Source organism: Heptranchias perlo, unplaced genomic scaffold, assembly GCF_035084215.1.
Source record: "Heptranchias perlo isolate sHepPer1 unplaced genomic scaffold, sHepPer1.hap1 HAP1_SCAFFOLD_54, whole genome shotgun sequence".
Taxonomy (NCBI): domain Eukaryota; kingdom Metazoa; phylum Chordata; class Chondrichthyes; order Hexanchiformes; family Hexanchidae; genus Heptranchias; species Heptranchias perlo.
In genome coordinates this window covers 7,004,577-7,143,613 of record NW_027139559.1, presented here as the reverse complement: position 1 = coordinate 7,143,613, position 139,037 = coordinate 7,004,577, and the positions used below count along the sequence as shown (strand labels likewise).

At 43.5% G+C, this 139,037-nt stretch overlaps 1 long non-coding RNA gene across 2 annotated transcripts; it reads right to left on the bottom strand.

Moving 5' to 3' along the window:
• Nucleotides 1-20,614: 20,614 nt before the first annotated feature.
• On the bottom strand, nt 20,615-95,927 carry LOC137315164 (uncharacterized). Of its 2 annotated transcripts, none has more exons than XR_010961341.1 (5): nt 95,799-95,927; nt 92,267-92,362; nt 85,106-85,386; nt 76,567-76,662; nt 20,615-20,763 (listed from the first exon to the last, which is right to left on the bottom strand). It is a non-coding gene; the product is annotated as an uncharacterized lncRNA (long non-coding RNA). The 2 variants fall into 2 exon arrangements; XR_010961342.1 differs by lacking the exon at nt 20,615-20,763 and adding an exon at nt 22,608-23,653.
• Nucleotides 95,928-139,037: the final 43,110 nt, after the last annotated feature.

Genomic DNA, 139,037 nt, shown 5'->3' with positions numbered 1-139,037 from the left:
CTCGGAGAGTTAACAGTTCATTTCTGTGGTTATTGGTGTCAGGGAACATGTGTTGGGTAAAAAAATGTGTTAATGAACATTACTTTGTACATTCAATTAAAATTAAATTTAAAAGTATTAATTAAATCGACCTTGTTTTTTATTGAATCCTTCCGAGCTTCAAAACTGCAGTATCCGAATAATCCAATGCGATGACGAAATTACAGATTCTATTCTTTAAGTAAATTTTAATTATGTTCACAGATTTGTTGGGAAACAAGGAACATTCACGAAAACGGAGTGAGGACCTGACAGTGATATAAACATGAGGAGCGAGTCCTAGAATCAAAACTCGCCCAAACTGACAACATCATAATAACACCTTCAAGTTACACTCTCTATGTTTAAATGTACTAGAAGTTTCAACAGTTCATTCTGATAAATTATTCACACCACAGCCACTCGCTTTCCCTCTCAGTCGCCCTCTCTATCACTCACTCTACTCTCCTTCTCAACTTCATTTTCATATCCGATTAAATCCTATCATGCTGCCCTTGCATTCTGCTCACCATCCACTTGTTGCACCGATCCTATTCTCAGTGTCAGTTTGTTAAATAGTGATGCCTCTGTTGAACAGTTTAATGTTCCGACAGATCATTCAAGTCTCCAATTGTTCACCTACACTGTTCACTTCATCTACAAATCATGGAAAAGACAGATTCAAATGCCTCTTCCAGACAGATTTCACAATAATTGAGATTCCTTCTCCTGTAATTATAAAGTAAAGTGTTAGATGGTGGGATTGTTCAATTAACAAAATGCCAACATCATACTTATAATCTACAGATAAAAAGAAGGGCTCTTGATTCCAAGTGATACAGTCCAAACTGATACAACATAACCTCAAAACTTTTCATTTTACAGTGAAGTCCAGTGACAGTCCGTGAATTTATCCACAGTGAAGCGGAGGAGGAGATGTGAAAGTGTCAGCAGCAAACTCAGCTCAGTAACCAGACATCTGAAGCGGCGTCAGATACACACATAATGAAATAATATTTCACAACAGTGATAACCAATAAATACAATGTAATCCCAGTTTAACTGAAGCATATTATTGGGGAGGGAGGATATTGCACTGCCTCCATGCAACACTGAGACGCTGAGCTGTCTCATAATCAATCACTGAAAACACATTAATGAAAAAATATTCCAGGACAGGATAGTTCCACAGCATTAAACTGTTAACAACTTCTGATGGTCTGATACCAGCTCTTTGCCCAGACACCTGATTCCAATACATTCAGTGGAGAATAACCCAGTCACAATGGTAGGGTTGGATTCACAAAGGTCACTAAGGATATAATGTAACTATTACAAGACCGAACGTTTAGAATCTATGGACATACCATTACACAACATTCAGTACAGACAATTATCCAGTAACAACGCCACGGCTGGACATACAAAGGTCAATACAGATAGAATGACACGCCTACACTACTGAAAGTGCAGAGAATTAACACATTCCTTCATTCAGTAGATAGAACAGTACAGGCGACTGTGTAAAACATGCAGGGAGAAAATAAATTGCTAAGTACAGCAGCAGAGTCATCAATTTACACCATTAACAGCTGAGGTAAACGGCTTACCCGGAACTCCGAAGGCTGCAAGAACAGGATAATAAATGCGTTCTATCTGTTGGATTACTGGATATCCCATTTCTGTGAGAAGCACTGACTTCTGTTGGTCTGGACACCACAACTCGGGCGGGCAATCTGAGCTGATCCATTCCAACAAGCCCTGATATAAACAGGGATTAATTCTCCAATGACAAGGTTATACTCTGATGACTGCCATCATTTACAGTCTATTGAACAAACACATTGCAGAAGCAGCTTTGACTCCGATGTAATAATGTGGTGGATATAACACAAACATCTCAAAGTTCAGGACATTAAATTAATCAGACCTCTCTCAGGAATAAAGTTAACAGCTGTAATCACACAGGACTGATCCAACAATAATGAGCGGCTTCATTTACAGTTTTCCTCTAATTGTATTGACTATGTTCACTCCTGGCGATTCATTTATAATTTATAGAGATTTTTCTGCAGTGTGCACTGAATCCAGGGACATAAACAGACCCGTTTCAGTCTGTACCTGAAGATTCCCAGTCAAAATATGAATTTGAGTCTCTGATACGAGGACAGTTAAAGGGCAGGTTGAGGATTGCAGCGTAGTAATGACCGTGGGTGATATCAGGGGACAGACACTGAACGTGTTAAAGGGCAGTTTGAGGATTGCACCCAAGTAATGACTGTGGGTGATATTAGGGGAAGGACACCGAACGTGTTAAAGGGCAGGTTGGGGATTGCAGCCTAGAAATGACTGTGGGTGATATCAGGGGACAGACACTGAACGTGTTAAAGGGCAGGTTGAGGATTGCACCCAAGTAATGACTGTGGGTGATATTAGGGGAAGGAAACTGAACGTGTTAAAGGGCAGGTTGAGGATTGCAGCCTAGAAATATCTGTGGGTGATATCAGGGGACGGACACTGAACGTGTTAAAGGGCAGGTTGAGGATTGCAGCCTAGAAATGACTGTCGGTGATATCAGGGGACAGACACTGAACGTGTTAAAGGGCAGGTTGAGGATTGCAGCCTAGAAATGACTGTCGGTGATATCAGGGGACAGACACTGAACGTGTTAAAGGGCAGATTGAGGAATGCAGCCTCGAAATGACTGTGGGTGATATCAGGGGACAGACACTGAACGTGTTAAAGGGCAGGTTGAGGATTGCAGCCTAGAAATGACTGTCGGTGATATCAGGGGACAGACACTGAACGTGTTAAAGGGCAGATTGAGGAATGCAGCCTCGAAATGACTGTGGGTGATATCAGGGGACAGACACTGAACGTGTTAAAGGGCAGGTTGAGGATTGCACCCAAGTAATGACTGTGGGTGATATTAGGGGTCGGACATTGAACGTGTTAAAGGGCAAGTTGAGGATTGCAGCCTAGAAATGTCTGTGGGTGATATCAGGGGACGGACACTGAACGTGTTAAAGGGCAGGTTGAGGATTGCAGTCTAGAAATGAGTGTGGGTGATATCAGGGGACAGACACTGAACGTGTTAAAGGGCAAGTTAAGGATTGCTGCGTAGAAATGACTGTAGGTGATATTATGGGACGGACACGGAACGTGTTGAAGGCCAAGTTGAGGATTGCTGCGTAGAAATGACTGTTGGTGATATTAGGGGACGGACACTGAACGTGTTAAAGGGCAGGTTGAGGATTGCAGCCTAGAAATGACTGTGGTTGATATTAGGGGACGGACACTGAACGTGTTAAAGGGCAGGTTGCGGATTGCACCCTAGAAATGACTGTGGGTGATATGAGGGGACGGACACTGAACGTGTTAAAGGGCAGGTTGCGGATTGCACCCTCAAAATTAATGTGTTTTATATTTGGGGACGGACACTGAACGTTCCCCATTGACATTCCTCTCTTCGCTATTTTACTGCAAATGTTTAAATTTTTATTTTACATTGGTTAACGGCTCCAGTAAAATTGTCGCCAAGCAACACGGAGCTGAGCTCAGGACCTGATTTAACCTCCATCACAAAGACCCTGTGATTCCCTCAGCCGCCTCCATTCCTCCCTCGTCCCATTGCCACCGATCCCTCATCAATGTCTCTCTCCCTCCAGGCTCCATTCATCCAATGCACTCCTGGCCGGCCACACAACCTCCACCATCTAACCACCACCAAGTCCTGCTTGATCTCACTAACCTTCACTGTTTCCAAGTTCATTACCACTCAAATTTAAAATTCGCTTACATCCCTCCATTGCCCACATTGCCCCATCTCCACATCTACAGCAAACCGACCCGTGACCTCTTCATTCAAATTAAGAATACGGTAGCAGAGTGGTTATATTAATGGATTAATAATCCGGAATCATGAGTTCAAATCTCATCGTAACAGCTGGGGAATTTAAATTTAATTAGTTAAATAAAATCTAGAATTAAAAAACATCGAGTATCAGTAATGGTGGCTCTGAAACTACCATGAAACTACTCTTAATCATCCTCTGAAGTGGCCTAGCAAGACACTCAGTTGTACAATCTCGCTACACAAAGTCACAATAAGCAAAAAACCGGACGTACCACCCGGCAAGGAGCCACTAAGCACAGGGCATGGAAAAGGCAAACCAAACCCAATCGCCTTGAATGTCCACGACTGACCGAGCTGGCCAAGCCCTGAAGGACTTCGCTGCCAGACTGGACCTGCGGCAGGTGGTGAGTGAACCAACACGAGGCTAAAACCGACTTGACCTCGTCCTCACCAATCTACCGGTCGTAGATGCATCTGTCTATGACGGTATTGGTAGGCGTGACCATCGCACAGTCGGAGACGAATTCCTGTCTTCGCACTGAGGACACCATCCAACGTGTTGTGTGGCACTACCACCGTGCTAAATGGGATAGATTCAGAACAGATCCAGCAGCTCAAAACTGGGCATCCATGAGGCCCGGTGGGCCATCACAGCAGCAGAACTGTATTCTATCACAACCTGCAACCTCATGGCCCGGCATATGCCTCATTCAACCATTACCAACAAGCCAGGGCTTCAACCCTGGTTCAATGAGGAGTGTTGAAGAGCCTGCCAGGAGCAGCACCAGGCGTACCTAAAAACGAGGTGCTAACCTGGTGAAGCTACAACACATGACGACATGCATGCTAAACAGCGGAAGCAACATGCTATAGACAGAGCTAAGCGATTCCACAACCAACGGATCAGATCAAAGCTCTGCAGTCCTGCCACATCCAGTCGTGAATGGTGGTGGACAATTAAACAACTAACGGGAGGAGGAGGCTCTGCAAACATCCCCATCCTCAATGATGGCGAAGTCCAGCACGTGAGTGCAAAAGACAAGGCTGAAGCGTTTGCAACCATCTTCAGCCAGAAGTGCCGAGTGGATAATCCATCTCAGCCTCCTCCCGATATCCCCACCATCACGGAAGCCAGTCTTCGGCCAATTCGATTCACTCCACGTGATATCAAGAAACGGCTGAGTGCACTGGATACAGCAAAGGCTATGGGCCGTGACAACATCCCAGCTGTAGTGCTGAAGACTTGTGCTCCAGAACTAGCTGCGCCTCTAGCCAAGCTGTTCCAATACAGCTACAACACTGGCATCTACCCGACAAAGTGGAAAATTGCCCAGGTATGTCCTGTCCACAAAAAGCAGGACAAATCGAATCCGGCCAATTACCGCCCCATCAGTCTACTCGCAATCATCAGCAAAGTGATGGAAGGTGTCATCGACAGTGCCATCAAGCGGCACTTACTCACCAATAACCTTCTCACCGATGCTCAGTTTGGGTTCTGCCAGCACCACTCGGCTCCAGACCTCATTACAGCCTTGGTCCAAACATGGACAAAAGAGCTGAATTCCAGAGGTGAGGTGAGAGTCACTGCCCTTGACATCAAGGCAGCATTTGACCGAGTGTGGCACCAAGGAGCCCGAGTAAAATTGAAGTCAATGGAAATCAGGGGGAAAACTCTCCAGTGGCTGGAGTCATACCTAGCACAAAGGAAGATGGTAGTGGTTGTTGGAGGCCAACCATCTCAGCCCCAGGACATTGCTGCAGGAGTTCCTCAGGGCAGTGTCCTAGGCCCCACCATCTTCAGCTGCTTCATCAATGACCTTCCCTCCATCATAAGGTCAGAAATGGGGATGTTCGCTGATGACTGCACAGTGTTCAGTTCCATTCGCAACCCCTCAAATAATGAAGCAGTCCGAGCCCGCATGCAGCAAGACCTGGACAACATCCAGGCTTGGGCTCATAAGTGGCAACTAACATTCGCGCCAGATAAGTGCCAGGCAATGACCATCTCCAACAAGAGAGAGTCTAACCACCTCCCCTTGACATTCAACGGCATTACCATCGCCGAATCCCCCACCATCAACATCCTGGGGGTCACCATTGACCAGAAACTTAACTGGACCAGCCATATAAATACTGTGGCTCCGAGAGCAGGTCAGAGGCTCGGTATTCTGCGGCGAGTGACTCACCTCCTGACTCCCCAAAGCCTTTCCACCATCTACAAGGCACAAGTCAGGAGTGTGATGGAATACTCTCCACTTGCCTGGATGAGTGCAGCTCCAACAACACTCAATAAGCTCGACACCATCCAAGATAAAGCAGCCCGCTTGATTGGCACCCCATCCACCACACTAAATATTCACTCTCTTCAGCACCGGCGCACTGTGGCTGCAGTGTGGACCATCCACAGGATGCACTGCAGCAACTCGCCAAGGCTTCTTCGACAGCACCTCCGAAACCCGCTACCTCTACCACCTGGAAGGACAAGAGCAGCAGGCACATGGGAACAACACCACCTGCAGGTTCCCCTCCAAGTCACACACCATCCCGACTTGGAAATATATCGGCCGTCCCTTCATCGTCGCTGGGTCAAAATCCTGGAACTCCCTTCCGAACAGCACTGTGGGAGAACCGTCACCACACGGACTGCAGCGGTTCAAGAAGGCGGCTCACCACTACCTTCTCGAGGGCAATTAGGGATGGGCAATAAATGCTGGCCTCGCCAGCGACGCCACATCCCGTGAACGAATAAAAAAAATGAATCCCACACTCACAGACTGTACTGGAGACTGTTGGATACAGAATGAATATCACACTCACACACAGTGCCAAAGACTGACAGACAGGGAATTAATGCCACACTCACATACAGTCTGACATCTACTGGCCATAAGTGAGAACTGTAAAGAAGTGGAATAAATTCACATTATCTGTCGTTGTTCTCGATTCAGGACAATGTGCAATGTGAGGAAATAGTTTCTCTCTGTAATTTCTACTTTCATTTTTTCATATTTTGTCAGTGAAAAATTAGACAATTGATTCACAATAAAGTTTCTGTTTTGCTCATTCGAAAGTTGCCCCATTATATTTCACTCTACATTGCACAATATTTCTGTCTGATTTCTCAGGACACGATTTATATTAATTCAAATAAACCGAACTGAAACACAAATAAAAACTGAGCGCAAAGTTTCAACGGCGACCGTCAAAAGTGAAAGTGATAAAATGTAAAAAAAAATAAAACCGAAAATGCTGGAAAGACTCAGCAGGTCCGGCAGCATCTGTGGAGAAGGGAAGCTCGGGTTAACGGTTCAGGACTGTGACCCTTCTACAGATCAGAAAGGTTAATCCGACATAATTTAAATAAGGAACGGGAATCAGGAGAGGGAAAAACTTCAGAAAATCAATTAATTTCACTGAATCCGGGCAATTGTGTCCCGTATCTACCGTACAAATAATAATACAAAGGAACAGAGTTAAATTCAACATTATGGGCGAAATAAATGAATTTTAAATGTATTTTTATATTAATTAGACCCGTTTGTGTTTTGGAAACACTATCCCTCTGAACATCATCAAATTCGGTTCCAGTCTTGGTGTTTCTGAATTCAGCGTGCTGGGATTGAAACCTGTTTGGAATTAATTGCTTGGAAGGCAGCTATACTCACCATTATAGCGCCTTATTTCACCAGGAGGGAGAAATACAGTGTTTCTTTGGAGTTTCGGATTGAATTGCTCCCTTTGGGTTTCTGGCACTTTAATCATAGACAATAAATAGTTCCCAAACATCAGCCCCTGAACAGACACAACAAGCTGGTGGGATTTCTCATTCATTGATATTAAATAAGAGGATGGCAAAAGAGAATAGGAAGAGGTTAGGAAGAAATCACAAAAACAATTAGTGAATCAAACAGGAACCACGAAATCAAATTATCAAAGAATATAAAAAGAAATAGTAAATTATTCCACAGACACAAAAATAACAAAAGGAAAATCAGAATATCATGAGGGCCACTAAGGGATGCACATGAAAAACGTCAGCGAAATGGCAGAAACATTGAATTATTACTTTGCCTCAGTATTTACCCGGGAGATTAACAGGGTGAACATGATTTTAGAGGAAGAGGTCAATAAGGATATCAAGACATTAAAGTTAGAAAGGGTGGTTAAACTGGTCCAGATAGATTGCACCCGTGCATATTAAATGAAGCAAAGGAAGAGATAGCAGAGGCACTGTTACATATATAGAAAAACATCATCACAAAAAGGAATAGTGCCAGAGGACTGGATGACAGTTAATGTGATTCTTATATTTTAGAACAGGAGATCGAACAAGTCCAGGGAACTATAAACCAGTTAACTGAAGGTCGGTGGGAGGAATAATCATGGAATCTTTTACTCAATGATGCAATAGAAAAACATCTCGAAACCGAAAATATAATATAAACAGTTTGACAGAAGGTTTGACAGTTTAAATTTCAGTTCAAAATAAGTTATTTGCTTTTCAATTCTATTCCTCTGGAAATAAACCCCAGTGCTTTGTTTGCTTTTTATGGCCTTATCATCCTGTGTTGCTACTTTTAATTTGTCAATCTGTACCCCTAAAATCCCTTTGCTCTTTTACCCCATTTAGACTATTATTTTCCGAGCAGTATGTCGCCTCCTTACTCCCCCTAGCAAATTGCACCACCTCACACCTTTCTATATGGAAATTCAATGGCCATTTACACCGCCTTTCAGCACCTTATTAAAGTCTTCTTGTATTTTGTCGAAGTCTTCCTCAGTATAGAAAATACTCCAAAATTAATTGCAAGAACTTAACACAGCATTACAACTCATGTTTGGTCCAACAAAATGTACTTGCAGCTCGTCTCCATTCCCAGTTTTTCTCAATCCCACCCGTGCAATATAATGTGAAGAATTAGTTTCTGTTCTGTCCCTCTCTCATCTTCAAACTTCAATGTCCCGGGGTTTGGGGAGATCTACTGGCCGGAAGCAGAACTGCAACAGTTCGGAACAAATTGCTGAAAGCGGACAGTGTGCGGTGTGAGCGTGTTTGTGATTGGTGGCAGATACTGAATCTCATTGGATATTTGAAGAAACCAATCAGAGAGTTACAGTTAATAATTATTCTGACCTCACTCCCAATGACCCAATCACAATCATTGCCCTCCCCCATCCCTCATTACCATAGGTCTGTGGGACTGTCTATTTAATCCGAGCTCGGAGCGGATTGGGTCATTTCTGGGTCTGAAATTGAGTGGGGAAATGCCGGAGGACAAGAAAGCAGCTCCCAAGAAGGGCGCCAAGAAAACCTTGAGTAAAGCACCAGGCAAAGGCGGCAAGAAGCGGAGAAAGTCGAGGAAGGAGAGTTACGGCATCTACATCTACAAAGTGATGAAGCAGGTTCACCCGGACACCGGCATCTCCTCCAAGGCCATGGGCATCATGAACTCCTTTGTGAGCGATATTTTCGAGCGCATCGCGGGTGAGGCTTCCCGCCTGGCCCATTACAACAAGCGGGCGACTATCAGCTCCCGGGAGATGCAGACCGCCGTGCGCCTGCTGCTGCCCGGGGAACTGGCCAAGCACGCCGTGTCGGAAGGGACAAAGGCGGTGACCAAATACACCAGCTCCAAGTAAAACTCCACAAACAACTGAAAAAAATTAAACACAAAGGCTCTTTTAAGAGCCACCCACAGTCTCTCTGAAGACGCTGTACCGACACCTCTGTATGGAATCATTTTACTGTAGATAGTTTGATACTAACTGTCTCTATAACGGCAATTGATATTAGCTCAATTGCTCAATTTAAATCTGAGATAGATACCAAAGGTATTAAGGGATATGGGACAAAGGCAGGTATATGGAGTTAGATCACTGATCAGCCATTATCTTATCAAATGGCGGAGCAGGAAAGAGGGGCTGAATGGCCAACTCCTGTTAATATGTTCTTGTGCTTTTGTAATTTCTCTTGAAATCTGGAAGATTCTCGTATTCACTGCCCGCTATAATCTGTGTGTCGCTTTTTTATTTCGTCCCAATAACCAAAACGTGTCCCTGATCCTCTCATTCCCGCTCATATTCCACCCCTTCCCCCGCATCTGCCCCGTCAGAGCCGTTTTAAGGCGGGGGATTGGACTTCAGTCATTTCTTTCTCCTTTCCACTTTTGTTTGTTCATTATTCGGGAATCTCACTTTCAGAACCGCAATCCTTTGTAAAGCAGCAATCCCGAAAGGGTGTTCACACCGAGTACAGAATAGTCTGAAGGCTCTCTCACTGATCCACTTCTTACGCCAGGAGTCTCGGCTCCGGTTTCGATCCCGCAGCAGCTCCTGTGAACAGGGATCAATCCACAATCTGGGGTTTGTTACTTTTACAAAGATTGAGCTGGAATCTTTCCCGTTACAAAATGGGACTTTATTCCCGCCCGATTGAAAGCGAACGGTGAATGAAGCCGGATTGTAAAAGATTCTGGAAATTGTGACGGGAAATGTGGAATAACAGAGTAAAAGGAGAGAGATTTTTCAATCTTTGTCTGTACGCGACATTATTTACTAAATCCGCTTCTTTTGTTGGAAATATATTGGCGGGCTTTTCAAATTTCAAAAACATTTCAGTTCGGGATTTTCGGGCCCTTTTCTCATTGCTGGCTACTAATTGGTGAATAAAGCAGCTCTCTGATTGGTTCAATAAACAGCCCAATGAGATTGAGAGCAGGTGGACCAATCACAAGTGCCTCCACTGTACTCCTCCAGAAGGTTTCAGAAGGGCGGGTTCGGGAGGATTTCTTCATTCTTTGTGAAAGTGTTTGTGAGATTGGGGAAATGTCTGGAAGAGGAAAAACCGGCGGTAAAGCTCGGGCCAAGGCCAAGTCTCGCTCATCCCGGGCCGGACTGCAGTTCCCTGTGGGCCGTGTTCACAGGCACCTGCGAAAGGGCAACTACGCTGAACGTGTGGGTGCCGGAGCCCCGGTCTATCTGGCTGCTGTGCTCGAGTATCTGACGGCTGAAATCCTCGAGCTGGCCGGCAACGCCGGCCGGGACAACAAGAAGACCCGCATCATCCCCAGACACCTGCAGCTGGCCATCCGCAACGACGAGGAGCTCAACAAGCTCCTGGGACGAGTGACCATCGCTCAGGGCGGGGTGCTGCCTAATATCCAGGCCGTGCTGCTGCCGAAGAAAACCAGCCATGTGAGCACCAAGAGCAAGTAAAGCGGCCAAGACTTAACCTGATAACCCAAAGGCTCTTTTCAGAGCCACCCACTGTATCTATGAAAGGGCTGGTTACTTTCTGAAGAGAGTCAGGAATCAATTTAATAAGGACTTGATTCCGATTCGAGAACTAACAATAACTTGTTAAATACAAATGATCCAGATCGGTCTGTTGAAGTTTTCGCTTCCGGACAGCAGATGTCGCTAATCTCCAATAGAGTGAAATTTGCAGTTTGTCTGGTGAATGAGACAAAATATCAGAATTGTCATTAAACTGGACGGGTGGGATACAGAAATATCAGGGACGTTTGATCATCGGAATCAAGAGGCATTCTGTTGTGTTCTACCCAATATTATTTACAGTCTCATCCTCCGACAACACTTGCTCGGTCTGTATTATTTTACCCAGATTTGTACAACAGAAGCTGACTGATGTGTTGAATAATGTGTCAGCGATTACTGAATCAGTGAATGATATTTGTCTGTTATTTGATGTGAGCGAGGGAATTATTCTGTTCCTGTCTCAGTTACGACTTCTTGCCGCCTTTGGCTGGTGCTTTACTGAAGGATTTCTTGGCGCCCTTCTTGGGAGCCGCTTTCTTGTCATCAGGCATTTTCAAACTCAATTTCTGACCCAGAAATGATCCAAATCCGTTCCGAGCTCGGATGAAATAGGCTGTCCCACAACCCTATTCTAATGAGGGATGGAGGAAGGCAATGATTGTGATTGGACGGATGGGAGTGATGCCACGTTACATAGAAACATAGAAAACAGGAGCAAGAGTGGGCCATTCGGCCCTTCGGGTCTGCTCCGCCATTCAAAATGATCATTGCTGATCGTTTAACTCAGTTCCCTGTTCCCGCTGTTTCCCCATATCCCTTGATCCCTTTTGCATTTAGATATATATCTATCTCCTTCTTGAATTCATCTAATGACTTGGCCTCCACTGCATTCTGTGGTAGAGAATTCCACAGGTTCATCACCCTCCGAGTGAGGACATTTCTCCTCATCTCGGTTCTAAATCCTGAGACTGTGACCCCTGGTTCTGGATTCCCCAGCCATTGGGAATATCCTCCCTACATTTAGTCTGTCTCGTCCTGTTAGATTTTTATATGTTTCGATGAGATCACCTTTCATTCTTCGAAACTCGAGTGAATATTGGCCGAGTCAACCCAATCTCTCCTCATACGTCAGATATGCCATCCCAGGAATCAGTCTGGTGAACCTTCGTTGCACTCCCTCCATGTCAAGGACATCCTTCCTCAGATAAGGAGACCAAAACTGCACACAATTCTCCAGACGTGGTCTCACCAAGGCCCTGTATAACAGCAGTAATGTCAGGAATCTTACAACACCAGGTCATAGTCCAACAGTTTTATTTGAAAATCACAAGCTTTCGGAGGCTTTCTCCTTCTTCTGGTGAGTAAAAGTTCCAGACAGAAACTTTCCTCACATTGCACATTTTCCTGTTTCTGGAACCACGACAGAAAATGTGAATTTATTCCACTCTTTTACAGTTCCCGATTACGTCCAGTAGAGGTCAGTCTCTGGTACTGTATATGAGAGTGGGGTTTATTCTGTATTCTGTCAGTCTCCGGTACTGTATATGAGAGTGGGGTTTATTCTGTATTCTGTCAGTCTCCGGTACCCTACATGAGAGTGGGGTTTATTCTGTATTCTGTCAGTCTCCGGTACCGTATATGAGTGTGGGATTCATTCTGTATTTGTCAGTCTCCTGTGCTGTGTGTGAATGTGGGATTCATTCTGTATCTGTCAGTCTCTGGTACTGTGTGTGAGTGTGGGATTCATTCTGCATCTGTCAGTCTCTGGTACTGTGTGTGAATGTGGGATTCATTCTGTATCCTCAGTCTCTGGTACTGTGTGTGAGTGTGGGATTCATCCTGTGCCTGTCAGTCACTGGTCCAGTATATGAGTGTGGGGATTATTCTCTGTCAGTCTCTGGTCCAGTATATGAGTGTGGGGATTATTCTCTGTCAGTCTCTGGTCCAGTATATGAGTGTGGGGATTATTCTGTATCTGTCAGTCTCTGATACTGTAAGCAGGTGTGGGTTTTATTCTGTATCTGTCTGTCTCCGATACTGTACATGAGTTTGCGGTTTATTCTGTATTTGTCAGTCTCTGATACTGTATATGAATGAGGGGTTTATTCTGTATCTGTCAGTCTCTGGTACTGTGTGTGAGTGAGGGAATCATTCTGTTCCTGTCAGTCTCGGTTACAATATGCGAGTGTGGGGTTTATTCTGTATCTGTCAGTCTCTGCTACTGTGTGTGAGTGAGGGAATCATTCTGTATCTGTCAGTCTCTGGTACTGTGTGTGAGTGTGGGATTAATTCTGTATCTGTAGTCTCTGGTACTGTCTGTGTATGTGGGGGATACATTCTGTATCTGCCATTCTCTGCTACTTTATCTCAGTGTGGTATTCATTCTGTAATTCAGTCTCTGAGACAATGTGCAAGTCTGGATTCACTCTGTATTCTTATTTCAGTTTAAATTATTGTATTTGAAACTATATCTTTAATACTTTAAAGTATATACAGTTTTTTGTCGAGTGTTTAATTTGTAAATATTGATACAGTTATGGATTTTCTTTTATCAAACAATGTGTGTGAGTTTTGGAGTAGTGTTACATCTTAATCTCTGAACTCTATTGTGAATGATAATGTACCTTTCAATCTGTTCACGGTGAAATTACTGGACTGGTATGTAATGTGTAGCTCAGTCTATAATAATGGAATTAATTCTCTATCTCAGTCTGACACTGTGTGAGATTTTTGGACTGGAATGTAATATGTAGCTCAGCCTGCACTAATAGAATTGATACTGTATCTATTAGTCTTATACTGTATGAGATTGTTGGACTGGTGTGTAACATGTAGCTCAGTGCATGCTAATGGAATTGATGTTGTATCTTTGAGTCTGATGTGGTATGACATTGTTGGACTGCTATATAATGTTTGCCTCAGTCTGCACTAATGGAATTGATACATTATCTTTCAATATGACACTATAAGATTTTTGGACTGGCATGTTATGTGTAACTCAGTCTGCAGTAATGTGACTGTGAGATTCATTCTGTATCTGTCTGACTGTGGTACTTTGTGATTCATTCTGTTCCTGTCAGTTCCTGGCACTGTGTGTGAATTTGGGATTCATTCCATATCTGTCAGTCTCTGATGCTGTATGCGAGTGAGACATTCATTCCATTTACATCAATCTCTGATACTGTATGCGTGATATAAATTCTGTATCTGTCAGTCTCTGATACGGTATGTGAGTGTGGGATTTGTTCTGTATCTATCAATCACTGGTACATTGTGTGAGTGTGAGATTCATTCTATATGTCAGTCTCAGGCACTGGATCTGGGTATGAGATTCATTCTTTATCTGTATCAAATTTGTATCTGTTTACAGTATGGCATTCAAAACTGTATCTTTAATATCTAAATATTTTTTCCCAGTATTTAAGTGGTAGATAATCATATCCTTTAAAATGTGATGCTGTAGGTTATAATCAGAGAACGAGTGCATTTTTGGGCTACTATTAAATCTGCTACGATGTGAAAACAATTGTGATTTAGTGCATCTTCCAAACAGATATGGTGACATTTTTGAACTTGTATATAATGTGGAGCTCAGTCTGCATGAATGGAATTGATACTGTATCTTTCAATCTGACACTGAGATTTTTGGACTGGTACGTAATTTGTAACTCAGCCTGCACTAATGTCGGTGACTGAGATTCATTTTTTATCTCTCAGTCCCTGATACTGTGTGGGATTCATTCTGTGTCTGTCAGTTGCCAGTACTGTATGTGGGTGTTGACTTCATTTTAAACATACAGTTTCTCACACTGTATGTTAGTGTGGGATTGAATTAGTAATCTGGTACTCTTAATGATTGTGAGATTCATTCTGCATTTCCAATCTCTGGTACTGTGTGTGAGTGTGGGATTCATTCTGTATCTGTCAGTCTCTGGTACTGTGTGTGAGTGTGGGATTCATTCTGTATCTGTCAGTTTCTGGTACTGTGTGTGAGTGTGAGATTCATTCAGTATCTGTCAGTCTCTGGTACTGTGTGTGAGTGTGGGATTCATACTTTACCTCTCAGTCTCTCGTGCTTTATGAGAGTGTGGGATGAACTCGGTGTCTGTCAGTCCTTGGTACTGGATGCCTGTGTGGGATTCATTCTGTATCTATCATCTCTGGGACCATACTTGAGTGTGGGATTCATTCTGTATCTATCATCTCTGGAACCATACTTGAGTGTGGGATTCATTCTGTGTCCGTATATAATTATTCTCTCAGATTACATTATGGTGTTCAATACTGCAGCTTTCATACCTTAATGTTTGAATCGTGTTTCTCATTATTTAATTGGAGAATATGGATACACTTTAGGATTTGATGCTGGATGTTTAATCAAATAATTTGTGTGCTTTTTGGACTACGATTAAGTCTGTATATCTATGAGTAATATTGTGAATGATAATGTACCTTTCAAACTGATATGGTGATATTTTTCAATTGGTATATAATGTGTAGATCAGTCTGCACTAAAGGAATTGATACTGCATCCTTAAATTTTATTTTATAAGATTTTTGGACTCCTGTGTAATGTGTATCTCAGTCTGTACTAATAGAATTGATACTGTATCATTAAATCTCACACTATGAGTATATTATAAACTGGTATCTAATTTGTTTCTCAGGTTACACTGTCACAGCATTTCTCAATCTGATACTGTCCATGAGTTTTGGAATTGCAATTTGTATCTTATGATCCGCTATTCGAATGGATACTGCATGTATTAAACTCACTTGTGTGAGAGAGTTCTGGGCTTGTATTTAATTGTAATCTCGGGGTATCTGGTATTTAATTCACGGATAATGTTGCCCTTTTGTTGAATTGACAACCTGAAAGTGTGACTTTGAACTGGAATTTTTGGATCTTCCTGTCAGCGGGACTGAGTTCGGGGGAAATGGAAACAGCGTCTGCCTCACCTGCTCTGTTTGATGGTTGGATTGAAAATGTGTCTCTGGAACCTGGGATCAGTGTGGGACTGACTACTTCTGCTGTCTGAGACTGTGGACCTGATGACCTGTCTGTGTCTCTGTGCTCTGTGAGTGATAATATAGCTACTGTGTGGGAGAAGGAGCTGGCTGCACTCTTCCTTTGCCTTGGGTGGAGGAAACTTCACATTCATTCTGGATCCTTCAAGTGTTTGCCTGTAGAAAGAAACGTATCTCTTGTAACTCAAGAACAGGTGAGGTAAAAAATACAAAAGTGATCAGTTTAATATCTCTGTCAATAATTATTTTGAATATCCACAAATGAAAACCAGTGATACAAACAGAGTCAGTGTCTGACTCCACTGCAGTCCTGCAGCACTCAGCTTCTGAATACCAGGTGTGTTGGGCGATTTTAAAACAATTTAGTGATATCCAGACACAACCCAAGCCCTGCACTGATCCATGAATGGGACTACCCGATGGGGCAGGGACCTTTGTACAGGTCAGGTTTCTAATCCCCTCTCCCAGGGGACTAACCGTTCAACTGAAAGCAAACAGCCGCTGTTTAAAATGTCTCCTTCACACTTCTCACCTGATGCCTGCAATAGATGCTCTTTGTATAACTCCCCACATCCTCACTGTCCGGCTCTGTTTCCACTCTTCACTGTCCAATAACAATAAACAGGGGGAGACTGGAACTAAACCAGGACCATTCACTCCTGGTTTGGGGAGAGAAAGCAGCAATGAATTTAATAGCAGCTTCTTCCCATTCTCTCTCCCTTCCCCTGGACACACCCTGTCCACACACAGCCCGAGAATGACCTCTCCCTTCCCCCCTCTCACTCCATGTTCCGGGACCAGTTCCTGATCCACTCCGCCTCTTACAAACATCCCCCGGACTCCCCCTGCCCTTCCCCCGGACTCAATGCCGATCTCTGAGCCCATCTGCGGACACGGTCCCGGAGCGATGAGCTGCTGTAACGAGGCTGCTCTTTGCTCCCTTCCCCCGGGGGCCGTGATCTCTCCATTCCCGCCTGTTTTAAACCATCTTCTTCCGCTCACTGAGGGAATGGCGCCCACAGGCCGAGCTGGGGGAGGGCAGCGCGCATGCGCTCTTCTGCTCACCACCAACCAGCGCTGGGGGCGGGGCTGAGTCACGCATGCGCAGATATCTGGTTTAATTCCCAATCCTGAAATCGATGGAAACTTTCCCCAATTGGAATTTTTCCGAGTCTTAGCAAAGGAAGTGGGTCTGGGGGAAAGGTCAGAGGGAATGGGGTCCACAGGCAGTGCAGGAACAGGCACCAGAATGGGGAACAGATGGGATTCCACCAGTGCCTGACGCTGGAATCCAGACTGACTTTCCAATCTCCAACTATGAAACTAGATGTTTCCATCCCTGCTGTTTCTCTCGGGATCTTTTAATGGTAAGTAGTCTTTCAGAGATAAAGAAGGCGGCTGTGGAATGAGCCAATGGGTTCTGTTCATTCTTGGCTCCTTTACTGATAAAACTGACGCTTGAGGAAGAAACTGAAGGGAGGATTTCTCAAAACCAATCCTACAGAAACATTGGAGGAAAGTCGGAGTCCGTGTGTTTTCTGGGACCGTGTCGGTTTAATATCTGACAGCAACAGTCCCAGATTAATATGATCAGAGTGAAACTCGCGCTTATTTAGTTTAGTACCGAACGACCTTGAGCTGCAAAACCGAATATAGTACAACAGGCAACAGAGGATTCAATGTGGCCCATTGTTTTTGTCGCGCTCTGCACTGTCCCTGAGTGTGGGATTAATAATGTGTCTGCCTCTGGTACAATATCAGTGAGAGATTAGATTGCACCTTCTGTCTCTCCAATGAGATCTTTCTGGAAAAAAAACGGAACTTTACAGGTCAGTCTGCAATTGATATTGTGACACTGTGTCTCTCCGCGCTCTCTCACCGTGTCGGTCGCACTCTCTCTCCCTCTGGTGCAGTATATGAAGGTTGGATACTGCTATTGAGCGTGATATGAACACACTGATCGGAAGAGTAAGACTGACAGTCTCTCTCTCTCTGGTACGGATATGAAGGTGGGATACTGTCTGATATAAAACAGAGAGAATGAGATGTCGGGGCCAGGCCTCATTGTAACTGGGGATGTGTTCGGATCCAGTCCCAGTTCATGGTGATAATTTTTTCACAGATTCAGTGTGAGAGTCTCTGTGAGAGCGTAACACTCGCGGAGAAACTCGGCGTCATAACTAAAACCCCAACACATGAGATTCTCCAAATATTTGTAAGGTATTTGTAAACTGCTGAACCAGTCTGGGAGGGGATGCGTGGGGAGATAGAACAGGGGGGCAGACTGAAATGGAGGAGCCGAGTTGACTGTTCTTGAATGGACTGTGTTTAGGCAGGAATGGTACTGACTTTTCATTGTAACGGGGCTTATTTGAAAGCTCCGGGTTTCTGGGAATCTTTGAATATGAAGCCCGAGTCTGTAAGGGTTTGTGCGGAGCGTTGTGTTTCGGTTCAATTATCGTTAGAAATCGGCGGTCGGGGATAACTGGAGGTGGAGCTGGAAGATTAGAGTCTGCCATCTGTCCTGTCTGTCACTCTGTCTCCTCCCCTCCCGCTTTCTCTGTTTAATCCCCCATATGGAACCGAAGCGGGTCGGTGGACTGTAAACACGGTTTGCTTGTTAACAGGACGAAAGGCGAGTAATGCTTCTGATCTCCTGGGCACCAGGCCGTTCACTGTTATTTGTTTCTGTACAGAGTTACATTTCACTGATTCCCCTATGAGTTTGATGCGTTATGTAAATAATCTAACAAAATAGAGCAGAAACGGAGCGAAGCGCTGAATCCCGCAGATATTGAAAGGTTAGTCGAGCAGTTCTGGTGATGTTTTACGAGCCCAGCATGGCAAGTAGTTTAAATAATACAAGAAATCTGGTGATGTGTGGACTGGGGGCCATAACTTACCGTTTAAAGTACCGGAATGTGGTCGGTGCCCCGACTCCAGTCCCATTAATACCTCATCTCGCCTGCAACGAGAAAAAAAGCAGCTCAAAGCAACACTGGTAGCATGATATCAGCGTCTCCCTTCAGACAGTAACCAGCCCTTTCACAGATACACTGGGTGGCTCTGAAAAGAGCCTTTACATCGAGTTACATCGAAACTACGGCACAGAAAGAGGCCATTCGGCCCAACTGGTCTGTTCCGGCATTTATGCTCCACACGAGGCTCCTCCTTCCCTACTTCATCTAACCCGATCAGAATACCCTTCGATTCCTTTCTTCCTCATGTGTTTCTCTAGCTTCCCCTCAATTGCACCTGTGCTATTTGTCTGAACTATTCCTTGCGGTAACGTTTTCCACATTCTAACCACTTTCTGGGTAAAGCAGTTTTTCCCGAATTCCCTATTGGATTTATTAGCGAAAATTTTATCATTATTACCTTTAGTTTTGGACTCCCGACAAATGGAAACATTTTCTCTATGTCTACCCCATGAAACCCCACTGTAAGGCCTCTATCAGGTCACCCCTCAGCCTTCTCTATTCTAATGAAAACACCCCCAATCTGTTCAGCATTTCCTAATAAGAATATCCTCTCATTTCTCGTATCATGAGAATCTTTTTTGCACCTTCTAAGTCCTTTCTATAATTGCAGACCAGAACTGTGCACAACACTCCAAGTATGGTCTAACCAAGGTCCCATACAAGTTCAACATAACTTTATTGCTTTTCAATTCTATCAATCTGGAAATGAATCCTAGTGTTTGATTTGCCATTTTGTGACCTTATCAAGCTGCGTCGCTACTTTCAGTAATTTGTATATCTGTACCACTAGATCCCTTTGCTCTTCTATCCCGATTAGACTCTTACTATTCAAGCAGTATGTGACCTCCTTATTCTTCATTCTGCAAGTTTATTAATATCCTCTTGCATTTTGATGCATTCTTCCTTTTTATTAACCACATCCGCCAATTTGGTGTCGTCCACAAACTTAGAAATTGTACTTCCGATTCTCGAGTCCCGAATTGTTAATGTAAATTGTGAACAACAGTGGTCCCAACACCGATCCCTGTGGAACTCCACTTCCCACCTTTTGCCAGTCTGAGTAACTACCCTTAACCTCTATTTTCAGTTTTCTGTTTTGTTGCCAGCTTGCAAACCATTCTGCCACCTGTCCCCTGACTCCACGTGCTGTAAACTTAAGCCATGAGTCTGAAGTGTGGTACCTTATCGAAGGCCTTCGGAAAATCCAAATATATCACATCTACGACATGAACCATGGGTCTCTCAGAGTGTTTACACTGCTCCCTCACCCTAACTGATATTCTATCTTTCAACTGCTGTAATATTGCCCTTTAGTAATATTTCTACTCCTCCTCCTTTCCCTATTTCCCTGTCCTTTCTTATGGACTTGAATATTAAGCTGCCATTTGTGTCCAGCTGGTATTCAGGTCTCCGTGATGATTTAATGTAATTATTTAACTTTACTCAATGGCTGATGTGAGCTGCGGCACAATGTGCGTACAGCTGATAAAGTATTGCAGGTATCGACCATCTCTTCAGTCCGATATGAGGTGAAGAATTACTGGCTTTTGTGTAATTTCCATTGATTGGGGGTTGGCGACATCTACTGGACGGAAACGGGAACTGCAACAGAGCGAGAAAGGATCCGTCAGAAAGCAGTTTGAATGATTGTAAACAATTTTACAACACCAAGTTATAGTCCAGCAATTTTATTTTAAATTCACAAGCTTTCGGAGGCTACCTCCTTCCTCAGGTGAACGATGTGGAAATCCAGACACAGTTTAAATGAGGAACAGAATCCAACAGCCTGCAGTGCCTGTTCAGGGTCTGATGTTTCGGAACTATTTAATTATTTTTGCTAGTCAGCGATGGTGGTATAGTGATGAGCATAAACCCGGGTTCGATTCCCGGACATCGCAATTCAGTGTTTGTACTAATTTGCTTCCTTCAGAAACTCGAAGTTGACAAACGAATTTGTTTCAATTCAGCTGAGGGTTGTTTCCAAAACATAAGCAGGCGTGATATTAATGAAATCTTTTCAACGTTCATTTATTTTCCTTGTAGAAGGAATAGACGACAATATACTGGAAATACTAAGTTACCGAGGGTGCAATGAGAGTGAGGAACGCAAATGTTTTGTTAGTCTTTATTACAAGGCGTTGGAATATAAGAGGAAGGAGGTCTTTCTGCAATTTTACCATCAGGAGATATTGTGTAAAATTGGCGTATATTCGACGGAGTTTAAAAGAATTAGAGGTGATCGCATTGAAACATATACATTTCTTAGACGACTTGACAGGGTAGATACTGAGAAGCTGATTTCCCTGGCTGGAGAGTCACGAACTCGAGCTCATGGTCTCAAGATAAGGTGTCGGCCATTCAGGGAAAATTTCTTCACTCAAAGGATTAGGAATCTTTGGAATTCTCTTCCCCAGAGGGCTGTGGACGCTCAATCGTTCAATATATTCAAAGCGGAGATCGATAGATTTTTGAAATCTGGAGGAATCATGGATATGGGGATCGGGCGGGAAAGTGGAGTTGAGGTCCAAGATCCCCCAAGATCTGATTGAATGGCGGAGCCGGCTCGAGGGGCCGTATGGCCTACTCCTGCTCCTATTTGTTATGTTCTTATGCAGAGAGCCTTATATCCAAGTATGCTGACGACAAGAAGTTAGGTGGCACAGTAAACAGTATAGATGGGAACAGAAAGTTTCAAAGGGACATTGATAGATTAAGTGAGTGGGCAAAACAGTGGCAGATGGAGTTCAACGTGGGAAAGTTTGAGGTCATCCACTTTGAACCTTAAAAAGATAGATCAGTGTTTTTACTAATTAAGAAGAAGCTAAGAACTGTGGGGGAGGAGAGAGATTTAGGGGTCCAAGTACAGAATTCACTACAAATATACGGTAACATGGAGATTAAATTTTGATCTTTATCTCAAGGGAACTGGAATATAAAGGAGTGGAAGTTTTGTCACAGTTTTCCAGAGCTCTGGTTAGATCTCATTTCAAGTACTGTGTTCAGTTCTGGGCACCGCACTCTCTATAATGGCTTGGAATGAGAAGGGTTTTTTTCTCTTTGTGATTCTATGCAATGGGAGAGATTAGGAAAGGTTTTGGTCTTTTAGGATTTTTTCCAGTGGGAGTGAATGAGAAGGGCTTTTGTCCATTGGGATTCTGTCTGCGTGCTCTTGCGTTTACTGACCAGACGTGTATGTTGACAAATTGCTTTGTGTTTAACTTTGTGCACCCTCGTTTGAACCCTAAAAAGAAAAGCATAGATGTAATGGAACATGGAAAGGAAATTCGTCAGATATCAGGTTATCAGCGGAACTTATAGGGCAGGTAACTGCTCGCCAGAGAATGCTGAGCCCGATTGGCAATATCAGCTCACTGCCATTAAATTGGTACGGTCACAATCCAAACCCAGGAAAATCAAATGAACCATAACTGGACATCAAATAGGAAAAAGGCAAACATTTATTTCATAAAGAGATGACCTGGATTGTAGGTGCCGGTGACCAGTGTGTTAATCGGCGGGAGGTAGAGGAGATCCCGGGATTTTAGGTGCCGGTGATCAGTGTGTTAATGGGGCGGGAGGTAGAGGAGATCCCGGGACTGCAGGTGCCGGTGATCAGTGTGTTAATGGGGCGGGAGGTAGAGGAGATCACAGGACTGTAGGTGCTGGTGACCAGTGTGTTAATGGGGCGGGAGGTAGAGGAACTTAAGATGTGCACGTGTGCTCAGCACAATGTTACAGCCAAAAGGCACATTGCAAAGGTGAAATTGTCAGACTGTGGATGTTACAAATAAACTCGAAAGACCCGTCCCTGGAGGGGCTCGAATCACCAACAACATTTTTAATTCATGGCCCAACGCGCTGATCGATTGCGTCACAGAGACAATTGATCAACTCCGTCACTGAACATTTCCAGAGCTCTGGGAAAAGAACAGGGGAATAGAATGGGATTAATTGGATAGCTCTTTCAAAGAGGCGGCACAGGTACGATGGGCCAAATGACCTCTGCCTGTGCTGTACCTTCTCTGATAGTTAAGATATAATTCATTGTATGTGAATCGATTGGGGTCGGGCTGTGGCGTTCCATAAATGTAATTGCGGTGTTTTTTGGGTCGGTTTTTTAATGTATTTTCGTTGCATCACTTCAGGCACTGTTAGAAATGGTCGGGTGTGAAATAGTTTCAGGACCTGGAAGACACGTTTTCACTCAGTGTGTAAAACAACTGCAACAGGACTCGAACCTACAATCTACTAATACATCAAACAGAAGTCAGACGCCTTATCCATTAAACCACGCGATCACATATAACCAGTGGTTAGCAAATAATCTTAGATCCGGAGCAGTGAATAAACACTCCGATTCTATCTCTCTCTTCCTTTCACTTTGTTGATGTTGTTTATTTATTGCCTTCTCTCTTCATTTCGGAAGTTGCCACTTCAGCTTCCGAATTATCAGTTAACTGATAAATGAACTCCTGCTGTTTCTCCGATAAATCTACAATCAGAATAAACAATGTTCAGATCATTCATTTAAATGTTTTGCCGCCAAACCGAACCCCTTTCACAGTCCGCCCGGAAAATAGAAAGTGAAGGAATAAAATAAAAGCCAAATTGGTCACATTAAACTCCACACTTAAAACAGCACAGAGCTCAAAGATTGAACGTCATTTACCGAGTGGCCTCTCCCTGTCCTGTAAAATACGAACATTTTCTAATTCTGCTGGGTGAGATTGTTATTTTCTGACTTTCATTTTATGTTAAATATAAAATAAAGGCGGACGTTGTCCCGTACCTTCGGCTAACAGGTGCGATACAGATCTGGCGCTCAGTGCGAATATTTGCACTCTCGCCGTTTTAATAAATAAATGGCGGGTTTCTTGCGCTTTTCTCGACACGTGCCCTGTATTATGTGTATAATTGCGGCAGAGAATGTATCGCGCGTTTAGATATATTAAATTTGTCGGGAATTAATAAAATTGGGAAAAAAATCTCAGCAATCATTAAAATAATACAAACCCCTCCAATATTATCGAGTCTCCAGCAGAGAAACAGACCATTCGGCGTTTATGCTCCAAACGAACCTATTCCCCCCCAACTTTTTCTAACCCTATCAGCATATCCTTCTATTCCTTTCTCCCTGATGTGCTTATCGAGCTTCCTCTGAAATGCATCTATGCTATTTGCCTCAATTACTGCTTGTGGCAGCGCGTTCCACATTCTTTGGGTAAAGAATTTACTCCTGAATTCCCTATTGGATTTATTAGTGACTATCTTATATTGATGACCTCTAGTTATGGACTCGACCACAATGGGAAACATTTTCTCCACGTCTACCCCACCAAAATCTTTCATTACCTTAAAGATTAGATCACCCCTCAGCCTTCTCTTTTCTAGAGAAAAGAGGCTCAGCCTGTTTAGTCTTTCCTGATTATTATATACCCTCAGTCCTGGGATCATTCTTGAAACTTTTTTGCACACTCTCCATTGCCTCTACACCATTTAATAATATTTAGACCAGAACTGTGCACAGTACTCCAAGTGTGGTCTAACCAAGGTTACATACAAATTTAACATAACTTCTCTGATTTACAATTCTATCCCTCTAGAAATGAAACCCAATGCTTGGTTTGCTTTTTTATCGCCCTATTAACCTGTGTCGCTACTTTCAGTAATTTGTGTATCTGAATCCATAGACCCCCTTTGCTCCAGTGCTCCATTTAGACTCTTATTTTCCAAGCAATATGTGGCCTCAATAATCCACCCATCAAAATGCATCACCTCACACTTATCTATATTAAAATTAATTTGCCAATTACACACCCATTCAGTAAGATTATTGATGACTTCTTTCATTTTGACACAGGCTTCCTTTCTATAAACTACACCTCCCAATTTTGTGTCATCCACAAGTTTTGAAATTGTACTTCCGATTCCCGACTCCAAATCGTTAATGTAAATTGACGGATCAAAGACTCAAGTTTCTGTTCACAACGTGAACACTTAGACGACTCGGTCACACTGGAGATCACAACCAACTGAGGGGAACTCATAGAATCATAGAATAATAGAAAGGTTACAGCACGGAAGGAGACCATTCGACCCATGGACTCCACGAAAGCTCCGTGCAATTGCAATCCAGCTAGTCCCATTCCCCCGCCCTATCCCCTTAGCCCTGCTTTTTTATTTTCAAGTAATTACCCAGTTCCATTTTGAAGGCCATGATTGAATCTGCCTCCACCACCCCATCGGGCAGTGCATTCCAGATCCTAAACACTCGATGTAAAAAAGATTTTCCTCATGTCACCTTTGGTTCTTTTGCCAATCAGCTGAAATCTGTGTCCTCTGGTTCTTGACCCTTCCGCCAATGGGATCAGTTTATCTCTATTTACTCTGTCTCGGCCCTTCATGATTTTGAATACCTTGATCAAATCTCCACACAATCGTCTCTGTTTCAGGGAGAACAACCCAGGCTTCTCCAGTCTATCCACGTAACTAAAGTCCCGAATCCATGGAATCATTCTACTAAAACTCTCTTGCACCCTATCTAAGGCCTTCACGTCTTTCCTAAAGTGCAATACCCAGAACTGGACAAAATATTCCAGTTGTGGCAAAATCAGTGTTTTATAAATGTTCACCATGACTTCCATGCTTTTGTACTCTATGCCATTATTTATAAAGCCCAGGATACCATATGCTTTTTTAAACCGCTTTCTGAATCTGCCCTGCCACCTTCAACGATTTGTGCATCCAAACCCCCAGATCTCTCTGTTCCTGGACCCTTTTAGAGTTGTGCCCTCGAGTTTATTTTGCCTGTCCTCGTTCTTCCTACCGAAATGTATCACTTCTCATTTTTCTGGGTTTAATTTCATCTGCCACGTGTTTCCACGCCACCAGCCTGTCTATATCCCCTTGAAGTCTATCACTATCCTCCTCATTGTGTGCTACCCTTCCAAGTTTTGTGTCATCTGCAAATATTGATATTGTGCCCTGTACACCCAAGTCCAAGTCATTCATATATATCAAGAAAAGCAGTGGTGCCAGCACTGACCCCTGAGGAACACCACTGTACAGCACCCTGCAGTCCGCAAAACAACCTGATAGAAGTATTTAAGATTAATGACGGGTTTGATAGGGTGGACGTAGAAAATATGTTTCCATTTGCGGGTGAGAGCAGAACCAGGGGTCATGAACATATGTTCGTCACTAATAAATCGAATAGTGAATTCAGGAGAAACTTCTTCACCCAGAGAGTGGTGAGAATTAGAAAGGATCAGTTGAGGAAACTCACAGAGATGCATATAAGGGGACGTTCGATAAACACATGAGGGAGGAAGAACATAAGAATATAAGAAATAGGAGCAGGAGTAGGCCATGTGGAACCTCCAGCCTGCTCCGCCATTCAATAAGATTATGGCTGATCTTCGACCACAACTCCACTTTCCCGCCTGATCCCCATGTCCATTGATTCCCCTCGAGTCCAAAATTCTATCAATCTCAGGCTCAATATAGACATTGACTCAGCAACTACAGCCCTCTGGGGTAGAGAATTCCAAAGATTCAAAACCCTCTGAGTGAAGAAATTCCTCCCCATCTCAGTCTTGAATGGCCGACCCCTTATCCTGAAACAATGCCCCCTAGTTCTAGACTCTCCAGCCAGGGGGAATAGTCTCTCAGCATCTACCCGATCAAGAATCGTCCGAATCTTGTATGTTTCAATGAGCTCACCTCTCATTCTTCTAGCCTCCAGAAAGTATAGGCCCATTCTACTTAATCGGTGGAAGTGTTGATGTTGGTCAACCCTGTCATTACAAAACTCCTTCTGTTCACCTCAGAAGGTTCTGTCTCTCGCTTGAGTCCGGGTTCCACAGGAAATTGTTTCACGGGTCAGTTCTGAGTGTTGCCAATATTCCGTGGGGGTTATCAGCTGCCTCAAATCTTGAATTCCCTCCCTAAACCTCTCTGCCTATCTCTCCTCCATGAAGACGCTCCTTAAAACCAACTACTCCCCAGATCACCCAACCCTACCTACTAACCTTCTCACCATATCCCTCAATCCCTATCGACACATCTTCCCCCCATATCCCCCAATCTCACCTACCCACCTTCACCCCATAATCCTTCAATCCCACTGACACAGCCATCACTCGCATCTACGCTCCCTGACCATATCCTTCACTCCGACTTACCCATCCTCCCTCCATATCCCTCACTCCCACTTATCAATCCGCTTGCTCTATACCATCGCCCCATCTGCCCACCCTCTCCCTATAACGCTCACTCCCACCTACCCACCTTCTGAGGAGTTCAGAAGATTCTCTTCCCATTAAGAAGATTTTTGAGACTCAGAATCACTCTCAGGTGTATTCCAGTTTCTCGAGGGGTATAAAGAGCTGTTCGGAACATTTTGTTCCTGACACTCAACCTTTCCCTCAAACTCTGACTCCAGTCTCACAGAACATGGTTGACTCTTAACTGCCCTCTGAAATACGACCGTGGCATCAGACAGGTGCACCCAGCCCAGTCGGGCCTGCAACGTCCTCCGTAAGGTAGCACTCTCGGCTCTGAGTCAGAGAGTCGTGGGCTCGAGACGCATACACTCCAGAGACTCGAGACCCAGAACGCAAGCTGAGACTTCCCGGTGCCAGTACTGAGGGAGTACTGCACTATCGGAGGGTCAGCACTGAGAGAAATCTGCATTGTCGGAAGGTCAGTACTGTGGGAGTGCTGCTCTTTTGGTGGGTCAGTACTGAGGGAGCGCTGCACTGTCGGAGGGTCAGGACTGAGGGAATGCTGCACGGTCGGATGGGCAATACTGAAGGAGTGCTGCACTTTCGGAGGGTCAGTACTGAGGGAGCGCTGCACTGTCGTACGGTCGGTACTTGGGGATGGTTCCACTGTCGGAGGGGCAGTACTGAGGGAGTGCTGCACGTTCGGAGGGTTAGTACTGAATGAGTGCTGCACTGTCGGAGGGTCAGTACTGAGGGAGGGCTGCAAGGTCAGAGGGTCAGTACTGAAGGATTGCTGCACTTTCGGAGGATCAGTACTGAGGGAGCGCTGCAAGGTCAGAGGGCAGTACTGAAGGAGCGCTGCACTGTCTGAAGTGCCGACATTTGGATATGTTAAACCGAGGCTGCGTCTGCTTTCTCTGGTGAACATATTGGAAGGTGAGCAGGGGAGCTCTCCCCCGTGTCCTGGGGCCTAAAATTAACCAACCAACATCACTAAAAAAAGATTATCTGGTCATTGATCTCATTGCTGTTTGCGGGATCTTTCTGTGCGCAAATTGGCTGCCGCATTTCCTACATTCCAACAGTAACTGCACTTCAAAAATACATCATTGTCTGTGAAGAGATTTGGGACGTTCTGAGTTTGTAAAATGGCGCAATTGAAATGCAACTTCTTTCTTCTTCTTTACCCTCAAACACCAGTCAACATCTGCAATCCTCGATCTCCAGTCAGCATCTTCAACCCTCCATCTCCAGTTAATATCTGCACCCCTCTATCTCCGGTCAACATCTGCACCCCTCTATCTCCGGTCAACATCAGCACCCCCTAGCTCCAGTCAATATCTGCACCCCTCTATCTCCGGTCAACATCTGCACCCCCTAGCTCCAGTCAGCATCTTCAGCCATCTATCTCCAGTCAAAATCTGCGCCCTTCATCTCCAGTCAGCATCTTCAACCATCTATCTCCGATCAACATCTGCACCCCTCTATCTCCAGTCAATATCTGCACCCCTCTATCTCCGGTCAACATCTTCAACCCTCTATCTCCAGTCAACATCTGTTTCTCTCTATCTCCAGTCAGCATCTGCACCCCTCTCTCAACAATCCACATTCGTTTCAGGTCAAACATGGACAAAGAAAGCTCCTTCTGATTACCACCTTCCGCCCTCCCTTAGCTGATGAATCAGTCCCCCTCCATGTTGAACAACACTTGGATGAAGCACTGAGGGTAGTGAGGACACACAATATACTCTGGATGGCCGAGCCCTGAAAGAGACAGCAAACAGACTGGACTTCTTGCACGTTTTAGAGAACCAACAAGAGGGAATAAACGACTTCATCTCATCCTCACCAAAACCCCCGACGAAGACTCCCGAAAGCCTCTTCACCAACTACAAGGCAGAAGTCCGGAATGTGAACTTACCTGGTTGGGTACAGCTCCAGCAACGCTCAAGGAGCTCGACACAATCCAGGACAAAGCAGCCCGCTCGGTCGGCAGCCCTTCCACCACCTTAAACATCGATTCCCTCCATCAAAGGCGTGTTAATTCAGTACCTCACGCTCTTGATATGCACATGAAGTGCCATAACCTACAAGGCTACGGACCAAGTGCTGGGAAGTGGGATTAGGCTCGATTGCGCTTTTTGGATCGACAGACACAATAGGCCGAATGGCCTCCTTCTGTGTCGTAATTTATCTGTATTTTCTATATTTCTATGTTATCTCTCTCTTACACTCTGACATACCGTGCAGTATTAATTCAGTGTCTCTCCCGTCCTGGAATATCCTGCAGTATTAATTCACTCTCTATCTCTCACACCTTGGAATGTCCTGCAGTATTAATTCAGGTCTCTCTCTCTCGCACATGCCCTGCAATAACCTGCAGTATTAAATCAGTGTCTCCCTCACACACCCTGGAATATCCTGCAGTATTAATTCAGTGAAACTCTCTCGCACACCCCCTGGATTATCCTGCAGTATTAATTCAGTGCGTCTCTCGCACATCCTGGAATATCCTGCATTATTAATTCAGTGTCTCTCTCTCGCACACCATGGGATATCCTGCCGCATTAATTCAGCGTCTCTCGCTCTCTCACATACCCTGAAATATCTTGCAGTATCAATTCAGTATCTCTTTCTCACATACCCTGAACTATCCTGTAGTATTAATTCAGTGTTTCTCTCACACCCACAACCCGGAATATCCAGAAGTATTAATTCGATATCTATCCCACAAACACACCCTGTAATATCCGAGAGTATTAATTCAGTGTCTCTGTCACACACCCTGGATTATCCTGCAGTATTAATTCACTGTCTCTCTATCGCACAAACTGGGATATTCTGCAGTATTAATTCAATGTCTCTCTCGCGCACACACTGGAATATCCTGCAGTTTTAATTCAGTCTCTCTCTTACACAACCTGGAATGTCCTGCAATATTAATTCAGTCTCTCTCACACACACCCGCTGTCATCATACAGTGTTACTTCAGTGTCGCTCCCTCGCACACACCCTAGAATGTCCGGAAGTATTCATTCAGTGTCTTTCTCGCGCATACACCCTGGAATATCCTGCAGTATTAATTCAGTGCCTCTCCCTCGCACACATCCTGGAATAACGTGCAGTATTGATTCAGTGTGTCTATATCGCACACCCTGGAATATCCTGCAGTTTTAATGCAGTCTCTCTCTGTCGCACACATCCCGGAATAACTTCCAGTATTAATTCAGTGTTTCTCTATCACACACCATGGAATATCCAGCAGTATTAATTCAGTTTTTCTCTCCCGCACACACCCTGGAATATCCTGCCGTATTAATTCAGTGTTCCCTCTCACACACACTGGAATATCCTGCATGTAATAATTAAGTGTCTCTCTCTCGCAAGCCATGGAATGTCCTGCAGTATTAATTCAGTGTCACTTTCACACACTCTGGATTATCTTGCAGTTTAAATGTTGTGTCTCTCTCTCGCACAGCTTGGATTATCCTGCAATATTAATTCACTGTTTATCTCGCATAACCTGGAGTATCCTGTAGTATTAAGTCAGATCTCTCTCTCTCCCTCTCTCTCTCTCTCTCTCTATCTCTCTATTTCTCTCTCTGTCTCTTTCGCACGTGCCCTGCAATATGCTACAGTATTAATTCATTGTTTCTCTCACATTCCCTGGAATATCCTGCAGTATTGATTCAGTTTCTCTCTCACACACCTGAAATATCCTGCATTAGTAGTTCAGTGCCTCTCTCACACACACACTGTGGAATATCCTGCAGTGTTAATTCAGTGTCCCTCTCACACAACCTGGAATATCCTGCAGTATTAATTCAGTGAATCTCTCTCGCAAACGCACTGGAATTTCCTGCAGTATTAACTCAGTCTCCCTCTCTCTCTCTCGCACATGCCCTGCAATATCCCGCAGTATTAATTGAGTGTCGCTCACACACACCATGGAATATCCTGCAGTATTAATTCAGTGTGACTCTCTCACACACCCTGGAATGTCCTGCAGTATTAATTCAGTGTGTCTCTCACACACAATGGAATGTCCTGCAGTATTAATTCAGTGTCTCTCTCTCACACAACCTGGAATATCCTGCAGTATTAATCCAGTGTCTCGCTCACACACCTTGGAACATCCTGCAGTATTATTTCAGTGAATCTCTCTCGTACACCCACAGGATTATCCTGCAGTATTCACTCAGTGTTGCTCTCTCGCACACACCCTAGAATATCCTGCAATATTAATTAAGTTTTTATTTCCCTGTCTCTCACATGCCCTGCAACATCCAACAGTATTAGTTCAGTGTCTCTCTCTCACACACCCTGGAATATCCTACAGTATTATTTCAGTCTCTCTCTCATACACAACCTGGGATATCTTGCAGTATTAATTCAGTGTGTCGCTCTCACACACCTGGAATATCCTGCATTAGTAGTTCAGTGCCTCTCTCACACACACACCCTGGAATATCCTGCAATTTTACTTCAGTATCTCTCTTACACACACACACACACACACACTGGAATATCCTGCAGTGTTAATTCAGAGTCTCTCACACACACACCGGAATATCCTGCAGTATTAATTCAATGAATCTCTCTCGCACACGCACTGGAATTTCCTTCAGTATTAACTCAGTCTCTCTCATTCTCTCGCAAATGCGCTGCAATATCCTGCAGTATTAATTCAGTCTCTCTCTCACACACCCTGGAATATCGTGCAGTATTAATCCAGCCTCTCTATCGCTCGCATATCCTGCAATATCCTTTAGTATTAATTCAATTTGTCTCTCTCACATACCCTGGGATACACTGCAGTATTAATTCGATGTGACTCTCTCACACAACCTGGAATATCCTGCAGTATCAATTCAGTGTCTCTCTCACACACCCTGGAACATCCTGCAGTATTATTTCAGTAAATGTCTCTCGTACACCCCCAGGATTATCCTACAGTATTAACTCAGTGTCGCTCTCTCGCACATACCCTGGAATATCCAGCAGTATTAATTCAGTGTCTCTGCCGCACACCCTGGAATATCCTACCGTATTAATTCAGTCTCTCTCTCTCTCTCTCGCAGATGCCATGCATTATCGGACAGTATTAGTTCAGTGTCTCTCTCTCTTTCACATTCCCTGGAATATTCTGCAGTATTGCTTCAGTTTCTCTCTCACACACCCTGAAATATCCTGCATTAGTAGTTCAGTGCCTCTCTCACACACACACTGTGGAATATCCTGCAGTGTTAATTCAGTGTCCCTCTCACACAACCTGGAATATCCTGCAGTATTAATTCAGTGAATCTCTCTCGCAAACGCACTGGAATTTCCTGCAGTATTAACTCAGTCTCCCTCTCTCTCTCGCACATGCCCTGCAATATCCTGCAGTATTAATTGAGTGTCGCTCTCCTGCTCACCCTGGAATATCCTGCACTATCGAATCAATATTTCTCTCTCTTGCACCCACCCTGGAATATCCTGCAGTATTGATTCAGTGCATCTCTCTCACATATCCTGGAATATTACTTTCGTGTCTCTCTCTCGCAAACCAAGGATTATCCTGCAATTTTAATTCAACGTCTATTACGCACACTCTGGAATATCCTGCAGTATTAATTCAGATCTCAATCTCTCTCTCTGGCACATGCCCAGTAATATCCTGCAGTATTAATTCAGTGTGTCTCTCGCACATCCTGGAATATCCTACAGTATGAATTCAGATCTCGCTCTCACTCTCGCACATGGCCTGCAAGATCCTACCGTATTAATTCAGTCTCTCTCTCTCACACACAGACCCTGGAATATCCTGCATTATTAATTCAATGAATCTCTTTCGCACACCCATGGATTATCCAGCAGTATTAGATCAGTGTCGCTCTCTCGCACACACCCTGGAATATCCAGCAGTATGAATTCGGTGTGTCGCTCACACACCCTGGAATATCCTGTAGTGTTAATTTACTGACTCTCTATCCCTCTCGCACATGCCCTGAACTATCCTACAGTATTAGTTCACTGTCTCTGTCACTCACACCCTGGAATGTCCAGCAGTACTACTTCAGTGTTTCTCTCAAACACACTCCCTGGAATATCCTGCAGTATTAATCCAGTGTTTCTCTCTCTTGCCCTGGAATATCCTGCAGTATTAATTCAGTGTGTCTCTCGCACATCCTGGAATATCCTACAGTATGAATTCAGATCTCGCTCTCACTCTCGCACATGGCCTGCAAGATCCTACCGTATTAATTCAGTCTCTCTCTCTCACACACAGACCCTGGAATATCCTGCATTATTAATTCAATGAATCTCTTTCGCACACCCATGGATTATCCAGCAGTATTAGATCAGTGTCGCTCTCTCGCACACACCCTGGAATATCCAGCAGTATGAATTCGGTGTGTCGCTCACACACCCTGGAATATCCTGTAGTGTTAATTTACTGACTCTCTATCCCTCTCGCACATGCCCTGAACTATCCTACAGTATTAGTTCACTGTCTCTGTCACTCACACCCTGGAATGTCCAGCAGTACTACTTCAGTGTTTCTCTCAAACACACTCCCTGGAATATCCTGCAGTATTAATCCAGTGTTTCTCTCTCTTGCCCTGGAATATCCTGCAGTATTAATTCAGTTTCTGTCTCACACATCCTGCTGTATTGATTCAGTTCCTCTTTCGCACACCCTGGAATAACCTGCAGTATTAATTCAGCTTCTCTCTCTTACTCTCTTTCACATTCCCTGCAATATCCTGCAGAATTAGTTCAGTTTCTCTCATTCGAACACCCTGGAATATCCTGCAGTATTAATTCAGTGTCTCTCTCTCGCACGCCTTGAAATATCCTGCAGTTTTATTTAGTGTCTCTTGCATATTCTGGAATATCCTGCAGCATTAATTCAGTGTCTCTCTCTCGCACACACCCTGTAATATACTGCATCATTGATTCAGTGTGACTCTCTCACATACCCTGGAATATCCGGCAGTATTAATTCAGTGTCTCTCTCACATACACTGGAATATCCTGCAATATTAATTTAGAGCGGAGGTCCGTCTCTCGCACATGCCCTGCAATATCCTACAGTATTAATTCAGTGGCTCTATCTCTCACACCCCGAAATATCCTGCAGTATTAATTCAGTGTCTCTCTCTCACATACCCTGGAATGTTCTGCAGTATTGATTCTGTGTCCCTCTCACACAACCTGGAATATCATGCAGTATTAATTCAGTGTCTATCTCCGGCACACCCTGGAATATCCTGCAGTATTAATTCAGTGTCTCTCTCCGGCACAATATGGAATATTCTTCAGTATTAATACAGTGTCTCTCTCACACACCCTGCAATATCCTACGGTATTAATTCGATTTTTCTCTCTCTCGCACACCCTCTGCAATATCCTACGGTATTAGTTCAGTGTCTCGCTAACACGCCATGGAATATCCTGTGGTATTAACTCAAAGTCCGTCTCTCGCACGAACCCTGGAATGTCCAGCAGTATTAATTCAGTGTCTCTCCCGCACATCCTGGAATATCCTGCAGTATTAATTCAGTCTCTCTCTCTCTCTCGCACATGCCCTGCAATATCCAACAGTATTACTTCATTGTCTGTCTCTAGCATCCTGGAATATCCCTGAGTATTAGTTCAATGTCTCTTCCGTCCACCCTGGAAGGTCCTGCAGTATTAATTCAGTGCCTCGCTCTCACACACACCCTGGAATATCCTGCAGTATTAATTCAGTGAATCTCTCTCGCACACCCCCTGGATTCTCCTGCAATATTAATTCAGTGCTTCTCACGCACACCCTGGATTATCCTGCAGTTTTAATTCACTGTCTATCTCGCACACCCTAGAATATCCTGCAGTATTAATTCAGTGTCTCTCTCTCTCTCTCGCACATGCCCTGGAATATCATACAGCATTAGTTCAACGTCTCTCTCCCTCTCACCCTGGAATATCCTGCAGTATTGATTCAGTGTCTCTCTCACGGACCCTGGAATGTCCAGCATTAATAGTTCTTTATCTTTCTCACACACACACGCTGGAATATCCTGCAGTATTAATTCAGCGTCACTCTCACGCAACCTGGAATATCCTGCAGTATTAATTCATCGTCTCTCTCTCTCTATCTCCCACATGCCTTTCTAAATCCTGCAGTATTAATTCAGTGTCCCTCTCCCGCACATCCTGGAATATCCTACAGTATTGATTCAGTGTTTCACTCTCACATACCCTGGAATACCCTGCAGTAGTAATTCAGAGTCTCTATCTCTCCCACACACCCTGGAATATCCTGCAGTAGAAACTCAGTGTGTCTCTCTCGCACACACCCTGGAATACCCTGCAGTAGTAATTCAGAGTCACTCTCTCTCCCACACACCCTGAAATATCCTGCAGTAGAAATTCAGTGTCTCCCTCTCGCACACACCATGGAATATCGTGCAGTATTAATTCAGTGTCTCCCTCTCGCACACACCCTGGAATATCCTGCAGTATTGATACAGTGTGTTTCTCTCACAAGCCCTGGAATATCGTGCAGTATTAATTCAGTGTCTCCCTCTCGCACACACCATGGAATATCGTGCAGTATTAATTCAGTGTCTCTCTCTCGCACACACCCTGGAATATCGTGCAGTATTAATTCAGTGTCTCTCTCTCGCACACACCCTGGAATATCGTGCAGTATTAATTCAGTGTCTCCCTCTCGCACACACCCTGGAATATCGTGCAGTATTAATTCAGTGTCTCTCTCTCGCACACACCCTGGAATATCGTGCAGTATTAATTCAGTGTCTCTCTCTCGCACACACCCTGGAATATCGTGCAGTATTAATTCAGTGTCTCTCTCTCGCACACACCCTGGAATATCCTGCAGTATTGATACAGTGTGTTTCTCTCACAAGCCCTGGAATATCCAACAGCATCAATTCAGTGTATCTCCCGCGCACACTATGGAATACCCTGCAGTGTTAATTCATTGTCTCTCTATCGCACACACCCTGCAATATCTCGCAGTATTAATTCAGTGTGTCTCTTTCATACCCGTGAGTTTCATGCCGTATTTATTCAGTTTCGCTTTCTCTCAAAGGTATGTGATGTCAGTCCAGGATTATTCTGGGTCTGTGTCTGTTAAAAAGGGTGTTGTTGTCAGTCCCGGATCATTCTGGATCTGTGTCTGTTTGAAAGGGTGTTGTTGTCAGTCCCGGATCATTCTGGGTCTGTGTCTATTTGAAAGGGTGTTGTTGTCAGTCCCGGATCATTCTGTGTCTGTTTAAAAGCGATGTGCTGACAGTCTCGAATCATTCTGTGTCTGTTAAAAGGGATGTGCTGTCAGTCTCGGATCATTCTGTGTCTGTTTAACCTTGGAAGTGAAATCAGACTGCGAAATATTAAACAGCAAGTGGAGCGAGATGGAGCGAGGGGTTCGGTTTCATGTGGAGAGAATAGTGCGGTTGGAGTTGATGGGTTAAAAGCCATGTTCGTCTACCTGGCACATCCTGTCACCTGAACTCACGTGTTAAGCCTTTTATGTGGGCCCAAGCTCACAACCTTGTTATCTGAAAGATCGAGAACTGCCAACTTAGTCCACCTGCCAACTAATCAGCAGTAATAGAGAAGGGAAATAACATTTCTCAGGATATTATCAGACAAAGGTCAGTCCCCGTGTGTGTGATGATAAAATGCAGCAAACTCTCTGTGCCAGAACTGATAAAAGCGCTTCTCTCGGTAGTTGGTGTCCTGGTTCTAACTCAGTCCATCACTGCCCGAGAGGGGCTCGGCGCAAGAGACATCAGTCTAGTTGGCATATTAAAGTGCACGGAGAGCGGGCAGTAAGGAGGGGTCTGATTTAGAGCTCATGTGGATGCAATACTTGGGGTGGAGTTAAGGGTTAAATGTCCTGCTTGTGTTCCTGGCACATCCTGTCAGATGAGCTCATGTTTTAAAACCTGAAGTGGGACCAAAAACACAACCTTGTGATCTGAAAGATAGAGAACTGCCAACTAAGGCAAGCTGCCAACTGATCCACCATCACACAGAAGGGAAATTCCTTTCCCTGGATATTTTTAGAGAGTCACTCCCCATATACGTGATTATAAATACAGCAAACTCTCTGAGTCTAGATACAGAACGCGAGTACTCCTGCCGACTGATCCTGACGCTGAGGAACTCAGCGGAAGATGATGAAAGTTCTGTTCTTGGCATTTGTAGTCCTGGTGCTGACTCAGTCCATCACTGCTCAATCTTGTGATGGTTACAATGGTTTCGGAGGTAAATTTCTCCGATCTCAGCACCAAGTGTTCAGACAGTTTCATTGTGTTTAAACTATTTTATTCTCTGACTGAATCTCACTGTTCGATTGGTTAAATGATCACGATTGTAAAATTTTAAGAATGACTGAAGAATTTAATCTGAACCAGTTCAACAGGTAAATCCCCCGATTGTTTAGTCGGTACCTGAGCGGGGAGTGGGAATGGTGGGTGTTGTGTGAGGATCCAAACAGACCAGGAATTAAAGCACAAATTACTGGCCAGTGCCGAGTCACCGGATCTCAACCGGGGCATTGACCTGTTTGGGAGACTGTAATTGGCCTCGGTACCCAGGTACTGTGGAGTGGGAATCTCACAGCTCCTGCTCCCGATCAGTGCTGCCTGCTACAAAGGGTGAGAATGTGGACGGGATCTGGAACTATTTCAGCCCCTTTCCCCCACACTCACTGCTCATACCCACAGACAAAGAATGGTGAATTGGGAGTGATACTGGAGGCGTCTGAGGAACCGATCCCCAGACATGAGTCAGATTTTCATAACATGAGGGGAGGGGATTGGATCAAAAGGGTTTCAAAATAGGTTTTTAAATACTAATAATTCTGCAGCCTTCATAGAGATCAGGATATGAGGACACTAAATAAGTGGACGAGTCAAGGGGTGAAACTATCAATTTTCAGGAGCCGGGTGTCAGTTTGCCTCAGTTGGGAGTTGAGTGAACAAGTTATGGGCTGATGTTCCACTCCAGTACATACAGCCCAGCACTGGGGGAGTGCAGCACTGTTGGAGGTGTCATCTTTTGAATGAATCGTTAAACGGAGACCCTGTCCACCTGTTCATGGGGCAGGAAACACTTGGTGACATTATTTGAAGAGCTGGGAGTTCTCCTGGTTTCTTGGACCAACATCACTCTCTCAACTAACATCACCATAAACTCCCCACACTGTCAAATCTCATTTGCTGTTTGTGGGACTTTGCTGTGAGCAATTTGGTTACAAAACAGTGTCGGTACTTCAGAAATAATCCTTTGTCTGTGAAACTCTTTGGGCCCTTGTGTTAACGGGAAAGGCGCCATGGAATTGTTAGATCTTTCTTTTCTTTGTCTCTAGTCTCAGAAAGCGCGAACGGTGGGCTCAATTCTGTGGAAAAAACTATTGGGCTGCCCTTGAGAACAAAGAGTGAGTCTCTGCAGGTCGGGGAGGTTTAATGAAGTACAAATGAGCTGAGGTTCATGTGTGGTCCAGAGTGAGTCCCAGTAACACGGACAGACTCAGCTTCATGTTTTCTCATTGTTCTCCTTCCCTCTGTGTCCAGAACGGTCAATTAATTAACTCTTCATTTTGGATTTTAGGTCACGTCGACACCTGCAGCTTGTTTGGAGCAATGTGTCGTGAAGGCCCCTGTAACACAAACGGGGAGACACTGCCGATATTCTGCGGCGTTGGGTTCCAATGCTGTGGACCGAACGAGTGAAAGATCCAGTGATGGATTCTCACCAGCCCGAGCTCTCCAAGTTCTCACTGAATGAAACCTTCGTTCACGGGGAGCTGGCTCTGTTTGATTGTGTAGGTCCCACAACCCCTGACCCTGTATTACTGCTGTCTGAATAATGGGCTTTACTCAGAAATAAATCTCACTGCATTGATCACAGCTTCATATCCGTGTCTTGTTTCTCTTTAGGATCATTGTGTCCGAGGATGGGGTGTTCAGTGGTTTTATGAGGCTGCGGGAAGATGTGGGAATAGGAGGTAATGGGAAGCGGCGACCAGAGCAGGGAATTTCTGAAAGTGCCTCATAACACATTTAGAAAGTTACTGAGATAAGACAGGTGGCCCAAAGTGTCAGCACTCTGAGCATTCAAGGTTCAAGATATCTCACTTGAACGGGTTTTTTCAGGCAGATTGGAAGGAGACACACATTGCATCAGGCCCATCAGATTGCTTGATCAGACATTGAAGCGGGAGCTTTACTCTGAATCTAACCCGTGCTGTACCTGCCATGGGAATGTTTGATGGGACAGTGTAGAGGGATCTTTATTTTTTATCCAATTCGTGCTGTTCCTGCCGTGGGAGTATTTGATGGGGACAGTGTAAAGGGAGCTTTACTCTCTATCTGACCTGGAAGAGTTTGATGTGTTAATGCAGGGGGCGATTGACCAGAGACCCATGTGTCGCTGGCAGTCTAACTCGATGCTTCTGGATGAACCTGCTCTGACATCAGCAACTGTCTCAAAATCAATACTTACTGAACAAAATGTTATGGGTTCAAAATCTGTGATTATAACCCAACAATGCTCTTAATATAGAAGAATAAAAATATCAGAAATATTTAACTGTGTAAGAAAGCAGGGATGAAATATGTTCCACCTTCTGTCTCTCTCTCTCCCTGCCTCTGCCAAATCCCTCGGTCTCGTTTTCTCTCACTTTTTCCCTCTTTGACTTATTTTATTTCTCTCTATGCTTCATCTATCTCTGCCTCTGATTCTTTATCTCTGGCCCTGTCACTCACTGCCTCATTCTCTCTCTTTCATTCACCTTTACGGGGACTCTCTTTTCTTTCTCTCAATCCCTCTCTCTCGACCTCTCGCTAATTTCACTCTGCCTCGTCTCTCTTACACTTCCTGCCTTCCTCTCTTATCTATCTCACGTTCCCTCTTCTTGCCTCAACGGACCGTGTGGCCTAATAGGTAAGGCGTCTGACGTCGGGGTGAATTATAATACGATCAGACGATTGTTGGTTCGAATCCTACCGCGGTGATTTTACTGTGTACAGTTCTGGTCACCCTATGATAGAAAGGATATTATTAAACTCGAAAGAGTGCAGAATAGATTTACGAGGATGCAACCGGGACTTGATGGTTTGACATTTGGGAGAGGTTGGATCGACTGAGACTTTTTTCCCTGGAGAGTCGGAGGTTTCGGGGTGATCTTATCGAAGTCGATAAAATAATGAGGGGCATAGATAAGGTCGATGGTCAAAATCTTTTCCCAACGGTAGGGGAGTCTATAACGAGGGGGCATAGATTTAAGGTGAGAGGGGAGAGATACAAAAGGGTCCAGAGGGGCAATTTTTTCACTCAAAGGGTGGTGAGTGTCTGGAACGAGCTGCCAGAGGCAGTAGTAGAGGCAGGTACAATTTTGTCCTTTAAAAAGCATTTGGACAGTTACATGGGTAAGATGGGTATAGAGGGATATGGGCCAAGTGCAGGCAATTGGGACTAGCTTAGTGGTATAAACTGGGCGACATGGACATGTTGGGCCGAAGGGCCTGTTTCCATGTTGTAAACTTTTATGATTCTATGATTCTATGCCTCGCTCTCATTCCCCCTCACTCCATCTGTGTCGTCCCTCTTTCTTCTCTCTGCCTCATTGTTTCTCGCCACTTCTGTCGATTTCCTGTCTCCTCTTTCTATCTCTGCCTCATTCTCTTCCTTTCCATCTCTGCTGCTATATCTTCCCTCCCTCCTTTCTATCTCTCTGCCTCATTCTCTCTCTCCTAACCTCTCTTCTCTCTCTCGCTCTCTCTAAGTCTCTCTCTCTCTTATTTCCACCTGTCACTGTTTCCTATCTGTCTGTCATTTACTTACTTTCTCTCTCTGTCCGTGTCTTCGTTGTAAGTTAAGATCCCTGATGTAACAGGACTATCCCAACACAAGCAATTTCACACTGAACCCAGCCTGTACTCTGAACACATTGCATGAGCTGATCACATCTTCTGCACCCTTAGTTCGCAAATGAGCTGCTCAGGATGTGCAAGGCCCACCAGTGGCCTGGAGTCCTGGAAGACTTTGCCATTGCTCGAGAGGGAAGCCTGCTTTTGGTTCTAAGTTGTGCCGCACCACGGCCCCCACTTCTCACCCAGCCTCGATTCCTGAACTCATTTTATTACCTTCCATCTTTAAGTGACATGTACACAATCTTCTTTATCCAGGAATTATCCATGCCTCTGTTTTGCTTCTCTCTCTAAATCTTCTGGACCTTGTTTTTCCTTATTTTTGACAGTCCGTCTCTGTAACTGAATCTGTTTGTTCATTTTCAAATTTGATCTGCAATTTTTGAACAGCTGGCAAGCAATACCTGCTATTCTGCCAAGCGTATTTCCACAAACAGAGATGAATCTAGGGAGCAGGAATTAACCTTGTGAACCTTCGTTTCACCTCCTCTCAGGCAACTTTGTCTTTCCTTAGGTAAGGAGACCAAAACTGTACACAGTGCTCCAGGTGTGATCTCACCAGTGCCGTGTATAATTGCAGCAAGTCTTCCTTCCTTTTTTAACCCAATCCCCTTGCAATAAAGGCTAACATGCCATTTGCCTTCCTAATTGATTGTCGTACCTGCATGCTAACTTTCTATGATTCATCTACAAGGACACCAAAAACCCTTTTAAATCCCTATATAAGCACACGAGGGAGAAATTAATAGAAGGGGATGCTGATAGGGTGAGATGAAGTAGGGTGGAGGAGAGATAGAACAGGAGTTAAAGTTCAAAATTGGGTTAAGGCCAATTTTACTAAGCTGAGAAGTGATTGAGCAAAAGTGGAATGGAAACAGCTACTTGAAGGTAAATCAGTGTCAGAGCAGTCGGAGCCATTAAAAGGGGAGATTCAAGGGTTTCAGAGTAAACGTGTTGCCACAAAGATAAAGCGTGGGACTGTCAACTCTTGAGCCTCCTGGATGAGAAGAAGCATCCAGGGTAAGATAAAGCAAAAAAGAGAAGCTTATGACAGACACCAAGAGCTCAATACTGCAGAAAGCCAGGTGGAGTATAGAAAGTAAAATTAAATTAAATAGGTGAAATTAAAAAGGAAATTAGGAAAGCAAAATAAAATACTGGCAATTAAAATTAGGTAAAACCGAAAAATATTTTTTGAATACATAAACAGCAAGAGGATAACTAAAGAAAAGGTACGGGCTATTCGATAACCGATGTGTGGAGGTGGAAAATGTGGGTATGGTTCTTAATGAATACTTTGCTTCTGTCTTCACAAAGGAGAGGAATGATGCAGGAATTGAAGATAAGGAGGAGGATTGTGAAATATTGGATGGGATAAACATAGTGATAGAGCAAATATTAAGGAGATCAGCATCTTTTATATTAGATAAAACACTAGGCCCGTATGAAATGTATCCCAGGCTGTTAAGATAAACAAGGAAGGCAATAGCGGAGGTTCTGACCATCATTTTCCAACCCTCCCTAGCTACAGGTGTGTGCCGGAGGATTGGAGGACTGCTAACGTTGTACCATTGTTTAAAAAGGGAGAAAGAGATAGATAGAGTAATATATCCAGTCAGTCTTACCTCGGTGGTGGGCAAATTATTTGAATTGATTCTGAGGGATAAGGTAAACCGTCATTCAGAAAGGCACGGATTAATCAAGAACAGTCAGCATGGATTTGTTAAGGGAGGTTCGTGCCTGACTAACTTGACTGAATTTTTTGAGCAGGTAACAAGGAGGGTCAATGAGGGTAACGCGTTTGATCTCGTGTGCATGGATTTTAGCAAGGCTTTTGACCAGGTCCCACATGGCAGACTGGTCAAAAAGTACAAGCCCATGTGATGCAAGGGAGAGTGATTGATTGGATCCAAAATTGGCTCAGTCGCAGGAAGTAAAGGGTAATTGTCGACGGGTGTTTTTGCGACCGGAAGGCTGTTTTCAGTGGGGTTCCACAAGGCTCAATACCAGGACCGTTGCTTTTTGTGGTATCTATTAATGGTTTGGACTTGAATGTGAGGGGCTTGATCAAGGAGTTTACATGTGATACAAAAATTGGCCGTGTAATTGTCAGTGAGGAGGAAAGCTGTGGACTGGAGGAAGATATTAATGGACTGGTCAGGTGGGCAGAAAAGTGGAGAATCGAATTCCATCCAGAGAAGTGTGAGAACATAAGAACATAAGAACATAAGAAATTGGAGCAGGAGTAGGCCAATCGGCCCCTCGAGCCTGCTCCGCCATTCAATAAGATCATGGCTGATCTGATCCCAACCACAAATCTAAAGAACACAAGAAGTAGGAGCAGGACCCGGCCACACAGCCCCTGGGCCCTCTCCGCCACCCACAGGGCATTGACCGATCCGAACTCAGCTTCATGTCCAATTTCCTGTCCGCTCCCCATAACCCCTAATTCCCTTTACTTCTAGAAAACTGTCTATTTCTGTTTTAAATTTATCTAATGATGTAGCTTCCACAGCTTCCTGGGGCAGCAAATTCCACAGACCTACTACCCTCTGAGTGAAGAAGTTTCTCCTCATCTCAGTTTTGAAAGAGCAGCCCCTTATTCTAAGATTATGCCCCCTAGTTCTAGTTTCACCCATCTTTGGGAACATCCTTACCGCATCCACCCGATCAAGACCCTTCACAATCTTATATGTTTCAATAAGATCGCCTCTCATTCTTCTGAACTCCAATGAGTAGAGTCCCAATCTACTCAACCTCTCCTCATATGTCCGCCCCCTCATCCCCGGGATTAACCGAGTGAACCTTCTTTGTACTGCCTCGAGAGCAAGTATGTCTTTTCTTAAGTATGGAGACCAAAACTGTATGCAGTATTCCAGGTGCGGTCTCACCAATACCCTATATAACTGCAGCAATACCTCCTTGTTTTTATATTCTATCCCCCTAGCAATAAAAGCCAACATTCCGTTGGCTTTCTTGATCACCTGCTGCACCTGCATACCAACTTTTTGATTTTCTTGCACTAGGACCCCCAGATCCCTTTGGACTGCAGTACTTTCCAGTCTCTCGCCATTAAGAAAATAACTTGCTCTCTGATTTTTCCTGCCAAAGTGCATAACCTCGCATTTTCCAATATTATATTGCATCTGCCAAATCTCCGCCCACTCACCCAGCCTGTCTATATCCCCTTGCAGGTTTTTTATGTCCTCCTCACTCTCTACTTTCCCTCCCATCTTTGTATCATCTGCAAATTTTGATATGTTGCACTCGGTCCCCTCCTCCAAATCGTTAATATAGATTGTAAAGAGTTGGGGACCCAGCACCGACCTCTGTGGAACACCACTGGTTACTGGTTGCCAGTCCGAAAATGAACCATTTATCCCAACTCTCTGCTTCCTGTTCGATAACCAATCCTCCACCCATGCCAGAATGTTACCCCCAATCCCGTGATTTTTTATCTTAAGTAATAATCTTTTATGTGGCACCTTGTCGAATGCCTTCTGGAAGTCTAAATACACTACGTCCACTGGTTCCCCTTTATCCACCCTGTACGTTATATCCTCAACGAACTCAAGCAAATTTGTCAGACATGACTTTCCCTTCATAAAGCCATGCTGACTTTGTCCTATTAAATTATGCTTATCTAAATGTTCCGTTACTGTCTCCTTAATAATAGACTCCAAAATTTTACCCACCACAGATGTTAAGCTAACTGGCCTATAATTTCCAGCCTTCTGCCTACTACCCTTTTTAAATAACGGTGTTACATTAGCAGTTTTCCAATCTGCCGGGACCTCTCCTGAGTCCCTGCAGATCATGCATTTGGGAAAGGCAAACAAGGCAAGGGAATGAACAATAAATGGGAGGATATTGAGAGGTGTAGGGAAACAAAGGGACCTTGGAGTGCGTATCCACACATCCCTGAAGGGAGCAGGACAGGTAGATAAGGTGCTTAAAAAGGCATATGGAATACATTCCTTTATTAGCCGAGGCATAGAATATAAGAGCAGGGTGGTTATACTAGAACTGTATAAATCATTGGTTAGGCCACAGCTTGAGTACTGCATACAGTTCTGGTCTCACATTAAAGGAAAGATGTGATTGCACTCCAGAGGGTACAGAGGAGATTTACGAGGACATTGCAAGGGCTGGAGAATTTTAGCTATGAGAAAAGATTGGCTAGGTTGGGTTGTTTTCTTTGGAACAAAGGAGGCTGACGGGAGATTTAATTGAGGTATATAATATAATGATGGGACTGGATAGAGTGGATAGAGATTACCTGTTTCTCCTAGCAGAGATATCAGTGCCAGGGGACATAAATTTAAAGTAATTGGTAGAAGGACTATAGGGAAGTTGAGGACAAAAGATTTCACCTAGAGGGTGGGTGGGGGTCTGGAACTCACTGCCTGAAAGGGTGGTAGAGGCAGAAACTCTCAACTCATTTAAAAAGCTCTTGGATGAGCACTTGAAGTGCCGCAACCTACAGGGCTACGGAACAAGTGCTGTAAAGTGGGATTAAGCTGGATAGCTCTTTATCGGCTGGTGCGGACGCAGTGGGCCGAATGACCTCCTTCTGTGCTTTAACTTTCTATGATTCTATGCCTTTATGTTTGTGTATGTGTATGTCTGTGTATGTGCCTTGATGTATGTGTATGTGCCTCTATGTGCGTATGTGTGTGTATGTGCCTTTATGTGTGTGTATTTGCCTGAATGAGTATGTAAGAGTATTTGTGTGTGTGTGCCTTTCTGTTTGTGTATATCTATGTGTGTATGTTGCTTTATGTGTGTGTATGTGTATATATGTGTGTATGTTCTCGTATGTGTGTGTATGTGCCTTTATTTGTGTGAGTGTGCCTGTATGTGTGTGTGTGTATGTATGTATGTGCCTTTATATATGAATGTTATGTTTGTTTTGTGCCCTTATGTGTGTGTCTGTGCCTTTATATGTATGTATATGCATGTATATGTGTGTATGTGCCTGTATGGATGTGTATTTGCATGTGCGTGTGTATGTGTGTGTGTATCTGCGACTTTATGTGTGAGGATGTGCCTTTATGTGAATGTATGTGCCTATATGTGTTTGTATGTGTGTGCATGTGACTGTATATGTTTGTGTATGATGAAAGTGTTGCTCTCGGTAATCATGCTGCTGACTGCCCGAGTGGGGCGGGTGGAAGAGAGACCAGACTAGTTGAGATATTAAAGGTCAGATTTCGCGCTGCATCAATATCAGAGATGTTTCAGGCCTATGTTATACAATGTTACAGAGTTTAGAGATGTTTCAGGCCTATGTTATACAATGTTACAGAGTTTAGAGATGTTTCAGGCCTATGTTATACAATGTTACAGAGTTTAGAGATGTTTCAGGCCTAAGTTATATAATGTTACAGAGATTGGAGATGTTTCAGGCCTGTGCTACACGTTGTTGCAGAGATAACAAATGTTTCAGCCCTACGTTATTCATTGTTGCAGAGAGTACAGATGTTTCATGCCTATGTTATACATTGTTGCAGAGATTACTCATGTTTCAGCCCTACGTTATTCATTGTTGCAGAGAGTACAGATGTTTCATGCCTATGTTGTATATCTTCATAAATTACGACCCTCCAGCAGTTCCTTTGATAGGCAGCTGCAGAGGATTTGTTTCCCGGGAACGCAAACGTTGCAAAGTAAACTGAAATTTCCAACAGCTCATCTAGGAAGTGGTCGATTAGCTCAGTTGCTTAGGGCACTGAAAAAGTATTTTTATGTTGGTGATGTCAGTCCCGGATCATTCTGTGTCTGTTTAAAATGGGTGTGATATCAGTCCCGGATAATTCTGTGTCTGTTTAAAATGGGTGTGCTATCAGTCCCGGATCATTCTGTGTCTGTTTAAAATAGGTGTGCTATCAGTCCCGGATCATTCTGTGTCTGTTTAAAATGGGTGTGCAGTCAGTCCCGGATCATTCTGTGTCTGTTTAAAATGGGTGTGCTGTCAGTCCCGGATCATTCTGTGTCTGTTTAAACGGGGTGTGCTGTCAGTCCCGGATCATTCTGTGTCTGTTTAAAAGATGTGTGCTATCAGTCCCAGATCATTCTGTGTCTGTTTAAAAAGGGGTGTGCTGTCAGTCCCAGATCATTCTGTGTCTGTTTAAAATGGGTGTGCTGTCAGTCCCTGATCATTCTGTGTCTGTTTAAAAGATGTGTGCTATCAGTCCCAGATCATTCTGTGTCTGTTTAAAAAGGGGTGTGCTGTCAGTCTCAGATCATTCTGTGTCTGTTTAAAAGGGATGTGCTGTCAGTCCCAGATCATTCCGTGTCTGTTTAAAAGGGATGTGCTGTCAGTCCCGAATCATTCTGTGTCTGTTTAAAAAGGATGTGCTGTCAGTCCCTGATCATTCTGTGTCTGTTTAAAATGGGTGTGCTGTCAGTTCCAGATCAGAGAATCAAGTTGCTGTTCAGAGCCTGAACCCGTAGACGGCTCGATCACACTGGAGATCACAACCAACTGAGGTGAACTGGGGCATGAAATGCATTCAATTAATGAAGCAAATACTTCAAACAGGGAGTATTGACCCTACACAGAGATATGGAGATCAGAGGAGCCTGTAGCTAGGGCAAAGCAGTTATGAAGGGAGATTTTAATTTTCACCAAGACTGGGACATAAGGACAATATATTTCTAGAGTGCATCTCGGACAGTTTTCTGAAACAATTTCAAAGAACTGAGAGGTTACACATGTCAGGAAAGAGAGAACAAGCTGGGGCTCTTTTCTCTAGAATAGAGAAGACTGAGGAGTGACGTGATAGAGGTCTTTAAGATTAATGATATGCTTGATAGGGTAGACGTAGATAAGATGTTTCCACTTGCCGGGAGACCAGAACTCAGGGTCATTGTTATAGGATATTCATTAATAAATCGAATTGAATCGAATGATGAATGCAGGAGAAATTTCTTTACCCAGATGGTGCTGAGAACGTGAAACTTGCTACCACAACAAATAGTTGAGACGAATAGCAAAGATGGATTTAAGTGGAAGCGAGATAAACACATGGGTGAGTAAGATCACAAGAACATAAGAAATGGGAGCAGGATTAGGTCCATGGCCCCTCCAGCCTGCTCCGCCATTCAATCAGATTATGTCTAATCTTCTACCTCAACTCCACTTTCCTTCTCGATCCCCAAACCCCTTGATTCCCTTAGAGTACAACATTCTATCATTCCCAGCCTTGAGTATACTCAACGACTGAGCATCCACAGCTCTCTGGGGGAAAGAATTCCAAAGATTCGCAAACCTCTGAGTGAAGGAATTCCTCCTCATCTCAGTCGGAATGGCCGACCCCTGATCCGAAGACTCTTCCCCCTCGTTCTACACTCTCCAGCCAGGGAAAACAATCTCTCAGCATCTATCCTGTCAAGCCCCCTCAGATCTTATATTCTATTTTATATGTTTCAATGAGATAGGAAAGGAATAGAAGGACATGTTGATAGGGTTAGACGAAGAAGGAGGGGAGGGGGCTCGTTTGGAGCATAAACACTGGCATGGAACTGTTGGGCTGAAAGGCCTGTTTCTGGGCTGTAAAGTCAACGGAATCCAGGAATGTTACCACACATTCGGCCCTAAATACCTGTGTTGTCTCTTTGAAAGAACTGCCCAATTTAGTCCCACACTCCAGCTTTTTCCCAACAACCCTGCAAATTAGTCCTCTTCAAGGACATATCCAATTGCCTTTTGAAAGTTCCAATGGAATGTGGTTCCACCGCTCTTTCAGATCATTCTAAATTATAATAAACCTCAGTGAAAAGTGTGTCCTCATTTCCGCTCTAGATATTTTTCCAATTAGTTTATTATCACCGAGAGGAGGGTGCAGAGAGAGAGAGAGAGTAGAGGGCAAGACAAATGGGGAGAGTAGAGAGAGAGAGAGAGCAGAGGTAAGCGACTAGGAGAGCTAGCGAGAGAGAGAGAGAGAGAGTCGGGTGAGAAAGAGAGAGAGAGTAAAAGGAGACAGAGAATGTAGCGGGTGATAGAGTGGAGTAATAAAGAGAGAAAGAAAGAGATTAAATGGAGACAGACAAGGTAGAGGGAGAGAGAGTAGTGCGAGAAATAGAGAAAAAGACAGAGTAAAAGGAGGTAGAGAAGGTACAGGGAGAGATAGTACAGGGCAAGAGAAATAGGGAGAGTAGAGAGAGACAGACAGAGTAGAGGTAGGGCGATTGGGAGAGAGACAGACAGACAGGCAGAGAGTAGGGTGAGAAAGAAAGAAAGAGAGAAAGTAAAAGGAGACATAGAATGTAGAGGGAGAGAGAGTGGGAGAGAGAGAGAGAAACAGTTAGGTGAGAAAGAGAGAGAGAGAGAGACTGAGAGAGGGAAGAGGGGATGAGACAGAGACAAGAGGAAGAGAAGGAGAGCACAAGAAGCTAAAGAAAAAAGAGGGGAAGATAGAGAAAGAAAAGGGGGAGAGTGAGAGAAACCGACAGAGGGACAAGAGAGAGAGAGAGAGAGAAAGTCAGAGATAGAGAAACAGGGGAGAGACAGACAGAGCGAGGGAGAGACGGAGACAGAGCGAGTGATAGAGATTGGTCAGAGAGAGGGTAGAATGACAGAGAGAGATAGAGAATCAGGATCACAGCATCACAGGGAGGTGGAATTACCGAGAATGGGGGAGGCAGTGATCTCTGTGGAAGGCCCAGGCACATCCCGGCCTCTGTTCGTTGATCTCACCCGGTGTGGGACTGACACCCACACACAGAGCATGGGAGAGTGTTGATGGAGCTTTACTCTGTATCTAACCTCTGTTGTACCTGCACTGGGAGTGTTGAAGGGACAGTGTAGAAGGAGCTTTACTCTGCATTTAACCTGAGTTTTTCATGCCGTGGTTGACGGTTGTTTTTGCGACTGGAAGGCTGTTTCCATTCGGGTCCCGCAAGGCTCAGTAGCAGGTCTCTTGCTTTTTGTGGTATATATTATTGATTTGGCCTTGAATGTGGGAAGCTTGACCAAGAAGTTTGCAGATGATACAAACATTGGCCGTGTGGTTGATCGTGAGGAGGAACGCTGTAGACTTCCGGACGATATCAATGGACTGGTCAGGTGGGCAGAAAAGTGGCAAATGGAATTCAATGCAGAGAAGTGTGAGGATATGCATTTGGGAAAGGCAAACAAGGCAAGGGATTACACAATAAATGGGGGGGGGGGGTACTGAGAGGAGGAGAGGAACCAACGGACCTTGGAATGCATGTCCACAGATCCCTGAAGGTAGCAGGGCAGGTCGATCAGATGGTTCAAAATGCATACGGGATACTTTCCTTTATTAGCCGAGGCATAGAATACAAGAACAGGGAGGTTATGCTAGAACAGCATAAAACATTGGTAAGGCCACAGCTTGAGTACTTGCTACAGTTCTGCTCACCACATTACAGTAAAGATGTGATTGCACTAGAGAGGGGACAGAAGAGATTTGCGAGGATGTTGCCAGAGCTGGAGAATTTTAGCTCTGAGCAAAGATTGAGCATGCTAGTTTTTTTTTCTTCGGAACAGATGTACAATAAAGCTCCGTCAACACTAACACAGAAATCTTCAGAGCGGGTTCTTTGTTTAGAGTGGTGTCTGTGTTCAGAGTGGTGTCTGTGTTCAGAGTGGGCTCTGTGTTCAGAGTGGGGTCTGTGTTCAGAGTGGGGTCTTTTTTCAGAGTGGGCTCTGTGTTCAGAGTGGGGTCTTTGTTCAGAGTGGAGTCTGCGTTCAGAGTGGGGTCTGTGTTCAGAGTGGGGTCTTTGTTCAGAGTGGGGTCTGTGTTCAGAGTGGGGACTGTGTTCAGAGTGGGGTCTCTGTTCAGAGTGGGTTCTATGTCAGAGTGGGTTCTGTGTCAGAGTGGGTTCTGTGTCAGATTGGGTTCTGTGTCAGAGTGGGTCTGTTTTCAGAGTGGGTTCGATGCTAGAGTGGGTTCTGTGTCGGAGTGGGTCTGTTTTCAGAGTGTGTTCTGTGACGGAGTGGTTTCAGTATCATGGTGGGTTATGTCTCAGAGTGGGTTCTGTGTCACAGTGGGTTCTGTGTCAGAGTGGGGTCTGTCTCAGAGTGGGTTATGTCTCAGAGTGGGATCTGTGTCAGAGCGGGGTCTGTCTCAGTGTGTGTTCTGTCTCAGAGTGGGTTCTATGTCAGAGTAGGTCTGTGTTCAGAGTGGGGACTGTGTACAGTGTCAGGTTTTGCTTGTGAATAGATCTCTCAGATTGCTTTACAATGAATTCAAATGCGTGCAGAAGGTGAGAGAGAGAGAGAGAGAGTGCGGGTTAAAGAGAAAGATGGAGGAAACACCTTGGAAGAAAAAAGGTTTTGAACAGTTTTTGACGGCTCTTGATTGGCCACTCAGAGCAACTTTACCAGTTCCGGGACTAATAAGGAAATCTTTCATTACTGGCATGAAATATGTTAGACTCTGAACAACAAATAGCAATTTGACCTGAGATCGTTAAGTCTCAGTGGTGAATGTTCAGAGTGTTTCTCCTCATGTGACACAAGGTCCTGCCTCACAGTTTGTTTCGGACAGAATATTGGTTGAATTCGAAATTCAGCAAAACAGATAGCTCCGTTCCCCCTGAGCAGTCTGTGTCCACGATGAAAATATACTCTGTCGATGACGTGGCGTTGTTCCTTGGTATGCAAAGTAATGAATGCAGTTGGAGAATGACCAATATGTTTCAGTTACTGAGTCAGGCAGGTAAAATGGGAAAAATAAAACGCAGATTTAAAGAAGATTTGCAGAAAGAACAAAAGTGGAGGAGAGGAGATGTCGGAATGAAGAGGAGGGGTGAATGTAAATGACATAAGTAGTGTAGCAAAGGTGGGTGAAGCACGGGGGTTGAAGGAGAAGAGAGGAGAGAAGAACAGCATTTTCCAGATGTACAATAAAGCGACATCAACACTAACACAAGAATTTTCACAGTGGGGTCTGTGTCCAGAGTGGGGTCTGTGTCCAGAGTGGGGTCTGTGTCCAGAGTGGGCTCTGTGTTCAGAGTGGGGTCTTTGTTCAGAGTGGAGTCTGCGTTCAGAGTGGGGTCTGTGTTCAGAGTGGGGTCTTTGTTCAGAGTGGGGTCTGTGTTCAGAGTGGGGACTGTGTTCAGAGTGGGGTCTCTGTTCAGAGTGGGTTCTATGTCAGAGTGGGTTCTGTGTCAGAGTGGGTTCTGTGTCAGATTGGGTTCTGTGTCAGAGTGGGTCTGTTTTCAGAGTGGGTTCGATGCTAGAGTGGGTTCTGTGTCGGAGTGGGTCTGTTTTCAGAGTGTGTTCTGTGACGGAGTGGTTTCAGTATCATGGTGGGTTATGTCTCAGAGTGGGTTCTGTGTCACAGTGGGTTCTGTGTCAGAGTGGGGTCTGTCTCAGAGTGGGTTATGTCTCAGAGTGGGATCTGTGTCAGAGCGGGGTCTGTCTCAGTGTGTGTTCTGTCTCAGAGTGGGTTCTATGTCAGAGTAGGTCTGTGTTCAGAATGGGGACTGTGTACAGTGTCAGGTTTTGCTTGTGAATAGATCTCTCAGATTGCTTTACAATGAATTCAAATGCGTGCAGAAGGTGAGAGAGAGAGAGAGAGTGCGGGTTAAAGAGAAAGATGGAGGAAACACCTTGGAAGAAAAAAGGTTTTGAACAGTTTTTGACGGCTCTTGATTGGCCACTCAGAGCAACTTTACCAGTTCCGGGACTAATAAGGAAATCTTTCATTACTGGCATGAAATATGTTAGACTCTGAACAACAAATAGCAATTTGACCTGAGATCGTTAAGTCTCAGTGGTGAATGTTCAGAGTGTTTCTCCTCATGTGACACAAGGTCCTGCCTCACAGTTTGTTTCGGACAGAATATTGGTTGAATTCGAAATTCAGCAAAACAGATAGCTCCGTTCCCCCTGAGCAGTCTGTGTCCACGATGAAAATATACTCTGTCGATGACGTGGCGTTGTTCCTTGGTATGCAAAGTAATGAATGCAGTTGGAGAATGACCAATATGTTTCAGTTACTGAGTCAGGCAGGTAAAATGGGAAAAATAAAACGCAGATTTAAAGAAGATTTGCAGAAAGAACAAAAGTGGAGGAGAGGAGATGTCGGAATGAAGAGGAGGGGTGAATGTAAATGACATAAGTAGTGTAGCAAAGGTGGGTGAAGCACGGGGGTTGAAGGAGAAGAGAGGAGAGAAGAACAGCATTTTCCAGATGTACAATAAAGCGACATCAACACTAACACAAGAATTTTCACAGTGGGGTCTGTGTGCAGAGTGTGGTCTGTGTCCAGAGTGGGGTCTGTGTCCAGAGTGGGGTCTGTGTCCAGAGTGGGCTCTGTGTTCAGAGTGGGGTCTTTGTTCAGAGTGGAGTCTGCGTTCAGAGTGGGGTCTGTGTTCAGAGTGGGGTCTTTGTTCAGAGTGGGGTCTGTGTTCAGAGTGGGGACTGTGTTCAGAGTGGGGTCTCTGTTCAGAGTGGGTTCTATGTCAGAGTGGGTTCTGTGTCAGAGTGGGTTCTGTGTCAGATTGGGTTCTGTGTCAGAGTGGGTCTGTTTTCAGAGTGGGTTCGATGCTAGAGTGGGTTCTGTGTCGGAGTGGGTCTGTTTTCAGAGTGTGTTCTGTGACGGAGTGGTTTCAGTATCATGGTGGGTTATGTCTCAGAGTGGGTTCTGTGTCACAGTGGGTTCTGTGTCAGAGTGGGGTCTGTCTCAGAGTGGGTTATGTCTCAGAGTGGGATCTGTGTCAGAGCGGGGTCTGTCTCAGTGTGTGTTCTGTCTCAGAGTGGGTTCTATGTCAGAGTAGGTCTGTGTTCAGAGTGGGGACTGTGTACAGTGTCAGGTTTTGCTTGTGAATAGATCTCTCAGATTGCTTTACAATGAATTCAAATGCGTGCAGAAGGTGAGAGAGAGAGAGAGAGTGCGGGTTAAAGAGAAAGATGGAGGAAACACCTTGGAAGAAAAAAGGTTTTGAACAGTTTTTGACGGCTCTTGATTGGCCACTCAGAGCAAATTTACCAGTTCCGGGACTAATAAGGAAATCTTTCATTACTGGCATGAAATATGTTAGACTCTGAACAACAAATAGCAATTTGACCTGAGATCGTTAAGTCTCAGTGGTGAATGTTCAGAGTGTTTCTCCTCATGTGACACAAGGTCCTGCCTCACAGTTTGTTTCGGACAGAATATTGGTTGAATTCGAAATTCAGCAAAACAGATAGCTCCGTTCCCCCTGAGCAGTCTGTGTCCACGATGAAAATATACTCTGTCGATGACGTGGCGTTGTTCCTTGGTATGCAAAGTAATGAATGCAGTTGGAGAATGACCAATATGTTTCAGTTACTGAGTCAGGCAGGTAAAATGGGAAAAATAAAACGCAGATTTAAAGAAGATTTGCAGAAAGAACAAAAGTGGAGGAGAGGAGATGTCGGAATGAAGAGGAGGGGTGAATGTAAATGACATAAGTAGTGTAGCAAAGGTGGGTGAAGCACGGGGGTTGAAGGAGAAGAGAGGAGAGAAGAACAGCATTTTCCAGATGTACAATAAAGCGACATCAACACTAACACAAGAATTTTCACAGTGGGGTCTGTGTGCAGAGTGAGGTCTGTGTCCAGAGTGGGGTCTGTGTCCAGAGTGGGGAAAATGAACAAAATATTTTAGATACTGAGTCAGGCAAGTAAAATGGGAAAAATAAAAATGTCGATTTAAAGATGATTTGCAGAAAGAACTAAAGTGGAGAAGAGGAGTTTTGGGCAATGAAGAGGAAGGGGGAATGTAAATGACATAAGTAATGTATTAAAGGTGAGTTGAGCCACGGTGGTGAAGGAGATGTGAGGAGAGAGGAACAGCACCGAACAGATGTACAATAAAGCTCCGTCAACACTCACATAGAAATTTTCGGAGTGGGGCCTGTGTTCAGAGTGTGGTCTCTGAACCAATACAGGACTTACAGACTCTTTACCAATTAAGGACTTATTAAGGGCATCTTTACATTAACGGCACTAAATATTTTAACTCTGCACTTTACTTTTATCTCAGGTATTGAGGTCCCGGGGGTGAATGTTCATAGTGTTCCCCTCATGTGACAAAGGGCGGTGTCTCATTGTTTGTTCTGGATACAATTTTGTGAGAATTGCGCCTTCAACAAAACATAATTCTTCCTTCACCCTCATTACTTTCTGTCCCTTATGAAAATATATTCTGTCGATGAAGTGGCTTTGATGCTCGGAATCCAAAATAAGGAATTAAGTTAAAAACTGACCAAAGTCTTATATTTATGGAGAACAGAAACTAAAATGGTAAAAATAAAAAGCAGATTTACAGCATACTTAGAGAAAGAAATGAAGTGGAGGAGAGGAAGATTCGATGACGGAGATGAGGGGAAATGTAAATGAAATATGTCATGTTACAATAGTGTGTGAAGCCATGGGGGGTGAAGGAGAAGTGAGGGGAGAGGAACAGCATCGTCCAGATGTACAATAAAGTTTCCTGTACACGAACAAAGACATCTTCAGAATGGTGTCTGTGCTCTGAGTCGGGTCCGTGTCGAGAGTGGGGTCTGTGCTCAGAGTGGAGCCTGTATTCAGATTGGGGTCTGTGTTCAGTGAGTGGTCTGTGTTCAGAGTCTGGTCCTTATGCAGTGGTGGTTGGTATTCAGTGTCAGGCTTTGTTTGCAAATAGAGACCTCAGATCACTTTACAAAGAATTCGAATGCACGCAGAATGTGTGAGAGACTGCGGCTGAAAGAGAAAATGGAGGAAAAGCCTTTTGAAGAAATAGGTTTTCTTTTGCGTCCACATGATCGGCACCACAGAGCAACGCTGCAAATTCAGGGACTTTTAAAAATACCGGCTCTCACAGCTACATTGATAACACCGCCGACCACCCCGCTTCCTGTGGGCTCTGTGTTCACAGAGTGGGGACATTTTTCAGAGTGGGGACACTGTTCAGTGTCAGGCTTTGTTTTTAAATAGATATCGGAGATTACTATGCCAAGAATTCAACAGCGCGCAGAGTGTGAGGGAGAGACAGTGCGGGGTAAGGCGATAGGTGGAGAAAATAACATTGAAGAAACAGGTTTTAAATAGGTTTTTGACGGCACTTGAATGGCACCTTAGAACAACTTTATCAGTTCAGGGACTATTGAGGATGTCTTTCATTACTGGCACGAAATATGTTCGGGTGTGAGCAAAACATAACAATTCTACCTGAGATCTGTAGGTCTCATGGGTGAGTGTTCGGAATGTTTCTCCTCATGTGACACAAAGTCTCGTCTCACAGTTTGTTTTGGACAGAATATTGGTTGAATTCAAACTTCAACAAAACAGATACCTCCGTTGCCCCTGAGCAATCTGTGTCCCTTATGAAAACTCATTCTGTTGATGAGGTGACTTTGTTCCTTTGTATGCAAAGTAATCAATTCATTTGGAAAATGACCAAAATATTTCATTTACTGGGTCAGGCTGGTAAAATGGGGGAAATGAAAAGCAGATTTAAAAAGATTTACAGAAAGAACTAAAGTGGAGGAGAGGAGAATTCGGGGATGAAAAGGAGAGGAGAATGTCAACGAAATATTTAATGTTCGAAAGGTGGGTGGAGCCACGGGGGTAACGGAGAAGTGAGGAGAGAGGAACAGCATCGTCCAGATGTACAATAAAGCTCTGTCCACACTAACACAGGAATCTTCAGAGTCGGGTCTTTTTTCAGAGTGGGCTCTGTGTTCAGAGTGGGGTCTTTGTTCAGAGTGGGGTCTGTGTTCAGAGTGGGCTCTGTGTTCAGAGTGGGGTCTTTGTTCAGAGTGGGGTCTGTGTTCAGAGTGGGGACTGTGTTCAGAGTGGGGTCTCTGTTCAGAGTGGGTTCTGTGTCAGATTGGGTTCTGTGTCAGAGTGGGTCTGTTTTCAGAGTGGGTTCGATGCTAGAGTGGGTTCTGTGTCAGAGTGGGTCTGTTTTCAGAGTGGGTTCGATGCTAGAGTGGGTTCTGTGTCGGAGTGGGTCTGTTTTCAGAGTGTGTTCTGTGACGGAGTGGTTTCAGTATCATGGTGGGTTATGTCACAGAGTGGGTTCTGTGTCAGAGTGGGTTCTGTGTCAGAGTGGGGTCTGTCTCAGAGTGGGTTATGTCTCAGAGTGGGATCTGTGTCAGAGCGGGGTCTGTCTCAGTGTGTGTTCTGTCTCAGAGTGGGTTCTATGTCAGAGTAGGTCTGTGTTCAGAGTGGGGACTGTGTACAGTGTCAGGTTTTGCTTGTGAATAGATCTCTCAGATTGCTTTACAAAGAATTCAAATGCGTGCAGAAGGTGAGAGAGAGAGAGAGAGAGTGCGGGTTAAAGAGAAAGATGGAGGAAACACCTTGGAAGAAAAAAGGTTTTGAACAGTTTTTGACGGCTCTTGATTGGCCACTCAGAGCAACTTTACCAGTTCCGGGACTAATAAGGAAATCTTTCATTACTGGCATGAAATATGTTAGGCTCTGAACAACAAATAGCAATTTGACCTGAGATCGTTAAGTCTCAGTGGTGAATGTTCAGAGTGTTTCTCCTCATGTGACACAAGGTCCTGCCTCACAGTTTGTTTCGGACAGAATATTGGTTGAATTCGAAATTCAGCAAAACAGATAGCTCCGTTCCCCCTGAGCAGTCTGTGTCCACGATGAAAATATACTCTGTCGATGACGTGGCGTTGTTCCTTGGTATGCAAAGTAATGAATGCAGTTGGAGAATGACCAATATGTTTCAGTTACTGAGTCAGGCAGGTAAAATGGGAAAAATAAAACGCAGATTTAAAGAAGATTTGCAGAAAGATCAAAAGTGGAGGAGAGGAGATGTCCGAATGAAGAGGAGGGGTGAATGTAAATGACATAAGTAGTGTAGCAAAGGTGGGTGAAGCACGGGGGTTGAAGGAGAAGAGAGGAGAGAAGAACAGCATTTTCCAGATGTACAATAAAGCGACATCAACACTAACACAAGAATTTTCACAGTGGGGTCTGTGTGCAGAGTGAGGTCTGTGTCCAGAGTGGGGTCTGTGTCCAGAGTGGGGAAAATGAACAAAATATTTTAGATACTGAGTCAGGCAAGTAAAATGGGAAAAATAAAAATGTCGATTTAAAGATGATTTGCAGAAAGAACTAAAGTGGAGAAGAGGAGTTTTGGGCAATGAAGAGGAAGGGGGAATGTAAATGACATAAGTAATGTATTAAAGGTGAGTTGAGCCACGGTGGTGAAGGAGATGTGAGGAGAGAGGAACAGCACCGAACAGATGTACAATAAAGCTCCGTCAACACTCACATAGAAATTTTCGGAGTGGGGCCTGTGTTCAGAGTGTGGTCTCTGAACCAATACAGGACTTACAGACTCTTTACCAATTAAGGACTTATTAAGGGCATCTTTACATTAACGGCACTAAATATTTTAACTCTGCACTTTACTTTTATCTCAGGTATTGAGGTCCCGGGGGTGAATGTTCATAGTGTTCCCCTCATGTGACAAAGGGCGGTGTCTCATTGTTTGTTCTGGATACAATTTTGTGAGAATTGCGCCTTCAACAAAACATGATTCTTCCTTCACCCTCATTACTTTCTGTCCCTTATGAAAATATATTCTGTCGATGAAGTGGCTTTGATGCTCGGAATCCAAAATAAGGAATTAAGTTAAAAACTGACCAAAGTCTTATATTTATGGAGAACAGAAACTAAAATGGTAAAAATAAAAAGCAGATTTACAGCATACTTAGAGAAAGAAATGAAGTGGAGGAGAGGAAGATTCGATGACGGAGATGAGGGGAAATGTAAATGAAATATGGAATGTTACAATAGTATGTGAAGCCATGGGGGGTGAAGGAGAAGTGAGGGGAGAGGAACAGCATCGTCCAGATGTACAATAAAGTTTCCTGTACACGAACAAAGACATCTTCAGAATGGTGTCTGTGCTCTGAGTCGGGTCCGTGTCGAGAGTGGGGTCTGTGCTCAGAGTGGAGCCTGTATTCAGATTGGGGTCTGTGTTCAGTGAGTGGTCTGTGTTCAGAGTCTGGTCCTTATGCAGTGGTGGTTGGTATTCAGTGTCAGGCTTTGTTTGCAAATAGAGACCTCAGATCACTTTACAAAGAATTCGAATGCACGCAGATTGTGTGAGAGAGTGCGGGTTAAAGAGAAAATGGAGGAAAAGCCTTTTGAAGAAATGGGTTTTCTTTTGCGTCCACATGATCGGCACCACAGAGCAACGCTGCAAATTCAGGGACTTTTAAACATACCGGCTCTCACAGCTACATTGATAACACCGCCGACCACCCCGCTTCCTGTGGGCTCTGTGTTCACAGAGTGGGGACATTTTTCAGAGTGGGGACACTGTTCAGTGTCAGGCTTTGTTTTTAAATAGATATCGGAGATTACTATGCCAAGAATTCAACAGCGCGCAGAGTGTGAGGGAGAGACAGTGCGGGGTAAGGCGATAGGTGGAGAAAATAACATTTAAGAAACAGGTTTTAAATAGGTTTTTGACGGCACTTGAATGGCACCTTAGAACAACTTTATCAGTTCAGGGACTATTGAGGATGTCTTTCATTACTGGCACGAAATATGTTCGGGTGTGAGCAAAACATAACAATCCTACCTGAGATCTGTAGATCTCATGGGTGAGTGTTCGGAATGTTTCTCCTCATGTGACACAAAGTCTTGTCTCACAGTTTGTTTTGGACAGAATATTGGTTGAATTCAAACTTCAACAAAACAGATACCTCCGTTGCCCCTGAGCAATCTGTGTCCCTTATGAAAACTCATTCTGTTGATGAGGTGACTTTGTTCCTTTGTATGCAAAGTAATCAATTCATTTGGAAAATGACCAAAATATTTCATTTACTGGGTCAGGCTGGTAAAATGGGGGAAATGAAAAGCAGATTTAAAAAGATTTACTGAAAGAACTAAAGTGGAGGAGAGGAGAATTCGGGAATGAAAAGGAGAGGAGAATGTCAAAGAAATATTTAATGTTCGAAAGGTGGGTGGAGCCACGGGGGTAACGGAGAAGTGAGGAGAGAGGAACAGCATCGTCCAGATGTGCAATAAAGCTCTGTCCACACTAACACAGGAATCTTCAGAGTGGGGTCTTTGTTCATAGTGGCACCTGTGTCAGAGTGGCTTCTGTCTCAGAGTGGGTCTGTTTTCAGAGTGTGTTCGATGTCAGAGTGGGTTCTGTGTCAAAGTGGGTTCTGTCTCAGAGTGGATTATGTCTCAGAGTGGATTATGTCTCAGACTGTGTTCTGTGTCAGAGTGGGTCTGTTTTCAGAGTGGCTTCTGTGTCAGAGTGGCTTCTGTCTCAGAGTGTGTTCTGTGTCAGAGTGAGTTCTGCCTAAGAGTGGGTTATGTCTCTGAGTGTGTTCTGGGTCAGAGTGGGGTCTGTCTCATAGTTGGTTATGTCTCAGAGTTTGTTCTGTGTCAGAGTGGGGTCTTTGTTCAGAGTGGGTTCTGTGTCAGCGTGGGTCTGTTTTCAGTGTGTGTTCTGTGTCAGAGTGGGTTCTGTCTCAGAATGGGTTCTATGCCAGAGTATTTCTATGTTCAGAGTGGGGACTGCGTTCACTGTGGCATATGTGTTCAGATTGGGCTCCATGCGCAGAGTGGTGTCCGTGTTCATAGTGGCGTCCGTGTTCAGTGTGGGGTTCGTGCCCAGAGTGGGGTCCGTGTCCAGAGTGGGTTCCGAGTCCATAGTGGGGGCAGTGTTCAGAGCGGGGGCAGTGTTCAGAGTGGGGGCAGTGTTCAGAGGGGGGCAGTGTTCAGAGTAGGGGCAGTGTTCAGAGTGGTGTCTCTGTTTTTGCGGGGATTGTGTTCAGAGTGGGGTCTGTGTTCAGTGTCAGGCTTTGTCTGTAAATAGATATCTCAGATTGCGAAACAAAGAATTCAACTGCGTACAGAAGGTGAGAGAGAGAGAGAGAGAGAGAAAGAGAGTGCGGCTGAAAGAGATAGATGGGGAAATACCTTGGAAGAAAAATGGTTTGAACCGTTTTTTTGAAGGCACTTGAGTGGCACCTGAGAGCAACTTTACCATTTCCGGGACTAATAAGGACATCTTTCATTACTGGCACGAAACATGTTAGGCTCTGGACTCCAAATAGCAATTTGACCTGAGATCTTTAAGTCTCAGGGTTGAATGCTAAGAGTGTTTCTCCTCATGTGACACAAGGTCCTGCCTCACAGTTTGTTTCGGACAGAATATTGGTTGAATTCGAAATTCAACAACACAGATATCTCCGTTGCCCCTGAGAAAACTGTGTCCCTTACGAAAACGTATTCTGTTGACGAGGTGGCTTTGTTCCTTGGTATGCAATGTAAGCAATTCAGTTGGAAAAGGACCAAACAGTTTCAATTACTGAGTCAGGCTGGTGAAATGGAGAAAATAAAAAGCAGATTTAAAGAAGATTTGAAGAAATAACGAAAGTGGAGGAGAGGAGAATTCGGAATGAAGAGGAGGGGGAATTTAATTGACATACATAATGTTCCAAAGTTGGGTGGAGCCACGGGGGTGAAGGAGAAGTGAGGAGAGAGGTACAGCATCGTCCAGATGTACAATAAAGTTCCGTCAACATTAAAACGGGAATCTTCAGAGTGGGGTCTGTGTCCGGAGTGGGGTTTGTGTTCAAAGTGGGGTCTTTGTGCAGCGTGTTCTTTGTTTAGAGTTGTATCTTTTTTCAGAGTGGGGTCTGTGTTCAGAGTGGGGACTGTATTCAGAGTGGGGTCTGTGTTCACAGTGTGGTCTGTGTTCACAGTGGGGTGTATGTGTTCAGAGTGGGGTCCATGTTAACAGTGGGGCTAGTGTTCAGAGTGGTGTCTGTGTTCAGAGTGGGGCCTGTGTTCAGAGTGGGGTCTGTGCACAGACCCCACTCTGAACACAGGCCCCACTCTGAACACAGGCCCCAGAGTGGGGTGAATGTGTTCAGAGTGGGGTTAGTGTTCAGAGTCGGGTTTGTGTGCAGAGTTGGGTCTGTGTTCAGAGTGGGATTTGTGTTCAGAGTGAGGTCTGTGTTCAGAGTGGTGCCTGCGTTCAGAGTGGGGTCTGTGTTCAGAGTGGTGACTGTGTTCAGAGTGGGGTCTGTGTTCAGAGTGGGGTCTGTGTTCAGAGAGCTGTCTTTCTTCAGAGTTGTGTCTGTGTTCACAGTGGGGTCTGTGTTCACAGTGTGGTCTGTGTTCACAGTGGGGTGTATGTGTTCAGAGTGTGGTCCATATTAACAGTGGGGCCTGTGTTCAGAGTGGTGTCTTTGTTCAGAGTGGTGTCTTTGTTCAGAGTGGTGCCTGTGTTCAGAGTGGGGTCTGTGTTCAGAGTTCGGTCTGTGTTCAGAGTGAGGTCTGTGTTCAGAGTGGTGTCTGTGTTCAGAGTGGGGTCTGTGTTCAGAGTTCGGTCTGTGTTCAGAGTGAGGTCTGTGTTCAGAGTGGTGTCTGTGTTCAGAGTGGTGTCTGTGTTCAGAGTGGTGCCTGTGTTCAGAGTGGGGTCTGTGTTCAGAGTTCGGTCTGTGTTCAGAGTGAGGTCTGTGTTCAGAGTGGTGTCTGTGTTCAGAGTGGGGTCTGTGTTCAGAGTTCGGTCTGTGTTCAGAGTGAGGTCTGTGTTCAGAGTTCGGTCTGTGTTCAGAGTTCGGTCTGTGTTCAGAGTGGTGTCTGTGTTCAGAGTGGTGTCTGTGTTCAGAGTGGGGTCTTTGTTCAGAGTGGTGTCTTTGTTCAGAGTGGTGTCTTTGTTCAGAGTGGTGCCTGTGTTCAGAGTGGTGTCTTTGTTCAGAGTGGCGCCTGTGTTCAGAGTGGGGTCTGTGTTCAGAGTTCGGTCTGTGTTCAGAGTGAGGTCTGTGTTCAGAGTGGTGTCTGTGATGAGAGTGGTGTCTGTGTTCAGAGTGGTGTCTTTGTTCAGAGTGGTGCCTGTGTTCAGAGTGGGGTCTGTGTTCAGAGTTCGGTCTGTGTTCAGAGTGAGGTCTGTGTTCAGAGTGGGGTCTGTGTTCCGAGTTGAGCCTGTGTTCAGAGATGGGCCTGTGTACCGACTTTGGTCTGTGTTCAGAGTGGAGTCTGTGTTCTGAGTGGAGTCTCTGTTCCGTGTGTGATCTGTGTTCACTGTCAGTTTTTGTTTATCAATCAACAACTCAGAATAATTTATAAAGGATTCAACTGCCTGCATACTATGTGAGAGAGTGCAGCTTGAAGCGATAGATGGAGGCAAAGCTCTCTGAACAAATTGGTGTGCAAGCAGCTTTTGAAGGCACTTGCAGACACCTTACAGCCTCTTTACCAATTCAGCATATATTAAGGACACCTTTACATTAATGGCACTGAAGAGTTCAAGGCCTGAAGTCCGCACAGTAATATTATCTCGGGTATTTAGTTCCCAGGGGTGAATGTTCACAGTGTTCCCCTCCTGTGACACAGGGCAGTGTCTCAAAGATTGTTCTCGATACAATTTTGTCAGAATTACGCCTTTTACTGAACAGAATTCCTCCCTCCCCCTGAGCAAGCTTTGTCCCGTATGGAAATATATTCTGTCGATGAGGTGGCTTTGTTGCAAGGAATCCAAAGTAAGGAATTAAGTTGAAAACTGACCAAAGTATTATATTTACAGAGAAAAGCAATTAAAATTGAGAAAATTAAAAGCAGGTTTACCACATACTTAGAGAAAGAAGTAAAGAGGAGGAGAGGAAGTATCAATGAACAAGACGAGGGGCAAATGTAAATGAAATATGTAATGAAACAAAGATGGGTCGAGCCAAGGGGTGGTGCGGGGTGAAGGAGAGGAACAGCACCGTCCAGATTTTCACTAAAGTATCCTGTACACTAACAAAGACATCTTCAGAATGGAATCTGTGTTAAGAGAGGGGCCTCTATTCACAGTATGGCCCTTATGCAGTGGTGGTCAGTATTCAGTGTCAGACTTTGTTTACAAATAGATACCTCAGATTACTTGACAAAGAATTCGACTGCACGCAGAACGTGGGAGAGTTTGCGGGTTAAAGAGAAAATGCAGGAAAAGCGTTTTGAAGAAATAGGTTTTCATTTGCTTGAACGTGAGCGGCACCACAGAGCAACGCTGCCAATTCAGGGACTTATAAAGAACACCGGCTCTCACAGCTACCTTGATTACACCGTCTCCCACCCCGCTTCCTGTGGGCTTTGTGTTCCCAGAGTGGGGATGGTTTTCAGAGTGGGGACAATGTTTAGTTTCGATCTGTATTCATGTGTCAGAATTTGATTTTGAATAGATATCGGGGATTGCTTTACAAAGAATTCAACAGCGCGCAGAGTGTGTGGCAGGGATAGTGCGTGTTAAGGAGATAGGTGGAGAAAATAACATGGAAGAAACTGGTTTTCAATAGGTTTTTGTCGGCACTTGAATGTATCTTAGAACAACTTTATCAGTTCAAGGTCTATTGAGGATGTCTTTCATTACTGGCACGAGACATGTTCGGGTCTGAGAAAAACACATCAATTCTAACTGAGATCTGTAGGTCTCAGGGGTGAATGTTCAGAGTGTTTCTCCTCATGTGACACAAGGTCCTGCCTCACAGTTTCGGACAGAATATTGATTGAATTCGAAATTCAACAAGACAGATAGCTCCGTTCCCCCTGAGCAATCTCTGTCCCGCATGAAAATATATTCTGTCGATGACGTGGCTGTGTTCCTTGGTATGCAATTTAAAGAATTCAGTTAGAAATTGACCAAAATGTTACAGTTACTGAGTCAGGCAGGTAAAATGGGGAAAATAAAAAGCAGATTTAAAGAAGTTTTGCAGAAAGAATTAAAATGAAGGAGAGGAGAATTCGGAATGAAGAGGTCTGGGCAATGTCAATGACATAAGTAATGTTCCAAACGTGGGTGGAGCCACGGGGGTTGAAGGAGAAGTGGGGAGAGATGAAAGTATCGTCCAGATGTAAAATAAAGCTCTGTCGACACGAACACAGGAATCTTCAGAGTGGGGCCTGTGTTCAGACTGGGATTTGCGTACAGTCTGATGACGATGTGTTGATTAGACTCTATGTTCAGAGTGGGTCCTGTGTTCAGACTGGGCAGTATGTATTCAGAGTGGGGTCTGTGTTCAGAGTGGGCAGTATGTATTCAGAGTGGGGCCTGTGTTCAGATTGGTGTCTTTGTTCAGAGTGGGGTCTGTGTTCCGACTTTGGTCTGTGTAGAGAGTGGTGTCTTTGTTCTGAGAGGAGTCTGTGTTCCGTGTCGGATCTGTGTTCAGTGTCAGGCTTTGTTTATAAATAGATACCTCAGACTAATTTAAAAAGGATTCGACTGCTTGCAGAATGTGTGAACAAGTGCGGCTTAAAGAGATAGATGGAGGCAAAGCTCTTTGAACAAATGGGTTTCAAAACAGCTTTTGAAGGCACTTGCAGACACCTTAGACCCTCTTTACAATTAAGGACATTTTAAGGGCATATTTTCATTCCTGGCACTAAATATGTTGAGGCCTGAACTCCGCACTGTAATTTTATCTCTTTATTTAGCTTCCAGGGGTGAATGTTAATAGTGTTCCCCTCCTGTGACACAGGCCCGAGTCTCATAATTTGTTGTCAACACAATTTTATGAGAATTAAGCCTTTAACTGAACAGAATTCCTACTTCCCCCTGAGCAATCTCTGTCCCGTATGGAAATATATTCTTTCCATCAAGTGGCTTTGTTGCTAGTAATCCGAAGTATGGAATTAAGTTGAAAACTGACCAAAGTGTTATGTTTATAGAGGAAAGCAACTAAAATGGGGAAAATAAAAGCAAATTTACAGCATACTTAGAGAAAGAAGTAAAGTGGAGGAGAGGAAGATTCGATGAGGAAGAGGAAGGGGAAATGTAAATGACATAACTAATGTTACAAAGATGGGTCGAGCCAAGACGGTGGGGCGGGGTGAAGGAGAAGTGAGGGGAGAGGAACAGCATCGTCCAGATGTGCAATAAGGTTTCCTGTGCACTATCAAAACACATCTTCACTTTGGGGCCTGTGTTCAGAATATGGCCCTTATACAGTTTCGGTCTGTATTCATTGCTTGTAAATAGATATCGGAGATTGCTTTACAAAGAATGTGAGAATGTGAGGGACAGACAGTGCGGGGTAAGGAGATAGGCAGAGTAAATAAGTTTGAAGAAACAGGATTTAAATAGATTTTTGATGGCACTTGAATGGCACCTTCGAACAACGTTATCAGTTCAGGGACTATTGAGGATTTATTTTATTACTGGCACGAAATATGTTCGGGTCTGAGCAAAACATAACAATTCTACCTGAGATCTGTAGATCCCAGGGTTGAATGCTGGGAACGTTTCTCCTCGTGTGACACAAAGTCCTGTCTCACAGTTTGTTATGGACAGAATATTGGTTGAATTCGAACTTCTACAAAACAGATACCTCCGTTGCCCCTGAGCAATCTGTGTCCCTTATGAAAACGTATTCTGTTGATGACGTGGCTTTGTTCCATTATATGCAAAGCAAGCAATTAATTTGTAAAATGACCAAAATATTTCAGTTACTGGGTCAGGCTGGTAAAATGGGGAAAATAAAAAGCAGATTTAAAGAAGATTTACAGAATGAACTAAAGTGGAGGAGAGGAGAATTCGGGGATGAAAAGGAGAGGAGAATGTCAATGACATATGGAATGTTCCAAAGGTGGGTGGAGCCACGGGGGTGAAGGAGAAGTGAGGAGAGACGAACAGCATCGTCCAGGTGTACAATAAAGAGAGCAACAGCATCGTCCAGGTGTACAATAAAGCTCTGTCAACACTAACACAGAAATCTTCAGAATGGGGTCTGTGTCCAATGTGGGATCTGTGTTCAGAGTGGGGCCTGTGTTCAGAGTGGTGGCTTTTTTCAGAGTGAGGTCTGTGTTCAGCGTGGGGTCTGTGTTCAGAGTGGGGTATATGTGTTCAGAGTGGGGTATATGTGTTCAGAGTGGTGTCTGTGTTCAGAGTGTGGTATATGTGTTCAGACTGGTGTCTGTGTTCAGTGTGCTTTGTCTTTGTTCAGAGTGGTGTCTTTGTTCAGACGGGTGCCTGTGTTCAGAATGGGGTGTATGTGTTCAGAGTGGGGTGTCGGTGTTCAGAGTGAGGTCTGTATTCAAAGTGGGGCCTGTGTTCAGAGTGAGCTCTCTGTTCAGAGTGGGGCCTGAGTTCAGAGTGGGGTTTTTGTTCAGAGTGAGGTCTGTGTTCAGAGTGGTGTCTTTTTTCAGAGTGAGCTCTGTGTTCAGAGTTGGGCCTGTGTTCAGAGTGCTGTCTTTGTTCAGAGTGGGGTCTGTGTTCAGAGTGGGGTCTGTGTGCAGAGTGGGGTCTGTGTTCAGAGTGTGGTCTGTGTTGTGAGAGGATTGAGGTGTTCCGTGTGGGGTCTGTGTTCAGTGTCAGGCTTTGTATATCAATCGATAACTCAGAATAATTTATGAAGGATTCAACTGCGTGCATACTGTGTGAGAGAGTGCAGCTTAGAGAGATAGATGGAGGCAAAGCTCTCTGAACACATTGGTTTTAAAGCAGCTTTTGAAGGCACTTGCAGACACCTTACAGCCTCTTTACAATTCAGGATATATTAAGGGCATCTTTTCATTCGTGGCACTAAATATTTCAAGGCCTGAACTCCTTACAGTAATTTCATCTCGGGTATTTAGTTCCCGGGGTGAATGTTCAAAGTGTTCCCCCATGTGACACAGGGCGGTGTCTTATAGTTTGTTCTGGATATAATTTTGTGAGAATTAAGCATTTAACTAAACGGAATTCCTCCTTCCCCCTGAGCAATCTCTGCCCCGTATGAAAATATATTCTGTCGATGAGGTGGCTTTGTTCTTTGAATGCAAAGTAAGCAGTTCATTTGGAAAATGACCAAAATTGTTCGGTTACTGAGTCAGGCAGGTAAAATGGGGAAAATAAAAAGCAGATTTAACGAAGATTTACAGAAAGAACTAAAGTGGAGGAGAGGAGAATTGGGGGATGAAGAGGAAGGAAGAATGAAAATGACATATGTAATGTTCCAAATGTGGGTGGAGCCACGGGGGTGAAGGAGAAATGACGAGAGAGGAACAGCGTCGTCCAGATGTACAATAACGTTCTTTCTATACGAACACAGAAATCTTCAGAGTGGGGTCTGTGTTCAGAGTGGGTCTGTGTTCAGAATTGTGTCTGTGTTCAGAGTGAGGTCTGTTTTCTGAGTGTGGTCTGTCTTCAGAGTGGAATCTGCGATCAGTGTGGGGTCTGTTTTCAGAATGGGGTCTGTGTTCAGTGTGGGGACTGTATTCAGAGTGGGATCTGCCTCAGAGTGTCTCTGTGTTCAGAGTGGGGAATGTGTTCGCCGTGGGGTCTGTGTTTAGTTTGGGGTCCGTGCTCAGAGTTGGGTCCGTGCTCAGAGTGGGGTTCGTGCTCATTGTGTGGTCTGTGTTCTGAGTGGTGACAGTGTTCAGAGTGGTGTGTATGTGTTCAGAGTGGTCTCTGTGTTCAGAGTGTTGTCTGTGTTCAGAGTGTTGTCTGTGTTCAGAGTGGTGTCTGTGTTCAGAGTGGTGTCCTGTGTTCAGAGTGGGGTGTATGTGTTCAGAGTGGTGTCTGTGTTCAGAGTGTGTCCTGTGTTCAGAGTGTTGTCTGTGTTCAGAGTGTTGTCTGTGTTCAGAGTGGTGTCTGTGTTCAAAGTGCGGCCTGTGTTCAGAGTGTGTCCTGTGTTCAGAGTGGTGTCTGTGTTCAGAGTGGTGTCTGTGTTCAGAGTGGTGTCCTGTGTTCAGAGTGGGGTGTATGTGTTCAGAGTGGTGTCTGTGTTCAAAGTGCGGCCTGTTTTCAGAGTGTGTCCTGTGTTCAGAGTGGTGTCTGTGTTCAGAGTGGTGTCTGTGTTCAGAGTGGGGTGTATGTGTTCAGAGTGGTGTCCTGTGTTCAGTGTTGTCTGTGTTTAGAGTGGTGTCTGTGTTCAGATTGTTTTCTTTGTTCTGAGAGGAGTCTGTGTTCAGTGTCGGATCTGTGTTCATTGTCAGGCTTTGTTTTTAAATTGATACCTCAGACTAATTTATAAAGGACTCATCTGCTTGCATAAAGTGAGAGAAAGTGCGTCTTAAAGAGAAAGATGGAGGCAAAGCTGTCTGAAGAAATTGGTTTTAAACAGCTTTTGAAGGCACTTGTTGACACGTTCGAGCCACTTTACAATTCAGGACATATGAAGGACATCTTTACATTACTGGCACTAAATATTTTTAGGCCTCATCTTCGCACAATAGTTTTATCTCAGCAATTTACGCCCCAGGATTGAATGTTCATTGTTTTCCCCTCATGTGACACAGGGCGGTGTCTTATAGTTTGTTCTGGATACAATTTTGTGAGAATTGCGCCTTGAACTAAACAGAATTCCTCCTTCCCCCTGAGCAATCTCGATATATTCTTTCGATGTTATTAGGAACCAGATTAAGGAATTAAGTTAAAAACTGACCAAAGTGTCATATTTACAGAGAAAAGCAAATAAAATGGTGGAAATAACAAGCAGATTTACAGCATACTCAGAGAAAGAAATAAAATGGAGGAGAGGAAGGTTCGATGAAGAAGAGGAGGGGGAAATCTAAAGGACATAAGTAATGATACAAAGCGGGGTGAAGCCACGGGGGATGAAGGAGAAATGAGGGGAGAGGAACAGCACCGTCCAGATGTACAAAAAAGTTCCCTGTACACTAACAAAGACATCTTCAGAATGGAGTCTGTGTTCAGAGAGGTGTCTCTGTTCAGATTATGGCCCTAATGCAGTGGTGGTCGGTATTCAGTGTGAGGCTTTGTTCATGAATAGATACCTCAGATTACTTTATGAGGAATTCGATTGCACGCAGAATGTGGGAGAGAGAGAGAGAGAGCGGGTTAAAGAGAAAATGGAGGAAAAGCCTTTTGAAGAAATAGGCTTCCTTTTGCGTGCACATGATCGGCACCACAGAGCAACGCTGCCAATTCAGGGAATTATTTAGAACACCGGCTGTGATAGCTACATTGATTACACCGTCTCCCACCCCGCTTCCTGTGTTCCCAGCGTGGGGATAGTTTTCAGAGTGGGGACAATGTTCAGTTTCGGTCTGTGCTCAGTGTCAGGCTTTGTTTGTAAATAGATATCGGAGATTACTTTGCAAAGAATTCAACATCTCGCAAAATGTGATGCAGAGGCAGTGCGTGGTAAGGAGATAGGCGGAGAAAATAATTTTGAGGGAACAGGTATTAAACAGGTTTTAAGCATGTTTTTGAAGGCACTCGAAAGGCACCTTAGAGCAACTTTATCAATTCAGGGACTATTAAGGATATCTTTCAATACTGAAGCGAAATATACACGGGTCTGAGCTCCACATAGCAACTTTATCTGAAATCTTTAGTCCCAGGGCTGAATGTTCTGTCGATGAGGTGGCTTTGTTGCTTGGGATACAAAGGAAGGAATTGAATTGGAAAATGACCAAAATGTTTAAGTTACTGGGACAGGCAGGTGAAATGGGGAAATAAAAAGCAGATTTAATGAATATTTACAGAAAGAAGTAAAGTGGAGGAGAGGAGAATTCGGGGATGAAGAGGAGAGGGGAATGTAAATGACATATGTAATGTTCAAAAGGTGGGTGGAGCCACGGGGGTGAAGGAAAAATGAGGAGAGAGGAACAGCATCGTCCAGATGTACAATAAACCTCTTTCTATACGAACAGAGAAATCTTCAGAGTCGGGTCTGTGTTCAGAGTGGGTCTGTGTACATAATTGGGTCTGTGTTCAGAGAGGGCTTTGTGTTCGGAGTGTGGTCTGTGTTCTGAATGTGGTCTGTGTTGTGAGTGGAATCTGCGATCCGTGTGGGGTCTGTTTTCAGAATGGGGTATGTGTTCAGTGTGGAGACTTTATTCAGAGTGTGTTCTGCTTCTGAGTGTTTTTGTGTTCAGAGTGGGATCTGTGTTCAGGGTGCGGCCCGGTTCAGAGTGCAGCCCATGTTCAGAGTGCGGCCCGTGTTCAGAGTGAGGCCCGTGTTCAGGGTCCGGCCGTGTTCAGGGTCCGGCCGTGTTCAGGGTCCGGCCCTGTTTATAAATGGGTAACTCAGAGGAGTACTCGAGAGCAAAATGCTCAATTGGTGGAGGGCGAATTTCAGGGGGATGAGAACGGTTCTGCCCGGGTAAATTGGAATCAAAGAGTGGCAGGCAAAACTGTAATTGAATAATGGGTAGCCTTTCAAGTGGAGATGAATCAGGTACAGTCTAGATACATTCCCACGAGGGGGAAAGGTAGGGAAACTAAGGCCAGATCTCCCTTGATGACGAAGAAATAGTGAGTTAAATGAAGCAGGGAAAAAAGGGGGCGTATGACAGATGTCAGGTTGATAATGCAAGTGAGAATCAGGCTGAATGTTAAAAGTTCAGAGTGGAAGTGGAAATGGAAATGAGAGGGGCAAAGAGAGAATAGACTGGCAGCTAATCCGGGACGATATTAACCGTCACTTGATCAAGTGGGGATTAATTAAGGAAAGCCAGCACGGAATTGTTAAAGGACAATCGTGTTTAACGAACTTGATTGAGTTATTTGATGAGGTAACCGAGAGGTTTGATAAGGGCAATGCGGTTGATGTTGGGTATATGGACTTCCAAAAGGCGTTTGACAAAGTGTTGCATAATAGGCTGTCATCAATGTTGAAGCCCCATGGGATTAATGGGGCAGCAGGGATTCACTAAGTGACAGCAGAAAGAGAATAATGGTGAACGATTTTTTTTTGGACTGGAGGGCTGTACAGTGGTGTTCCCCAGTGGTCGGTACTGGGACCACAGCTTTTTTGATATATGTTAATGACTTGCACTTGGGTGTGTCGGGCAGAATTTCAAAATTTGCAGATGAAACAAAACTTGGAGGTGTCGTGAACAGTGAGGAGGATAGTAATAGACTTCAAGAGGATATAGACAGCTTGGTGGACTGTGCGGACACGGGACAGTTGGAATTTAACGCAGAGAAGTGCGAAGTGATACAATTTTTTGGAAAGAACGAAGGGAGGCAGTATGAATGGAAGGGCACAATTCTAAAAGCCGTTCCAGATCAGAGAGATCTGGGGGTATATGTGCACAAATCTTTGAAGGTGGCAGGGAAGGTTGAAGATGCGTTTTAAAAAGCATACGGGCTCCTGGACTTTATAAATAGAGACACAGAGTACAAAGTATGGAAGTCATGATGTACACAGTCATGATAAAACACAGGTTCGGCCACTACTGGAGTATTGTGCCCAATTCTGGGCACGGCACTTTAGGAAAAATGCAAAGGCCTTAAAGAGGATGCAGAAGAGATTTACTAGAATGGTTCCGTACATCATGTTTCATTGTATTACTGTTCTGGGAATTTACCATCCCCTCCTCGCTGCTGTTTCTGCTTCTGGTCCGACTCGATATCCAGCTATTAATTGTATAACGCGTGTGTCACAAATTACTGTTCTTGTCATTTACCATTCCATCCCCTTCTATTGGTGTCGCTGGTAATTCTCTTTATCTCGCTATTAATTCTATAAACCATGATTCAATGTATTACTTTTCTAGTCATTTATTGTGCCCGCCTAACTGCTCTCGGTGTCACTGGAAATTCTCGATATCTAGCTATTAGTTCTACACACCATAACGCACTTTATGAACGTTCCAGTCATTTACTGTGCCCGCCTAACTGCTCTCGGTGTCCCTGGTAAGTTTTATATCCAGTTATTAATTATGGTGTTTAACTGTACGACTGTTGTTCCCGCTTCCTGTCTGCTCATCGCTGATGATGCTATTGTTGATCAGTCTCTATATCCAGCTATTAGTTTTTGAACTATCTTTCACTGTATTACTGTTCTCGTCGTTCATTGCCCCATCTTCACTTCTCCTGGAGTTCCTGATAAGCCTGCATGTGTTTATGGAATTTTACGGACGTAAGATCTAATTACGATGCTTACTGGGAAGTCTCGATATTCAGAAGGGGTTTTCTGGATGGGAGTTGGGGCGTGCAATTAAGGGAGCTCCTGTTACTTACCCATATTTATATGAGATTTCTGGAAATGAGATATAATTGCGGGGCTCTCTTGGTAATTATCTAAATCTATATCGGATTTTCATGAATTGATATGCAATTATAGAATCTCCCGTTAAGTGTTTATATCTAGACGATTTTCCGGCATAGTAAATGTAATTGCAGGAACCCCCCATAAGTCTCCATATCTAGATGGGTTTCCAGGATGGGAGATGTAATTACGGGTTCTGCTGGAAAATCCCGATAACCCCATTGGGTTTCCTGGATGGGAGATGAAATTACGGGGTATCCTGGTACATGTCTGCATCTATACGTGGCTTCCGGATTGTAAAATATAATCAGAGGGTCTCCTTGAAAGTCTTTACATCTCGGTGAAATTTCTGAGATGGAGGATATAATTACCGGTCTCCGAGTAAGTCTGTATATTAATGTGGGTTTTGCAGGATGGGAGATGGGATCACGGGGTCGCCTGCTAAGCATGCCCAGCTACACAGGGTATTCCGGGTGGGAGATGCAATTAAGGGGCCTCCTAGTAACTCTTCATATGTAAGTGGGCATTCCGGGTTTGCCAATTCAGTGTCAGTAAATACAGGATGTTCCTGAGTGAGTGTCAGTATTTACAGGATGTTCCTGAGTGAGTGTCAGTATTTACAGGATGTTCCTGAGTGAATGTTGGTATTTACAGGATGTTGCTGAGTGAGTGTCAGTATTTACAGGATGTTCCTGAGTGAGTGTCAGTATTTACAGGATGTTCCTGAGTGAATGTTTTTATTTACAGGATGTTCCTGAGTGAATGTTGGTATTTACAGGATGTTCCTGAGCGAGTTTCAGTATTTAAAGGATGTTCCTGGGTGAGCGTTAGTATTTACAGGGTGTTCCAGAGTGAGTGTCAGTTTTTACACGATGTTCCTGAATGTGTCTGTATTTACCGGATGTTCCTTCGCGAGTGTCAGTTTATACACGTTGTTACTGAGTGAGTGTCAGTATTTCCAGGATGTTCCTGTGTGAGTGTCAGTATTTAAAGGAAGATTCTGCGTGAGTGTCAGTATTTCCAGGATGTAGCTGAGTGACTGTCATTATTTTCACTCCGTTCATTTAGAATTGCGTCAACTGGATCAGTTGGTAACCGTCGCACTTTGTCAAGAACTCAGTGATCGCAGTGTTCGGTCTGTGAACAACAATGGAGAAAACTAAACACATTATCGACCTTCCATCCGGGCGGCTCCATTTCCTCTAATACCAAACGGCTGACGCCTCCTGTGAGCCACGCTATCAAATACCTTCTGAAAACCCATATATACCGCATGTGTTACAATCCATTGACCTTTATAGTCACGTCTCAACAAATCTGTATCGAATTAGTCTAATTAAATGTTAAATGTCTAAAATGTATCCGTTCCAGCCTTCCTCGAATCATAAAAGTTCACTAATACGAACTGAAATTACTGCTTCGAGCAGTTTGCCCACAATTGAGTGGACTAATTGGTCTCTCGTTGACGAGTTGACCCCTCCCTTCCTATTTTAACAGAGACTTTACTTGGTCTCCTTCAGTCCATCTGGATATTTTTGATAACAATTGTGTTATCAAAATTTTGCGGGTTGAAAAATTATGATCAAAGTCCCTCCAATCTCCTCACTGACTTCCTTTAACACCCTCGGGTGAGTTATCTCTGGGCCCAGTGACATATCCACCTCGGCTATTAAATTCAGATCCAAATCCTTCTCTACTGTTATCTCCAACGTTGGATCTTCAGCCTCCTCTGTTGCAACAAAATGTAACTTCCGCCAACATTTTTAGAAACTAAGGGAAATACTTTGTATCTCCCCAAATCGTCTTCCACCACAACTATTTCCCCCCAGTTTCCTCTATCTCATCTCCACTGCTTGCTGGCCTGCAAAACCCATCAACAATTGTGATATTTCCCTTCCTATTGCATAACTGAGTACATATTGATTCTACCTTCAAATAGCTCCCTGGAACTTCCTTCTGTTCTAAACCTCTCCGCCTCTCTCGTCTCCTTTAAGACGCTCCTTAAAACCTACCTCTTTGACCAAGCTATTGATCACCCATCCTCATACCTCATTATGCGACTTGGTGTCAAATTGATAATCGCTCCTCTGGAGTGCCTTGGTCATTTTACCCCGTTTAGTTGCTATATGAATGCAAATTTGTTGATGTTGTTGTTCCAGCTCTGTCATAGAAACATTTATTGATTCTGGCCTCCTCTCCCCTCAAAACGTTATAACTAGAAACATTTCACCCTGTCCTGTGAAAACCAAGGCCCTGTTGTACAGACACTACATCACACATCTCATGATTCTGATTTTCCAAACGTGTTTTGAATGTTTTGTAGATTCACAGAAATAACACACAATCTGAACTCCAATTCATTGGAATGTTGACCCTTTATCGTTTTTCTTCGCTTTTAATATCAAGTTACTTCTTTTGTCACTACTTCAAAACCTCCTTCAATTTTCCTGCTAATAACTTTTCACTATTTCATAAATTTTCTGTTCCTGCTTCAACAGTTTTATTATTTCCACTCTCTAGTCTCAGATCGAGATATTTCACACACTCCAGTCCCATCAGGTGAAACCCTCCCACTGCTCCATGTACCCAGTCTGTCAAACCATTGTTGTTTGTCCCTTTCCTTCGTTCTGAACTCACCCGAGTGTCCCAAGAACATGAACCCTTCCCTCCTGCTCCAGCCCTGCAGTCGCACATTGACCTGCCTCATATTTTCCTCCTTAAGTGTCCCAGTGCAAAGCAATCCAGAGATCACCAAATTGAGGCCTTGTGTTTCAGTATAGAGCTTAAATCTTAATATTCCCTGTATAAACCTAGTTCTATCCGTGTTAGTACTTCCTACCATGAATATATTATGCTATTCTTTACTCCCCAGAGACGGTCCCATCTGTTCCAGAATGTTGTTCTTTATGGCACTAGGGAGGCAGCTTAACATTTGCGACATGCTCATGGCTTCAGAAGAGTCTCCCTGTACCCCTGACTAGAAAATCTCCCAGCACTATCGCTCTCCAATTCCTGTGCCCCACCTGCCTCTCCCCCCTCCCCCACTCGGGCTGCCCCGCACTGCTCCCTGTTTTCACATTGTTACTCAGGAGGACCATCCTGAGTCACTCTTTCTATCCCTCTTATCGTCCCGAACACCAGGTATCTATTGGACAGTTCCAATAATGAGGTCACTCCACCTATGACTGTACTGCCCCTCTGGATGGTCACTCACTTCCCTCTATCTACATAGTATCTGCTCGGTTTCCTCTTCCTGTGTGAGCGGCAGGTTCTTGCTCGTGATTTGGACCCTTTTTCAGGACACAATTGATATTTAAAGATTGTTCTGAACCTACCGGTGTCTATTCTCATTCTTGTTGATGATGTTGGATCTTCTCCCCTATTTGGACCTTCAGCCATGGTGGTAACAGGCGTTCCAAGTTTCTGATGCTCTGTAATAAATATATTAATCGGAGGGTTAGACTGAAATATTGAAATGAGAGGGATAAAACGTCGCCTCGTTAAACGTGATACCAAATCCCTCCTCGCCCAACAGTACAACAGCTGTTAGCTCTGGAATCGAGAATTTCCCGACTGTTCGGATCAACTCTCCACATCAGGTGCGGCACAGACTGCTGCCCAGTGAAACCCAATGAGCCCCGCTGATCTCCACAACCCAGTTCAAGACGGCCGAGATTCTGCACTGGGAGCACCAATTGGTAAGATTTACTCACAGTGCAGGCCAGCACCCCGACTTATTCCTGAGGTCGTGAATATTCTGGAGGGCAAACTGGAGCGAGGTGATGAATTACCTTCACTCGGTATTTCCCAGTCTGGCGCTATTGTATTTTCTTATTCACAGATTTGTTTGAATATTTTTGTTTGTTGAGTTTTGATATTAAATTCTGGTGTTTTATGAACCTGATATCTATCTACATACACAATATCGAGCTGGGTGGGATTTCTCTGCTCTCTATGCGTAGTGACATTGCCCGTGTGATCATGGAGATGTGTTTTGGTTGGTGCTTCTATTTGAATATATTTATCATATCTCTCATGGTATCAGCACCTGAATAATGAGCACTGTAGGAGGTGAGGAATTTTACACCGTTCTACTAATATTAACACGAATGTATAATGTTATGAATCGTGTAACTTTAAACAGGTGCTGCACATTTATTTTTGTATTATTTTTAGGGGTCTTACAATCTCAGAAAACACCACAAATATACAAGTTGTAGATTTGACGGCTGTTTTACAATCATGATTCCACATTGTGTGTGCCTCGCTGTGTGTGCGCAAAGGCAAGAGCAACCAATCAAACTATCAGTCACACTGTGGAAATGTAAAAGAGATTAAAATCGTTCTGTAATTTCTTCAAACTATAGTTGAAGTTATTCTCTAGCTTAAATGTGCAACCTAGTTTGATACCTTGTAAGTTGTAGTTATCGATTGTGTCAGTCACGCTGACACTCGTGTAATAAACGGACAACAGAAACAAAAATTACATTTACTTCTACACTAATTACATTAGTGTAATCAAACACAAGATTAACTTGTGCAGTTACTTTTAATATAAAGATTAGTGATGGAGCTTCCTCCCTTTTGGTAATGTCAGTGTTTACCATGTATCTAAAGATTAATGTTGGACCCTCCTCCCTATTGCTAATTTGTGTAGTTACTTTTCATGTAAAGATTAGTGGTAGGACCTCCTCCCTATTGCTAATTTGTGTCGTTAATTTTCATGTAAAGATTAGTGATGGGACCTCCTCCCTATTGGTAATTTCAGTCGTTACTTTTTATATAAAGATTAGTGATGGACAATCCTGCTTGGTGGTAATTTCAATCGTTACTTTTTATATAAAGATTAGTCATGGACACTCCTGACTAGTGTTAATTTCAGTAGTTACGTTTTTTTATACAGATCAGTGATGGCCCCTCCTCCCTGTTGGTAATTTTAGTATTTTTTTCTTTTACAAAGATTAATGATGGACCCGCCGAGCTGTTGGTAATTCCAGCAGTTACTTTATTTAAAAAGATGAGTGATGGAGCCTCCTACCTGTTGGTAATTTCAGTAGTTTCTTTTTATATTGAGATTAGTGATGGACACTCCTAATTGGTGGTAATTTCAGTAGTTATATTTTTGGCTGGAGTTTTGTAATGGGACCTCCCGCCTGTTGCTAATTTCAGTAGTTACCTTTTTTAAATAAAAATAACTGATAGGGCCTCCTGTCAATTGGTAATTTCAGTTGTTACTTTTGGTATAAAGATGTGATTGTTCCTCCTGCCTCGTGGTAATTTCAGTAGTTACTTTATATATAAAGATTCGCGATGGACACTCCCACCTGGTGGTAATTTCAGTAGTTACTTTTCATATGAAGATAAGTGATGGACCCTCCTCTCTGTTGGAAATTTCAGTAGTTTTTTTCTTTAACCAAGATTAGTGATGGACACCCTAGCTGTTGGAAATTCCAGTATTACTTTTTTAAAAAAGATTAGTGAAGAACCTTCCTAACTGTTGTAAATTCAGTCGTTGCTTTTTATATAAAGATTAGTAATGGACATTCCTGCCTGGTAGTAAATTCAGTAGTTACTTTTTATATAAAATTAGTGATGAACCCTCCGACCTGGTCGTAATTTCAGTGGTTACTTTTTCTATAAATATAATTGATGGACCCGCCTACCTGTTGCTAATTCCAGTAATAACTTTATTCAAAAAGATTAGTGATGGACCTTCCTCCCTGTTGTAAATTCAGTAGTTGCTTTTCATATAAAGATTTGTGGTTGACCCTCCTGCCTGTTGGTAATTTCAGTGGTTAGTTTTTATATAAAGATTAGTGATGGACCCTCCTACCTGTTGGTAATTTCAGTAATTTCTATTCTTTATAAAAAATAGAGATGGATCCAACTACCTCGTGGTGATTTCAGCAGTTACGTTTGTTTTCTCAAGATGAGTGATGGACCCTCCTGCCTGTTGGTAATTTCAGTGGCTGCTTTTTTTATAAAAAATAGCGTTGGACCCGACTCCCTGGTGTGAATTTAAGTAGTTACTTTTGAACAAAAGATTAGTGATGGACTCTCAACCCTGATGGTAAATTCAGTCGTTTCCTTTCATGTCAAGATTTCTGATGGACACTGCCACCTGGTGGTAGTTTCAGTAGTTATTTTTTTCGGTGAGGATAAGGGATGGGACCTCCTGTTGGTTGGTAATTTCAGTCGTTACTTTTTTACGGAAAGGTGAGTGATGGACCCTCCGACCTGTTGGTAATTTGGGTTGTTACTTTTTATATGAGGATTAGGGATGGACCCAACTACCTGTTGGTAATTTCAGTAATTACTTTTTAAACAAAGATTGGAAATGGACTCTCATACTTGTTGGTAATTTCAGTACTTTCTTTTTTTATAAACATTCCCTTTTGGCAATTTGAGTTGCAACTTTTTATATAAAGAGTAGTGATGACCCTTCCTACCTGCGGGTAATTTCAGTTGTCACCTTTTTATATAAAATTAGTGATGGGGCGTCCTGACCGTTGGGAATTTCAGTGCTTACTCTTTATATATCGATTAGTGATGGACCCTCTTACCTGTTGGTAATTTCAACAGTTACTTTTTTAGGTAAATATTAGTGATGTGGTCTCCTGCCTTTTGATAATTTCAGTCGTTACTTTTTATGTAAAGATTAGTGACAGGGCCTCCTGCCTTTTGGTAATTTCAGTGGTTAGTTTTTATGTGAAGATTAGTGACGGGGCCTCCTGCCTTTTGGTAATTTCAGTGGTTAGTTTTTATGTAAAGATTAGTGACGGGGCCTCCTGCCTTTTGGTAATTTCAGTGGTTACTTTTTTATATAAAGGCTAGTGATGGGACCCTCATACCTGCTGGTAATTTGACTCGTTCCTTTTTATATAAAGATTCGTGATGGTCCCTCCTGCCTGTTGGTAATTTCAGTGTTTACTTTTTATATAAAGATTAGTGATGGACACTCCTTCCTGTTGGTAATTTGAGCTGTTACTTTTTATATTAAGATTCGTGATGGACCTTTCTCCCTTTTGTAATTTCAGTGGTTTCTTTTTATATAAAGATTAATGATGACCCCCCCCACCTGTGGGTAATTTCAGTCGTTACTTTTTCAAATGAAATTAGTGATGGACCCTCCTCCATGTTGGTAACTTCAGTGGTTACTTTTTACATAAAGATTAGTGATGGACCCTTCTCCCTGTAGATAATTTGTGTGGTTAATTTTCATGTAAGTATTAGTGATGGACCCTCCTAACCGTTGATCATTTCAGTAGTTACTTCTATATCAAGATTAGTGACCGACAATCCTACCTGGTGGTGATTTCAGTGGTTAATTTTTAAGGTAAAGATTAGTGATGGAACCCTCATAATTACTGGTAATTTCAGTAGTTACTTTTTGTATTATCATAAGTGATGGACCCTCCTACCTGGTGGTAATTTCAGTATTTACGTTTTATATAAAGATAAATGATGGCCCCTCCTCCCTGTTGGTAATTTGAGTTGTTACGTTTTATATAAAGATTATTGACGGACCCTCCTCCCTGTTGGTAATTTCATTAGTTACTTATTTATATAAAATTAGTGATGGGGCCCACTGCCTTTTCGTGATTTCACTTGTTACTTCTTATACAAAGATTAGTGAGGACCCTCCTACCTGTTGGTAATTTCAGTAGTTTATCTTTTTTTGTAAAGATTATTGATGGACCCTCCTGCCTGTTGGTAATTTCAGTAGCTGCTTTTTATATAAAAAATAGCGTTGGACCCGACTGCCTGGTGTGAATTTAAGTAGTTACTTTTGAACAAAACATTAGTGATGGACTCTCAACCCTGATGGTAAATTCTAAACAATTTTACAACACCAAGTTATAGTCCAGCAATTTTATTTTAAATTCACAAGCTTTCGGAGGCTACCTCCTTCCTCAGGTGAACGATGTGGAAAATTTCCACATCGTTCACCTGAGGAAGGAGGTAGCCTCCGAAAGCTTGTGAATTTAAAATGAAATTGCTGGACTATAACTTGGTGTTGTAAAATTGTTTACAATTGTCAACCCCAGTCCATCACCGGCATCTCCACACGATGGTAAATTCAGTTGTTTCCTTTCATGTCAAGATTTCTGATGGACACTGCCACCTGGTGGTAGTTTCAGTAGTTATTTTTTTCCGTGAGGATAAGGGATGGGACCTCCTGCTTGTTGGTAATTTCAGTCGTTACTTTTTTACGTGAAGGTGAGTGATGGACCCTCCGACCTGTTGGTAATTTCAGGATTTACTTTTTTAAAATCAAGATTCGTGATGCGGCCTCCTGCCTGTTGGTAAATTCAGTAGTTTATTTTTCTTTTATAAAGATTAATGATGGACACTACTTTCTGGTAGTGATTTCAGTAGTTACTTTTTTATGTAAAGATTAATGATGGACCCTCCGACCTGTTGGTAATTTCAGTCGTTACATTTTTATAAAAATTTAGTGATGGGCCTCCTGCTTGGTGGTAATTTCAGTAGTTACTTTTTATATAAAGTTTAGTAATGGGTTCCTCCTACCTTTTGGTAATTTCAGCCGCTATATTTTTATGTAAAGATTAGTGATGGACACTCCTACCTGATGGTAATTTCAGTGTTTTTTTTTTGTAAAGATTAGTGATGGGCCCTCCTAGCTGGTGGTAATTTCAGTAATTGCTTTTTATATAAAGATTAGTGATGGACCTTCCCACCTGGTGGTAATTACAGTAGTTACTTATTATGTAAGCATAAGTGACGTACCCTCCTCCCTGTTGGTAATTTCAGCAGTTCCTTTTTTGATAACGATTTGTGATGGACCCTCCGACCTGTTGCTAATTTGAGTTGTCACTTTTTCTCTGTTAAATTAGTGATGGGCCTCATGCCTCTCGGTAATTTCAGTGGTTACTTTTTATATAAAGATTATTGATCGAACCTCCTCCCTGTTGGTAATTTGACTTGTTACTTTTTGATAAAGATTTGTGATGGACACTCCTACCTTCTGGTAATTTCAATAGTTATTTTTTTTATTAGTTAAAGATTAGTGATGGGACATCCTGCCTGTTGGTAATTTCAGCAGTTAATTTTTATGTAAAGATGAGTGATAGGACCTTCATACCCGCTGGTCATTTCAGTGGTTACTTTTTATATAAAGATTAATGATGGACGTTCCTACCTGGTGGTAATTTCAGCAGTTATTTTTGAATAAAAATTTGTGATGGACCATCCTACCTGTTGGCAATTTCAGTCGATTCTTTTTTATTTAAAGATTAGTGATGGACCCTTCTTCCTGTTGATAATTTTTTTAGTTACTTTTCATGTAATGATTAGTGATGGACCCTCCTTCGTATGATTATTTCAGTCGTTATTTTTTATATAAAATTAGTGATGGCGCCTCCTCTCTGTTGGTAACTTCAGTAGTTACTTTTGATATAAAGATTAGTGATGCACCCTCCTACCGGGTGGTAATTTCAATAGTTAATTATTATTTAAAGATTAGTGATCGACATTCCTCTCGGTTGGTAATTTGAGTTGTTACTTTTTATATAAAGATTAGTGATGGGGCCATCTGCCTGTTGGTAATTTCAGTAGTTATTTATTTTTTAAGTTTTAGTGATGGACCCTCCGACCTGTCCGTAATTTTAGTAGTTACTTTTCATATAAAGATTATTGCTGGACCCTCCTTCCTGTTGGTAATTTGACTTGTTACTTTTTTATGAAGATGAGTGATGGACACTCCTACCTTCTGGTAATTTCAGTAGGTTTTTTTTTAGTTAAAGGTTAGTGATGGAACCTCCTACCTGCTCGAAATTTCAGTAGTTACTTTTTATATAAAGATTAATGATGGACCCTCCTCCCTGGTGGTAATTTCAGGCGTTACTTTTTATATAAAGATTAGCGATGGACCCTTCAACCCGTTGGTAATTTCAGTGGTTACTTCTTTATTTAAAATTAGTGATGGAGCATCCTACCTGTTGGTAATTTGAGTTGTAAATGTTCATGTAAAGATTTGGGATGGACCCTCCTACCTGTTAGTAATTTCAGAAGTTACTTTTTATAGAAAGATTAGTGCTTGGACCCTCACACCTGCTGGTAATTTGAGTGGTTACTTTTTAATATAAAATTAGTGATTTATATAAAATTAGTGATGGGTTTCCTGCCTGTTGGTAATTGCAGTGGTTACTTCTAATATAAAGATTAGTGATGGACCCTCCTCCTTGTTGGTAATTTGATTTGTAACATTTTATGTGAAGATTAGTGCTTGGACCCTCATACCTGTTGGTAATTTGGCATGTTACTTTTTGTATAAAGATTAATGATGGACCCTCCTGCCTTTTGGTAATTTCTGTATTTACTTTTTATATAAAGTTTAGTGATGGACCCTCCTCCCTGTTGGTAATTTGAGTGATTATTTTTCATATATAGATTTGTTTTGGGCCTTCCTGCCTGTTGGTAATTTGAGTTGTTACTTTTTATATAAAGATTAGTGATTGACCCTCCGACCTGTTTGTAATTTCAGTAGTTACCTTTCTATATAAAGATTAGTGATTGACACTCCTACCTGTTGGTAATTTCAGTCGTTACTGTTCATATCAAGATTAGTGCTGGGGCCCTGAAAGTTTGTTGATGTTTTTCCACCTCTGTCATGGAACCATTTATTCATACTGGCGTCCTCTCTCCTCAAAATGTGATAACCAGGAACATTTCACTGTGTTCTGTGAAAACCCAGGCCCTGACTTATAGATGCTAGATCACATCTCTCATGATTCTGACTTTCCAAACGTGTTTTGAATATTTTGTAGATTCACAGACATAACACACAATCTGAACTCAAATTCATTGGAATGTTGACCCGTTCACGTTTTCAATTTTTAATATCGAGTTACTTCTTCAAAACCTCCTTCCGTTTTCCTGCTCATAACTTTTCACGATTTCATAAATCTTCTGTTCCTGCTGCAAAAGTTTCATTTATTCCACTCAGTGCTGTGGCGCTCCGACCCGTTGATATTAAAAGTAACTACTCAAATTACCATGACTAACGATCAGAAACCACCCATCTGTGTGAAAGATGGTTTCCGCCCTGAACCGGTATCCCTTTAAAACATTCGTGAAGTTTGTTTCCATCTGAAGGGAACGACCTTTCTTCAGTTGAGCAAGTTTAGCAAATAACACCCTCGCTAACATATTTTAGCAAAAACAGACGACCCTGCTCCATTCTCCTATTAATTGGAATCAAACTAATTGATTACAATTAATCAGGAATACGTTTTGTCTCCGATGTTGCTCCTATCCTGTCATTGGATCGCGTTCATTCCGACCCATCGGGTAACCATATGCTGATTTTCCAGGTGTCAGGCAGAGAGCGATAATCGGCCATTGCGAAAGAGTTAACCCTTTACTGAGCTGAACTGTGTGTTCGATCAGTCTTTGATCAGTTCAATAAAAGTGTACCGGGCACAAAACGGTTGAGTGAGTAAAAAGAGCAAGTATTACAGTTACACATCAATGCTTAAAGAGTGAGAAAGGACAGTTTCCCACCCCTGTTTACCGAATATCAAATTCTAACATGGGGAGGAGGTACCGCTGGACGAGGATGGTGCAAATCTCCAGAGTTCGTGTTCCTGCTTTCTTTCCCAGAGCCGCGTTAAATTGTGTCTGGGGGAGTTTGGTGGGGACCATGAAGGGAGAAGCCCTGAAATTCCCAGTGTAAAATAGCCGGACTTCAGTCAGTGTCTGAGCGAAAAATCAGTGGATTGTTCCGTCCGCGAGGAATAGAGAGTTCCGTACGCCGGGGAACATATCTGACCGCAGGAAATCGGCTTTACAAATGAGGAAGGGGCAGAAAAAGTTAATTAATAAAACAAATTGACACTACATTAAGCTTACCTTGATCCCGCAAGGATTTTCCGTCTCTCAATGTCCGTGTAGATTTTGCCAATTATATCCTTGTTATTTCATTGTAATCAATCGAGTACAAGTTCTTTGCTTTATTTCAGCAGTTCACAACTTGGGAATTTGATCCGATCCTTGTTATGTGAGACTCAGAGCACCGCCCAATGTGAAAGCTGCTGCCAGACATCAGGATGGATTTCAACACAGACATTCCTCATTTGTTTCAGAAATTGTGAACAAAGTTGGTTCTAAATGTTCTTTTTCTCTTCTTGTTCCTGGGAATTTCAGCAAAATAGATACTTGTTTAGAAATAAATTGCTACATTTGCATCAGGGACATTGTTTACTTGAGTCCCATCAATTTTCTGATGTTGGCGCTTTCAACCCTGCGGCCAAGAGCCAGTGTTTCGTCAGTGAGCTGAGGAGAGGCTGTTTTTGAAAGTGAGGATATTAACCATTATACCGCCGAATTAAACTATGTCTGAGCATCAATCAGCTCAATCACTGGGGGAATGGACAGTATGGGTAAATGATGTGTTTATATATCATTAAATAAGCTGTTAAATGGACAGAGTGGCTAAATGATGGGTTTATATTTCATTAAAAACACTGTTAAATGAACAGTGTGGGTAAATGATGGGTTTATATATCATTAAATGCTCTGTTAAATGGACAGTGTGGGTACATGATGGGTTTATATATCATTAAATACTCTGTTAAATGGACAGCGCGGTTAAATGGACACTTTATAAATCATTAAATACACTGTTAAACGGACAGTCTGGTTAAATGGTGGGTTTATATGTCATGAAATAGACCTTTAAATGGACAGTGTGGGTAAATTTTGGGTTGAAATATCATTAAATACACTGCTAAATGGACAGTGTGGTTAATTGGATGGTTCATATATCATTAAATACACTGTTAAATGGACAGTCTGGTTAAATGGTGGGTTCATATATCATTAAATACACTGTTAAATGGACAGTGTTGTTAAAATGATTGTTCATATACCATTAAATACACTGTTAAATGGACAATGGCGATAAATTGTGGGTTTATATATCATTAAATACCATGTTAGATGGACTGTGTGGTTAAATGGTTGGTTCATATATCATTAAATACAATGTTAAATGGACAGTGCGGGTAAATGGACACTTTATAAATCATTAAATACACTATTAAATGGTCAGTGCTTGTCAATGGTGGGTTTATATATCATTAAATACACTGTTAAATGGACAATGTCAATAGATTGTGGGTTTATTTATCATTAAAAACAATGTTAAATGGACAGTGTGGGTAAATGGTGGGTTTATATATCATTAAATACACTGTTAAATGGACAGTCTGGTGAAATGGTGGGTTCATATATCATTAAATACACTTATAAACGGACAGTGTGTGTAAATGGTATGTTTATATATCATTAAATACACTGTTATATGGACGGTCTGGTTAAATGTTGAGTTCATATATCATTAAATACATTGCTAAATTGACAGTGCGGGTAAATGGACACTTTATAAATCATTAAATACACTGTTAAGCGGACAGTGTGTGTCAATGGTGGGTTACATATCATTAAATCAACTGTTAATTGGACATACACTGTTAAATGGACAATGTCAATAGATTGTTGGTTTATTTATCATTAAATACATTGTTAAATGGACAGTGTGTGTAATTGGTGGGTTCATATATCATGATATACACTTTTAAATGGAAAGTGTTTGTTATTGGTGGGTTTATATATCAATAATTACACTGTTAAATGGACAGTGTGGGTAAATGGTGGGTTTATATATCATTACATACACTGTTAAATGGAAATTACGAGTAGATGCTGTGTTCACATATCATTAAATACACTGTTAAAAGGACAGTCTCGTTAAATTGTTGGTTCATATATCATTAAATACACTGTTAAATGGACAGTGTTTTTAAATGGTCGGTTGAAATATCATTAAATACATCGTTAAATGGACAGTGTGTGTTATTGGTGGGTTTATATATCATTAAATACAATGTTAAATGGACAGTGTGGTTAAATGGTTGGTTTATATTTCATTAAATACACTGTTAAATGGACAGTCTGGTTAAATAGTGGGTTCATATATCATTAAATGCACTGGTAAATGGACAGTCATTGTAAATGGTACGTTCATATATCATTAAATACACTGTTAAATGGACAGTGCGGGTAAATGGACACTCTATAAATCACTAAATACACTGTTAAATGGTCAATGCGGGTCAATGGTGGGTTCATGTATCATTAAATACACTGTGAAATGGACAGTGTGTGTAAATGGTTGATTTATATTTCATTAAATACACTGTTAAATGGACAGTCTGGTTAAATGTTGGGTTCATATATCATTAAATACACTGGTTAATGGACAAATGTCGATAACTTGTGGGTTAATATATCATTAAATACACTTTTAAATGGACAGTGTGGGTAAATGTTGGGTTTATATATCATTAAATTCACTGTTAAATGGTCAGTGCGTGTCAATGGTGGGTTTATATATCATTAAATACACTGTTAAATGGACAATGTCAATTGATTGTGGGTTTATTTATCATTAATACAATGTTAAATGGACAGTGTGGGTAAATGGTGGCTTCATATTTCATTAAATACACCGTTAAATGGACAGTGTGTGTAAATGGTGGTTTAATATATCATTAAATACATGTTAAATGGACAGTGTGGTTGAATGATTGGTTCATATATCATTAAATGCACTGTTAAATGGACAGTGTGTGTAAATGGTGGGTTTCTATATCATTAAATACACTGTTAAATGGACAGTCTGGTTAAATGGTGGGTTTATATATCATTAAATAGATTTTAAATGGACAGTGTGGGTAAATGTTGGGTTCGTATATCATTAAGTGAACTGTTAAATGGACAGTGTGTGTAAATGGTTGATTTATATTTCATTAAATACATTGTCAAATGGACAGTGTGGGTAAATGGTGGGTTTATATATCATTAAATACAGTGTTAAATGGACAGTGTGTGTTCTTGGTTTATTTATGTATCAATAATTACACTGTTGAATGGTCAGTCTGGTTCAATGTTGGGTTCATACATCATTAAATGCACTGATAAATGGACAGCGTTGTTAAAATGTGTTTTCATGTAACATTAAATACACTGTTCAATGGACAATGTCGATAAATTGTGGGTTTATATATCATTAAATACACTGTTAATTGGACAGTGTGGGTAAATGTTGGGTTTATATATCATTAAATACACTTTTAAATGGATAGTGTGTGTAAATGGTATTTCTATATATCATTAAATACACTGTTATATGGACGGTCTGGTTAAATGTTGATTTCATATATCATTACATACACTGTTGAATTGACAATGCGGGTAAATGGACACTTTATAAATCATGAAATACACTGTTAAATTTTTGAGTGCGGGTAAAGGGTGGGTTCATATATCATTAAATACACTGTTTAATGTACAGTGTTGGTAAATGTTGGGTTCATATATCTTTACATACACTGTTAAATGGACAATGTCAATAGATTGTTGGTTTATTTATCATTAAATACATTGTTAAATGGACAGTGTGGGTAAATGGCGGCTTTATATAACATTAAATACACCTTTAAATGGACAGTGTGGATAAATATATGTTCAGATATCATTAAATACACTGTTAAATGGACAGTGTGGGGAAATGATGGTTTTTTTCTAACGTTCAATACACTATTAAATGGACAGTGTGGGTAAATGGTGGGTTTATATATCATTAAATACAATGTTAAATGGACAGTCTGGTTAAATGGAGTATTCATATATCATTAAATACACTGTTAAATGGACAGTGTGGGTAAATGGTAGGTTTATATATCATTAAATACACTGTTAAATGGACAGTGTGGGTAAATGGTAGGTTTATATATCATTAAATACAATGTTAAATGGACAGTGCGGGTAAATGGTGTTTTCCTATATCATTAAATACACGTTAAATGGGCAGTGCGACTAAATGGTGGATTTATATATCATTAAATACACTGTTAAATGTACAGTGTGGGTAAATGTTGGGTTCATATATCTTTAAAAGCACTTGTTAAATGGACAATGTCAATAGATTGTGGGTTTATTTATCATTAAATACACTGTTAACTGGACAGTGTGGGTAAATGGTGGTTTTATAGATCAGTAAATGCACTGTTAAATGGACAGTGTGTGTATATTGTGGGTTTATATATCATTAAATACACTGTTAAATGGACTGTCTGGTTTAATGGTTGGTTTATATATCATTAAATACACTGTTAAATGGACTGTCTGGTTAAATGGTGGGTTAATAGGTCATTAAATACACTGTTAAATGGACAGTGCGGGTAATTGGTGGGTTCATATATGATTAAATACACTGATAAATGGACAGTGCGAGTAGATGTTGGGTTTATATATCATTAAATATACTATTAAATGGACAGTCTCGTTTAATGGTCGGTTCATATATCATTAAAGACACTGTTAAATGGACAGTGTTTGTAAATGGTAAGTTTACAGATCATTAAATACACTGTTAAATGGACCGTGTGGGTAAATGGTGGGTTTATATATCATTAAATACACTGTTTAATGGACAGTGTGGGTAATGGTTGGTTTATATATCATTAAATACACTGTTAAATGGACATTCTGGTTGAATGGTGGGTTCATATATCAGAAAATACACTGTTAAATGGACAATGTCAACAGATTGTGTGTTTATTTATCATTAAATACACTGTTAAATGGACAGTGTGGATAAATATTTGATTATATATCATTAAATGCAATGTTAAGTGGACAGTGCAGGTAAATGGTGGCTTTCTATACCAATAAATACACCTTTAAATGGACAGTGTGGATAAATGTGGGTTAAGATATCATGAAATACACTTTTTAATGGACAGTGCAGATAAATGGACACTTTATAAATCATTAAATACACTGTTAAATGGACAGTGTGGTTAAATGGTTGGTTTATATATCATTAAATACACTGTTAAGTGGACAGTGTGGGTAAATGGTGTGTTTATATATCATTAAATACATGTTAAATGGACAGTGTGGGTAAATGATGGTTTAAATATCATTAGATACACTGTTAAATGGACAGTGTGGGTAAATGATGGATTTATATATCATTAAATACACTGTTAAATGTACAGTGTGTGTAATCGATGGGTTTATATATCATAAAATACACTATGAAATGGACAGTGTGGGTAAATCATGGTTTAAATATCCTTAAATACACTATTAAATGGACAGTGTGGGTAAATGATGGGTTTATATATCATTAAATACACTGTTAAATGGACAGTGTGATTAAATGTTGGGTTCATCGGTCATTAAATACAATTTTAAATGGACATTCTGGTTAAATGTTGGGTTCATATATCATTAAATACACTGTTAAAAGGACAGTGTTTGCAAATGGTGGGTTTATATATCATTAAATACACTGTTAAATGGACAGTCTGGTTAAAAGGTGGGTTTATATATCATGAACACACTGTTAAATGGACTGTGTGTGTAAATGGTAGGTTTATATATCAGAAAATAAACAGTAATATGGACAGTGTTTGTAAATGGTGGGTTTATATATCATTAAGTACACTGTTAAATGTTCAATGTTAGTAAATGGTGGGTTCATATATCTTTAAATACACTGTTAAATGGACAGTGTGTGTAAATGCTGGGGTCATGTATCATTAAATACACTTTTAAATGGACAGTGTGTGTAAATGGTGGTTTAATATATCATTAAATACACTGTTAAATGGACAGTGTGTGCAAATGCTGGGTTCATATATCATTAAATACACTGTTAAATGGACAGTGTGTGTAAATGGTAGGTTTATATATCATTAGATACATTGTTAAATGGACAGTGCGGGTAAATGGTGGGATTATATATCATTAAATACACTGTTAAATGGACAATGTTGTTAATGGTGGGTTCATATATCTTTAAATACACTGTTAAATGGACAATGTCAATAGATTGTGGGTTTATTTATCATTAAATACACTTTTAAATGGACAGTGTGTGTAAATGGTGGTTTAATATGTCATCAAATACACTGTTAAATGGACAGTGTGGGTAAATGATGGATTTATATATCATTAAATACATTGTTAAAAGGACAGTCTGTGTAAATGGTGGGTTTATATATCATTAAGTACACTGTTAAATGGACAGTGTGGGTAAATGTTGGGTTTATATATCATTAAATCACTGTTAAATGGACAGTGTGTGTAAATGGTAGGTTCATTTATCATTAAATACACTGTTAATCGCACAATGTCGATAAATTATGGGTTTATATATCCGTTCCCTTCGTCCTGAACTCACCCTATTGTTGTTTGTCGGTTCAGATCGTAACCGTCCCTTCCCGTCTTCCTCAACTCACCCTAGTGTCCCAAGAACATGAACCATTCCCTCCTGCTCCAGCCCTGCAGCCGGACATTGACCTGCCTCATATTGTCCTCCTTAAGCAGCCCAGCGCAAAACAATCCAGAGATCACCACCTTCAGGCCTTGTTGTTCAGTCTTGGGCTCCAGAGTTAATATTCATTCTATAAACGGAGCTCTTTCCTTGTTATTCGTTCCGGCCATGACTATTTTCCTCTCTCCTTTCCTTCCCAGAGAGTGTACAACCTGTTCCAGGAAGTTCTTCGCTCTGATACCAGGAAGGCAACTTACCAATTGGGACCTGCTCAGGGCTGCAGAACAGTCTGTTTACTCGCCTGACTATAGAAACTCGCAACACTATCGCGCTCCTATTCCTGTGCCTAACCTGCCTGTCAGACCTGCGCCACTCGGGGTGTCCCCCTACTCCCTGGTGTCACACTATTAATCAGGAAGGCCAGCCTGAGTCACTGTCTCTATCCACCTTGCAGTCCCTAACACCAGTTATCTACCGGACAGTTCCAGTACTGATGTCCCTCTACCTGTGACTGCACTGCCCCACTAGATGTTCACTCACTTCTCTCTATCCACAAAGTATCTGCTCGGTTTTCTCTTCTTGTGTGAGCTGCAGGTTCTTGTTCGTGAGCTGGACCCTTTATCAGGACACAATTGATATTTTAAAGGTTGTTCTGAACCTACCGGTGTCTATTCTCATTCTTGTTGATGATGTTGGGTCTTCTCCCCTGTTTGGTCCTTCAGCCATGGAGGTGACAGGCGTTCCAAGATTCTGATGCTCTGTAATAAATATATTAATAGGAGAGTTAGAGTGAAATATTGAAATGAGAATGATAAAACGTCGCCTTGTCGCGATATCAAGTCCCTCCTCCCCCATCAGTACAACAGCTGTTCGCTCTGGAATCTAGCATTTCCCGACTGTAAGGATCAACTCTCCACATGAGGTGCGGCAAAGACAGCTGCCCAGTGAAACCCAATGAGATCCACTGATCTTCACAACCCAGTTGTAGCCGGCCGAGATTCTGCACTGGGAGCACCAATTGGTCAGGTTTACTCACCGTGCAGGCCAGCACCAGACTTATTCCTGAGGTAGTGAATATTCTGGAGGGCAATATGGAGCGAGGTGATGAATTAAATGATCCTTCACTCGGTGTTACCCAGTCTGGCGCTGTTGTTTTATTTTATTCACAGATTTATTTTTAATATTTTTAATGTGTTGAGTTTTGATATTAAATTCCGGTATTTTATGAATCTGATATCTATCTACATACACAGTTTGGAGCTGTGTGAGAATTTTCTGCTCTCTATGGACAGTGACATTGTCCGTGTGTTCATGGAGATGTGTTTTGGTTGGTGCTTCTATTTGAATATATTTACCGTATCTCTCATGGTATCAGCACCTGACGAATGAGCACTGTCGGAGGTGAGGAATTTCCGTTCAATAATATCAACACTAATGTATAATATTATGAATCGTGTAACTTTAAACATATGCTGCACATTTATCTTTGCGTTATCTTTTGGGGTCGTACAATCTCAGAAAACACCACAAATTTCTAAGTTGAAGATTTGACGGCTGTTTTATAATCATAATTCTCCATTTTGTGTGCGCCTTGCTGTATGTGTGCGCAAATGCAAGAGCAACCAATCAAACTATCAGTACCGGTGCTTTCTTTTCCACACTGTTTGAATGTAAAAGCGGTTCATGTCGGTCTGGAAATTTCTGCAAACTATAGTTGAAGTTATTCTCTACCATAAATGTACGACCAAGTTTGAGACCTTGTAAGATGCAGTTATCTGTTGTTTCAGTCACGCTCACACTAGTGCTTTAAACGGACAACAGCAACAAAAACTTAAATTTACACCTACACTAATTACATTAGTGCAATCAAACACAAGATTCATTTGAGCAGTTACTTGCTTTTATATATAAAGACTAGAGATCGGGCCCTCAAACCTGTTGGTAATTTGAATGGTTACTTTTTATATCAATATTAGTGATGGACCCTCCTACCTGTTGGTAATTTCTGTAGTTACTTTTTGTATGAAGATTAGTGATGGACCCTCCTACCTGTTTGTAATTCAGTAGTTATTTTTACATAAAGATTAGTGATGGACCTTCCTACCGGGTGGTAATTACTGTAGTTACTTTTTAAATAAAGATTTGTGATGGACCCTCCTACACGTTTGTAATTTCAGTAGTTACTTTTTATACAAAGATTAGTGATGCACCCTCCAACCTGTTTCTAGTTCAGTAGTTACTTTTCATGTAAAGATTATTGAAGGACACTGCTCCATGTCGGTAATTTCAGTAATTACTTTTTATATAAAGATTATTGATGGACCGTGGTAGCTGATGTATTTCAGTAGTTAATTTTCATTAAAGATTAGCGATGGAACCTCCTTGCTGTTTGTAATTCAGTAGTTACTTGATATATAAAGATTAGTGATGGACCCTCCCACCTGTTGGTGATTTCATTAGTTACTTTTCATATAAAGATTATCGATGGACTCTTCTTCCTGTTTGTAATTCAGTCGTTACTTTTTAGTTAAAGATTAGTGATGGACTGTCCTACCTGTTGGTAATTTCAGTAATTACTTTTTAAAAGAAGATTAGCGATGCACCCTCCGACCTACTTGTAATCCAATAATTACTTTTTAAATAAAGACAAGTGATGGACAAATCTCCCTCTTCGTAATTGCAGGAGTTACTTTATATATAAAGAGTAGTGATGGACCCTCCTACCTGTTGGTAATTTATGTAGTTACTTTTTATCTGAAGATTAGTGATGGACCCTCCTCCCTGTTTGTAATTCACTAGTTACTGTTCTATAAAGATTAGTGATGGACCCTCCCACCTGTTGTTAATAACTGCAGTTACTTTTATATAATGATTTGTGATGGACCCTCCTACCTGTAGGTAATTTCAGTAATTACTTTTTATATAAAGATTATTGATGGACCGTGGTAGCTGTTTGTAATTCAGTAGTTAATTTTCATTAAAGATTAGCGATGGACCCTCCTTGCTGTTTGTAATTCAGTCGTTACTTTTTATATAAAGATTATTGAAGGACCATCCTCACTGTTGGTAATTTAAATGCTTACTTTTTATATAAAGATTCGTGATGGACCCTCCTCCTGCTGGTAATTTCATTAGTTATTATCTTTAAAAAGATTAGTGATGGACCCACCGACCTGTTGGTAATTAAAGTAGTTACGTTTTATGTAAATATTAATGATGGACCCTCCTACCTGTTGGTAATTTCAGTAATTACATTTTAAACGAAGATTAGTGATGCAGCCTCCTACCTTTTGTAATATAATAGTTACTTTTCAAATAAAGATAAGTGATCCACACACCTCCCTGTTGGTAATTTCAGGAGTTACTTTACATACAAAGATTAGTGATGGACCCTCTTACCTGTTCGTAATTTCAAGTGTTTCTCTTTGTATAAAGATTAATGATGGTCCCTCCCACCTGTTGGTAATTTCAGTAGTTACTTTTTATATAAAGGTTAGTGATGGACTCTCCTACCTGTTTGTAATTCAGTATTAATCTTTCTCTAAAGATTAGTGATGGTCCCTCCCACCTGTTGGTAATTTCAGTGGTTACTTTTTATATAAAGTTTAGTGATGGATCCTCCGACCTGCTCGTCGTTGTAATAGGCTGATTTTCCAGGTGCCCGGTAGAGCGCGAGAATCGGCCATTGCGACTGTGTTAAAACTTTACTAAGTTGAACTGAATGTTCCATCAGTTTTTGGTCAGTTAAATAAAAGTGTACCGTGCAGAAAACGATTCAGTGAGTAAAAAAAGCCAGTGTCACAGTTACAAATAAATGCATATAGAGTGACAAAGGTCAGGTTCCCACCCCTGTTCACTGAATATCAATTTCTAAGTTGGGGAGGAGGCACCGCTGGACTACGGTTGTGTAAATCTCCAGAGTTCGTGTTCCTGCTTTCTGTCCTGTAACCGCTTTAAAATGTGTCTGTGGGGAGATTGGTGGGGCCCATGAAGGGATCAGCCCTGAAATTCCAGGTGTAAAATAGCCGACCTTCAGTTCGTGTCTCAGCGAACAATTAGTGAATTGTTCCATCCGCGAGCAAGAGAGCTCCATACGCTGGGGAACATATCAGACCGCGGGAAATCGGCTTTCGAAAGGAGGAAGGGGCAGAAAAAGTTAATTAATAAAACAAATTGACACAACATGAACCTTACCTTGATCCCGCGAGGATTTTCCGTCTCTCACTGTCCGTGCAGATTTTGCAAATTATATCCTTGTTATTTCATTGAAACCAATCGAGTACAAGTTCCTTGCTTTATTTTAGCAGTTCACAACTTGGGAATTTGATCTGATCCTTGTTATGTGAGATTCAGAGCTCCGCCTTCTGTGAAAGCTGCTGCCAGACATCAGGATGGATTTCAATACAAACATTCCTCATTTGTTTCAGAACAGGGAGCGGCCTTTCTGGTGGAATCCAATCGAACCGGTTTGACGATTCGCTGCCAATTGCGAACAAAGTCAGTTATAAATTTTACTTCTTCTCTTCTTTTTCCAGGGAGGTTCAGTAAAAAAAGATACTTAGTTAGAAATAAATTGTTACATTTGCATCAGGGACATTGTTTGTTCAAAGTCCCATCGATTTTCTGATGTTTGCGCTTTCAAACCTGGGGCCAAAAGACAGTGTTTCGTCAGTGAGCTGAGGAGAGGCTGTTTCTGAAAGTGAGGACATTAACTATTTAACCGCCGAATTCAGCTGTCGCTGAGCATCAACCACCTCAGTCACTTGTGGAATGAGCACTGTCTTTCCCCAGTTACATTTATCATCGTAAATATTCTGAAGATGCAGCAGTTAAATTGTTAAATCCGGAAAGGACCATTTCTGTGCTGTGATCGGTATAAGGATCGAATTTCACTCATTTTCAGAGGTCCGAAGAGAGAAAGTGTTTGAGGACAAATTGTGGTGATAATTCCGAGGGACAGATTGTTGTGATCAATCCCAGGGACAGATTGTGGTGATAATTCCGAGGGACGGATTGTTGTGATCAACCCCAGGGACAGATTGTGATGATAATTCCGAGGGACGGATTGTTGTGATCAATCACAGGGACAGATTGTGATGATAATTCCGAGGGACAGATTGTTGTGATCAATCCCAGGGTCAGATTGTGATGATAATTCCGAGGGACGGATTGTTGTGATCAATCCCCGGGATCGGTTGTGGTGATAATTCGGATGGACGGATATTTGTGATCAATCACAGGGACAGATTGTGGTCATAATTACATAAACTGTTAAATGGACAGTGTGGGTAAATGGTGGGTTTATATATCATTTAATACACTGTTAAAGAGACAGTGTGTGTAAATGATGGTTTTATATATCACCAAATACAAAGTTACAAGGACAATGTGAGTAAATGGTGGTTTATTTCTCATTAAATACACTGTTAAATGGACAGTATGGTAAATGGTGGGTTTATATTTCATTAAATACATTGTTTAATGGACAGTGTGGGTTAATGGTGGGTTTATATATCATTTAATACACCGTTAAATGGACAATTTGCTTAAATGGTGGGTTGATATCTCATTAAGTGCATTGTTACGTGGACAGTGTTGGTAAATGATAGGTTTGCATGGACTCTGGGTGCGTTAATTGAGATTTTTAAATTGATAAAACGATTCAATAGAGAATTGCACAGAATGACATTAAACGTACGGCATTGAAACACTCCATTCGGCTCAACTGGTCCATAATCCACACGAGACTCCTCCCTCCTTAATTCATCTTCTCCTCCCACCATATCATTTCTCACTCGGATGTTTATCTAGCTTCCCTTACATTCATCTAGGCGACTCGCCTCAATGACTCCTTGTGGTCGTGAGTTCCATAGTCTAACTACTCTCTGGGGAAAGACGTTCCTGCTGAATTCCCTATTGGATTTAGTAGTGACTATCATTTATTTATGGCCCCTAGCTATGGAGAAGGATAGGTCTGGCCCAAAAGTTAAAATTCTAAATTGGGGAAAGGCCAATTTTGATGGTATTAGACAGGAACTTTCAGAAGTTGATTGGGAGAGTCTGTTGGCAGGCAAAGGGACGTCTGGTAAGTGGGAGGCTTTCAAAAGTGTGTTAACCAGGGTTCAGGGTAAGCACATTCCTTATAAAGTGAAGGGCAAGGCTGGTAGAAGTAGGGAACCTTGGATGACTCGGGAGATTGAGGCACTAGTCAAAAATAAGAAGGAGGCATATGACATGCATAGGCAGCTGGGATCAAGTGGATCCCTTGAAGAGTATAGAGATTGCCGGAGTAGAGTTAAGAGAGAAATCAGGAGGGCAAAAAGGGGATATGAGATTGCTTTGGCAGATCAGGAAAAGGTGAATCCAAAGAGCTTCTACAAATACATAAAGGGCAAAAGGGTATCTAGGGAGAGAGTAGGGCCTCTTAAGGATCAACAAGGTCATCAATGTGCGGAACCACAAGAGATGGGTGAGATCCTGAATGAATATTTCACATCGGTATTTACGGTTGAGAAAGGCATGGATGTTAGGGAACTTGGGGAAATAAATAGTGATGTCTTGAGGAGTGTACATATTACAGAGAGGGAGGTGCTGGAAGTCTTAACGCGCATCAAGGTAGATAAATCTCCGGGACCTGATGAAATGTATCCCAGGACGTTATGGGAGGTTAGGGAGGAAATTGCGGGTCCCCTAGCAGAGATATTTGAATCATCCACCGCTACAGGTGAGGTGCCTGAAGATTGGAGGGTAGCAAATGTTGTGCCTTTGTTTAAGAAGGGCGGCAGGGAAAAGCCTGGGAACTACAGACCAGTGAGCCTGACATCTATAGTGGGTAAGTTGTTAGAGGGTATTCTGAGGGACAGAATCTACAGGCATTTGGAGAGGCAGGGACTAGTTAGGAACAGTCAGCATAGTTTTGTGAGAGGAAAATCATGTCTCACGAATTTGATTGAGTTTTTTGAAGGGGTAACCAAGAAGATAGATGAGGGCTGTGCAGTAGACGTGGTCTACATGGACTTCAGCAAAGCATTTGACAAGGTACCGCATGGTAGGTTGTTACATAAGGTTAAATCTCATGGGATCCAAGGTGAGGTAGCCAATTGGATACAAAATTGGCTTGACGACAGAAGACAGAGGGTGGTTGTCGAGGGTTGTTTTTCAAACTGGATGCCTGTGTCCAGCGGTGTGCCTCAGGGATCGGTGCTGGGTCCGCTGTTATTTGTTATTTATATTAATGATTTGGATGAGAATTTAGGAGGCATGGTTAGTAAGTTTGCAGATGATACCAAGATTGGTGGCATTGTGGACAGTGAAGAAGGTTATCTAGGATTGCAACGGGATCTTGATAAATTGGGCCAGTGGGCCGATGAATGGCAGATGGAGTTTAATTTAGATAAATGTGAGGTGATGCATTTTGGTAGATCGAATCGGGCCAGGACCTACTCCGTTAATGGTAGGGCGTTGGGGAGAGTTATAGAACAAAGAGATCTAGGAGTACAGATTCATAGCTCCTTGAAAGTGGAGTCACAGGTGGATAGGGTGGTGAAGAAGGCATTCAGCATGCTTGGTTTCATTGGTCAGAACATTGAATGCAGGAGTTGGGATGTCTTGTTGAAGTTGTACAGGGCATTGGTGAGGCCACACTTGGAGTACTGTGTACAGTTCTGGTCACCCTATTATAGAAAGGATATTATTAAACTAGAAAGAGTGCAGAAAAGATTTACTAGGATGCTACCGGGACTTGATGGTTTGACTTACAGGGAGAGGTTAGACAGACTGGGACTTTATTCCCTGGAGAGTAGGAGGTTAAGGGGTGATCTTATAGAAGTCTATAAAATAATGAGGGGCATAGATAAGGTCGATAGTCAAAATCTTTTCCCAAATGTAGGGGAGTCTATAACGAGGGGGCACAGATTTAAGGTGAGAGGGGAGAGATACAAAAGGATCCAGAGGGGCAATTTTTTCACTCAAAGGGTGGTGAGTGTCTGGAACGAGCTGCCAGAGGCAGTAGTAGAGGCGGGTACAATTTTGTCTTTTAAAAAGCATTTGGACAGTTACATGGGGAAGATGGGTATCGAGGGATATGGGCCAAGTGCAGGCAATTGGGACTAGCTTAGTGGTATAAACTGGGCGACATGGACATGTTGGGCCGAAGGGCCTGTTTCCATGTTGTAACTTCTATGATTCTATGATTCTATGATTCTAGTTCTGGTTTCTCCCGCAATTTTGATGATCTGAAAGACCTCTATCAGGTCACCCCTCTATCTTCCCTTTTCCAGAGAAAAGAGCTCCATGTTGATCAATCTTTCCCGTTAGTTATAACCTCTCAGTTCTCGTATCATCCTAGTAAATCCTTTTTGCACCTTCTCCAGTGCCTCTATATCCTTTTTTATCATATGGAGACCAGAACTGTACTCAGTAATCTAAGTGTGGCCTAACCAAGGTTCTATACAACTTTAACATAACTTCTCTGCTTTGCAATTCTATCCATCTGGAAAGAACCTCAGTGCTTGATTTGCTTTTTAATGGCCTTATTAACCTGCATCCTCACATTTAGTGATTTCTGCATCTTTACCCCCAGAACCCTCTGCTCCTCTACACTATTTAGACACTTATCATCCAAGCAGTATGTGGCCCCATTATTTTTCCTACCAAAATATAATACACCACACTCATTAGATACAGAGAAGTCATTTCCTCTGATGGAGGTGCCCAGGACAAGGGGGCACAATACTAAAATTAGCGCTGGGCCCTTCAGGTGTGAAACCTGGACGCACTTTTTCACACAAAGTTTACTGGACATGCGGAATGCCCTCCTCCAATAGGTTGTAGATTCTGGGTCAACTGAAAAGATCAGATAATCGGTGCAAGGGAATCGAGGGTAAACTTTGTTAAATATAGTAAACACACCCATTGTTCCACCCTGTGTCCAGTCAGAATTAAACAGTGAAACCTTGAAACCAACCTGCGATTTTATTTCGGGGACGGTTAAAAGTTCAGTACAAGAGATTCTGTCTCTGTAGATTTTAAATACTAAGGTCCTGAAATTGATGCTTTTTGTATCTGCCGAGATGCTGACCTGATGTGTCCAGGATTCTGGATCTCAATTGACCCCCCACCCAAACCCACGCTATCATAAGAATCTTGTCGTTCAGTCGACAAACAGTGAGACAGGTCAGAACATCGAACTCTCTGGCGCCGTTTCGGAGTCTCCGCCTCTGCCGGGCGAGTCCCAGCAGTTCTCCCGCACCCACCTGGCAGGACAAGACAACAATTGTACAGAAAGTTGTTTTTTAATTTGTGAGTTTGACAGTGCAGTCCTTCTAAACTGATCTGCTTTAACCGCAGCAATGCACAAACACGGCCTGCCGGCTCCGGGTATTTTATTGGTGCAGTTTTAAGTTCCCCTTCTAACGTGCTCTGGATTGTGCCGACATTGCCGGCATTAATCCGGTCCTAGGGGAGAAGCTTGTGGCCTGGGTGTTCCTTCCTGCCATTACTTTCTTTTAATTCCTGGAGTCACTGGTTCAATGCATTATTTACCAGCAATATCAGGAAAGACTTAACAGGTTGTGGCTCTGTTCTCTATTTAGGAGAAGACTGATAGACGACCTGATGGAGGTCTTTATATTCAAAATCATTTCCATAGGGTGGACCTGGAGAAGATGTTACCCATTGAGGGCGGTCCTAAACTAGAGGCCATGAATATTACGTAGTTACTAATGAAACCAAGTACGAAATCAGGAGAGACATCTTACCCAGAGAGTGGTTAGAATGTGCAACTCGCTACCACGTGGAATGGTTGAGGCGAAAAGTGCAGATGCATTTAAGGGGAAGGTGGATAAATCCACGAGGGGGCCAGAAATAGAAAGATAAGTTGATAGGATGCGAAGAAGTAGTGTGGGGAACGCTCGTGTGGAACATAAATCCAGACAAAGATCTGTTGGGCCAAGTGGGCTGTTCCTGATCTGTAAAATTCTTTGTCAGTCAGTGAATATTTTTATTACACCAGCTCTTTCATCAACACACAGTGTCAGAATTATCAGCCCGAAAATGAGCAGGGATACTGTCGTAATAAAAGCCCTATAATGAGCATGGATACAGTCAGTAATATCAACGCTATATTGAGCACAGGTACAGTCAGTAATATCAGTTCTATGATCAATAAAGCTACTCTCAGAAGTATAAGCTCTATACTCAAAACTTATACTGTCGGTGGTATCATCTCGAAAATCAGGACAGATAGTCTCAGTAACATCAGCTCTATAATCAATACAGTTACTGTCAGTAATATCAGCTCTATAATCAATACAGATACACTCAGTAACATTAGCTCTATAATCAATACAGTTACTGTCAGTAATATCAGCTCTATAATCAATATAGATACTGTCAGTAACATCAGCTCTATAATCAATACAGTTACTGTCAGTAATATCAACTCTATAATCAATACAGATACTGTCAGTATCATCAGCTCTATAATCAATACAGTTACTGTCAGTAATATCAGCTCTATAATCAATAAAGATACTCTCAGTAACATTAGCTCTATAATCAGTACAAATACTGTCAGTAATATCAACTCTATAATCAATACAGATACTCTCAGTAATATCAGCAATATATTCAACACAGATACTCTCAGTAATATCAGTACTTTTTAGTTTAACGATACTAGCGCTGCTTTATAACAACTGGACTTGCACTTTGAAACAGTCTCGAATCACCAATACCAGGCCACATTCACCCGCCACATTATATCAGCGGCTCAGTGGTCGGTCTGATGCTCCGAATCGGGATAACAACGCCTCCCCCTGGATCCCGGTTTTCGTGCCATTCGTGTGATTTACTTCCCGCGTAAACCGGGTATAAAAAATCCAATCTCTTTTAACCCCAGATCCCCACTCCTCCTCAAGAGTACAGCGGGTTAAACCTCCTCCCTCACTGAGGGGCCAATCAGAGATTTATGAATACATTCTCATCCCACACTGAGGGGCCAATGGGAGACCCACACAGGTGCACTTTCCAGCAGTCACCGGGAACCTTGGGTGTTCTCACTCCACAAACCAGGGAACACTGAGTCCGATTGCAAGTGACTAACTGCAGCGCAGACTGAGACCCAGCCTGATCCCTTCCTGTCTGTACATTTACCCAGTGTCCCACTGCAGCCCAGACTGAGCGCCACCCTGGGCCCTTCCTATCTGTACATTGACACCGTGTCTCACTGCAGCCCAGACTGAGACCTACCCTGGGCCCTTCCTGTCTGTACCTTGACCCAATGTCCCTCTGCAGCCCAGACATAGTGCCTCCTGGACCCTTCTGTAAATTGAGTGTCCCATTGCTGCCCAGACTGAGACCCGCTCTGGGCCCTTTCCGTCTGTAAATTGACCCAGTGTCCCACTGAAGCCCAGAATGAGCGCCAGTCTCGGCCCTTCCTCTCTGTACATTGACACAGTGTCTCATTGCAGCCCAGACTGATTCCTACCCTGGAACCTTCCTTTTTGTACATTTACCCAGTTCACACTGCAGCCCAGACTGAGTCCTATCCTGTTCCCTTCCTGTCTGTATTTTGACCCAGTGACCCACTGCAGCCCACACTGAGTCCTATCCTGTTCCCTTCCTGTCCGTACATTTACCCAGTGTCACACTGTCGCCCAGACTGAGTCCTATCCTGTTCCCTTCCTGTCTGTACGTTGACCCAGTGTCACACTGTCGCCCAGACTGAGTCGTATCCTGTTCCCTTCCTGTCTGTACATTTACCCAGTGTCACACTGTCGCCCAGACTGAGTCCTATCCTGTTCCCTTCCTGTCTGTACGTTGACCCAGTGTCACACTGTCGCCCAGACTGAGTCCTATCCTGTTCCCTTCCTGTCTGTACATTTACCCAGTGTCACACTGTAGCCCAGACTGAGTCGTATCCTGTTCCCTTCCTGCATGTATGTTGAACCAGTGTCACACTGTTGCCCAGACTGAGCCCCACACTGAGCCCTTCCTGTTTTTACATTGAACTAGTGTCCAATTGCAGCCCAGACTGAGTGCTGCTCTGTCCATTCCTGTCTGTACATTGAGACAATGCTCCATTGGTGAACATTCAGCCCCGGATATCGTGCAGAATCAGTGCTCGTGGGACCGGGTGACTGAGTCTCGGGATCCTGTCGCTGCGCCTCTGACGTCACAATGGGAGACAACACTCGCTCAGCTCGGGCTTCAAACGTGGAGCGCGGCCCGTGAATGGAGAGGGTCAGAGAATCGGTCCAAATGATCAAGGACAGAGAGCACATCGCTTTTAAACAGAGACAGAATGATCCGGGACTGAGAGCACATCGCTTTTAAACAGAGACAGAATGATCCAGGACTGAGAGCACATCGCTTTTAAATAGAGACAGAATGATCCGGGACTGAGAGCACATCGCTTTTAAACAGAGAAAGAATGATCCGGGACTGAGAGCACATCGCTTGTAACAGAGACAGAATGATCCGGCACTGAGAGCACATCGCTTTTAAACAGAGACAGAATGATCCGGGACTGACAGCACATCGCTTTTAAACAGAGACAGAATGATCCGGGACTGAGAGCACATCGCTTTTAAACAGAGACAGAATGATCCGGGACTGAGAGCACATCGCTTTTAAACAGAGACAGAATGATCCGGGACTGAGAGCACATCGCTTTTAAACAGAGACAGAATGATCCGGGACTGACAGCACATCGCTTTTAAACAGAGACAGAATGATCCGGGACTGAGAGCACATCGCTTTTAAACAGAGACAGAATGATCCGGGACTGAGAGCACATCGCTTTTAAACAGAGACAGAATGATCCGGGACTGAGAGCACATCGCTTTTAAACAGAGACAGAATGATCCGGGACTGAGAGCACATCGCTTTTAAACAGAGACAGAATGATCCGGGACTGAGACCACATCGCTTTTAAACAGAGATGGAATGATCCGGGACTGAGAGCACATCGCTTTTAAACAGAGACAGAATGATCCGGGACTGAGAGCACATCGCTTTTAAACAGAGATGGAATGATCCGGGACTGAGAGCACATCGCTTTTAAACAGAGACAGAATGATCCGGGACTGAGAGCACATCGCTTTTAAACAGAGACAGAATGATCCGGGACTGAGAGCACATCGCTTTTAAACAGAGACAGAATGATCCGGGACTGAGAGCACATCGCTTTTAAACAGAGATAGAATGATCCGGGACTGAGAGCACATCGCTTTTAAACAGAGACAGAATGGTCCGGGACTGAGAGCACATCGCTTTTAAACAGAGACAGAATGATCCGGGACTGAGACCACATCGCTTTTAAACAGAGATAGAATGATCCGGGACTGAGAGCACATCGCTTTTAAACAGAGACAGAATGATCCGGGACTGAGAGCACATCGCTTTTAAACAGAGACAGAATGATCCGGGACTGAGATCACATCACTTTTAAACAGAGATAGAATGATCCGGGACTGACAGTACACCCCTTTTAAACAGACACAGAGTGATCCGGGACTGACAGTACACCCCTTTTAAACACTAGAATGCAATCACCATTTGCTCACATTTTTTTGATCGGACTTTGCTTTTCAAAGCTGACGTTTATTTCACTGGCTGTTTGAGAATAAAGATGTTATTGCAGCTGGGTTTATCTGAACATTTCGCCAAAATGTAACATTCAGTTCATGCAAAATATACCTAGCAGCTTTTTCACTATCCGGTGCAGGAATCAGTTTTTCGGTACCTTCCGTACTGCAGCGAACCTCGCTCCCCGTGCACTTTCCGCCCCCCCTCCCCGACCACCTGGAGCTGTCGGCGCCGCTTTAAATTCAGCTTGTCCGTCTGTTTCAGCAAAACGGAGATTTCAGCCGGAGCTGAGATCTGCTCCTCGGCCCGAGTCCGGTGCAAAATAACAGGTTGAGAAAGTCCTCAACGCACTTTGTTTTGTTTTCAATGGGGGTTTGAGACAAAAATAAAAACGATTCCCCAGCCCAGATTCTTCCGTTTCAGGCAATGAATCTCATGAACAACTGTAACCTGCTGAAAGACAAACCAGTAACCTTCAAAACAACGATTGTTCAGAAACATCGGCAAGTGAATGTCAAATGGAAACAACATAAAATCTGATAGAGTAAAGTGACAAAAGGAAATCAACTCGAAAGATGCAGTGATACAAGGGAAAGACAACAAAGTGCTGTACAAAAATGTGCAACATAAGCCTGAATCATCTGTAATCTCTTCCACAATGTATAACATAGGCCTGAAACATCTGTAATCACTGTAACATACTGAAACATAGGCCTGAAACATCACTAAACTCTGTAACATTGTATAACATAGGCCTGAGGCATCTGTAAACTCTGTAACATTGTATAATATAGGCCTGAAACATCTGTAAACTCTGTAACATTGTATAACATAGGTCTGAAACATATTTAAACTCTGTAACATTGTATAACATAGGACTGAAACATTTATAAACTCTGTAACATTGTATAACATAGGCCTGAAACATCTCTAAACTCTGTAACATTGTATAACATAGGCCTGAAACATCTCTAAACTCTGTAACATTGTGTAACATAGGCCTGAAAATTTTTTAAACTCTTAACATTGGATAACATAGGCCTGAAACATCTCTGAACTCTGTAACATTGTGTAACATAGGCCTGAAACATTTCTAAACTCTTAACATTGTATAACATAGACCTGAAACATTTCTAAACTCTTAACATTGTATAACATAGGCCTGAAACATCTCTGAACTCTGTAACATTGTGTAACATAGGCCTGAAACATTTCTAAACTCTTAACATTGTATAACATAGGCCTGAAACATCTCTGAACTCTGTAACATTGTGTAACTTAGGCCAGAAACATTTCTAAACTCTGTAACATTGTATAACATAGGCCTGAAACAGGTAGGTCAGGCCTGTGTTACACATTGATGGAGCGATTATTGATGTTCCAGGATTATGTTACACAATGTTGCAGGGATTAGAGACGTTCAGAACAAAGTTACACATTGTTAGAAATATTGCAGATATCTCAGGTCTTTGCTGCGCATTTTTGCGAAAATCCAGATGTTTCAGGCCTATGTTACAGGTTGTTGTAGATATTAGATGAGGTTCAGAACTATACGATACATTACTGTGGAGATTACAGATTTTTCAGGCCTATGTTACCAATTGTTGTGAAGATGACAGGTGATCCAGGTCCATGTTGCACATTTTGCAATGAGTGGAGATGTTTCAGGCCTATTTCACACATTTCTGCAGAGATTAGAGATGTTTCTGGCTCATGTTACACACACTCCTTTTTAACAGACACGGTATGATCGGGGACTGATCGCACACCTCTTTTAAACAGAAAAAGACACAGATCTCTATCTCTCTCTGACTCACTCTCTGTCATCCTGTGTCCCCGTCTCTCTATCTACCTGTCGCTCCGGTTTTCTTCCTCACTCTTTCTCAACCGTTTCCCTCTCTGTCTCTGCTTGTTTACCTTTGTTTCTCTCTCGCCCTCTCTCTGTCTGTCCTTCTTTCACTCTCTCTTCCTCTCGCTCATCATCTCTCTCTGTCTCTATTTTTCTCTGTCTCTCTATGTAATTCCGTGTGTGTCTCTCTCTCTGTCTCTCTCCTTGTCGCTCCCACTCTCTCTCCTTTTATCTCTGTCTCTCCATCTGCCTCTCTCTCTCTCTCTCTCTCTCCCCCTCTCGGTCTCCCTGTCTCTCTCTGCCTGTTCATATGTATTTCTCTGTCTCTGTTTCTCTTTGTCTCTTTTTCTATCTGACACTGTTTCACTTTCTTGGCCACACTCTCTCTGCCCTGCCTCTCTCTCTTTCTCTGCCCTTATCTCTGTTTCTCTGTCTCCTTTTTCTCTCTATCTCTTTTTCTCCCTCTTTTCACTGTCTCTTTCTCTTTCTATTCTCTCTTTCTCTCCCTCTTGTCCCTTTCTCTAAATATCAATCTCTCACTATCCCTCTTTCCCTCCATCTTGTCTTTCTTTCTCTCCCTCCTTTCTGTGTGTCTTCCTCTTTCTCTCACCACTCTCTCTATCTTTCTATTTCCCTCTCTCCCTGGCTTTCCCTCTCTGTCTTTAGTTTACTTTCTCATTCTTGCCTCCACCTCAACTCTTTCCCTTTCCATTTCTTTGGGTCTCTCCGTCTTTCTGTGTCCGTTGTGTCTCTCTCTCCCTCCAAGCACTTTGTCTCTGTCTCTACTCTCTCTTTCACTCTCGCTCTGTATCTCTCTCCGTCTCCGACTCTTGACTTTCTCTCTCACTGTCATCCCGTCCCGCTCTCTGTTCTCTCGATCTCTCTCTTTCCCTATGTCTCTCTCTCCCCCTCTCTTTTTGTTTCTGTTGATGATTAGAGAGTTGTTTCCTAACACAGCACAGTCTCTCTCTGTCCCGCTCTCTCCCTTTTTGACAATGATTCTTTCACACTATCCCTGTCTTTCTTTCTGTGTGTCTGCTCCAATCCCTTTCACTCTCGCTGTCTGTGACTTTCTATCTGTTTCTCGCTGTGTCTCTCTCTGCCTCGATATCCCCTCTCTCTTTCCCGATCGAGCTCTGTCTCTCTCTCTCTCTGGCTCTCTCTTTCTCTCTCACCCTTTCTCCCACTCTGTCCCCATCTCTGTCTCTCTCCCTGTCTCTCCCTCTTGTCTTTCTTTCTCTCCCTGACTATCCTCTGCCCCCTCACTGCTTTGTCTCTCGCTCTCCGTCTCTCCATCTCTCGCTATCTGTCTCACTCTCTGATTGGCTCTGTGTGTGTGTCTATCTCTCTTTCTTTCACTCTCTTTTTATTTCTGTTGATCGTTACAGACTTTTCCCTCTCTCTCTGTTTCTCCCTCTCTCTACCTCTCCGTCTCTCTCTTTCTCTCTCTCTGTCTCACTCTTTCTGTCCCACTCCTTTTCTCTCTATCTGTGTCCCACTCATTCTCTCTCTCCCCCTCTCTCTCTGTCTCAGTCCCTCTATGAGACTCTCGCTCTCTATCTCGCTCTGTCTCTGTCTGTCTCTCTCGTTCTCTCTTTCTCTCTCTGTCTCTCTCCGTCTCTCTCTCACTCCCTCTCCCTCTCCGGTCTCTCTCTCTCTCGCTCGCTCTATCTCTCCGTTTCTCTCTCGGTCTCTCTCTCCCGGTCTGTCTCTTTACCTCTGTCTCTATCCCTCGCTCTCTCTGCCTGTCTAACGCTATCTGTGCCTCTCGCTCTGTCTCCCTTTCTCTCGGTCTCTCTTTAATTTCTGTGTATGTGTGTATTTCTCTCTCTCTGTTTATTTCTCACCCTCTATCTCCCTCTCTCTCCCACTCCTGTCTGTCTCTATTACTGTCTCTCTATCTTTCACTCTCCCTGTCTCACTCTCTCTGTCGAACTCCTTGTCTCTCTCTCCCTCTGTCTCTCTGTCTGTCTCTCTCTCTGTCTGCCTCTCTCTCTGCCTCTGTCCCTTTAAGAGACTCTCTCTCTCTCTCGGTTTCTCTCTGTCTCTCGACATCTCCCTCTCTCTATCTGTTGCTCTCTCTCTGCCTCCACATCTGTAGGTCTCCCTCTGTCTCTTTCTCTCTCTGATGCCGTGTGTGTGTGTCTTTCTCTCCCTCTGTTGCCTTCTCACCCTCTATCTCCTACTCTCTCTTTCCACTCTCTTTCTTTTTCTCTGTCTCCCCATCTCTATGTCTCTCTCTCTCTCTGTCTCTCTCCGACTCCATGTGTGTGTGTGTGAGTGTTTGTATTTTTCTCTCGATCTCCTTCTCACCCTCTATCTCCCATTCTCTCCTCCTGCAATCTGTCTCTCTCACTGTCTTTCTATCTCCAGCTCTCTTTGTTTCACTCCGTCTCTCTGTCTTTCTCTCCCTTTCTCTCTCACTCTTTCTCCCTCTCCCCTCTCTCTATATATCTCCCCATCTGTTCCTCTCTCCGTCTCTCTCGCTCGCTCTGTCTCTGTCTCTCTCTCTCTCTCTATCTGCCCCTTTCTCCGTGTCTCTCTCGGTCCCGCTATGTCTCTATGTTTCTCTCTCTCTCGTTCTGTCTCTGTCACCCTCTCTCTCTATCTTTATCTGCCTTGCTCCCTCACTCTCTCTCCCTCTCTCACATTCTCTCCCTCTCTTCCACTTCTATCTCTCCATCACTCCTGGTCAGCAGGGTCCCCTGGTGGAAGGTGCAGTAGGTGCTGACACGGTGCGTCTATTCTGACACAGGAGATTATGCCCTTGGGGTGAAATACCAATGAGGCAGCCTGTCATTGTGGAGCCCGTCCCTCAAGGATAGTCAGTATCTATGGGGGTGGGAGGCTGGGAAAAAGCAAACTTCAAAATCATGTGAATCACTAATGTTACCAGAGTTACTGTTGAATGCCGAGGGTTAAACTCAGCTGGATTTCAACAACAGGCCTCTGGGGGGAGCAGGAATGTTTTAGACAAAGGTTGTCTGGAAGCAGGAAGTATTACACCTCATCGTTCGTTGAATCCCACATCACAGGAAAAGGCCACCCGGCCCTTTCTGTTGAGACCGGCTCTTTGAAAGTGCTATTCAATTAGCCCTACTCCACTGTTCTTTCCCCATAGCACTGCAAATTTTAGCCCTTCAAGTATTTATCTAATTCCGGTTGAAAAGTCACAATTGAATCAACTTCCGCCACCCTTTCATGCTGTGCATTCCAGATCATAACAGCTCGCTAACAAAGGAGAATTCTCCTCATCGTCGCACTCAGGTTCTTTAGCTGATTATCTTAAATCTGTCTCCTCTGGTTACCGACATTCATTCCGGTTGAATTCGCCTATCATTGGCTCTATTCTCGACAATCTCTCCTTATGCCTTTCTGCTCCAAGGAGAACAATTCCAGATTCTCCAGTCTCCCCACGTAACTGAACTCCCTCATCCCTGGACCTATACCAGTAAATCTCCTCTGCATCCTCTCCAAGGCCTTCCTAATGTGTAGTGCCCAAGAATTGGACACAATGCTCCAGCCGAGGCCTAACCCAGCGATTTATAAAGGTGTTGCCTAACATTGTTTTATAACTATATCCAGTTCACTGTGGAGGATCCAACAAAAAGCCAAAGCCCTGGGTTCAGAAGGTGAGCAGCAAGAAAGTTTTCTTTTCATTGTGCCCTGTCCGTGAATCCAATACTGACAGTGTTTGAAATGTAGAGACAACTTCTGTGAGGAACGTTCAGCGGAAGACCAGCTCTCTCTGCTGGATGAGGACAGACTGAAGCCTGGGATCGCCTCTCTTGGTTTCGAAGGATTATAGGAACAGGAGTAGGCCTTTTACCCTCTAGTCTTTTCCGTCATTTAATGAAATCATTGCTGACCTGTGACCTAACTCCATATACTCGCCTTAGCCCCATATCACTTAATAACTTTGGTTAACAAAAATCTATCAATCTCAGATTTAAAATCAACAATTGAACAATCATCAACTGCCGTTTGTTGAAGAGAGTACCATACTTATACCACCCTTTGCGTGTACAAGTGTTTCCTAACTTCACTCCTGAAAGTCCTGGCTCTAATTTTTAGGATCTGTCCCCTCGTCCCAGAATCCCCAACCAGCGGAAATAGTTTCTCTCTATCTATCCTATCAGTTACCCTTAACATCTTGAAAATTTCGATCAAATCACCCCGTAATTTTCTAAATTCCAAGGAATACAACCCTAGTTTGTATAATCTCTACTCATAATTTAACCCTTGGAGTCCAGTTATCATTCTAGTAAATCTACGCTGCACTCCCTCCAAGGCCAAAATATCCTGCCGAAGGTGCGGTGTCCAGCACTGAAGACAGATCTCCAGCTCTGGTCTAACCAGGGCTTTGTGTAGCTGTATCGTAACTTGTACTCCCTGTATTCTAGTCCTCTAGAATCAAGGCTGGCATTCCATTAGGCTTTTTCATTATTTTCTGGACCTGCCCATGATATTTTCATGATCCATGTACATGGAACCCTAAGTCTCGTTGGAGTTCCACTGGTTCGAGCTTTCCACCATATAGAAAGTACTTTGATCTATCATTTTAGGTCCAAAATGGATGACCTCACAGTACCTTACATTCTGATCCATTTGCCACAGTTTTGCCCATTTACTTAATTTATTAATATTTCTCTGCAATTCTATGCTTCTATCTACACTTTTAAAATGCTTCCTATCATTATGTCATCGACAAATTTGCCTATGTGGCTCCCTACCCCGACATCTAAGTCGTTAATAAACACAGTGAATATTTGTGGTCCGAGCTCAGATCCCTGTGGGACACCACCATTCATATCCTGCCGATGTGAGTACCTGGCCATTATCCCAAGTATATGAAGTAGAGAGAATCCGGAGATATTCCCGTGAGAGACTGTTGAACAAGTTCGGAGGAAAGATCACACGCAGTCTTCAGGCAACAGAAGGAAATAACGTGCATTTATCTAGCGCCTTTCAGGGCCTCGGGAAGTCCCAAAGCGCTTCACAGCCAATGAAAATAGTCACTGTTCTAATGTTGGAAACGTGGCAGCCAAAAGGTCAAATAAACAGCAATGGGAGAATGATCAGATGATCTGTTTTTAGTGATTTTAGTTGAGGGATAAATGTTCGCCAGCACGCCGCAAAGAACTCCCCTACTCTTCTTCCAACAGTGGCCGTGGGATCATTTACATCCACCTGAGAGGGCAGAGGGGGCCTCAGTTTAACGTCTCATCCGAAAGACGGCACCGACGACAGTGCAGCACCCCCTCGGCATTGGCGACCGAGATTGTGGGCTTAATCATCTGGAGTGGAGAACGAATCCACGACCCACTCAGATGCAATGGAGCGACCAACTGAGCTCGGTGAAAGAGCAGGATATAATTGGAGGGAGTGAGGAATAAATGTCCATTTAAGAACATCCATTGTCTCCTTACTCCCATTGAACTGGTCAGTGTCCCGTTACCTTGAACATGGACATATAAATAATAAGAAACAATGGAACAAGTGCTTTCAAATTAGGTGATAGATATCGATTGCCACAAGCTGGTTTAAATTATCTATATCGTGTATAAGAATAGCTGCTTTCGATCACAAGAATGTCACTTTAAATAAATAAAAGCTGCTTTAATAAATACATGGTTTCAAATGATTCATCCACTGCTTGAAGTTAGATTTGTTCTCTAAAATTTTAGATAAGCGATTTAATTTATAGACATTTTGCATTAAATTACACATAGATAAGTCAGGTAAATGCGTGGCTGGAGCAATGGTGCAGGAGGGATGGCGTCAGGTTCCTGGGACATTGAGATCAGTTCTGGGGCAGGAGAGATCTGTACAAGCTGGATGGTTTGCGCCACGATAGAGCTGGAACAAATTTCCTTGCGTGGAGTTTAACTGGTGCTGTCGGGGAGGGTTTTAAATAATTTGGCAGTGGGTGGGCACCAGAACGAAACATTGGCGAGGAGTAACAAGGTGCACAGAGGACTGGGAGAGACAAATTTCAGTAGAGTAAATAGTAGTACAGATATAGGAGGAATCAAGCAGTGAGCCAAAGTGATGAGGCAGTCTACGATGTGTTTGGAGTGAGTGTGTGTAATTACTGGTAGCGTGGAAAATACGGTTGGTGAACTCCATGCACAAGTCGCCTCATGGACTATGATATAGTGGTAATCGCAGAATCCTGGCTCAAGGGCGAGTAGGATTAGATACTTAATATTCTGGGCTATACGCTATTCTGGAAATATAGGGAAGGGAAGAAAGGAATGGGTCGAAGACAGTTTTGATCAAATAAAGTATTTTAGCACTGGAAAGGGATGATGTAGTGCGGGGTCAACGACAGAATCTGTTTGTTTAGAATTAAGGGACAAAAGAGGAGCTATTTCACTCATGGGTGTATATTACAGGCCACCAAATAGTGGGAAGGAGATAGAGGTGCAAATGGCAGGCTAATAACTGAAAGATGAAAGAACTATAGAGTAGTGATAATGCGGTTCTTGAATTATCCCAAATATAGTCTGGGACAGTAACAGTGTAAATGGCAAACAGTGGAGTATTTCCTGAAATGTACTCAATTTCTTGATCAGTGTGTTTCCAGCCAAATGAGGAAGGAAGCAGTCCTGGACCTAGTTCTGCGGAATGAAGTGGGCAGGTGGAGCATGTATCATTGGGGGAGCACCTGGGGAACAATGATCACAATATTATTAGGTTTACAATCGTTATTGAATAGGACATGGAACAACCAAGTATAAAAATACTTAACTGGAGGGTGGCTTATTTCATTCAGTTGAAAAGAGACCTTGCCTTATAGAATTTTATAATGGTTTCAGCAGAGGACGGGTCATTTGGCCAATCTAACCCGTACCTGCTCTAATAAGCGGAGTTTAGATAGTTCCATTCCCCCGCTCTTTCCCTGTGGTCCTAAATATTTTCCATTTAAATATTTATCCAATTCCATTTTGAAAATCCTTGGTGAATTGGAATCATGAATTGGGAGGCAAAGCAGCAATTGAACAATGCGAGGCCTTGAACGATGAGCGAGTTCAGGTACAGAGTTGACACATTCCCACGGGGGAAAGGAAGGACATCGAAAGCGAGAGCTCTCTGGAAGACTAAAGATGTGGACATTAAAATGAAACAGATAAAGGAGGTTTATGACACGTGTACGGTTCATAACACAGTAGAGAACCAAACTAAATCTGAAAAGTAGAATAATTGGAGCAAAGAGAGAATGTGATAATAGATTAGGAGCAATATTAAAAAGGAATACAATCGTATTTTATGAACATATTAATAGTGAAAGGATAGGTAATGGAAGGGTGGGGCCGATTAGAGACAAAAATGAGATCTTCCTGTGTGGGCAGAAGTTCTGTCTGAGGTACTAAATGAATTGTTCGCATCGGTCTTCACTCGATAAGAGGACGCTGCCAATGTAGCAGTCAAGCAGGAGGTAGGAATGATATTGCACAGGCTAAAATAGATAAAGAGGAGGTACTTCAAAGGTTGGCAGTACTCAAAGTAGAACAGTCACCCGGTCCAGATGGAATGCATCCCAATTTACTGATGGAAGTAAGGGTAGAAATTGCGGAGGCTCTGGCGACAATATTCAAATCCTCCTTAGATATGGGGCCGGTTCCAGAGGAATGGAGAATTGCAAATGTTACACGCCTGTTCAAAAAATTGAACACAATAACCCTGGAAAGCATTAATTGGCACTTAGAAAAGCCAGCACTCTTCGCTAAAGGTGTTCAAAGTCATGAAAGTTTTTGACCGAATAAATAAGCGGAAATTGTTTCCAGTGACAGACGTATTTGAAACCAGAGGATACAGATTTAAATTAATTGACAAAAGAAACAGAGTCGACATGAGGAAACTTTTTTTAAGCAGAGAGTTGTTATGGCATGGAATGCTTTGGCTGAACGATTGGCGGGAGCAGATTCAATCCAATATTTCTCAAGGAAATTGGAAAATAATTGATGGGGAAAAATACAGTGCTATGGGGAAAGACCAGCGGAATGGGACTAATTGGATCGCACTTTCAAAGAGCCGGCACAGGTAGGATGGGCTGAATGGCTTCCTTCTGTGCTGTGACATAAAATTATACTACTTTGATACGCAGCGAGTTGTAGTGATCTGGAATGCTCTGCCTGAAAGGATGGTGGAAAAAGATTCAATTATAACTTTCAAAAGATAATTGGATAAATACTTAAAAGAAAAAAAAATCAGGGCTATGGGGAAAGAGCAGGGAATGGGACTAATTGGAAAGCTCTTTCTAAAAGCCGGCACAGGCACGATGGGCCGAATGGCCTCATCCTGTGATTTACCTACTCTTATATTATGAAACGATGAAGGTGCCAGTGACCACTGCGTTAATTACGCGAGGGGTAGAGGATATCCCGGGACTGTAGGTGCCGGTGACCAGTGTGTTAGTGGGGCGGGAGGTAGGGGAGATCCCGGGACTGTAGGTGTCAGTGATCAGTGTGTTAGTGGGACGGGAGGTAGGGGAGATCCCGGGACTGTAGGTGCCGGTGATCAGTGTGTTAGTGGAGCGGGAGGTAGGGGAGATCCTGGGACTGTAGGTGCCGGTGACCAGTGTGTGAATGGGGCGGGAGGTAGGGGAGATCCCGGGACTGTCGGTGCCGGTGTCCAGTGTGTTAATGGGGCGGGAGGTAGAGGAGATCCCGGGACTGTCGGTGCCGGTGATCAGTGTGTTAATGGGGCGGGAGGTAGAGGAGATCCCGGGACTGTAGGTGCCGGTGACCAGTGTGTGAATGGGGCGGGAGGTAGAGGAGATCCCGGGACTGTCGGTGCCGGTGACCAGTGTGTGAATGGGGCGGGAGGTCGGGGAGATCCCGGCACTGTAGGTGCCGGTGACCAGTGTGTTAGTGGGACGGGAGGTAGGGGAGATCCTGGGACTGTAGGTGCCGGTGATCAGTGTGTTAGTGGGACGGGAGGTAGGGGAGATCCTGGGACTGTAGGTGCCGGTGACCAGTGTGTTAGTGGGACGGGAGGTAGGGGAGATCCCGGGACTGTAGGTGCCGGTGACCAGTGTGTTAGTGGGACGGGAGGTGGAGGAGATCCCGGGACTGTTGGTGCCGGTGACCAGTGTGTTAATGAGGCGGGAGGTAGGGGAGATCCCGGGACTGTAGGTGCCGGTGACCAGTGTGTGAATGAGGCGGGAGGTAGAGGAGGTCGCGGGACTACAGGTGCCGCTGACCAATGTGAAGATCTGAAGACTTTCTAAGAGCAGAGTCAGTCCTGTGTCAAAGAGAGTCTGATCCTCTCTCCATCAGGCCGCGATGCTGCAAAGACTGTGTATCCAGCAATCAATGAAACATTTGTAACCTGATGCTGTCTATGAACTCAATTTACAGCGTTTGTGAATGTTTACATCTCATGCAGTTATAAGTTGTAAAATAATATGAGGCTACTAATTGCACCAAATGTTTGATCATATTGGAGAAAGTACAAGGAAATAAAATAAACAGGGAAATAAAATTAATGAAGTGCCGGTGACCAGTGTCTTAATGGGGCGGGAGGTAAAGGGGATACCGGGACTGCAGGTGCCGGTGACCAGTGCGTTAATGGGGCGTCAGGTGGCGGAGATCCCGGGACTGTAGGTGCCGGTGACCCGTGTGTTATTGGGGTGTCAGGTGGGGGAGATCCCGGGACTGTAGGTGCCGGTGATCAGTGTGTTAATGGGGCGGGAGGTAGAGGAGATCCCGGGAATGTAGTTTCCTTTGACCAGTGTGTTATTGGGGCGGGAGGTAGTGGAGATCCCGGGACTCAAGGTGCCGCTGAACAGTCTTTCATTGGGGCGGGAAGAAGAGGAGATCCAGGAAATGGAGGTGCTGGTGACGAGTGTGTGAATGGGGCGGGAGGTAGAGGAGATCCCGGGACTGTAGGTGCCGGTGACCAGTGTGTGAATGAGACGGGAGGTAGAGGAGATCCCGGGACTGTAGGTGCCGGTGACCAGTGTGTGAATGAGACGGGAGGTAGAGGAGATCCCGGGACTGTAGGTGCCGGTGACCAGTGTGTGAATGGGGCGGGAGGTAGAGGAGATCCCGGGAATGTAGGTGCCGGTGACCAGTGTGTGAATGAGACGGGAGGTAGAGGAGATCCCGGGACTGTAGGTGCCGGTGACCAGTGTGTTAATGGGGCGGGAGGTAGAGGAGATCCCGGGACTGTAGGTGCCGGTGACCAGTGTATGAATGGGGCGGGAGGTAGAGGAGATCCCGGGACTGTAGGTGCCGGTGACCAGTGTGTTAATGGGGCGGGAGGTAGAGGAGATCCCGGGACTGTAGGTGCCGGTGACCAGTGTATGAATGGGGCGGGAGGTAGAGGAGATCCCGGGACTGTAGGTGCCGGTGACCAGTGTGTTAATGGGGCGGGAGGTAGAGGAGATCCCGGGACTGTCGGTGCCGGTGACCAGTGTGTGAATGAGACGGGAGGTAGAGGAGATACCGGGACTGTAGGTGCCGGTGACCAGTGTGTGAATGGGGCGGGAGGTAGAGGAGATCCCGGGACTGTAGGTGCCGGTGACCAGTGTGTGAATGGGGCGGGAGCTATAGCAGGTCCAAGGTTTGTAGGCGCCGGATGGTTCCTGGGAATGTACGTGTTTACCGGGTGCCCCTGAGAATGTGTTTACCAGATGGGACCTGGAAACTGAAGTGTTTACCGGAATGTGCCTGAGAATTTGAGTGTTTACGGGTGGTCCCTGGGAATTGTCATTTTTTTTTACCGAATGGTCCCTAGGAATGTAAATATTTACCGGACGGTCCCTAGGAATGTTAATATTTACCGGACGGTCTCTAGGAATGTAAATATTCACCGGACGGTCCCTAGGAATGTAAATATTTACCGGACGGTCTCTAGGAATGTAAGTGTTTACCGGACGGTCCCTAGCAATATAAGTGTTGACCGGGTGGTCCATGGGAATAGCAGTGTTTACCGGATGGCCGCTGGGAATGTAAGTGCTGACCGGATGGTGGCTGGGAATCTAAGTTTTTACTGGATGGTCCCTTGGATGTTAAGTGTTTGCTGGCTGGCCCCTCGGAATGTCAGTGTTTACCGATGGCCCCTTGGAATGTTCTTGTTTACCGGAAGGTTATGTGAATCGTAAATGTTTACCCTATGTCTTTTGGAAATGTAAGTAATGCACGGATGGTCCCTGGAAATGTAAATGTTTGTCGGATGGTCCCTGGGAAGGTTATTGTTTAAGGGATGGTCCCTTAGAATGTAAGAGTTTGCCGGCTGGTCCCTGGAAATTTAAATGTTTAACGGATCGTCCTTGGGAATAAAAGTGTTTCTGGGATGGTCCCGTAGAATTTAGGTGTTTGCCGGCTTGTCCCTCGGATCATAAGTGTTTATTGGATGGTCCCTGGAAATGTAATTATTTACAGTATGGTCTCTGGGAAGGAATGTGAATACCGAATGGTCTCTGGGAAGGGATGAGTTTACCGAATGGTCTCTGGGAAGGGATGTGTTTACCGAATGGTCTCTGGGAAGGGATGTGTTTACCGAATGGTCTCTGGGAAGGGATGTGTTTACCGAATGGTCTCTGGGAAGGGATGTGTTTACCGAATGGTCTCTGGGAAGGGATGTGTTTACCGAATGGTCTCTGGGAAGGGATGTGTTTACCGAATGGTCTCTGGGAAGGGATGTGTTTACCGAATGGTCTCTGGGAAGGGATGTGTTTACCGAATGGTCTCTGGGAAGGGATGTGTTTACCGAATGGTCTCTGGGAAGGGATGTTTTTACCGAATGGTCTCTGGGAAGGGATGTGTTTACCGAATGGTCTCTGGGAAGGGATGTGTTTACCGAATGGTCTCTGGGAAGGGATGTGTTTACCGAATGGTCTCTGGGAAGGGATGTGTTTACCGAATGGTCTCTGGGAAGGGATGTGTTTACCGAATGGTCTCTGGGAAGGGATGTGTTTACCGAATGGTCTCTGGGAAGTAATGTGAATACCGAATGGTCTCTGGGAAGGGATGTGTTTACCGAATGGTCTCTGGGAAGGGATGTGTTTACCGAATGGTCTCTGGGAAGGGATGTGTTTACCGAATGGTCTCTGGGAAGGGATGTGTTTACCGAATGGTCTCTGGGAAGGGATGTGTTTACCGAATGGTCTCTGGGAAGGGATGTGTTTACCGAATGGTCTCTGGGAAGTAATGTGAATACCGAATGGTCTCTGGGAAGGGATGTGTTTACCGAATGGTCTCTGGGAAGGGATGTGTTTACCGAATGGTCTCTGGGAAGGAATGTGAATACCAAATGGTCTCTGGGAATTTAAGGGTTAACCGGATGATAAACGGGAATGCAATTATTTACTGGATGGTCGCTCGTAATCTAAATGTTTACAGGATGGTCCTTGGGAATGTCCGTTTTTATTATCGGATGGTTTCTGGTCCCTTGAAGTGTTTACCGGATGGTCCCTGGGATTTGAAGTGTTTACCAGATGCTCCCTGAGAATGTTAATGATTACCAGATGGTCCCTGAGAATTTAAGTGAATACCAGATGCTCCCTTGGAATATTAGTGATTATCGTATGGTCACTGGGAATGTAAGTGTTTACTGGATAGTCACTGGGAATGTAAGTTTATTGGATGGTACCTAGGAATATAAGAGTTTATCGGATGATCTCCGGGAATTGACGTGTTTACCGGAAAATCCCTGGGAATATGAGTGTTTATCGCATGCTCACTGTGAATGCAAGTGTTTACCGGATGGTGCGTGGGACGGTTCGTAATTACCGGATGGTCACTGGGAATGCAAGCCTTTACTGGATGATCCCTAGGTGTTTAATGGATGGCCCCTTGGAATGTTACAGTTTATCGGATAGTTCCTGGAAACTGACGTGTTTAACGGAAAATCCCTGGGAATAAAAATGTTTTATCACATGCTCGCTGCAAATGCAAGTGTTTATCGGGTGGTCTGCGGGAATTGTAATATTTGCTGGTTGGTCGCTGGGAATGGAAGTGTTTAACGGATCTCCCTGGGAATGTAAGTGTTTAACGGATTCTCCCTGGGAATGTAAGTGTTTAAGATTCTCCCTGGGAATGTAAGTGTTTAACGGATTCTCCCTGGGAATGTAAGTGTTTACCGGATGATCACTGGGAATGTAAGTGTTTATCAGAGGGCCCCAGGGAATGTAGGTGTTTACTGGATGGTCCCCGGGAATGTCAGTGTTGACTGGATTGTCTCTGGGAATGCAATTATTTACTGCATGATCTCTGAGAATGTAAGTGTCTACCGGACGATCCCTGGGATTGTATGTGTTTACTGGATGAACTCTGGGAATGGAAGTGTTTACTGGACAATCCCTGGGAATGTAAGTGTTTACTGGACAATCCCTGGGAATGTCAGTGTTTACTTGACGATCCCTGGGAATATAAGTGTTTACTAGACGAACTCTGGGAATGTAAGTGTTTGATGGACGAACTCTGGGATTGTACTCGTACTTGTTCCTTCGACAAGTCACCTTAGATTGTGCGCAGGCAGATTTTTTTAATGGCCTGGTTTAAATTTGAGACTCCCTCTCTCCAGATCATTGGTCACTCTGGGATGAAACCGGGGTAGAATGGATTGGTCACAATATTAAATAGAGTTGAGTTCTATTCAGAAAAACCTGCGTCTCAACCCGTTATTTAATGAATTTAACAATTACAGTGAAGGGATAATTCACCACATTTTTCAACTGGTCTCTGAATTTAGTCTGGGTCACTGCATAAATAAAAGTGTTTGTGCTACAACTAAGAAGTTGCAGCATAAATCCTGCTTCTTGTACAAATCTAGGAAGAGCTGAAAAAACACCAAGAACATAAATCATACGGTTCCATACAGATTGCATCATAAGCATTGCCCATAACAGGATGAAATTCCCCGAGATAACAAACAGTAAAATGATGGATTTCCTTCGGCTCACCATCTCTGGGTCTCTCGCACTCTCCCCACTGTCGTGGCCCCGGAGTCTCCTGCGGGCTCTGTTTGCCACTAAAATGTTTTTGACGATTAAAGCATTGAGCAGCAGAATCAGAACAAACGGGACAAACGGGGTGAGAATATAATGAAGCAGTTCGATTGCTGTCCACAATTGTGAATCAGTAACTTCGGGCGTAACAGAGCAAAACCACGGTTCATTATCAAGTTTATATTTACCCATATACATAAAGTACCAGGTGATGTCCTTCAAACAGCTCAGCACAGTCACTGTTCCTAGAACCATAGCCGCCGTTTTCTCGGTACAATGTTTAGTTTTCAGCTTTTGGCAACAAATGGCCACAAATCGATCAAAGGTGAAAGTGACTGTGAACCAGACAGAACAGTCTGTAGCTGCATAAAGCAGGACGGCGTGGATATTACACACGGGAATGTACAATAGAAAAATAAATTGTTCGGAATAAACAATCGGAATCTGCCTGAAAATCAGATCGATGATAACGATCAGTAGATCCGCCGCTGCCATGGACACCAGGTAGCGAGTGACACATTTGGAGAGACCGCACTTTCCCCGAGACAGGATCACAATCGTCACTAAGTTAACTGTAAGGAAGGGAAATTAACAGGGAAATTATCCAATAGTCTGAGAACAAAAAAGCAGTTTGAAGGAGTTCAGAGTGAAATCTGCAACTCATTCCTGACATTCAATAATAGAATCTAATTCCATTACCTTTGGAGCTGACGAGAGGGTTTATTGTTAACATAATCCGTGAACACAATAAATAAATGGGAATAAATACATGATGAAAGTAACAGGTGTAAGATCAATGAGAGATTAAATGACAGCTGCCTACAGCCCAGCAGATAAAAACACCACCCGAGGTCACGGGGACTGAAACACCAGAAATTCTCAGGAATCCTTCGTGTCCCGGGATCAGTCAACATTTGGAGCGGTGCGATTCGCTTCTGTGCCCTGTATTAGGGAAGTGGAAAATGCCACTTGGATTCCTGCTCCTGGTTAGATTATTAATGCGGTTTCATTATATTGAGATCTGAAATGAATGCAACAGTAAACTGCAGAAAATGCAACCTTGACATGCAATAATTACAAGTAATTGTATTTAAAATGCACTCATGTAAATTTTAAGACAATAAATACAAGTGCACTGCAGTTCTAAAGATAACTAGGCGTAAAAAGTGTTTTAAAGATTGATTTGTCTACATTTGTGTTGAAATACACAAATTGCAGCTCAGTGAAAGGAAGATTTTCCAAATAACATCACAATAACATCAGTAAGAATGGGCTGTGACTTCAAATAGTGTGATATCATTGACCATGTAATGTTCCATTAATTGCATTGATTATTGTCGAAATCAGACGAATTATCCAATAGGCAATGTGGTCGGTGATTGATTTTGTAAAGTATCCGAATATAATTGGGAGAGGTTTGTACTGGTAATTTTTTCACCATTGTTTGAAAATCGTGAATGGAAAAATAGACGGGGGGTTGTCAAATTTTTTCCTTATCCTCAGTACTTCAGTTCCCATCAGCTGTGATCGCTTATCCTAAAGTACAGAAGAAGACAATAGAGGGTCACTCTGGGACTCACTGAGAGATTCACTCAATTGTGCCAGACGGGCGTAGGTTTCAACTGTAATTTCAAAACAAAGATGAGAAATAAATATATAGCAATGTAACTGAATGAACATTTTGTGAGAATGTAAATTATACTTGTAATCATATTCTAACCGGCAGAAACCTTGACACTAATAAAGAACTGGAGATGTTAGGAAATGAGACACTGACTGTTCAAAATCATCAACGCATTTGGAAGTGTCAAAAAGGACAAACTGTTTCCTTGTCGGTCACCAGAGGACACAGATTTAAGGTGATCGGTAGAACAGCCAGAGGCGACTTGAGGAAACATTTTTTTTCACCCAGCGAGTTGTAATGATCTGTGATTCACTGCTTGAAAGGATGGCTGAAGGCAATTCAACAGTAACTTTCAAAAGGGTATCAGGCAAACAATTGAAGGGAAAAATACAGCGCTATGGGAAAGAGCAGGGGAATGGTACTATTTGGATAACTCTTTTGAAGAGCCAGCACAGGCACGATGGACAGAATGTCCTCCTCCGGTGATGTGCCTATTATGATACTATGACTGGAATTGAACCATTTGCGGATATTTTCAGACATTTAAAGGCGTGTTTGTGATGTGCCAGGATTTGCTCCTGTGACTCTGTGCAAGTTACCATGGAGAGCAGAAGCTGGAAAGTGTCCGAAACCAACAGCACATTCGTCTGATCTGTTAGAAACGTTCAGTGCAGATAGCAGACTGAAAGTTGTTCAAAAAATAGACTCGTCCAATATCATTGCTGAAGTTTGATACAGAATATTTGAATCTTGGTAACACGGTATCACGTGCAGTATCAATAGCCGATAGAAGCCTGGATAGATTGGGAAATGACAAGGAGAGAAACACAGTTAAGCATAATTTTCAGAATTCACAACTGGATATAGAGATTTACCCGCCACACCAATAGCAGCAAAGATATGCCAGTATATTTATCAATCAATATGTTAACAAAGACACAAAAAATTAAAACACAGAATGGCATTAAAAACTGAATGTCCCAAGGTAAACAGCAAGAATAATATTACAGTTAAACATGGTTTATTGAATTAATAACTGGACGTAGAAACTTACGAGGAACACCAGCAGCAGCGAGGAGGGGATAGTAAATCTTCTGTATATCCTGAAATACATTTATTATCCGAATTTGATGCAAAAAGTATTGAAGATCGAACCGCCAATCCATGATTTTAATTCTGTGAGAGTGCCTGATGGCTTTTTTGCTGAAAGCAATGAACTGACTGTATAAGATGACACGGTGAAGAGAGCTCTTTATTTAAAGCAGGGAGAAATCCCCAAGTCACATAATTAAGCGTCATTGCAACTGACATTAATCACAGTCATTTAACAAACAGACTTGTTGTCAGAATAACACTTTTCTACATTAGAACATAGCTTAACAGGTAATCCACATTTTTAAATTGAAGGTAAGCGAATGCGAAATATTTCATCTGCCCATAAAATACCGAGGAGAAAACAGATAGAGCGGAGTTCCTCCTCCTGTATTGAGCTAAAGCGGAGGAACAAATACGAGATAATAACAGAGAAAAGCAAGGAATAACTGCAGAAAAAAGCTGGATCGCAGAACCTGGTTCTCTGTTTTATTCCATCCCAAGCCATCAGGGTACAAATTTCACGACAAATAACTTTTCCTAAACTAGCAGAATCTTACCAAGCAAGGATCCCGGCGATGGAACGATGAGCTGCTCCGGACTCAGGCCTTAAACTAGAACAAGACAACAACAACGTGTTTCTGAAGAGTGACATTACCCAGCCAAACATATTATGGTGTTGACAGAGGGGATGGAAAAATAAAAGGAGCAAAGGATTGACACCAAGGAATCAAAGGAAAACGTATAAAATATTAACATATGAGATAAATACCCTGGAAACATCTGAACACTCAATGAAACCCAATCGAAACTTTTGCAGTCTCGCAGAATCATAGAATCATAGAATCATAGAAGTTACAACATGGAAACAGGACCTTCGGCCCAACATGTCCATGTCGCCCAGTTTATACCACTAAGCTAGTCCCAATTGCCTGCACTTGGCCCATATCCCTCGATACCCATCTTCCCCATGTAACTGTCCAAATGCTTTTTAAAAGACAAAATTGTACCCGCCTCTACTACTGCCTCTGGCAGCTCGTTCCAGACACTCACCACCCTTTGAGTGAAAAAATTGCCCCTCTGGATCCTTTTGTATCTCTCCCCTCTCACCTTAAATCTGTGCCCCCTCGTTATAGACTCCCCTACCTTTGGGAAAAGATTTTGACTATCGACCTTATCTATGCCCCTCATTATTTTATAGACTTCTATAAGATCACCCCTTAACCTCCTACTCTCCAGGGAATAAAGTCCCAGTCTGTCTAACCTCTCCCTGTAAGTCAAACTGTAAACTTTAACAGTCTCATAGAAACACCCTGTAAATATGTATAAACTCACACAACTATCATATATAGATAAACACAATCAGAGAAACAACCTGTCAGTATTTGCAGAATCACACAACTATCATATAGACAGGGACAAACTCAAAGAAACAACCTGTAAATATGTATAAATTCACGCAGCTAACATTTAATTGTGAAGTGATGCATTTTGAAAGGGAGAATAAGGCGAAGCAATATAAATTAAGTGGGTGCAGGACTGGAGCGACCAGGGTGTGAACATATAGAAATCTTTATAGGTGGCAAGGCAAGGTTGAGGCCCTAGTCAAAAAGAAGACGGAGGCATATGACATGCACAGGCAGCTGGGATCAAGTGGATACCTTGAATAGTATAAAGATTGCCGGAGTAGAGTGAAGAGAGAAATCAGGAGGGCAAAAAGGGGACATGAGATTGCTTTGGCAGATAAGGCAAAGGAGAATCCAAAGAGCTTCTACAAATACATAAAGGGCAAAAGAGTAACTAGGGAGAGAGTAGGGCCTCTTAAGGATCAACAAGGCCATCGATGTGCAGAACCACAAGAGATGGGTGAGATCCTAAATGAATATTTCACATCGGTATTTACGGTTGAGAAAGGCATGGATGTTAGGGAACTTGGGGAAATAAATAGTGATGTCTTGAGGAGTGTACATATTACAGAGAGGGAGGTGCTAGAAGTCTTAACTCGCATCAAGGTAGATAAATCTCCGGGACCTGATGAAATGTATCCCAGGACGTTATGGGAGGTTAGGGTGGAAATTACGCTTCCCCTAGCAGAGATATTTGAATAATCGACAGCTACAGGTGAGGTGCCTGAAGATTGGAGGGTAGCAAATGTTGTGCCTTTGTTTAAGAAGGGCGGCAGGGAAAAGCCTGGGGACTACAGACCGGTGAGCCTGACATCTGTAGTGGGTAAGTTGTTAGAGGGTATTCTGAGAGACAGGATCTACGGTCATTTGGAGAGGCAGGGACAGATTAGAAACAGTCAGCATGGTTTTGTGAGTGGAAAATCATGTCTCACGAATTTGATTGAGTTTTTTGAAGGGGTAACCAAGAAGATAGATGAGGGCTATGCAGTAGACGTGGTCTACATGGACTTTTGCAAAGACTTTGACAAGGTACCGCATGGTAGGTTGTTACATCAGTTTAAATCTCACGGGATCCAAGGTGAGGTAGCCAATTGGATAGAAAATTGGATTGACGATAGGAGACAGAGGGTGGTTGTGTGGGGTTGTTTTTCGGACTGGGGGACCATGACCAGCGGTGTGCCTCAGGGATCGGTGCTGGGTCCGCTTTTATTTGTAATTTATATTGGTGATTTGGATGAGAATTTAGGAGGTATGGTTGGTAAGTTAGCCGATGACACCAAGGTTGGTGACATTGTGGACAGTGAAGAAGGTTATCTAGGATTGCAACGGGATGTTGATAAATTGGGCCAGTGGGCCGATGAATGGCAGATGGAGTTTAATTTCGATAAATGTGAGGTTATGCATTTTGGTAGATCGAATCGGGCCATGACCTACTCCGTTAATGGGAGGGCGTTGGAGACAGTTATTGAACAAAGAGATCTAGGAGTACAGGTTCATAGCTCCTTATAAAAACAGAAAAGCAGATTATTACCTGAATGGTGATAGATTGGGAAAAGGGGAGGTGCAACGAGACCTGGGTGTCCTTGCACACGATTCGCTGAAAGCGAGCATTCAGGTGCAGCAAGCAGTTAGGAAGTCAAATCGTATGTCGGCCTTCATTGCAAGAGGATTTGACTACAGGACCAGGGATGTCTTACTGCAGTCATACAGGGCCTTGGTGAGACCACATCTGGAGCATTGTGTGCAGTTTTGGTCTCCTTATCTGAGGAAGGATGTCCTTGCCATGGAGGAAGTGCAACGAAGCTTTACCAGACTGATTCCTGGGATGGCAGGATTGACGCGTGAGAGATTGGGTCGACTAAGCCTATATTCACTCGAGTTTAGAAGAATGAGAGGTGATCTCATCGAAACATATAAAATTCTAACAGGACCAGCCAGACTAGATGCAGGGAGATTGATCCCGAATGCTGGGGAATCCAGAACCAGGGGTCACAGTCTCAGGATATGGAGTATGCTATTTGGAACGAGATGAGGAGAAATTTCTTCACTCAGTCGGTGGTGAACCTGTGGAATTCTCTACCACAGGAGGCAGTGTAGGCCAATTCATTACATATATTCAAGAAGGAGATAGATATATTTATTAATCCTAAATGGAACAAGGGATATTGAGAAAACGCGGAAAAGGGTACTGAGTTAATTGATCTGCCATGATCATTTTGAATGACGGCGCAAGCCCGAAGGGCCGAATGGCCTACCCTTGATCCCATTTCCTATGTTTCTATGTTTCTCGCTCATTATCTCTCTTTGTCTATATTTTTCTTTCCCACACACTCTTCCTCTGTCTCTCCATATCGTTCCCTGTGTGGTTATCTCTGTCTCTCTCTCTCTCTGTCTCCCCTCTTGTCTTTCTCTCTCTCACTGACTCCCCCTCTTCCCACTCTCTAATCTGTCTCTCGCTCCCTTTCTCGTTATCTCTCGCTATCTATTTCTCTCCCTCTCTCTCTCTCGCTCGTTGTCTCTCTATCTGCCTTTCTCTCACTCTCTCTCTTTGTTTTTGTTCATCATTACAGATTTGTTTCCTCTCTCTCTCTCCCTTTCTGCCTCTCTCTGTCTCTCTCTATCTCTCTGCCTCACCCTTTCTCAATCTCTTTCTACAACTCCTTCTCTCTCTCTCTCTGTCTCTCTCACTCCGTCTCTCTCTATGTCCTTGAACTCTGTCTCTAACTACGTCTCTGACCCTCCATAAGACTCTGTCTCTATCTCTTTCTCTCTCGCTCTCTCTCTCCCTCTCTCTGTCTCCCCCTCTCTCTCACTATTTTTCTCACTCTCTGTCTCTGTCACTCTTTGCGTGTGTGCCCTTCTCTCTCTGTCTGTCTTTCCTCTCTCGTTCTCTCCCTCTACGGCCTCTCTCTCACTGTCTGTCTATCTGTCACTCTATCTGTATCTCTCCCTCTCCATCTTTGTATCTGTCTCCAAATCTATCTCTATCTCTGACTCCCTGTCTATATCTCTGTCTCTCTGACTCCATGTGTGCGTGTGTGTTTCTCTTTCCCTTTCTGTATCTTCCTCACCCTCGATCTGCCTCTCTCACCCCCTCTCTGTCTCTCATTATCTCTCTCTCTTTCTCTCTCTGTCTCTATCCCCCTCTCTGTCTCTCTGTCGGGTTTTCTCTTTCCGTCTCTATCTATCTCTCCCTCTCTGTCTCTCTGTCTCTCTCTCCGTCTCTCTCTCTCTTTCGCTCTGTCTCTGTCTCTCACCCTCCATCTGTCTTTCTCTCTCCCCATCTCGCCCCCTCTCACTCGATCACTCCTGGTCAGCAGTGCCCCCTGGTGGAAAGTGCGGTAGGTGCTAACACCGAGTCTCCTTTCTGAGACACAAGTTCAGGCCCTTGGGGTGAAGGGCCAAGAAGGCATCCTATCTTTGTGGAGGCCGTCCCTCAGCGACAGTCAGTACCTGCAGGGGGTGGGTGGAGGGAGACAGGAAAGTTCAATATTAAGTGAATCACTGATGTTACCAAAGTTATTATTAAATGTGGACGATCAAATTTGGCTGCATTTCATCGGACAGTGAGATCTGGGGGTATATGTGCACAGATCATTGAAGATGACAGGGCAGGTTGAGAAATCGGTTAAGAAATCATACAGGATCCTGCGCTTTATAAATAGAAGCATAGAGTTCAAAAGCAAGGAGGATATGATGAAACTTTATAAAACACTGGTTCGGCCACAACTGGAGGATTGTCTTCAGTTCTGGGCATCGCACTTTAGGAAATATGTGACGGCCTTAGAGAGGGTACAGAAGAGATTTGCTAGAGTGATTCCAGGGATGACGGATTCGGATACATGCATAGACTGGAGAAACTGGGGTTGTTCTCCTCAGAGTGGAGAATATTGAGAGGAGATTTGATAGAGGTGTTCAAAATCATGAAGGGTCTGAACAGAGTAGATAGAGATTAACTTCCCATTGGCGCGCGGGGGGGGGGGGGGGGGGTCATGAACCAGGGGACATAGATTGAAGGTGATTGTCAAAAAAAAATAAGGACGACATGAGAAAAAACTTTTTTACACAGTGAGTGGTGGTGAACAGGAATGATCACCCTCCTGAGGGGGTGGTGGAGGCAGATTCAATCGTGGCCTTCAAAAGGGAATTAGATAAGTACTTGAAGGGAAAAAAAGAACGGGGCTATGGGGATAGAGCGGGGGAGTAGGACGAGCTGGATTGCTCTTGCAGAGAGCTGGCACGGACTCGACGGGCCGACGAGTTTCCTTCCGCGCTGTAACCATTCTATGAATCTATGATTCCAACAGTCCTCTGCGGTGAGCGAGAATGTTTTAGGCAAAGGTACCATCTTCTGGTAGCAGGGAGTTTTACGCCTCACCGTTCGTTGAATCTTTTAGCGCAGGTGGAGGCCATTCAGCCCATCATGGCGATGTCGGCTCTCCAATTCGTCCCACTCCCCTGCTCTTTCACAACAGCCCTGCAAGTTTTTGCCCTTCCAGTATTGATCCAATTCCCTTTTTGAAAGTCACAATTGAATCTGCTTCCTCCACCCTTTCGTACAGTGCATTCCAGATCATAACAGCTCGCTTCGGAAACGGAATTTCTCCCCATCATCCCTCTCTGGTTCTTTGGCCAATTATCTTTAATCTGTTTCCTCTGCTCACCGACCATCCTGCCAGTGGAAACAATTTCTTCTTCAAAACTCCTCGTAAAAATCAACTCCGGTCGAGGAACAGGTTGGTGCGTGTTCAGAACCAGATGTCAGAAGGGGGATTCGAACCTGCGCCTCGAGGAGAGACTGCGACCTGAGCGCAGCGCCTGAGATCGCTCAGCCGTCATGACTCCAAACCACTTACACTGCTGACACTCGTTTTCCCGCAGTGGGCCAATGATAATTTCATTCTGTTTCTCGGTAAATCTTGGTGGGAGACCGAGTGACCAGGGTCCAAGCTTCCCGGATTTTCTTGTGCCTGATCTCGGTGTATGTGGAGGTTTGGTTGCGCCGTGATATATTTTTTTCCTGGGGAGGAGCAGTAACGCGCGGACTGAGACTGGATTCGATGCTTTCCGTCGGCAGCGGGTGATGACATCAGCGAGGCCGGACAGGCGGTCTGAATATTGCACCTATCGCGGCCTCACTCACTCCGGGAGCTGGGGATCAGCGAGAAACTGATGAGTTTGTTGCTGCATTCGAAATGCGGCTTGGAACTGTTGTTATTTACGGAGGCAGCGCTGCGGGATCCTTTCATGATCGCTCAGAAATCCACAGAATCCTGTTGGAATGTGAATAAAATTAAGAGAGCGACATTCATTGTGGAAACAAGGAAAGAGTCTGGTGTCGCTCACTGCAGAAATATCCATGTCACATTGAGCCAGCTCTCCTGTAACCAGTAAATCCTCCCTTCGGACCTTGTCTGTCAAGAAGAATTCTGATTTGCGTGAAGCCAATCTCGGTTGTTTACAGCAAAATACTGCGGTTTCTGCAAATCTAAAATTAAAGTGAAAATTCGTCAAGACTTTTGACGAAAGTTCTTCGATCTGAAACGTTAACTCAGTTTCTTTCTCCAAAGATTCCACCTCACTTCCTGAGCTTTTCTTTATAAAGGAAGCCTCAAAACAAGGCGAGGAAGAGTGCAGAGAGTAAATCAATAAGTATTTAATTCATCGGTTAGTGTTCCACTGTCAGATCAACAGTGAAACTTGGAAGTGTAGTAAACAGTGAGGAGGAAAGTGATAAACTTCAAGAGGATATAGACAGGCTGGTGGAATAGTAGGACACGTGGCAGATGATATTTAACTCAAAAAAATGCGAAGTCATGCTTTTCGGTTGAAGAACGAGGAGAGGCAATATAAACTAGAGGGCACAATTCTAAAAGCGGCACAGGAACAGAGAGATCTGGGGGTTTATGTGCACAAATCATTGAAGGGGGCAGGGAGGATAAGAAAGCGGTTTAAACAGCACACGGATTCCTGGGCTGTATAAATAGAGGCATAGATTACAAAAGTAAGGAAGTCATGAAGAAACTTTATTAAACGCTGTTTCGGCCACAACTGGAGTATTGTGTCAAGTTCTGGGCATTGCACTTTGGGAAGGATGTGAAGGCGTTAGAGAGGGTGCAGAAGAGATTTACTAGAATGATTCCAGGGATGAGGGACGTTAGGTATGTGGATAGACTGGAGAAGCTGGGGTTGTTCTCCTTGGAACATTGGCGGATGCGAAGAGATTTGATAGAGGTATTCAAAATCATGAAAGGGCTAGACAGAGTAGATAGAGAGAAACTGTTCCCATTGGCAGAAGGATCAATAACCAGAGGACACAGATTTAAGGTGATTGGCAAAAGAACAAAAGGTGACATGAGAATAAACGTTTTTCAGCGGCCAGTGGTGAGGACCTGGAATACGCTGCCCGAGGGAGTGTTGGAGGCAGATTCAATCATGGTCATCAAAAGGGAATTGGAAAGTACTTGAAAGGAAACAAATTGCAGGGCTACGGGGATAGGGCGGCGGAGCGGTTTTAATGTGGAAATGAGAGAATCTGACCACTGCACCCAGGAGTCAGGAGTCTCAGGCGTCTGCGTATCAGGCCGCGTGGAGCCGTGGGTTTGAATCCCAGTCCTGACGTTCAGTCCTTTACAAAGACGGAACAATTGTTGGTGCATTTGGCTGGAGGTGATTTTTCAGTCTTGTTATTATGTTCCTTCCAGGAAACCTACCCGACCTGCATCCGAATCCTCACCACCATGGAACCTGCTGCAATTTTACTGCTTTCAAGCCGACCAACGCTGCTTTTCCTAATTGTTCCTTTGAAATTCAGGTCACTTTCGCCCCAGACAAGCTGGCTTTTACTGTCAGAACACGAAATACGTGTTCAGAGAATGAAAGCACCAAGTGCGGGTAGGCATGAATATGGAATGGACAGTGAGGGGAAATACTATCACAAGCTGCTGGTGCAACTGTTTCCATTTCCAAAATACACCTACCTGATCAACGCATCTCCTTGGAAAGGTGCAAGGCAACCCCGGCCTCTCAGGCCTCATTTGAAGCAAGTGACACTCACATTTTTTGCCAGTTTCACCTGCCACCTCCTTCTGCTTCTGTCTATTATTTTAATCCATCTTCCTCTGTTCCTCCAGATGCCGGGGGAATTAGATGTTCGAAGCAAATGCAGCGACGGAAAATAAAACGCTTTCCAGGAAAGCAGGGAGAGGTGAAGAAATATATTGGTCATTGAGAGACGATGGATTTTGCACATGCCAGGATAAATTGACACACAGATCTCATCTCCCTGCCACTTTGAGCTGCTGAATATCTGAATGCTCAAGAGATATTCTCACTGCCCTAGGCCAATTATCCCGAGTCGCCCTGTCCCTCCAATCCTGCACACGGTGCTTAGCTTTTAAACTGTCCATCATCCATGTGCTCGCTCAACTACATTGGCTCCCGGTCCGTCAATGCTCGATTTTAAAATTCTCATCCTTGTGTTCAGATCCCTCCGCGGCCTTGCCTTTCCCAATCGCTGTAACCACCCTGAGCCCGACAACCCTCCGAGATCACGGCGTTCCTCAAATTATGGCCTCCTGTGAACCCCTGATTTTAATCGCTCCACCATTGGCTGCCTTGCCTTCATCTGCCTGGGCCCATATCACTGGAATAACCGAATTAGACCCCTCCGCCTCTATCTCTTGAAAGGAGATGGTAAGTGCTCAAAACCATGAAGGGTTTAGATGAAGTAAATAAAGAGAAACTGTTTCCATTAGCGGAAGGGTCGAGAACCAGAGGGAACAGGTTTAAGGTGATTGGCAAAAGAACCAAAGGCGACATGAAGAAAAACTTTTTTACACAGCGAGTAGTTATGATCTGGAATGCGATGCCTGAAAGGGCGGTGGAAGCAAATTCAATCGTGGCTTTCAAAAATGAATTGGACAAATACTGTAAGGGAAAAAAATAGTCAGGTTACAAGGAAAGAGAAGGGGAATGGGAGTAAATGGATTGCTCTTACAAAGAGAAGGCTCGGGCACGATGGGCCGAATGGCCTCCTTCTGTGCTGTAACCATTCTGTGAGTCTATGATTCGATATCTATAATCGACAACAACTTGCATTTATATACCACATTTAAAATATCAAAACTTCCCAAGTCCCATGAAAGGAACATTATCAAACACAGTTTGACACTGAGCCACATCAGGAGGCATTAGGACAGTTAACTAAAAGCTTGGTCAAAGAGGTCGATTTTAAGGAACGTCTTGAAGGAGGAGACAGAGGTAGAGCGGCGGAGAGGATTAGGGAGGGAATTCCAGAGGTTACTTCCTAGGCAGATGAAGGCACGGCCGCCAATGGTGGAACGATGAAAATCGGAAATGCACAAGAGGCAAGAATTGGAGGAGTGCAGAGACCTCGGGCGGGGGCGGGAGGGGGTGGATGTTGTAGGGCTGGAGGAGGATACAGAGACAGGGAGCGACGAGGCCCTGGAAGGATTTTAACACGAAGATGGAAATTTTAAATTCGAGGTGTTGCTGGACCATTATTCAATGTGCTTCATACTTCTACACATTAAGACATCTGGCACCTGTCAATCCATTCCAGTCCAAACCATCAATGTCTTCCTGAACTCATTTAAATTTTCGTTACTGGCTGTCAAATCTCCTAATTTTGTGTCATCAGCAAATGTTCCGATTGTGATGGCGATTGCAAATCCGAACAGTCGATATATACGGAGTGGGGATCTGGGCCCAGCACTGACCCCGAGGATAATCACTTCCACCCCTCCTCCATTGGAACATAGTTACAAGGGAACATAGGAACAAAGGGACAAAGGAACAAGAGTAGACCATTCAACTCCTCGAGCCTGTTTCGATCAAATATATCATGGCTGATCTGAATCTTAACTCCATCTACCCGCATTGGTTCCATAACTCATAATACCCGTGCCTAACAGAAGTCCATAAATCACAGTTTTGGAATTTTCAATGGATCCCCAGCCTCAACAGCTTTTGGGGGCGAGAGTTCCAGATTTACACTGCCCTTTGTTTGAAGAAGTTCTATCTGACTTCACCCTAATTTTAATGTTATTCCCGTTGTTCTGCACTCTCAAACCAGAGGAAACAATTCCTCTCTATCATCTGAAACGCTTCAATTAGATCTTCCATTAGAATTAGAAGCTTCGATTCTCAAGGGAATGACAGCCATTTAAATAAATTCTAGGATCTACTCATTTTTGGTCCAAAATGGATGACCTCATATTTAACTGGTTTGAAGTCCATCTGCCACGGTTTTGCCCACTCCCTGAATCTACAAATATCTCTTTGTAATGTTCTGCTCCCGTGTACACGACTTGCTATGGCATCAATCCTTGTGTCATTTGCAAACTTGGATAAATGGCTCTCTATTGTGTTATCCATGTCAATAATAAATAGACTGAAAAGTTGATGCCCCAGCGCAGATCCTTGTGGGTTCAGGTGTTGGGGAAGAGGATCAGGGTGTGGGGAACTGCTTCAAGGGTGGGAAGTGGATGGTAGGGATTCAGAGGGTGGGAAAGTGGTTCAAGGGTTTGGGAAGGGATTCGGGATTAATGGGCTCGGGAAGGGGTTTATTGGGTCGGAAGGTGTTCAGGGGGAGGAGAAGTGGTCGAGAGTATTGGAAATGGTTTAGCGGGTGGGGCAGGGTATCAGTGGGAGGGAAGGCGTTCAGGGAGTGGGAAGGTGTTCAGGGAGTGGGAAGAGGTTCAGGGGATGGTGAGGAGTTGGGGAAGATGTTGGAATCATACCAGCGGGTTAAAAGGGGTTCAGGGGATGGGAAGGGGTTTAGGGGAGGAGAAGCGGTTGAGTGTATCAAGAATTCGTTCATGGGGTTGAAAAGGGGTTCAGGGAATGGGAAGGGGCTCATTGTGAGTATAAGGAATTCAAAGTGTGGGAAGAGCTTCAGGGGTTGGGAAGCTGTTAAGGGAAATCGTTCAGTGTTTGGGGAAGGGCTTGAGGGAGTGGGAAGGAGTTTATGGGGTGGGCAATGTGTTCAGGTGGTTGGAAGGAGCCGAAGAGCGATCCTGGTTGCCTCCCGGGGTTTGAATCCCAACTCCAGTTCCTTTCGGTGCCTGTCCACGTTGGAGGGCGGCGGTTTTGCGGATTTCAGGAGCTGGTTGGACGGATGCGGAGATGACGACCCCGCCTTCCCATAATGCAGCGCGGCCGAGACAAGCCCCGATCGAACCACAGCTCTGGCCGCGTTGCACTCTGGGAGATGGCTTCACCTGACCAGGTGAATCCTCAACCGGTCACGCGGGTGCGGGGCAGCAGGCGGAGCCCAGCTGGGCCCGGCTGCGGACATGTTGAGCTGGCATCGACGTGACGAGGTCACTTCTGGGTATGGACAAAATGTCGGATGCGGAGCGGGCTGGTCAGCAGCGTTGCAGTCGACCATGTGAGTCGTCAGTGTCTTACGCGGTGAGGTCACTTCCTGTGAGACGCACCGATGCCAGAGCCCCTGCCCCCTCCTCCAGTCTGCAAACCTCCATTGTGCTCAATGTCTGGGGGTCGCTTTGCTTCTCTCACAGGAGGGGATTAAGAAGAATGTTAAAGAGCTTAAAAAGGGTTTAAAAGGGGACTAATGTTATAAACGGGTTAAAAAGAGGGTTGAAACGCGTTGAATAAGTTACTGGTTGAAAGGGTAGGAAAGTGGTCAAAATGAGTTAAACGGGGGTGAAAGTTTAAAAGGGGGTTGGTGGTAAAATTTTGGTTTAAGAGGTGAAAAGTTTTAAAAACGATCGTAATAAGCGGTGTATGAGGTTAAATAGTTAAAAGGAGGTTAGTGAGGTTTTAAACGGGTTTAAAAAGGTTTCCGGAGAGAGACTAAGCTTGGTGAGAAAGAGATGGGTTTCAAAAGGAACCACAGTGGGAGAGTTTGGAGAAAGACAATCTCTCCAAAAAATGGGTTTAAAAAGGGGGCAAAATGGCTTCAATAGTTGGGTTTAAAAATGAGGTTTAAAAGGGATTAAAAGGGGTTTAATGACGTTTCAAATGACAATTTGAAGTGGATTTAAAAAGGGGAATAAAATTGGTATAAAAAGGAGGTAATAAAAGGAGGTTTAAAAATAGGGTTCACGGGGGCCTGTTGAACCGGGTCTTATTTGCGATTCTAGATTAATTCTTGACCAATGTGCGATGCTCTTTTTCTCTCGTACTTTGTTTGAGTTTGTGTCACAGCTTTTCTCTGTTTCTGTTTAATTCTCTCCCCCTCTCTCTCTGCGACACTATCTCCAATCTGTCCCGCTCTATTTCTCACCACTTCTTTCACTGTGTGTCTCTCTCTCTCCCTCTGACTTTGGTTCGCTCTTTCCCCTCACTCTTTGCCGAGTTGGGACTGTCCTCGCCTGGTCCATTCCCATCTATCCAGTCGAGTCAGAGAATCACCCGCGACGGCTTCTCTTCCTGCTCCTCCATCTTTACCTCTGGAAAACCCAATGATCTCTCCTTGGCCCCCGCCTATTTCTCCTCGACATGCTGCGCCTCGCCGACATCATCCGAAAACACAACGTCAGGTTCCAGACGGCCTGTGGCGATCCAGCGCTCGTGGGGATGTCGCTTTTTGATCCTTCGATGTCGGCTGTTCCTCTCATTGTGAAGTAGACTTCACCCAGCGCTGGATTGTTCACACTCGAATATTGAACGGGAGCTCGGATTAGACCGTCGTGAGACAGCTTAGTTTCACACCACTGATGATGTGTTGTTGCAATCGTAATCCTGCTCAGTCCGGGAGGAACCAGTTCAGGCTGCTGACAAGATCCAGCTCCACATCCCCACCATCTCTCCCATCCCCTCCACTGCCTCTGCTTTGTCACGCTGCTTCTCCGTCATCCAGTATTAGTTGAACAGAAATTTCCTCCCATTAAACTTTGGGAATACTGAAGCCCTTGTCTTCTGTCCCTGCCAGTAACTCCATTCCCTAGACACTGACGCCATCCCTCTCCCTGGCTAATGTGTGTGGCTGAACCACACCGTTCACAACCTTCGCGCCCAGTTTGAATCTGAGATGAACTTCTGACCTCATATCCTCTCAATCACCAAGACCGCCGACTTCCGCCTCTGTAACATCGCCGGTCTCCACCCATTGCCTCAGCTCATCCGCTGCTGAAACTCTCATCCATGCCTTTGTTACCTCCAGAATCAACTACTTCAATGCCCTCCCGGCCGGCCTCCAACCTTGAGCTCATCCAAAACTCTACTGTCCAAATTCTCACTCGAATCAAGTCCCGTTCTCCAACCGCCCCTCTGTGTTCGCTGACCGACATTGGCTCCCAGTCCAGCAACGCCTCGATTTTAAAATTTTCATCCTTGTCTTCAAACCCATTTGCAGCCTCGCCCCACCTTATCTCTGTAACCTCCACCAGCCCGACAACCCTTCGAGATCTCTGCGCCCCTCCAATTCTGGCCTCTTGCCTTTCACCGCTTTTCATCCCCTCACCGCTTTTCATCCCCCCACCACTGGCGGCCATGCCTTCAGCTGCCGAACCTCTGAAGTGCCCTCGCAAAACCTGTCTGCCTCTCACCCTTTCTTTCCCCCTTTAAAACCCTCCTTAATGCCTACCTCTTTACCGATGCTTTTGGTCACTTGTCCTCATATTTACTTAGGCGGCTCGGTGTCAAACTTTGTTAGATAATCGCTCCTGTGAAACGACCTGGGACGTTTTACTACGTTAAAGGCGCTGCATAAATGGGAGTTATTGTTGTTAATATTCACCTGTGTCTCTGTCAGGTTCTTAATATCCCTGGCATCAGTGGGAGTGTTTTACAGTTCACAGGGTGTCTCTGGCCGTGGGCCATGAAGCACAGAGTGTCTCAGTGAGAATGTTAATATTAATCTCTGTAATCTATCGGTGTGTTTCTATTCATGAGTCATTGGGAGTATGTTATTGTTGACAGGAAGTCTCTGGCAGCGTTGTTGTTGGTACAGGGTGTCTGTTCATCTACGGTAATATTTACAGGATGCTTCTGTCATTTTGTTAACAGATCTTGGGGGTCTCTGGGAGTGATTCGTTGCTGACAAGAAGTGCCTGGCAATGTATTAGTATGGAATGATGTCAGTATTTTAATACTTGCTGCGTGTATCTGTGAGACTTGTTAATGTTTACAGGCTGTTTCCTTGAATCTGTCAATGTTTACAGTGTTTATGACAGTCTGTTAATGTTTACAGTGTATTTGTGTGAGTCTGTTAAAGTTTACAGTGTTTCTGTGATTCTATTAATATTTACAGTGTCTTTCTGCGAGCATATTGTTATTTACAATCTGTTTCTGTGAGTCTGTTAATGTTTTCAGGTTGTTTCTGTGAGTCTGTTAATATTTACAGAGTGTGTCTGTGAGACTGTTAATATTTATGTGGCGTTTCGGTGAAACTGTTAATGTTTACAGGTGGTTTCTGTGAATGTTAATGTTTACAGTGCGTTCCTGTGAGACGGTTATTATTTATAGGGCCATTCGGAGCGACTGTTAATGTTTGCAGCGTGTTTCCTTGAGTCTGTTAATGTTTACTGGGTGTTTCTGTTCCTGTGTAATTGTTCACTTATTCTCCATTTATGTTTTTTATTATTCTAAGGAGTCTTCCGTCATGTTACTGAACGTTTAAGTGATCATTTCTTTCAATAATTTAAAACACCTTCCAACGATTGTCCAGTCCCACAATGTCTCGACAGGAAGCTGTAGTGAAATTCCCGGCCACATTCAAGATTCACCGCAGGGACCTCAGAGGTTGTGATCGTCCGCAAACTTCCATTCAAATTAGGAACCAATGATAGTATTTTGGACTGGTTCAGTGTCATAGCCGATTGACCACAATATCTCTATGGCACAGAGCCCGGGGGCGGAGCGTTTCCGACAGAACATAAAAGAGGATTGAGTTCAGATGCTGGGAATTTTTTTGTTGTTC